The 131,270-nt window shown below is 35.8% G+C and overlaps 1 protein-coding gene and 1 pseudogene across 19 annotated transcripts; one reads left to right on the top strand and one right to left on the bottom strand.

Annotated features, from left to right (window-relative positions):
* Positions 1-2,217: 2,217 nt before the first annotated feature.
* Positions 2,218-2,953, bottom strand: LOC116557295 (annotated as a pseudogene).
* Positions 2,954-27,116: 24,163 nt separating this feature from the next.
* On the top strand, positions 27,117-120,809 carry C2CD5 (C2 calcium dependent domain containing 5). Of its 19 annotated transcripts, none has more exons than XM_032287379.1 (30): positions 27,117-27,587; positions 27,729-27,847; positions 36,876-36,962; positions 43,858-44,029; positions 48,287-48,382; positions 49,339-49,494; positions 50,604-50,802; positions 56,087-56,238; positions 59,149-59,340; positions 60,929-61,014; positions 61,665-61,697; positions 67,743-67,851; positions 71,511-71,576; positions 81,270-81,384; positions 84,226-84,321; positions 87,936-88,127; positions 90,090-90,276; positions 94,661-94,825; positions 97,052-97,192; positions 99,454-99,517; positions 99,904-99,965; positions 100,174-100,272; positions 100,754-100,843; positions 101,339-101,426; positions 102,576-102,662; positions 112,043-112,093; positions 112,998-113,099; positions 114,419-114,609; positions 117,583-117,729; positions 119,488-120,809. In XM_032287379.1, the coding sequence occupies exons 2-30, from the start codon at positions 27,758-27,760 to the stop codon at positions 119,617-119,619; spliced, it is 3,447 nt and encodes a 1,148-aa protein (XP_032143270.1). In that variant the 5' UTR covers positions 27,117-27,587; positions 27,729-27,757; the 3' UTR covers positions 119,620-120,809. The 19 variants fall into 19 exon arrangements, with proteins under 19 accessions (XP_032143270.1, XP_032143280.1, XP_032143350.1 ...); XM_032287389.1 differs by having other exon boundaries at positions 113,028-113,099; XM_032287459.1 differs by lacking the exons at positions 56,087-56,238; positions 59,149-59,340 and adding an exon at positions 54,985-55,109.
* Positions 120,810-131,270: the final 10,461 nt, after the last annotated feature.

Here is a 131,270-nt window from a genome sequence, read left to right on the forward strand (position 1 = left end):
CATCCATTAGAGTGGCTAATATTAAAAAGACTGACAACATCAAATGTTGGGGAGAACGTGAATTTACTAGAACTCATGGATTGCTGATGAGAATACAAATGGTATGGCAATTTTGGAAAATAGTTTAACGGTTTCTTATAAAGTTAAACATACAGTTCAATCCAGCAATTTCACTGCTAGGTATTTATCCAAAAGAAATGAAAACACATATCCACATAAGAACTTGAACCTAAATTTTTATAGCAACTTTACTTATAATAGCCCCAAACGGGATCCAACCCAAATGTCTATCAATAGGTGAATGAACAAACAAATTTGTTTCTTAAGTAGTATGCCATTGTGTGGATGTAGCATTTTTTTTTTCATTCACAAGCCAACAGACATTTAAGTTATTTCCAATTTGGTGCTACTATAAATAAAGGTGCTATAAATATTCATGCAGAAGCCTTTGTTTTCATTTCTTTTGGCTAATCACATAGGACTGGGATTGCTGGGATTAACATAAATATATGTTAACAGTATATTTAGCTTTATGAGAAACTGCCAAACTGTTTTCCAAAATGGTTGTATTATTTGGATCTCCATTAGCAAGGTATGGGAGTTGCTTTGTATTTTAGCCAGCATTTTATATTCCCATTTTTTGTTTTTTTTAAATTTCAGTCTTTCTAATAGGTATTGTTATGAGCTCAGTTGTGTCTCCCCAAAATTCATATGCTGAAACTTTAAGCCTCGATGTGACTGTATTTAGAGATAGGGCCTCTGAGGAGGTAATTTAGGTTAAATGAGACATCACATGGGTGGGCTGTAATCCAACAGAACTGGCATCTTTATAAGAGGAAGAAATACCAGGAATACATGTGCACAGAGGAAAGGCCACATGAGGCCACAGCAGGAAGGCACCACCTGTAAGCCAGGAAGAGAGGTCTCCCCAGAAACCAACATGCTGGCACCTTGATTTTAGACTTCCAGCCTCTAGAACTGTGAGAAAATAAATTCCTGTCGCAGCCCATTCTGTGGTATTCTGTTATGACAGCCAAGCAGAGTAGTACAGAAGTAGTACAGATCGTATAGCGGTATCTCACTGTGGTTTTCGTTTGTACTTCTCTAGTGATTTAATGATGTTGAGCATCTTTTCATGTGCTTAGTTGCCATCTTTAGCTCTTTTTATGAAATATGTATCTGCACAAAATTCATATTTTGCGCACCAAAAACAATTCTAAGTACATTTTGCTCCACAGAGTTCTTAATTCATTAGTATCCTTGTCTTTACCGTGATTCTGTGACTCACCAGTATCTGTGTTTGGATGAATAATTTTTGCAAAAATTATGTTTCAGTGCTGAAATCTTTCTTTTTCAATGGACAGTTTTACAAAGTTTAACATAGTGATTACCTTTTATACATTTGAAAAAAAGGAACTTGTTTTAATTCATGAAAGAAAAACGTAATAAGCTATAAAAATCTCTCTGAAAGTATTAAGACAGGTGTATAAAAATGATTTTAGATTTTCTTTTTCATAGATGTTGACTTACAGGAACAAGAGCAAAATCTGCATTAGATGAGGGGCTCTAAACTTCTCTGTAAGTTGGTGTTCAATCATAATGCTCTTTAAGGTCATTGGTGACTTCTGTAAGTGTCCATCCACCACAAAAGAAAGGTGCTATAAATCTCCATATCTGTATTGTCTGTTTTTATTTATTTGTGAGACAGAATCTTGCCCTGTCGTCCAGGGTGGAGTACAGTGGTATGATCTCAGCTCACTGCAACCTCTGCCTCTTGGGTTCAAGCAATTCTTGTGCCTCAGCCTCCCAAGTAGGTGGGACTACAGGCGTGTGCCACTGTAACCAGCTGATTTTTGGATTTTTAGAAGAGACAGAGTTTCCCCGTGCCGGCCAGGTGGGTCTCCATCTCCTAGCCTCAAGTGATCCACCTGCCTTGGCCTCCCAAAGTGCTGGGATTACAGGCACGAACCAGTGCGCCTGGCCTATCATCTGTTTTTAGATGGCCTATTTGAATTATGTCGGAACATGGTACACATGTAGCCTAATCAAATTTGTTTTTGTTTTCTTTTGTTTTGAGACGGGGTCTCACATTGCTCAGACTGGAGTGCAGTGGCACCATCATAGCTCACTCCAGCCTTGACCTCCCTGGGCTCAGGTGATCCTACCACCTCAGTCTCCCAAGTAGCTAGGACTATAGGCATGCAGCATCATGACCAGAAAATTTTGTATTTTTGTAGAGATGGGGTCTCACTATGTTGGCCCAGGCTAATTTTGTTTCCCTAAATGTAGATATTAGAAAATGTGGGATTTGTTTTCATTGATTGTGAAAGTACAAGTCCTTCTCTATGTTGTTGCTGACTCCTGACAATGCTATAAAACTCCCAGTGTGTAAAGTAAGAATTTCACTAAGATACTTTGCTCCTGCATTTTCTTTTCTCTTAAAAGAAAGATCTACTGCTTCTAGGGTAGTATTGCTTTTACATCAGCCAGATAGATCATTCTATCCTGAGTTATTTGATTGCAGCTGACATCAAGGTAGGATAGGCTACTAGGCTACTGTTCAGATACAGTGAGTCACACATAAATGTTTTATACCACAGTTTTTTATATCATGCTTATACATGTGTAGCTGAATAAGGCAGTGATTTTCTTTCAACATATGGCCTAGGTGGGCTGTGGGCTCTTCCTGTTTGCCATACTGCATAGATCAGTTTAGGTTTATTCCCTTAATTGCTTTGTTTTGAGTTAGTACTGTAGCAAATGCTATCACACTTTACATTCCCAGATCACAGTAACACAGACCTACTTTCTCTAAGGATGAATTAATTTGCAGCATTGCAGCAAAAAATATTCCACTCTTATTTTTAATCTTGTTTCCAGTCATTCTTAGGTATTTCAGAGTTGTGTTCTTATTTAGTGCTTTGCCAATCAATTCTCCACCTTGGCTGACTGCAGTGGCTCATGCCTGTGATTTCAGCACTTTGAGAGGCTGAGGCAGGTGGATCTTTGTGAGGCTGAGGCAGGTAGATTACCTGAGGTCAGGAGTTCGAAACCAGCCTGGCCAACAAGGTGAAACCCTGTCTCTACTAAAAATACAAAAATTAGCTGGGGATGGTGGCACATGCCTGTAATCCCAGCTACTCGGGAGGCTGAGGCAGGAGAATCACTTGAACCTGGGAGGTGGAGGTTGCAGTGAACCAAGATTGCACCACTGCACTCTAGGCTGGTCAACAGAGTAAAACTCTGTCTCAAAAAAAAAAAAAAATAAATAAATAAATTCTCCACATTCAGATCCAATATCATCAAACATAAGGTTTAAGCAAATAAGATTAAGTTATTTCTGAAGCAGTTTTACACTATAGTATGTGCCAACATCACTTATGAGTTTATATCTAACATCCAAACTATTAATATATAATTGATTCTTTAAAAAAAAAAAAAGAACTAAGATCATGGAGTGGCACTATCATGATTCACTGCAGCCTTGAACTCCTGGGCTCAAGTGATCCTCCTTGCCTTGGCCTCCCATATTCCTGAGATTACAGGCATGAGCCACTGCACCCAGGCTAGTTAACTATTTAAAATTCTAGAAAGAATCCAAAAATCTTCATCTGTTAATCATTTTACTGGCACTAAGTAATTATTAACAGTAATATTTAATGTGCTTTTTTCTTTAAGTTGCGCCCATTGGGGCCAATGCCAGAGTTGTGTGGCCAGAATGGGGGCCAGAGGGGTTGAACGAGCCAGGACAGAGGCAGCATCCTACCAGCTGTTCCACGTACTCCTCTCACCCCGCAGGCCACAGCAGCTGTGCCACCATTCAATGCTGAAAGTTATTTTTTCTCTTTTTTGAGACAGGGTCTTGCTCTGCAGCCCAGGCTGGAGTGCAGTAGCATGACCATGGCTCACTGCAGCTTCAGCCTCTCCAGTTGAAGCGATCCTCCCAGCTCAGCATCCCAAGTAGCTAGGACTATAGGTGCACACCACCACTCCCAGCTATGTTTTTTGTTTGTTTGTTTGTTTTTGTTTTGTTTTGTTTTATTTTTTAGCAATGAGGTCCCACTGCATTGTCTAGTCTGGTCTTGAATTTCTGGGCTCAAGTGATCCTCCCACCCTGGCTTCCCAAAGTACTGGAATTACAAGTGTGAGCCACCACACCCAGCCCTGAAAGATTTTTTAAACAGAATTTACAATAGCCTTCACAATAATGTTAGATATTTCACTTTAGACAGAATAATGGCCTTGCAAAAAAAAATTGTTTTGATTCCACAAATTGGATGAAGAAACTCTGCTACTGAAATTAACAGATTTGCTATTTTAAGCATCTGATAACACTGACAAAACAACAACAACAACAACAAAAAAACAGCCACCATTTAAGTGTTTGCAAAGCCTTTCCTTCTGCTAATGGACTCAACACGTTAATAGCTATTGCTCCACTTTTCATAAGTGCACAAATAAAGTTTCAATAAAACCAAGCAAGGCCTGGCGCAGTGATTCACACCTATAATCCCAGCACTTTGGGAGGCTGAGGTGGGCAGAACACCTGAGGTCAGGAGTTCAAGACCAGCCTGGCCAACATGGTGAAACCTTGTCTCTACTAAAAATACAAAAATTAGCCAGGCGTGGTGGCATATGCCTGTAATCCCAACTACTCGGGAAGCTGAAGCAACAGAATCGTTTGAACCTGGGAGGCAGAGGTTGCAGTGAGCCAAGATCACGCCATTGCACTCCAACCCGGGCAACAAGAGCAAAATTTCATCTCAAAAACAAACAAACAAAAAACAAGTAAAACTAATTGAAACATTTATCCCATCTAATCCAAAAGTGTGCTTCACAAAGTGATATGTAAATAGGCTTTCTACATTTTCATATTTAAAATTTTTGTCTCTGGGCACAGTCTTGTAAAATTAAGTATTCACTTTTAAAGTGGAAGCCAGTGTTTCTTCAATTGATTTGTTTCTTCTGGATTTTCAGTAGTCAGTGATATTACTATGGTTCCTATAGTAGATGTAAATAGTGGCAAACATGCTGTTCAAATAACGCTTCCACCATTAATGTTCTTAAGAAATAAAAACACAGTAATTTTTCATTAAATATGTATGTTATGGGTTGAATTATGCCCCACCCCACCCCCACAAATATGTACATTAAAGGCCTAGCAACAGTACGGCAGAATGTGATCTTGTTTGGGAATAGGGTCATTTTAGGCTTAATTAGTTAAGATGAGGTAATACTGGAGTAGAGTGCCCCTGTTTTGACGGTGTCCTTATAAAAAGGAGGAAATTTGGACACAGACATGAACACAAGGGAAATGCCATGTGAAAATAATGGCAGAGAATTTTGCAAGACATGGAATGCCAAAGTTTGCCAGCAATTCACCGGAAGCTAGGGTAGAGGCATGGAACAGATTCTCTTTCACAGCCCTCAGTAGGAACCAATCCCACTGACACTTTGATTTTGAACTTCCAGCCTCAAAACTGTGAGACAATGGGTTAGTGTTCTTTAAGCCACCCACATTGTGGGTACTTTGTTACAGCAACCTTAACAGAATGATACAGTGTGCTTATATTATTTTTAAGTACATATTATTAAAAGGGCTTATTATAAAATAAAAATGCATTACTACTCAACATTAAGCCATTTTAAATGTGAATTGTGCAATGAATGACAAAATATAGTAGTAAAAATTCCCAACTGCGCACAGTAGCTCACACTGTAATCCCAGCACTTTGGGAGGCTGAGGCTGGTAGATTGCCTGAGGTAGGAAGTTCAAGACCGGCCTGACCAACATGGAGAAATCCTGTCTCTACTAAAAATACAAAATTAGCCAGGCATGGTGGTGCATGCCTGTAATCCCAGAGATGGGAGGCTGAGGCAGGAGAATCACTTGAACCTGGGAGATGGAGGTTGCAGTGAGCCGACATCGAGCCATTGCACTCCAGCCTGGGCAACAAGAGCAAAACTCTGTCTCAAAAAATTATTCCCAGACTTCTCTATACACTTTTACAGCAGGACTGTGCCACCTCTATTCCCTGCATGTATCTTATATACTTCTAACCAGCAATTTATTATATTTCTCACTTATCTCCAGGGACTGGCAGACTGGTGGATATGTGCATCTTGCAAGCTAAAACACATGCCAGGCACAGGTCATGGCACAACTGGCTGATAAACTAAGTGGGTGGAAGGGAGAGATGTGTTAATTAATTATTTCACTCATTGCCACCTGAGACCAAATTCAGCTGACCCTCACCACTCACGTCCAAATGAACTTTTTTGTATTCACGGATTCTTTGAATGGATATCTTCAAAATGGAACGTAAGTTATTCTATGTCTGGAAAGGGCTGGGGAAAGAGTGATAACCTGATCATATTTAAGATTTAACATGTGTTTAGCTGAAACCTCTGTTTGCTGCACTTATATCTCACATACTGCTAGAAGAGACCATGACAGCAGCTGGAAGGCTTACCAAAATCATCTCAAATTATTAAAATCATCTATTGCATTATAATATTTTATTTAAAATGGTAATCATACTTTATTTAAAATGAAAAATCGGGCCGGGCGCGGTGGCCCACGCCTGTAATCCCAGCACTTTGGGAGGCCGAGGCGGGCGGATCACAAGGTCAAGAGATCGAGGCCATTCTTGCCATGATGAAACCCTGTCTCTACTAAAAATACAAAAATTAGCCAGGTGTGGTGGCACTCGCCTGTAGTCCCAGCTACTCGGAGAGGCTGAGGTGGAAGAATCGCTTGAACCCAGGAAGCGGAGGTTGCAGTGAGCCGAGATTGCGCCACTGCACTTCAGCCTGGTGACAGAGCAAGACTCCGTCTCAAAAAAAAAAAAAAAAAAAAAAAGAAAAATCCAGGATGATGCTAAAGTGAACAGACAGTAGGATATGTGGTCACTTTTTTTTTTTTGACACAGTCTCACTCTGTCACACAGGTTGGAGTGCAGAGGTGCAATCGCGGCTCACTGCAGCCTTGATCTCCTAGGCTTAGGTGATCCTCCCACCTCAGCCTCCAAGTAGCTGAAACTACAAGTCTGTGCCACCATAGATGTCTAATTTTTGTATTTTTTGTATATATGGGGTTTTGTCATGTTGCCCAGGCTGGTCTCGAACTCTTGTGCTAAGGTCATTTGCCCACCTTAGCCTCCCAAAGTGCTGGGATTACAGAGGTGAGCCACTGCATTCCACTGTGGTCACCTATTACATAATGCTTTGTGGTAGATTGTTTCCAGAATGGTTCCAAGTGAATTATGCTACCTTGTATCTATACTAGTGGTACATTTAGTACATTTGACCCACAGAACAATTTTTTAACCAAAATTTATTGATAATGCAAAACAAACCACAATTATGTTTAGGCTCTATGTAGGTATGAGTCCCCTGTTATTGACTTTACCTAAAATACAGCAAGCTTTTCTAATTTATAGACTCAATTGGTTGTTTGCTTTTTCTTTTTCTCTCCGCAATGTTTTCCTCAATTACATCTTTGATTTTTGTTTCTGTTCCCATTGTTCTCCTTTGCTCCCCAGGCAATCCTATACTTATTAAATTGGATTCTTTTTTTTTTTTTTTTAACTCTTCTCCATCTTCATCATCTCCTCTTTCACTATTTGATCTGTATTTTTCGTTTTTTTTTGTTTTTTGAGTCCAAGTTTCACTCTTGTTGCCCAGGCTGGAGTGCAATGGCACCACCTCAGCTCACTGCAACTTCTGCCTCCTGGGTTCAAGTGGTTCTCCTGCCTCAGCCTTCTGAGTAGCTGGAATTACAAGTGTGTGCCACCATGCCTTAAGATGGGGTTTTTCCATGTTGGTCAGGCTGGTCTCGAACTCCCGACCTCAGGTGATCTTGATCCCCCCCACCGCCACCTGCCGACTTCTGCCTCCCAAAGTGTTGAGATTACAGGCATGAGCTACCACAGTCAGCCGTAGCTTTTTCTTTTCTTTTCTTCATGGCTTTCAAAGTTAACTTACAAATAACAAATATAAAAGATACTTAGGTCCCACCCCCAGAGATTCCAATTTAATATTCTGGAGTGTGGCCCAAGCAGTTTTTTTTTAATTGTGGTAAAATATACATGGCATACAATTTGTCATTTTAGCCTCTTTTAAGTGTGCAACACGGTGGCATTAAATACATTTACATTGTTGGCAACCATCACCAGCATCTATTTCCAGACATTTTTTCATCTTCCAAGCAGATAATTTTTAACAACTCCCTCTTTGAAACATATATGAAAAATGGTTCTCAGATATAATCATAAAATAAAATGAATCATAATAATGACCAGAAAAGAAACATAGTAAAAATGTTATTTTATTCAACTTTTATACAATCATGCCAGTAAAAAATAAAGAGAAAATATATACTAAAAAAGCACAATGACTTATTTAATGGCTTTTCTCTCTGCCTAACAATTTGAACTTTGACCCCTGGCTCAAGCAGTCCTCCTACCTCAGCCTCCCGAAGTGCTGGAATTACAGGTGTGAGTCACTGTGCCTAGCCTCATTTCTAATTTAGAATCTACTGTATAAACTCAGGAATAGGTAGTGCTACCGGGATTGGAGACAGGAATCAGGATCCAAAGGAGCTCAAATTATTCATAAATGTTGCAAATGTAATCTTGAAACAAACACAGGTAGCTGAGTCTATGTGTGTTGGAGGCAACTATATCATTGGAAGTTCTCTGAATTAGCTACCATTTAGAATACATTTTAATGTATTCTACATTTAAAATAAACATTTTAATGTTTATTTAAAAAGTAATAAAAATGTGACTGAACATAGCTGTATTTCAATAAATATTTATAAAATTAAGCAGTGGTCTAAATTTGTCCTATGGACTGTAGTTTGCAGAACCTAGTCTCCATAATAGGCAGTAAAGATATCTTCAAAACTATAAAACAATACCAGTTTTCTCACTAATTTGTTTTGAAAAATATAGTTTTTTCCATAAAAATTGTATTTAGGTTTTGAAAATGTAGCTTTTTTTAAATAAAACTTATATTTCTGTTAATATGTAGTAGGTTTCTAATTATCATTTTTAAACAAATTAATCAATAATTTTTTAAGTCTCAACTTTAATTTCTGATACAGTTATAATTGATAGATAAAAGCCACATAACCAAAAACTCTTTGAGAGCTTCACTAATTTTTAGGAGTGTAAATGGGACTTTGATACCAAAAAGTTTGAAAACTACTGGTTTATAGGCAGGAGACATGAGAAGCCACCAGTATATGAGACAGTGGAGGAGTGCTCCATTGACGAAGGAGGAAAACTGGAAGTGGGATATCCTGGAAACCAACTGAACAAATTGTTTCAAGGAGGAGAGTGTGAGACTAACTGTGTCAACTGATAATGGCATTATCAAAATGCTAATGGTAAGGATAGCCAGGCCCAGTGGCTCACACCTGTAATTCGAGCACTTTGGGAGGCCAAGGAGGGAGGATTGCTTAAGCCCAGTAGTTCAAGACCAGCCTGAGAAACATAGCAAGACCTCACCTCTGTTAAAAAATTTACAAAATTAGCTTGGTGTTCTGGCACACCCCTGTGGCCCCAGTACTTGGAAGGCTGAGGTGGGAGGATAGCTGGGGACCCAGGAGGTCAAGGTTACAGTGAGCCATAATTGCCCCACTTCACTCCAGATACTGGTCTCAAAAAAAAATGCTAATGATAAGGAAACAATAGACAGGGAAGTGTTGAGCTTCAAGAGACAGAAGGACTAATCACTGGCTGTAGGACACTGAAGAAGAGGAAGACACCCAGGGCACTTGTCTTAGTCATTCAGGTAGTGGAGGCCTTCGCTGAGGGTGAGAAGACCTCATCTACTGGCAAAGAGGACTGACTAATCAGAATTTATGGACTCAAGGTCCCTAGATTCATCCCACATGTCCCCATTCCAACTTACAGACTCTCATTCTTTCCCACTCAATTTCTATACTTTGGCAGTAGGTACCCTACACTATCAGAAATAAGGCTGTCCTTCATGGCACACCTAGAAGCTCTTAGGTCATTTATACTGTGCTTGACCTGGGAATTTAAATTCCTGACCTCATCATTTTCTTTCATTACTTTATCCAGTGGCATTAGTAGCAACCAATGAACATCATTATATTTTTCAGTTGTATAAAAATGTTTGGAACTATTATATACAGAGTTATTTACCTCCTTGCCTCTTGTAAGGGGTTGATTAGGAGTATGCAATGCAGATATTTTGCATATTTCTAAGAACAGTTCACATTATAAACTATTAGTGCTTTCTTTACTACTGGAAATGAGATCCTTCACATTTTTAGATCTAATCAGATTAAAGAGCCAGTTCTAGAAACCCAAGAACCAATTCAGAAAACTCATTTTAAAAATTCTGTTTCTCTAGAATCACTCTTGTTACCAAAATCTGTATTAGTTAAGGTTCTCTAGAGAATTACAACTAATAGGATACATAGAAAGATAGATACATGAGAGGATTTATTATGGGAATTGGTCATGTGATTATAGAGAACAAGAAGTAGCATGATACACTGTTTTGCAAGCTGAAGAACCAAGAAAGCTAATACTGTAACTCAGTCTAAATCTAAAAGCCTGAAGATCAGGAGAGCCAATGGTGTAGGTTCAAAGGCCTGAAAGTCAGGGAAGAGTGGTGTATGTGTACAGGGGTTGCTGGTGTGAGTCCTGACAATCTGGAACTCTGATATCCCAAGGCAGGGGATGATGGTTGTTTCGGCTATACAGAACAGTGAGAATTTGCCTTTTCTTTGCCTTTTTGCTCTACCTTGGCCCTCAAGGGATTGGATGGTGCCTGCCTACATTGGCAAGGGTGGGTTATCTCTACTAAATTTACTGAGCCAGATGCTAATCTCTTCTGGAAACACCTTCACAGACACACCTAGAAATGTTTTATCAGCTATTTGGGTATCATTTAACCCAATGAAGTTGAAACGTAAAATGAACCATTAAGGCATTGGTTGAAGAATTTGCTTTAAATTAGTGAAAAGTTCCCACTTCCGAAACAAGAGGTAGTAAATAATGGACAAAGGCAGCAGCGGGTTCAGTAGCAGGAAACTGAGGGCGTGTCGATCTGATGGTTTCTACTTTCACTTTGAGGCAGGAGTGAAGCATTTCTTGAAATGAGGAGGTGAAGTGTTTTGGAGGCTTAGAAAGGTAGAACAAGTGAAAGGCTGAAGAAATGAGGAAAGAGAGCTGACAAGGAAAATTAGAGGCTTTCCAGGTAATGTTGACTTTCCAGGTGGGGTTAGAAATTATGAATGTATTGTGGCCCCAATCTGTATGATTGATGGATTTTCTCTAGCAAATATTTAACAGCCCAGGTATTAGCACAGAGAAGGTAGATAATAAACCTGCTAAACCAGGAGTAGGCAAACTTCTCCTGTAAAGAGCCAGATAGTACATTTTTTAGGATTTGCAGGCCATACTATTTTAATCACAGCTATTCAACTCTGCCTTTGTAGTATAAAATCAGCCATAGATAATATATAAACAAATGAGTATGGCTGTATTCCAGTAACACTTATGTTCACTAAAATCTGAATTTAACACATTTCATTTCACAAAATATTACTCTTCCTTTGATTATTTTCAACTGTTTAAAAACATAAAAATAATTCTTAGATTGTGGGCCATACAAAAATAGGCAGCAGGTGGATTTGGTCTGTGGGGTCCATAGTTTGTAAACCTCTGCCCTAAATTATGTGGCAAATTAGAGAAAGGTACATGCTCAGGACAGATCTACCTAAGCAGTCTGAGCAAAGCTTGGGTTTGTTTCCATTTGCCTCCTTTGCTGGGTGCTTTTGTGCGGTGCACAAACTGTTCTTATGCTTTCAGATTTGGGGGTTTGTCAGGTGATATGACAATAGGAAACAGCATGGAAAGTAAGGATATTGGCATAATAAATGGCTGAAAAGATGGGTCACTGCACTGTCATCTGAATAAGGGTGGGAGGTAAGATGGAAAGATGCCGATAGACATCCAGTCGAAGGGATTGGGGCCACTAAGTATTTTTTTTGTTTTCTTTTTTGAGACAGAGTCTGGCTCTTGGCTCTTGTTGCCCAGACTGGAGTGCAATAGCGAGATCTCGGCTCACTGCAACCTCTGCCTCCCAGGTTCAAACAATTCTCTTGCCTTAGCCTCTCCAGCAGCTGGGATTACAGGTGACTGCCACCACACCTGGCTAATTTTTGTTATTTTTAGTAGAAATGGGATTTCACCATGTTGGCCAGGCTGGTCTTAAGCTCCTGACCTCAGGTGATCTGCCTGCCTCAGCCTCCCCCCAATCCCATTAAGTATTTATGAGCTCAAGGAAAGGATATAATAGGAATGATTGAGGGAAGAGCTGGAAGCTTAAACTCCCAGAGAGGTATGTTTGAATGTATGATCTAAAAGTGAAAGAGTTTACGTAATGTTTGTGGCTCATCCAAGGGGTCAAAGTCTTTGATGAGAAAGACAAAATGGCCACGTTGTCAGTGTATCAACAGAGATTAGAGGGTGACACAGCTGCTGTCATGAACCATAAAGAAACAAAGAGAGTGAAGATGTAATGATCTGGAAATGGTTCAGGGACAAAGGGAAAATTAGTTACTCTAACACATGCCTGACACTCTCTTGTCCTCTCCCTTCCAAAAATTTGCTCCCAACTTTTGCTTCTATACCCCAAGGATTTAGGTCCTTTAAGATCCTTTTCTTTCCTCCCAAGGAACTGGTCAGGAACTGGGAAGAAAACATTAGTGAATAAATTTAGAGGTTAACAGATAAAAAATAGAAAAGCTGGGGATGTTTATAGGTAACAGGTTTTGCTTCACTGTATTTACATATTTCAACCGCCTACTAGAATCTCCCAGTTGAATGAATCAGAGGCTTCTTAAGCTCAATATGTGCAAAATAGAACTTAATTTCCTCCTTGACACACTCTGCCATGCTAGCAGGTAAACTTCTGCATGCTTTTGGGTAGCTCTCTCAGTAAAAGATATTATCAGTCCCCTCCCCTCACCCAACTCTTTCCACAGGTTTCCTTAGTCTAGCCAACTATCTTCATATCCAGTGCTACCCCTCTGCTTCAGGCTTTCATCATCTCTCTCTTGGATTATTAGGACACCTTTTCAATAAACTCCCTAATAATCCTGCTTTATTTAAATTTTTATAAGTTGTTCATCATGGATTTTTGGTGCTGATTTTCTAAAATATTGCATTAAAATGTCATTTATTGGCCGGGTGCAGTGGCTTATGCCTGTAATCCCAGCACTTTGGGAGACCAAAGTGGGCGGATCACCTGAAGTCGGGAGTTCAAGACCAGCAGGACCAACATAGAGAAACCCCAACTCTACTAAAAATACAAAATTAATGGGGTGGGGTGGCGCATGCCTGTAATCCCAGCTACTCAGGAGGCTGAAGCAGGAGAACTGCTTGAACCCGGGTGGCAGAGGTTGCGATGAGCTGAGATCTCGCCATTGCACTCCAGCCTGGGTAACAAGAGCAAAACACCATCTCAAAAAAAAAAAAAAGTCATTTATCTTGATACCCAAATCTTTTGGTACCTCCTTAAGGTGTGCACAAAAAGTAAGTGCTGTCCTCACTTCCCTCTTGTTCTAGCTCTTCTCCTACCTCCGGTCTTGTCTCCCTCAATCTGCTTTCCATTTAGCCAGCCAGCCAGTCAACTAAAATACGTAAGTGATCATGCCACATTCCTGCTTAAAATTCATCAAAGTATTCCTCTCAGGTTAATTCAATAAGACCTTACCAAGATCAATCTTGTTCTGGTCCCTGCTTTCTATTTCAGCCTTTATTCTGGATTTCCTCTTTTTCCTCTATTTGTCATTGCCATGGCTAACATTATGTACTGACACAGAATAAACACATAATGTTCTTAGAGCTTTATATGTATTATTTTATCCTATGTGACGAGGTGATATAGATACTATTATATTATTTCTATATTATTTTCTAGCCAAAGACACTGTGTGAGTCCATTTTGCTATAAAGGGTTACCTGAGGTTGCGAATTTATTTTAGAAAGAAGTTTATTTGGCTTACAATTCTACAGGCTGTACAAGCATGGCGTCAATATCTGCACAGCTTCTAGTGAGGCCTCAGGAAGCTCACATCATGGCAGAAGCCTGAAGGGGAGCTGGCAGATCACATGGCAAGAGAGGGAGCAAGAGAGAGAGAGAGAGAGAGAGAGAGAGAGAGAGAGGTGTCATGCATGCTCTTTTAAACAACCAGCTCTCGTGTTCTCATGTTCTCTCATGTTCTCATAGAGAACTCCATCATGACCATGAGGGCAGCACCAAGACATTCATGAGGCATCCACTCCCATAACCCAAATGCTTCCCCCTAGGTCCACCTCCAATATTAGGGATCACATTTCAGGATGAGATTTGTAGTGAACACACATCCAAACCATGTCAGTCACTAAGCTATACAGTTTCACAGCTCCCTTCCCCTGGATCTTTTTTAGACTATTCTACATTTTCCCTTCTTGAAAACTCTTCAATCTCCTTCTGTGGTTACTTCCTGCAGTAGGATGATTAATGGCTCCCCTAAGGCATTCACATCCCAGTCCCTGGAACCTGTTACCTAATGTGGTAAAATGATTTTGCAGCTGTGATTAGATTCAGAATTTGAGATGGGAAGATTATTCTTGCATTATCTGAATGGGCCCAATGTAATTACAAAGGCCCTTACAACAGTGAGGCAGGGAGATCAGAGAGAGAAGATATGATGATGGAAGCAAAGAGGGCAGAGTGATGTCATTGCTGGCAGGGGGCCATGAAGAATGTAGGCAGCCTCTGAAAGTCAGAAAAGGCAAAGAACGGACTATTGCATAGAGCATCCCGAGAGAATGCAGCCCTGCTGACACCTTGATCTTGGACTTTCAATGTCCAGAACTGCAAGCTAATACATCTCTGATATTTTAAGCCATTAAATTTCTGGTAATTTGTTACAGCAGCAGTGGGAAACTAATACACTTCTGGAATACCTTTCCTGGTCCCCTCAAACTATGTTAGATGCTCTTCCCATATGTTCCCACAACTTCCTGTCCTTGCTTCTCACCCAGCACTTGCTGTGTTGCATTGCATTTCCTGGTTGTGAGCCCTTCTATACCTCTAGACAGTAAGTTCCTTAGACAGAGATCTTGTTCCTTTGTATCCTCAGAATTTTACTTAAAGGTACACAGTTGAAGCTCAACAGGCATTTGTTGAGTAAATAAACGAATGTGATTTCTCAAAGAAAGAGGGTTCAGGTTATGTGTTTATACTAAAATTATGTTTACAATGATGACTATTAAGTTTTAAGTGCAACCAAATTTGCCTTCCTATTAAGAAAAAAATAAAAATATAAAGGGCACAGAGTGGGCTTTTTTTCTAAGTATCCCATGAACACTGAAGGGGGACACAGTTACCTTTATAATGATGAGAAACTTGCTTTCTTCAGAGAAACAAATGAAGCAATAAAACAAGAGAGGGTAAAGTAATTAAGAAATTCTGGGCTGGGCATGGTGGCTCACACCTGTAATCCAAGCACTTTAGTAGGCCTAGGCGGATTACCTGAGGCCAGGAGTTTGAGACCAGCCTGGCCAACATAGTGACACCCTGTCTCTACCAAAAATACAAAAATTAGCTGGGTGTGGTGGTGCACGGCTGTAGTCCCAGTTATTCAGGAGGCTGAGTCATGAGAATCACCTGAGCTCAGGAGGTGGAGGCTGCAGTTTAGTATAGGCTTATACATTTTTTACATAGTAAGACACATATTTAGAAATGACATATGTGCCAGCTACAAGAAGTTTTTATTCATGACAGTGGTGAATAGAGTGGGGCTGTGCTTGGCTGTTGAATATGACTCAAACACAAGTCAGGGACACTTGACACTTTATTCCAATTTTCCTTTTGTTGTAGGTCTTTATAATGCTCTGTCTCCGTCTATTTGGCTGCTATAACAAAATATCATAAAACTGGGTAACTTATAAATGATATTTCTCGTGGTTCTGGAGGCTGGGAAGTACAAGCTCAAGGCACTGGCAGATTTGATGTCTGGTGAGGGCCTGCTTCCAGTTCACAGAATGATGCCTTCTCACTGTGCACACATGGTGGAAGGGCAAGAAAACTTTTGGGGGCCTCTTTTATAGGGGAACTGATCCCATCATGAGGGTTCTGTTCTCACATCACCATGTGGCCTTATTTCTTAACATTATCACATAATTTCTGAATTAGGTTTCAACATATGATTTTTAGGGGCACACATTCAGACCACAGCGCCTAATTTCACAGTGCAATTTCAGTATGCTGATTCTCAAAGGGAGAAGTCATTACAGAATCACCTGTTTCTCTCCCAGCCTGTACCACACCAACTGTTTAACATTCTGGCATGGTTGACTGGGTGACTTGCTCAGAGTATCATAAGGCTTAATCCAAGGTATTAGCCAGACTGAGTTTTTATGTGGTGGCTCTGGGGAAAAAAAATCTGCTTCCAAATTCAGTGGTACAGTTGGCACAATTCAGTCCCTTGTGGTTGTGGGACTGAGGTCCCTTTTCCTTGCTGACTATCAGCTAGGAATTGTTGTCATCAACTAGAGGCTGCTTCTAGGTCCTATTCCTATGGCCACAATTGCTGATTTATAACACAGATGCTATGCCTAAAAACTTAATAAATATTATAAAATATCCAGGCAAGATTAAAATTTCCCTGATTGTCTCAGAAATGTTCTTACAGTTTGTTAAAATGAGGATCCCATTAGGATTCAAATACTGCCTTTGGTTGAATTATGTCTTAAATCTTTTAAAATATAAAACGTTTATCCAGTTCTTTTTTCTTGCAATGTATTTGTTTAAGAAACAATTTCTTTACAGAATTTTCTTTATTTTAGATCTTCCTGATTGCATTCCAATGGTGTTATTTAACATGCTCCTCTGTCTACGGTATTGTTTATGACACTGGTAAATAGGTATAGAGGTTTGATTCAATTCAGGTTCAATTTTTTTTTTTAAGTAGGAATATGTCATGAGAAGTATTGCATTTGTACTATTGCATCAAATCAAGAGACACGTAAACTTGGTTCTCTTTCTGTGATATCAACAATTAATCATCACTGCTTGAACCCAAGGTTTCATTAGGGGTTGCAGACTGGTGATATTTTAATTTTACCAATTCTTTTTCATTTGTTAACTACAATATTTCCATATAGAAAAACTTTCTCTCATCAACTATTCCCTTAGGTTACCCTGAGGTGCAGTTCTTCCAGGAAAGGCAAGGTAAACACTTGATTCATTCTTTTTGTTGTTTTCTTTTTTGGAATAATGTATTGGTTTCCCAGCATTCTCCAAAGGGAACAATAAGTTTTGTTGGTCATTTCTGTAGCTGTTGTTGTTGTTAATATCATTATGAACTCTAGATTATTGCAAATTTGATGTGTTCCAATTTATTGCAGGTATTGAAAATTGCTCTATCTTTGGCCACTGGGAACATCTTTTATTGGCTCCTGTGTTCCTTTGTTGTGACCCTATTAGTCTTGGATAGATTCCTTGCTTTCCAGTATGACCAACACATTTTGCTCTAGTCTTCCAATTAGCCTTTTCTCTGTTAGATGTTTCTTTGTTATTTTAAGTGGGAAATACTATTTTGAGTAGAGACCACAATCTCAACACTGGGTGAATTTATTGTTATTGCTTGATAAATATTTCTAAGATATTCCCATGAATATAGTTAGAAAAAACTTAAAAAAAAATAAATAAAACATCATGCCTGTAATCTTAGCACTTTGGGAGGCTGAGGCGGAGGATTGCTTGAGCCCAGGAGTTCCCTATCAGCCTAGGTAACATGGTAAGACCCCGTCTCTATGAAAAAAGTTTTAGAAATTAGCGGGGTGTGGTAGTGCATTGTCATTCCAGTTACTTGGAAGGCTGAGCTGGGAGGATCACTTGAGCCCAGAAGGTTGAGGCTACAGTGAGCTGTGATTGCACCACTGTGCTACTGTACAGCCTGGGTGACATGGCAAGACCGGTCTTAAGAGGAAAAAAAAGAGAAAATATATTATAAATTCATACTATTCATAATGTTATTTCTAACTATAAATTAGGATGACTGTATTTATTTAATTTTTATATGGTATCTCTTTTTTTCTAACCCTGAAAATCTTGGTTCTTGATGAGACTGAAATAAGTGTGTGAATACTCTTTCTCTATATATACATATATATATATAATTTCAGAGATATCATACTGGTATTACTAGTGATATGATCACAAAACACAGTTGAAGATTTTTTTTGTAGTTACTTTTGTATTTAGGCTATTTCCCACTAGGAATGTATAGATAAATTCCTATATTTTAAAAGAACTTAAACTAATTCTTTTCTGTGTGGTTAATTTTCCATATATCTACCTTATTTATTCCATTTTGTTTTTAATTAAAATTTTATTTTGGTTTATTTTACTTTATAATGATGTAGAAGTCTGTTCTTGCATTGCTAGAAAGAATTACCTGACACTGAGTAATTTATAAAGAAAAAAGGTTTAATTGGCTCATGGTTATGCAGGCTTTACAGGAAGCATGGCTAGGGAGGCCTTTAGGAAACTTTCAATCATGGCAGAAGGCAAAAAAAAAGGAGGCACGTCTCACATGATCAGAGAAGGAGAAAAAGAGCAAAGGGGTGGGGATGCTACATCCTTTTAAACAACCAGATCTTGTGAGAACTCACTTACTATCAAGAGATCAGCAAGCGGGAAATCTGCCCCTATGATCCAATTCCCTGTCACCAGGCCCCTCCTCCAATACTGGGGATTGCAATTCATTATGAGATTTCGGCAGGGACACAAATCCAAACTGTATCAAATGATATAAATCATGTACATGCTTCCAAAGCTGATACTATCAAACGAGGTACATTCAGAAAAGTTTAGCTTAATTATATTTTTACCCATTCTGTCCTCTTTGTCCCCCATAGGTTATTGTTAATCCTTCATTTAAAAATAATATATGCAAATAGATTTCTCTATATTATTTTCCATTCCTTTCTTAGATAAAAGATGCTTTTTTTTTCTCTAAACATGCTTGTTTTTTAATGTTTACCTAGTAAACCCTAGTGATTATACCACACTCATATGTAGATATTTATTTGATGGCTGTATATTATTCAAATATGCAAAATCACAGTTTATTCAACCAATCTTTTTATGGTAGGCATATGCATTGTTCCTAGTCTTTTGCTATGTCAAAGAATGCTGCCATTAACAGCCCTGTGTACACAACTTTTTGTGTTTGTCCTGGATATTGCCAAATTCTGCTCTATAGGGATTATATCATTTTGCATTCTTAGCAGAAATGTTTGAGGGTATTTCCCCACAGCCTTTTCAACAGAGCATGTTCTCAAACTTTTGGATTTGTGCCTGATATGCAAAAAATTTACAACATTATAACATCAATTTGCATCTTTCTTATTATGGCATCTCTTTACATGATAAAGGACCATTTGACTTTCTTTTTCTGTGAATTATCTGTTTATATTTCTTGTCTATTTTTCAAAAGGATTTTTAGCTCTTTTAGAAGCTCTTTATTAGCCATTTACATATTAATTATTTGTTATATAAGTTCCAAGTATATGAGAGGAACACATTCAACTTTTCATTTCTTCTTCTAGCTATCCAGTTATTTCAACATCAAGGATTAAGAAATGGAATATGGTGGTTTTTATGCAACTGAAATAAGACCAGTGTAGTTGGAATAGGGCAGTTGGAGAGTCATGTGAAATAAAGCTAGTAAAAAGCAGGTAGGGACCACATCATATACAGTCTTATGGTCTACCCTGAAAATTTTGGTTTTTATCTTAATGGCAGTAGACAGCCACTAAAGAGTTTCCAGCTAGGTAGTATGTGTCAGGGAATGTTTAAGCAAACCTCCCTTAGCTGGAGATGGTGGGTTTATTTGCTCAAATAGGAGGCAAGACACTGATGACCTGGTAGCCAAGTCACAAGGGGGAGAAGTAATGACTTAAGTCCCAGGGTTATGTATCTTCAGTATTAAAGATACTAAAGCCCCAATAGCTTTAGTATTAGAAGACATATATTGACTTTTCTCATTCTAATATGTTTCCCGTAAGTATTGCTACTTAAGGTTAAAATTTTAACTTCACCTCATCTGAACTGCAGTAGCTGCCTGTATGTATGGTACCTGTAATGTGTGAAGCTACACCATTCTGTGAGAAGCAACACAACCTATAGCAAATTTAGAAACTTCTTTTGCAGCTGTCTGGAACAAACTGGATAGGTGCCATATCACATGGGCTGTATAGGGACACTAGCCATGGACTCGGCACACTTTTGCTCTACCCATCAATTGCAGTAATTTGTAACTGCCCACTTGTCAGCACTCCTTTAAATAATGCTAGTGCATAGTGAGTTCAGCTGGAGAGCCACGGTATCCTACTCTTCACAGATTTAGCAAATATATCTAGCTTTTCTTTTCAAGGTACATTGGATACGTTATTAGATTGCTCCTCTAACAACGGGGAAAGACTAGAAGTTAACAAGTGGGTTGGGAAATTGTCAATTTAATTAACCTAATTAACTTTACGGTTAGTGCCTCTGTGAAGATAATGACTTATAGGACTATAAAAACTCTAATTATTAGTGCCATCTAATTGGCAAAGGGAAAGGGGTGTGAATAAGAGAAAATATGTAGTGTTGGATTAAAATTTTGAGATTAAAAATTTTTTAAAATCAGGAGTATAACTTGGATCCCTTGAACTGAGATGAACTGGGACCTCCTTCAGTTTGTAGCTAATGTTAAATTAAAATGGAACAATCTAGTACTAGGTGACAAGCTAACACAAGATAGAGAAGCCATAGAGTTTAATTTTTATTTATTTTTTTGAGACAGAGTCTCAGTCTGTTGCCCAGGCTGGAGTACAGTGGTGCAATCTCAGCCCACTTCAGTCTCTGTCTCCTGAGCTCAAGTGATTCTTGTGCCTCAGCCTCCTGAGTGGCTGAGACTATAGGTGTGTGCTACCACTAGGCGTGGTGATTTTTGTATTTTTAGTAGAGATGAGGTTTCCCCATGTTGGCTAGGTTGGTCTCAAACTCCTGATCTCAAGTGATCCACCTGCCATGGTCTCCCTAAGTGCTAGGATTAAAGGAGTGAGCCACTGCGCCTAGCCTAGAATTTAATTTCAAACAAACCCAACAAAGCAAAAATAAAATAAATCCACAGCTGATCGATCTGTTTCTTGAAGTTTTGAACACACAAAACACTTTCTTATAACAAATAGGTCTGACAAGAATAAGGTCTTATTCTAGTAAGAATAATATAAAGGCCTGATTTTTCCTAAAAAATTCTCCTAAAACAGAGAGACAAATGTGCTATATAAAAAGCTGACTTGGGCCACTTTGTGGTGAAAGGATTAGAGAAAAGCAAGAGTGATACCCGTCTTCCAAGTAATAGATAATGGTGGAAAATAGATGAATTTGAACGATCTGCAGGAATTATAAACATAGGGGCTGGGCGCAGTCCCTCATGGGAGTCCTAGGCAGGTGGATCACCTGCAGTCAGGAGTTCAAGACCAGCTTGGCCAATATGGTGAAACCTCATATCTACTAAAAATACAAAAATTAGCCAGGCATGGTGGCACATACCTATAATCCCAGCTACTCAGGAGGCTGAGCCAGGAGAATTTGTTGAATCCTCAAGGAATTCTTGAGTGAGCTGCAGTGAGCCAAGATCACATCATTGCACTCTAGCCTGGGCAACAGAGCGTGACTCTGTCTCAAAACAACCCTCCACCCCCCCCCAAAAAAAACCCCATAGGAATTGGCGATTAATTGGTCACGGGTGAGAAAGAGTCAAAGATAAGTGTCAGTTGAGGCTAGGGTTTCCACAAAGCCCTTATGTAGACATAAATGGAAAACTTGCAGGCTTTGCAGTACTAGCGTGAATAAGCGGAACTTGTCTTGGTGTTGGCACAATAAGGAAGTGTCTGCTGGCCAGGCGTGGTGGCTCATGCCTGTAATCCCAGCACTTTGGGATGCCGAGGCAGGTGGATCATGAGATCAGGAGTTCAAGACCAGATTGGACAACATGGTGAAACCCCGTCTCTATTAAAAAATAAAAAAATAGCTGGGTGTGGTGGCAGGTGCCTGTAATCCCAGCTACTAAGGAGGGTGAGGCAGGAAACTCACTTGAACCTGGGAGGCAGAGGTTACAGTGAGTTGAGATCATGCCATTGCACTTCAGCCTGGGAAACAAGAGCAAAACTCTGTCTCAAAAAAAAAAAAAGCAATGTGTTTATTCTTCCAATTTAGAGAATATTTTATTTGATGTGATCCTTATGCCCATGGTACATTAGATACGTCTTCATGAGATACAAGGGGACTAATAAGGTAATGAGTTTACCTAGACGCCTACTTATCTCACTTTTACTCTTTATGCAGCTGATTTACTGCTTTAATCAAAGCAAAAGTGGGCCACATGGTGGCTCACACCTGCAATCCTAGCACTTTGGGAGGATGAGGCGGGCAGATCACTTGAGCACAGGAGTTCAAGACCAGGCTGGGCAACACAGGGAGCCCTCATCTCTACCAAAATATAAAAATTAGCCATTTGTATGGTGTGTGTGCCTGTAGTCCGAGCTACTCAGGAGGCTGAGGTCGGAAGATCACCTGAGCCTGGGAAGTTGAGGCTGCGGTGAGCTGTGATCTTGCCATTGCACTTCAGCCTGAGTGACAGAGTGAGACCCCCATCTCAAATTAAAAAAAATCAAAGCAAAGTAACTGAACTGAGTCCAAGTTGTCATTTGCATCATTATGTCTGTAATCCCATCGCACCTCCAAACTTAGTGAGTTTCTGGCCTGAGCAACTGACTATGTAGTTGGTGTTGCTGTTGCATGGACCACTAGGACTTTTGTTCTTGTTGTTGTCAGTGTTGTTGTTGTAGTTATGAGGAAGGTAAAGAAAATTAGGACAGTTTTGGACATCTGGACGTTTGAGGTCACTTTGATACTCCAAACGGAAATAGTAACTTGGCAGTTGCATATATGGGTCAAGATCCTAGAAGCAAGTTATAGACTAAAGATAATGATTTGAGAGTCCTTGGCTAAACAGATGGAAACTGAAATTATGAACATGGATGAGATCACCTAGGGAAATAGTACAGTTGGAAGAGAATACAGACAAAAACTGAACCTGAGAAAAACACACATTTAATAGTTAAGGACAGTGAGTAGGCTGAGAAGACAGATGTATATACCAGAATAGGTAAGAGAAGCTTGGTTTCTGAATATCAAGAAGATTATTTTAAGGAGAGTGTGGTCAACAGCATCAAATGCTGAGAGTCATGTAAACGAAAAACTGAAGCCAGGCATGGTGGCATGTGCCTGTAGTCTCAGCAACCTGGGAGGCTGTGGCAGAAGGATTGTGTGAGCCCAGGGGTTTGAGACCAACCTGGGCAACATAGCAAGACCTCATCTCAAAAATAAAAATTTAAAATAAAAAGTGTCTACTGCATTTAGCAACCAGAGGTTATTGATGGCATTAGTGAAAGCTGTTTTTGTAGAGTGGTGGTGGCTAAACCCAGGTATTAATAGTTTTTGGAGAGCTTAGGAAGTGAGGAGAGGGCATCAAGTACTGACAACCAATGAAAACTTTAACCTTGAAGGGATGGGAAAGATTAACAGGAACATTTTAGGAAGCCAGGAAAGAGAGATCCAAGTAATAATAGCATGCATGTTAACTGTTAATTTAATTCCACATGAATTTGATCACATGAAGGGCACAGAGCAAAGAACTGAGAACTGAGAGATGAGTAAGATGCAATCCCTTCCCTCAAAGTGCTCACAGTTTAGTAGGAGAGCGACAGAGGGATGAATAAATAATTATTGCAAGGAAAGTACAATAATAAATGTATTAGACTTGATAGTAGCATAGGTGGGAGTGAAGAGCATGTTTATTAAAAAGGAGAACAGAGAAGATGTAGAGGTGCCTTTTGTAAAAGGCAAAAGATTTATACACTCTGAAGAGAAACCAGAGTATTGACTTTTGAACTGAGTTATGAATTCATATGTGTTTGCTAGGATGACTATCAGAAAGATACTCCAGGAAGAAGGAAAAGCATAATTTATTGGAAAACTACAGGTAATCTTTGAAGAGATGGGTTCTTGGAATCACATTGCCTAGATTTAAATCCTCCCTCTATCATTAGCAGCTTTGTATCCTTGGGTAATTACCACAGCTTTGAAAAGCCACAATTTCCTCATCTATAAAATGAAGGCTAATAATTCCTACCTCAGGATTTTAGGGAGCCTTAAAAGCTGTGAAAACTGAATTCAGTAGTGGGCATGCAGCAAACCATCAATACACATTAACTCTTGTTATTATTAATTTAAAATGCAAAAAGAGAGGCAGGGTATGAAGCTGAAGAAGGTAATCAGGAGTCACATCATGGTAGATTTGTAGGAAAGTTAGCACTGTTCCCAGCATTAATTAAAACAAACGAGAACAATTATTAGGAAACAGTTCAACTGAAGTCAGGCTTAGGTCTACTAAAAATAGTTTTCAGGAAGCATCTTAATTATAATCTCTTGTTGATGAAGCCTAAGGCAACAAGTATGTACAAGTACCTTAAAGTCTACTAATTAGGAGGCTAAGATTGCTAACCTCTAATTGTGCAATTTGCAAATTTTTTTACATTACATTTTGTAATGCGATGTATTATTTTCCATTAATACTGGTGGTGAACTTCATTTTTCTAATATTTTTTCTTTATACATTTCATATTTTTAAAAATCAGTTGGTAATATGGTAATACTTTGATTTCATCACAAAAATGATTTCAACCCTACCACTCAAAACAACAAAAAGCACTGACGACGCTGGGCAAGACGACTCATGCCTGTAATCCCAGCACTTTGTGAGGCCAAGGCAGGAGGATGGCTGGAGCCAAGGTTGAGACCAACCTGGGCAATACAAGGAGACCCCATCTTTACAAAAAATTTAAAAAAACTAGCGGTGCATGGTGGTGTGAGCATGTAGTTCCAGGAACTTGGCAGGCTGAGGTGGGAAGACTGCTTGGACCCAGAAGATTGAGGCTGTGTGAGCTATGATCATGCCACTACACTCCAGTCTGGGCGACAGAGTGAGACCTTGTCTCAACATAAATAAATTAAAGAAAGAAAAAAACAAACAAACCTTGATCACATAGTGTAGCTAACCTTCAGAATGTTGGCAAGGGCATTTTAAGGGTAGAATCAGACTCCAGAAAAAGCTGCAGATGGATCTAAGGAAATTGGCATGGGACCTATGACCCCTATCCCTTTGACATAGTTTGAATTGATAAAGGTTTCCCTAGTCCAAAAAGTAAGCAATTTTTGTTTTAAATTTTTATTTTGAGAAAGTAGTTTTCTCTGTAGGAGTTCAACTTCTCACTTACGTGAACAATATTGCTTCCATAAAAAGAATTTTTGGTTTGAAAAGATAATTTGGGATCACTACTGTTTGGAGTATTTACTATTTTTGAAGGTAAAAAGTTCATGTGGATATCTTCACTTAGGAATGAAATTTTAGCCTTTAGACGGCATAAACTCTGATTTTGTTGATACTAGTTATGTTAATGCTGATTTTGATATTTCGTATGGACTGGTTTATGTTACATCCTATGTGTGTGCCTCAATTTCCCTAACATGGTCTGAGCCTGTAGATTACTCCTCACTTTATCTATAGTCGGGTTAATTCTTTAAGATGTTTAATGCTCTCCGAGTTCATTTCTTGTGGTTGACTATACAGGTATAGATCGACTTACGACCTATGCAACTTACGACCATTCGACTTTATGACCACAATCACTAGCCACTACTTCTCCGCGTCTGGCAGCGCAAACGTTGCCCAGCTGGGCGTATGACAGTGCAGACCAGCTTCCGGCAGCAATACCATCTCCACTTGCACCATTTCAACTGTACATATAGCCTACTCAACTTACGACCAAATCGTATTACGACCGGTCTGCCGGTCCCAATTGTGGTCGTAAGTTGAGCACTAGCTGTACTTTCCAGGGTAGGAGGTCTTGAACTTCTACTACTACTTAGCTCTTATCTTTAAGCTTGCGGATGCTTAATAAGAACACTGAGACAATCTAAGAGTACAGGGCAATTTTTTTTTTTAATTAAAAAACATTTTTTCAGAGACAGGGTTTCGCTCTGTTGCCCAGGTTGGGGTACAGTGGTGGGATGGTAGCTCCCTGCAGCTGCCAACTCCTGGGCTGAAGCAATTCTCCCAGATTCTCCCACCTCCGCTTCTTGGGTAGCTAGGACCACAGGTGCACCACCGGCCCAGCTAACTATACGTTTCTTGTAGAGAAGGGTGGGGGGGGGCGTCTCACTATGTTGCCCAGGCTGGTCTCGAACTCCTCACCTCAATGGATTATCCTGCCTTAGTCTCCTACAGTGCTGTTTGCAGTTCCGAGCCACCATACCCGCCAACACAAACTTCAAGTGGCAAGTATGGATTCCAAGGTGACCTCCTCCCACCCCGCCCACAGTAACATCTGTGACCCAATACACAGATGGGTCACAGATTTTCTATGACCGAATAAAAAATTTCATCAAATAATATTTATTCCACTATCTGAGATGTGCCTGGTATCTCTATTTCTTTCTTTTCTTTTCTTTTTTTGGAGACAGAGTCTCGTTCTGTCTCCAGCCTGGAATACAGTGTCACGATCCCGGCTCACTGCAACCTCCGCATCCCAGGTTCAAGGGATTCTCCTGCAACAGCCTCCTGAGTAGCTGGGATTACAGGCACTCGCCACAACGCCCAGCAAATTTTGTATTTTTAGTAGAGACAGTGTTTCCCATATTATTCAGGCTGGTCTTGAACTCCTGACGTCAGGTGATCCGCCCACCTTGGTTGGCCTCCCAAAGTGTTGGGATTACAGGCGTGAGCCACTGCGCCCGGCCATCTAACTGTACTTCATAGAAAACTGAAACCACAACACGCACCTGTACTCCTTCCAGGTAGAAACCAACTAAATTAGTTTCACGAATCACTAAACGGGAGGCTAAAGCCTACTGAAAACGCTCTTCGCGGCTGCTCCAAGGGTACAGCCCATCCGAAATGCGGGACTTACAGCTGCGAAGGCCGAGGCCGGAGGCTAAGTCAAAGAGCAGCACTCGCGCTTGGGCCCGGGAAAATGGAGCGTTAGCTTACAGGGAAGCAGCGTCTCACCCACCTACAGCCCCGACTCGGTGGATGATGCAGGACTCAGCCCATTTCCCTGCCCTCCAGCTTTCACAAAGTCAGCCCCGCCCCCTTATCTTTCCCCAGAGAGTTTAGTTTCGCCTCCGCTAAGTGGGCAGAGCGCCGAACGATCGATGCTTTCCTCCCCGCCCCGAGATCCGCCATTTTTGAGGGCGGGGGAGGAGAAACGAGCCGGAGCAGCTGAGGCTCAACTGGATGCTGACTGAGTTTTGCCTCTCGTCCCAGCCCTGTGGGGCCGAGGCGGAAGAACCTATCAAAGCCCTTCCTCCCGCCGCCTCTCCGGAATGAGGTGTCAGCGCCCGTGCGGGACAGCCCCCTTCCTCCTGCGAGAGTGAGTGGCGACCTGCGGCTCCCCTGCCAGGCGCCCGCGCGCGCCCCCGCGCGTCCCTTCGCTGTCAGTTACCCCGCGCGCCTCCCCCCCGTCTCCCGCCAGCTCTGCGCTCGGCGCAGACTCGTTTGTTTGTTTCTGCAGGAACCCAAGAGGAGGCCGAAACCGAGACCATGCCTGGGAAGCTGAAGGTGAAAATCGTGGCCGGGCGCCATTTGCCAGTGATGGACCGTGCTAGTGACCTGACTGATGCCTTCGTGGAGGTTGGTGCTGGGTCCTGCCCCTCAAAACACAGGGAGCGCCAAGCCCTCTGAAGGATCTACCCACCTCGCCCCCAGCCCCTCAGCCCGTTCCCTTCTCGACTGCCCTTCCGTCGGCCGTGGTTGCCCAGCTCTCCCACGAGGGATGACCGCGGAGACCTCAGCGCGTGCGATGGATGCACGGCTCATAGGCGTCCGCGGCACATCCCGTTGCGCGGGGAGGCCCGTACTGTTCTGCATGCCGGGGTAACCCTGATGTCAGGACTCATTAACAGGCCACCTGCCACTCAGGAGATCCCAAGGCGTGGCCGCGCAGCCACACACACCCCCCTCCCCCCCCACACACTGACTCCGGGTTGACTCTGATGTCAGGACTTACAGGCCACCTGGCACTCAGGAGATCCCAAGGTGTGGCCCCGCAGCCACCAAAACATGCACACACCCACACACACCCCTTGGGATGGGTGGCCAGATTGGTGGACATCACGTTTAAGAACGTGCATGAAGCCCTTTATGGGCGCTTGGGGTCCCATAGTGCGAGGAAATCCACTCTCATGCCTGACATTTTGTGAATCTGCCTTGCAAGTTCTAAAACACAACTGTAACACTTCTACTCTTGTATGGACTGGTAGGTCTGATGAGGTGTGTCAGGGTAATTTAGGCCTTGAGGTAGGAAGTCAGTTAATTGTCATGGACTTAAATTGCAAAATTGCTTTTTAAGTCTAATGATTAGTTTAAAAGTCATGCAAATTAGTAAAGGCCTAGGGCCTGGAAGGTAATAACCCAGAGTCCGAAAGAAGCCAAGTAATGATTGTAATAAAAATTGGCGTGATGAGCCAGACCATTTGAGCAGTAATCATTTGGGCTGTTAGTGCCTAGAGTTGATGGATAGATACATCATAATATATAGCCCGATTTCATCTCAATATTCCTCATGTTTACTAAATGTTTTCTAACTTAATAATTGCAGTTCACTGCCCCCCCCGCATGGTGATTCTTAATTCATTTGAGAAAGTTCTTGAGTGCTCTTGTGCCAGATATTAGGTAATAGGAATCCACAAAGAACCAAAGCATAGTATTTGCTTTCAGGTAGTTCAGACATCGACCCACACAGCCTATTTAATAACTAATAGCTAACGTGTTGAATCTAATAATTGCCAGATCTATGCTAAGTACTTTTAAATTCTTAGTTATCACAACAGTCCTGCTACAGGAGTATTGTTACTGTCCCATGTTGCAGTTGAGGTAACCGAGGCCCAGGAAAGGCAGAAAATTTGCTTAAGGTTACATAGCTTGCAAACCTCCATAGCCTGACAGTCTATTCTGTTAACCACTCTGCTAATACAGCCTCACCAAACAAAGTGATGAATGTTGTATTAGAATATGGAAACAGTTCTGTCCCTGAAGGTTGAGAAAGGTTCCCTGTAGAAGTGACATTTGAAGGGCACCCAGGATTTTACCAGGCAAAGGGAACACCAAAGGCAAAGGCATAGAATGGGATATATAGTATGTTCAGGAAACTGTCTTAGTTTGGAATGGGTCTGGAGTAAAGGTAGGGGATATGTGGGTAGTGGAGCTTGTTAGGGATGAGGCTGGAAAACCCTATTTTCTATGAAACCTCTTTTTCTGTAATATTTATAAGGAGGGACAAGGAAGCCTTTTTTTTTCTTTCTTTTTTAAGGAGACAAGTTTTGCTCTGTTGAGCAGGCTGGAATGCAGCTCATTGTAGCCTCCCACTCCTGGCCTCTCAAGCCATCCTCCTGTTTCTACTTTGGCATCCCAAAATGCTGCAGTTATGGCTTGAGCTACCACGCCTGTTCAGGGGAGTTTTTTTGTGCAGAAATAAAATAAGATCATATTTGTATTAGTTTGTTTCTTTATAGAATGGCCTGAATGAGAATGCTATTGATGGACTAGACAGATGGGCAGTGAGGCAGGGAGATCAGATAAGAAGGTGGTAAAATTATCCAGGTAATAAATATGTGGGAATGGTAAAAGGAATGGATCTGAACAGGAAGATTTGTGGGACATTTCTTAGGTTAAAATTGTCAGGCCTTGATAACTAGGCGGATTTTGCTGGTGAGGAAGGGGGCTGATTCACAGGTTACTTATTATTTCCTTCGTTGAACAAATTGAGTGTCTGCTGTTTGCCAGGCCCTGGGCTAGTCACTGGTCTAGCTGATATATATATACATGTATACATGGTGAATAAGACAGACTTGGTTCCTGCTGTTTTTTTTTTTTTTTTTTGAGATGGAGTCTTGCTCTGCTGCCCAGACCGGAGTGCTGTGGTGTGATCTCAGCTCACTGTAACCTCCGCTTCCTGGGTTTAAGCAATTCTCCTGTCTCGGCCTGCTGTGTAGCTGGGATTACAGGCGTTTAATTTTTGTACTTTTAGTAGAGATGGGGTTTCACTGTGTTGGCCAGGTTGGTCGTGAACTCCTGACTTTGTGATCTGTCCGCTTTGGCCTCCCAAAGTGCTGGGATTACAAGCGTAAGCCACCACAACTGTCCGGTTCTTACTTTTAATGCAGCTTATATTTTAGTGGGAGAGATAGATGTTTAAAAGGTAAATAAATGATTAAATATATAGTTACAAATTGGGATGTGTGCCATGAAAGAGAATAGAAAGAGAACAATAAGGAACACCTACTTTAGGTTGAGTAATCAGGGGAAGTCCTTGAGAAAGTGTGCATCAAACCCAAGATCTGCTGGATGAGAAAGCACCTGCTGCTGAGGGAGTATATTTGTGTGTGTAGGGGAGTGGGTGAATAGAAGATAACCTGGAGATTTCATGTGGGGATTTGGTGTGTTTTAGGAAGTGAAGGATGATGCATGTGGCTGGCATGTAGTCAGTGAAGGGACGAGTACTATAAGATAAAGTTGGAGAGTTAATCAAAGAGCCAGTCTTACAAGGACAAAGGCCATGATTGAGAGTTTGAATTTTACCCTAAATTCATTGAGAAGCAGTTATTAAGATGAGCACTATTTTTATACGGAAAATGGATTGAAGGGGAAGAGTAGAAATTAGGCAGTTATCGAGATTCTGTGATAGTTCAAATAACAGGTGTTATGGGATAAGGTAATGGTTTTGGTAATACAGACAAGTGGATGAATTGCAGGCATATTTTGAAGATGGACTAAAAGATGACTCCTAGCTTTCTGAAGTATTTGGTTTTCTGACATTCCATTGGGATGATAAAGATTGAGGAGGATCATTTTCCATTTCAGCATGTTAGGTTTGAGATATCTATAGGGCCTTTAATTGGAGCTCTCAAGGAAGTGATTTGATTTATGACTATGGTATTCAAAGAAAAGTTTGAGTTAAAAATGAGCGCACTAGCCAGTGTTTCTCAACTATGAGACCCAGTACTCCCTTTAGATACCCGGTATTTTGAAATCTACCTTTTCTATCCTGGCATGATTTTTTTTTGGTAATATAGCCTGTGTATACTTATAATTTTAAAAAAATTAGTATAATGTCCTAACTATAATAGAGAAATAGAAGTATTTGTTGTTATTATTTTTTTGAGACAGAGTCTTGCTCTGTCGCCTGGGCTAGAGTACAATGGTGTGATCTTGGCTCACTGCAACCTCTGCCTCCTGGGCTCAAGCGAGTCTTCTGCCTCAGCCTCCTGAGTAGCTGGGATTACAGGCTCCTGCCATCGAGCCTGGCTAATTTTTATATTTTTAGTAGAGACGGGGTTTTGCCACGTTGGTCAGGCTATTCTTGGACTCCTGACCTCAGGTGCTCCGCCCGTCTCGGCCTCCCAAAGTGTTAGGATTACAGGTGTGAGCCACTGCGCCCGGCCTGTTATTTTAATATGAAAGTACTTTTTCATGACCATAATAGAAAACATGAAGTAATTAGATGAGTCAATGAACATCGGCCTTTGTATGTATTAGATACTGTACTGGATGCTGCGGATATAGCAATACATTTAAAAAAAAACAAAAAACAAAAAACTTCAGTCATGGAACTTACATTTTAGTGGGAGGAGGCAGTTCATAAGTAAGATAATTAAATAAAAGATATAGTATGCTGGATGGTGAGAAATGCCCCATGTGGAGAAAATAAAGCTGGGACGTGGGATAGGGAGTGCCTTGCCTATGTGAAAATCATGCAAATATGACTGCTTCTCAAACAGAATGAGACAGTTGTGTAGTTTTGGGATCTCAAATCTTCATTGCCATTGGTTATCTGATTTTTCCAAAATAGTTAATTCATGGGAAAAAACAGTTACCTCTTGATTTACGGGATGGTTGTAGTTCTTGACAGTTACGTAAACTTGAAACCCGATTGTAACACTTTTATCTGTAAAACTGAATTGGGTTCTAGGTAGGTTTCTTCTTCTTTCTTTTTTTTTCTTTTTGAGATGGAGCTTCACTTATGTTGCCCAGGCTGGAGTTCAATGGCGCAATCTCAGCTCACTGCACCCTCCGCCTCCGGGGTTCAAGCGATTCTTCTGCTTCAGCCTCCCAAGTAGCTGGGACTACAGGCACACCACCACGCGTGGCAAATTTTTTGTATTTTTAGTAGAGAAGGGGGTTTCACCATGTTCGTCAGACTGGTCTTGAACCCCTGACCTCAGGTGATCCACCCGCCTTGGCCTCCCAAAGTTCTGGGATTACAGGTATGAGCCATCACACCCAGCCTTTTAGGTACGCATGTGATTATCTAGTGGGACATTGGAAAATCATGATATGGTAAAAGTCTTCATTGTTGATAACTCTTTTGCATTGAGGAATACCTAGCATTTTTGACCCTTCCTCAGCGCAATTACTGTTTTCCCCAAAAGCACTGCTAGGCATTTCTAAAGGTTCTTTAGGAGTTGGTTCTGTCTTTTTTGCAAACCTGTGACTTAGGGTGAGGGAGAGAAACAGGATAAATCCTTGAAAAGACTTGAAATTAAGAGGTTTATTAGAGGAGGAGGACTAGAGAAAGGAAACTGAGATTGTGAGCCAGTGGGTGGGAGAAAAATGGGGAACAAAATGTCTTAGAAGGCAAGAGAGGAAGTTTCTAGAAAGAGGAAGCTCAACTGTTAAATGTCACTGAGGTCAAGTAGGAAGACAGAAAAATCATTGGATTGGACAACATGGGGGTTGTGACAAGGGGCGTGGTGAGGATGGAATCCCATCCTGTAGTGATTTAGAGAGAATTAAAGTACATGGGAAGTGAGGAAGTACAAAGAGCATGAATAGGCAACTGTTTCAAGAAGTATGGCTATGAAGTGGGGGAGGAAAAATAGTATGGTATTTGAGAAGCGGTTTTAGTACTTAAAAAAAATTAAAAGATACAGAACTTGTTTGTGTGATAATAGGAATAATCCAGTAGAAAGGGGAAAAATTAATGCAGGAAAAGGGGGATAATGAAGGATTATACTATAATAAAGGGATAAATCCTTGATATAGACTAAGTTCGTAGAAGAGGGAGATAATGAAGCTCGGGCTAGTCATGAGAAACTTTTATCCTGGGCCTGGAGGATGGTAAAATTTCCAGAGGCAGAGAGAAAAAGGAAGACAAAATTTTCAGGTGACTAGGACAAACTTGGTAAAAGCAAAAGAAGAAATAGAGTCTGTATTGATGTAATTGAATGCATTTCAATTGAATGAATTCACTCATATGTAATTGAAAATAGGATTCTTGTTGAACAGAAGTGGGAAATAAATATGACTAGGAAAGGGGGATACTGATTACTGAGTAGTCCAGAAATTAAGAGGAGACGTTTATACAGTTGAAGCTCTCTTTAACAACTTCCATTAACTGACTCATTGCAATCCTCAGCCCTCTGCATTCCTTCCAAAAAGTGTATTTGTAGATACTCCTCTGAATAAGACTACTCTCCAGTGTGTCTGGAGTCTCCTATCAGTTGGCTGATAATGCTTTACCAAGAAGCAGTTGTGTTTATTCCCAAATCTGCTATTGTCAACTGTATTTATTACTATAATTTATTTAAACCTTATGTAAATCAGTGAATGTAAAGACATGGAAATGGTCACTAAAAGTTGCTTTTGAATTGGTGGAGAAAAGATTGTAAAAAATAGAGGATTCTTTGTTCATATTTTTTAAAGCTGCCCAAACTGGAAATCATAGATGAATGTGGCTTATGCAAAAAAGATGATGTAGACCTCGAAGCAGTTGATCTTTATGCAAAGAAGAGGCCTTAGCCTTACATTAAAGACAGAGGAATGAATGTTTGTTTATGTCTTTTATCTTAAAATGTTTACAGTTTGTATTATTTTTAGTGATTCTCTAATTTAACCAAGTTATTTGATTAACTAATCAAGTATTGGTCCTGGTTATGTTGATTGAGAGAATTTCCACTCTGTATGATGCCAGGAGTATAGGGACCTGGTGAAGACCAAGTAATACTAAAAGATGATTAGTGTTGCAGGAGTCTCTAAAGTAAGATGGGGTTCTGTACAAGGAAATATTAATGGAAATATATCTCAATATTAATATATGTTACAATTGTTTGGCATTGTTTGCAAGAATTGTTTGCTACATTGTCATCTTGTGTTTTTCCAGGAATCTTTGAAGGAACAGGAGAGGAAAATAAATATTTAATGACTATTTCCTATATACAGACATTTTGCTAGGTCTCTACATGCATTATATCATGTAATGCTCACTTACAATCCCACTTTTCAGAGGAGGAAGCCAATTTAAATAACAGGTTAAATAACTTTCTCAAGGTAATTTAGCTAATGAGTGGGTAAACAGAATGCTTTACTTTACTGGGGGAATCTCCATTAAAATCCGTGCTGTTCTTTAACAGAGTTACAAGTCATTCTTTTAATTGCTGAGTAATAAAATATCCTTTTAATTAAATAAGACTGAGTCAACCGAGATTCTTTTGTACTAGAATGGAAAACATCCAATGCTGGCAAAATACACACTCCAGCCTTTTTCTTTTTGTTTCTTGTCCTTTATATGTTTGTTTGTTTGAGAGACTGGGTCTTGCTCTGTTGCCCAGGCCTGAATGCCACAGCCTCAAACTCCTGGCTTCAAGCAGTCCTCTTGCCTTAGCTTCCTGAGTAGCTGAGACTCCAGGCACATGCCATCGTGCCTGGCTGATGCCTTTTCCTTTTTTTCTGAACTCGTTTTTGTTTGTTTAATGCAGTTTGTGGATTATCAGATCTTTATTTAGAATGAACAGTTGCACAACAACAAAAAGGCACAATATAGCACAACTGTTATAGTGGGACAAAATTGTAGAGTGCTCTAAACTTGTCACTTGAAAAATCATGAGCTACTTTTGGCAGTTGAGCCAAAACCCTTAAGTATATTTGGCTTTTGAATGGTTTTATAAATCCTAATAACATTTTACTTCATATAAAGCAGCTTTAGATAAATTAAACAATAAGTATGTCCATTGTGCCTTGAATATTGAAATCGAATGAAAATCAAATTAATAATTAAGCAAGAACCTTTATTCTTCCTAAGTTTTTCTCATTAAGTTTCATTTCTTTATTGTTGTGATTAAAAAAAAACATTATGCAAGTAATACACGAATACTACCCATTAAAAAAGATTCAAACAGTCAGAACTATAACTTGAAAACCCCTTACTTACTTCTTACAACACTGTACTGTATTCCTTACATCCTGTCAGTCCCTTCTTCAGTGATAATTGCTATCAGTTCTTTCACTTATGTTCATCTATTCTTCATCCTCTTACAAAAAATGCTTGTATATCTACATTGCATTTTTAGAAGCAAATATCATACTTTATACATTCTGCTATTTGTTTTTTCAGTTATTGTGTCATTGATGTCTTCTCATGACAGTACATGTAATCAACTCAATTCTTTAGTAGGGGAACATGATTTATTCTGTCCCTTTCCTGTTGAATGACTATTCTTATAATTTTGGTGGGGAGGGCTTATGTGAAAGTACTTCTGTAGGTTAAATTCCTGGAAGCAAATTTAGGATTCTGTAATGTGAATGAAAATAAAGTTATTGCCATTTTAATTTTAAGTTTTGATGTTTTTGAATTTTAAAATAACGCATTTAAAATAGGTAAGTATATATGCATGTTTCAAAACTCAAAAGCTACGAAGTGAGTCAGCTTCTGTCTCACAGCCTTTCCTTTAACCAACCTCTTCTACTCTTTCTAGTGGCCACTGTTACTATTTGCTATATATCCTTCTAGAAATAATGTGTGCATATACAGACATATACCTATTATATGAATTCTTTTTTTTTTTTTTTTGCCGAAGAATGCCATATATCTGCAGTAGAAAGATATATTTTGGCATATCTTGGAAGTTATTCCTTATCAGTGCATGGAGAACTGCTTTATTCTATTTAGTGCTACATTGTGTTGCTTTACCATAAATTTAATTAGTTCCATACTGATAGATATTTAGATTGTTTCCAAGCTTTGGCTATGGTAATGCTGCTGATACATGTCATTGTGTACCTCTGTGGGATAAATTCTCAGAAATAGAATTGCTAGCTTAAAAATGGATTTAAGGCATTTAAAATTTTGATATATGTTGTCAAGTGGTTTTCTGTAGAGATTGTTCTACACTCCTACCAGCAAAGTATGACAGTACCTCACCAATTCTGTTTTCAAACCTTTTGATCTTTGCCAGCCTAATAAGTAAAAATATTTTAGTTTGCATTTCTCTTACTATGAATGAGGTTGATCATCTTTTGATGTGGTTAAAGACAGCTATATTTCCAATTCTGTGCCTTGTCTGATCATATCCTTTGCCTATTTTTTCTATTGGATTGTTGATCTTTTATTGCTCTGTACATGCTCTTTAGAAATTGGGGAAGTTAGTTCTTTGTGTTATGTGGAGCTGGTCAAGCAGAACAGTGGGTAATCCCTTGTAGTGGGTAATCCCTTGTATAGTCTGTAAGCTTACCTGGGCCCGTCTGTACCTTCTTCCCTTTGTCTCAGAGGATAATAGTCTTTTTTTCTCCTTTATGGTTAATCCTTCTTTTGGTTGGCTGACATTAAGATTTACTTTTATTCACATTTTTGATATTTATATGTGAATAATTTCTTATTTGTTTTTAGGTAAAATTTGGTAATACCACCTTTAAAACGGATGTGTACCTCAAGTCACTCAACCCTCAGTGGAACTCAGAGTGGTTTAAATTTGAGGTAAGTTTTAAATGTCAGCATTTTTTAGTGTATTTTTTTTGAGGTGACTCTTTTCCCTCAGGAATGATGAGAACCCTTTATTTCAGGCATAGTAGTTTTTCTATATCATAAAAATATTTTCTTCACCACTTACCTGAAAGTATTGAGTCTAAAAAAAGCTATGTTACATTTAAGAAGATATAGTGTATAATAACACATGAACAAAAGAAGTCCTTAAATGTATCATATTATTATTGTAGTTGTCTCTAGATTTTAGCATATACCAAAAATTACTTAAGAACAATATATGGATTAAAAGAAATTTTTTAAATTGTGGTAATGTATATCGTGAATATTGCCATTTTAATCATTTGTAAGTATACAGTTTGGTAGCATTAATTATATTCACAGTGTTTTGCTACCATCACCACTACTTCCAGAAATTTTTCTTCACCCGAAACGGAAACTGTACCCATTAAGCAGTAACTCCTCATTCTCTCGTAACTCTGGTAACCTCTAATCTACTTTCTGTCTCTTTGAATTTGCTTATGTTAGATATTTCACATAAATGGAATCCATACACTACTTGTCCTATTGTATCTGGTTTCTTTTAGTCAGCATAATGCTTTCAGGTTGACCCATAACATGTACCAGAATTTCATTACTTCTTATGGCTGAATAATATTCCATTGTATATATATGCCGTATTTTATTTTCTAGTTGAGTTATTTATCTTTTTGTTGTTGAGTTGTAAAAGTTCTTTATATATTCTGAATATTAATTCATTATCAGATATGTAGTTGCAAATATTTTCTCTCATTCAGTAGGTTGTCTTTTTACTTTCTTGATAATTTTCTTTGATGCACAGAAGTTTTTAATTTTGATGAAGTCCAATATGTTTTGTTTTGTTGTCAAATGAAAGAATCCATTGCCAACTCTAAGGTCATGAAGATTACCCCTGTGTTTTTTTCTAGCAGTTTTATGGTTTTAGTTTTTATTTATAGGCCATGGATTCATTTGGAGTTAATTTTTATAATGGTGTGAGGTAAGAGGCCAACTTTATTCCTTTTTCATTTTCATTTTTTAAGACAGAGTCTTGCTCTGTTGCCCAGGCTGGAATGCAGTGGCACGATCTTGGCTCACTGCAGCCTCCACCTCCTGGGTTCAAGCAATTCTCCTGTCTCAGCCTCCCTAGTAGCTGGGATTACAGACATGAGCCACCATACCTGGCTAATTTTTTTTTGTATTTTTTTTGTAGAGACGGGGTTTTGCCGTGTTGACTAGGTTGATCTCAAACTCCTGACCTCAAGTGATCCACGCACCTTGGCATCCCAAAGTGCTGAGATTACAGGTGTGAGCCACCATGCCTAGCCCAGAGTTCATTCTTTTGCATGCAGAAATTCAGTTGTTTGAGCACGTTTATTAAGAGAATGTTCTTTTCCCATGATTGGTAGTGCACACAGAGACAGAACGTAGTTATGTTCCAGTGGCTCATGGCCTGGTGATCTGAGGGGACTTCTCCAAGAGAGGAACCTACCATCTCCTCACCCGGGTTTCTTTTCATTCCTCCTCTCTTCCCACATGTGCTTCCTCCCTCAAGGCACTTGAACCTGGAGGTCCCTGTCACCCATGTTCTCCTCCTGTGCTCTTCTTAGAAAGCCCGTTGTGTTGCTGTTAGGATGTCGGTTTCATGTTGTGCTCCGCCACCTCCCTGCAGTTTCTGCTGTCTTTCTCTGCACATCTGTATATTTTTTTCATGCATTGATTTGGTCTGTCAGCATACCCAAATCCTCCAAGAGGTTATAGGGACTATACTAGGCTTTGGGAACAACAAGATGACATACAAAAGGAGATATAGTTCTTACTTACAGATGCTTATTATGGCCCAGACACTGGTGAAGTGCTTTACATGTGTTAACCTCATTGAATTCTCACAATGCTGTGAAGGCACCTTTTATTTTAAGATGACTCAGAAGTCCAACTCAGAGCTAGCTAAGTGGTAAAGTGGGAAATATTCATGTGTCAGATTTCAAACTAAAGTCTGTTCAACTTCAAAGCTATTACCAGACCACCACATCTCCATCTTACATTCTCTCATTCTACCCACCACTCCCTCCCCAAATTAAACATCCCTACCAGTTATTATTCCTGTGAGCAGTGTTTTCCCTGCTTTTTTTGGTTCTTCTTCACTGCTGTATCCGCAGCACCCAGAATTGCATGTAATAGGCTCTCAGTAAATATTTGCTACACATATTGCCCGTCTTCTCTGATACTACTTCCTTTACCTCTCGGCTGGAAGTGAAATTTTCTTGTTTGAAATTTCTGTTGGACTACTTAAGAACCCTGTGAGGACCAATTTGGTTTTCCTCCCCTACAATTTCATGCCAGCCCTTATATTGGGCAGCATTGTGGTTGCTGTGCCTTTTCTGAGGACGTTATAGCCTTTGTGGAACCTGGGTAAAGTTTAGCCCTTGCAGGGTGAGATGTGTTTTTCAATGAAAGAGAACAAGGGAAGGAAAGCATTGGTTTGCTTGAAAGATGCTTTGATTGTGCTTGGGAACCTACCTAACTCATACATGAAGATGGAAGAAATGACACTAAGATTTTTAGGTACTGCTTTACATATGGTTTATATTAGGACCTTGATGTTTCTTTTAGTGCTGGAAGATACATTCTCTAGTGGTTGGAATACTGGGGAGCAGCCCTCTATTGGAAAAGCTTAAAGGTCTGGATTAAGAGAACAAATTCTATTTCTGGTGCCTGCTAATTTGCAGATGACCTCAGACAGCCTTACTATTTAGAGCCTCTGTGTTTTTCAAATGTGAATCTTTTCCAGAGTAGTATTGAGGTGGCTATGAAGCATGTTGTTTATAGGAAGGTCTTTGTGTATGTTAATATGAGTTGGAACTAGTCAAAAAAAAAAAAAAAGGAAATCATATTTTTAAATCACTCAGCATTTTGGGATAGTCATTCCGTGTTTGGCAGAAAGTGGGTTTGGATATTGGCATTTTTGGGTATATCTTCTGTTCTTTAGTTAATGTATAGTTTAGTTAGTCTGAGTGGCATAGGTGTGCTAAAATAATAGAACTGCAGTTTGAAAAGCTTTTGTGGCCATACTTAAATGTCAGTTTGCATAAGAAAGGTGTACCTCATCTGTAGACTCAGAGCATTTATGGGCAGTGGCAGCTTTTATTTATTATCTCTGTGGAATATAACCGTGTTTCTCAAAATTACTACCTCATCAGAGTAGCTTGGCTGTGTCTCAATTGTCTACCAAAAGGATTCAGTTATAGAACTATTATTCTTAACCTCCCCAGTAGCTTTCACCCAAAGGTTTTCAAGCAGATGGATCTAAGGAAGATAATTTCTAATTTCTGTAAACTCCAGCTCTTTTAAAATGAGCTTCCATATTATCTGCTAGAACACTGAACTGGAAGTCAGTAAATTTTTTTTTAGGACTTCACCTTTGAGGCAAGTTAAAAAAAATCAGTTGGACATAGATGTAAGGATTTATTTCTGAACTCTCAATTCTATTCCATTGGTCTATATGTCTATCTTTATATTCTTACTATACTGTTTTAATTACTATAGCTTTGTAGTGAGTTTTGAAATCAGGAGGGAGTCCTACAATTCTATGATTTTAGTTGATATTTTTGTTGTGAAATATTTTGATTTTCTTCTTTCTTTTGTGTATATGTACAGATTTTTCTTTTAGCCGTTTCTAAAATCCCACTATGTATTTTGAAAGACCTGTTACACATGTATTCAGTCTATTTTAAACTACATTATTAAGATTAAGATGTGGAATATATGAGTCAAAAATAATCGGAGTAACTTGCTTACATGATTTCAGATGGAATTAGAATTACAGAGTCCATCTTCGTTACCCAAGCAAAACACTGGAATGTTTATATAGTTTTATTTCGATGGCCTTTTCCCCCCACTATAACCTAGAAATGGTTAAAAACAAATAGTTTTAATCACATTGTTATTGGAATGGTGGAAAGAGGCAGGCTTAATGTGTCAGAGTAATTTTCATGGTATTAGGAAATATTTAAAAAATGGTATTTCATTTTATTGATGATGGTAATAAACTGGTAATTTTTAAAGCTAATGAGTACCCAAGCAGCTTACTTAACAATATAAAAAATAATATATTTATTTTATGAAATAAGGGATTTACCAGGGAGTTCCCTTAAAATTTAGTAAGTTACTGGCCAGATGCAGTGGCTTATGCCTGTAATCTCAGGACTTTGGGAAGGTGAGGTGGGTGGATCACCTGAGATCCAGAGTTCAAGACCAGCCTGGGCAACATGGTGAAACCTCGTCTCTACTAAAATATAAAAATTAGCTGGGGGTGGTGGCATGTGCTTGTAATTGGGAGCTACTTGGGAGGCTGAGCCTGAGAATCACCTGAAGCCAGGAGATGGAGTTCGCAGAGTCGAGATCACACCATTGCACTCCAGCCTGGGTGACAGAGCGAGACCCTGTTTAAAAAAAAAAAAATTAGTTAAGTTACTGTTTTGACTAGTCTTCCTGAATAATATATATGCTGTGAAAAATGTACTTAAAACTTTGTGTTTATAGTTGACATTGGTTATGTAGTTCTTTTTTTAACCCTGATTATCAGTTGTTAATTGCATTCAGTTATATATATATATATATATATATTAACTATATATATATAGTGAATACTCAAATAAATGTCTTAAACAAAATAGATGTTTTTATGTGAAAGAAATGTGCCAGGCATTTTAAGGGTAGTGTGGTTGCTCCATGCAGTCATTCCAGGCTTTGTCATCTATACATAACTTGTGGCTTCTCTTAAAAAGATTCAAGGTCCTTTTGGCTCCAGTTTAGCACCTGGAATTCCAGTGAGCACATGAGTGTTCCAGTCTGGCAGAAGGAGCTAGAGTGAAGGGGAGTCCAGGAGGAGCGGGTGATGAGTTAACACAACACTTTCAGCCGAGCAAGCCTTCTTTAAGAAGTTTTCCCCCTTCCTACCAAGCTCTATGTAATGATTTATGCTTGTATCACATTTGGTTGCAAGGGAGGCTAAGAAATACAGTCTTTCGGCAGTACATATTGCTCATTTAAACATTTAAAACATCTCTCGGAAAATCTTAATTTAAAATATTTTGTGATTTCAGATAGGCTCCATTTAATCTATTAAGTATTCTTAATTATCTCATTATAATTAATTCTTGAATTTCTCTATTCAGGTTATTCATGTTGTTAGCTATCTATGTATGTATCAGAAGCCATTTTTGGTCACTTAGTTTTTAGTATAGTGCCCTCTAATGTCAGGGAAGGGATACCTAGTGTACTATGAGAAAAAAATGATAATACTCAGAGGTGAATGTATAGGTGGTTAAATAAATATATACAGAGAGTATTTTTAATGGTGTTAGAAATTGGGGGAATGCCTTGGAGTAATGGCTAATGGTTTGGTTTAGGACTCTTTGTCTTTTATTAAATGTGTAAACAACAGAATAGTAGTGGACAGAATGTCATTGGATGACAGATGATTCGGAATAGATTGGCATTCAAAATGATCATTTTATTTTAACATTTTATAATGGAAAATCTCAAGCATGCACAAAGGTAGATTAGTATATTGAACCACCTCTCAGTCACTCATCTTTAACAACTGTCTACATTCTGCTGTTCTTGTTTCATCTTTTTAACTACCCACCCCTCTGTCCCAGTTTTCCTTGTGGGGATATTTTAAGGCAAATTTGAGATGTTATATAATTTCATCTATAAATTCCAAATTATATAACTCTTATAAAGAAAGACACTTTATAAATAAAGCCTTAGATCATGTTGTCACACCAATAATATCAATAATAATTCCTTAATGTACTTTAATTCTTAAAATTATCTTCAGAGACTGGTTTATTAGCTTAACATTAACAAGAAATTAAATAGGGGATAGGGAAAGGCCTAATGTGTCATATTTAAGTTTTAAAAATCAACCAAAGTTTAAGGGTTGTAGAGCTATCACTTGACCAAAGCATGTATAAGAATGATACAGAGATTTTAGCCAGCCACAGATTCAGTCTTAATAGTATGATATGTCTGATGTAAAGAAGAACATCCACAGACTGCATTTTAAAAGTATATCTAATTATAGAAAATAATAATCCCTTTGTATTCTGTCCCAGTCTTAATATGTTCCCTTCCATCATTTTGAATCCTAACTGTCTATAACATGTTCCCTTCCAGCTACTATATTTGTTGAAGGGTGCTGGCAAATTAGATAATAGCATGATATCCAGAAAGTGGCAGCCAAAATAGCGAATATGTCTTCCATGAGGAAGAAGTCGTTTTGTGCTGTTCTCCAATGTAAATCCCTCTGGCACAGTGTTTGACACATAATAACTTGATAATGACTGAATAAAAGGAGAGAGGGTAGACATTTATATCGTGAGCTTAATTCATGAACTTAGATTGTTTTTTCTTACACATAATTTTAGTTTTGCATATGGGTTTGTTCTCTGAAATTGCCCTTAGAAATTGTGGTGTAATTGTGCTCAGTTAGCATTCTTCTCCCTATAGATACTACATGAACTCTGATATGACATTCCTTAGGCATTTTTGCTATGTATCATAGGCAGAGTTGTAAAACACAGGATAATATGTAAAAAATTGAGGTATAATTTTTTTGTCATTGTTAATCATCCCACTCTTGCGCTGGGAAATAAACTTTTTTTCTTTAGGAAGATGGGATATTGCGTAGGAAAAGGAGTTATAACTTTTTTGTGTTAATTCTTCTCTCTACTTTGGTGCTTAGAAATAAACCTGTAAGATTTTATTTGGAGATATGTCATCCATTTCATTTGGTATAGGTGTACATTTGTGATAATTAAGATTTAAAAACTATATGAGATTTAATTTTAAGGTATACTTTTAGGTGGATGATGAAGACTTACAAGATGAACCTTTACAGATCACAGTTCTTGACCATGATACTTACAGTGCAAATGATGCCATTGGTAAAGTGTACATTGATATTGATCCCTTACTGTATAGTGAAGCTGCAACAGTCATCTCAGGATGGTTTCCAATTTATGATACCATACACGGTAAGGAATAATAAGAAAGTATTATAAATAACAATCTTAATCTTTTTTATTTGTCCTTAAATATGTTTGTACTATATTTGGTGGTTTAAAATATATGTCTTTAGGCTGGGCTCAGGCCTGTAATCCCAGCACTTTGGGAGACCGAGGTGGGCAGATCATCTGAGGTCAGGAGTTTGAGACCAGCCTGACCAGCATGGAGAAATTCCATCTCTACTAAAAATACAAAATTAGCTGGACGTGGTGGCACATGCCTGTAGTCCCAGCTACTTGGGAGGCTGAGGCAGAAGAATCGCATGAACCTGGGAGGCAGAGGTTGCAGTGAGCCGAGATTGCACTCTAGCCTGGGCAAACAAGAGTGAAACCCCATCTCAAAAAAACATATGTACATATATATCTTTAAATGATGACTTTTAAAAAATAGACAAATAATAGTAAATTATTGTTAGTAAAATTCTTGCTTCTCTGAACATAATTTGAGATAATGCCTGCTAAATTTGTGCAATATTATAGGTAAATGAATGACTTAAAATTGATCTAGTATTGATATTGTGTTTCTAAAACACATTTTCAAACTGATTAATAATGATTTTTGTACTTAAAAATTATTTAAAAGTTTTTTGTTGCCTGAAGCAGAGCTCTCAAACTATAGCCTGTGAACACATAATAGTAGTTCCTTAGAGTCTTTCACAGAACCTGTGAGTTGAGAATTGTTTTCCATATAATACTCTTATGTTATTCATTATTCTTTTTCTTTCTCACAAAGATATAACGAAGTTTTCTAGAGGTTTTATGATATGTGGTATTATCACACATTGACTGCAGAGCAGAAACGAGACTCTGTGCATCATTAGACATGATAGAAAATTCCAAAAATGTAACAGAGTGTCACTCTTTGCACTACATTTTTTTTTTTTTTTTTTGAGATAGGGTTTCACTTGTTGCCCAGGCTAGAGTGCAGTGGCGTGATCTCAGCTCACTGCAACCTCTGCCTCCTGGGTTCAAACGATTCTCCTGCCTCAGTCTCCAGAGCAGCTGGTACTACAGGCGCCCGCCACCATACCTGGCTGATTTTTGCATTTTTAGTAGAGGTGGGGTTTCACCATGTTTTTGTAAATATATTTTTATTAAAAAATATTGCTTGTGTGAACACAGATGAGTTTATTATTATAACTTTAAATGAAGTAATAAGTATATGTTTTTAAATTCCCTGTTTTAATTTTTGCTATGGTAAATATTGATAGTTGTGACCCACCCATATAGACAAAAGGTTGTCAGTGATTTTTTTTTTTTTTTTTTGAAACAGAGTCTCACTCTTTTGCCCAGGCTAGAGTGCAGTGGCACAGTCTTAGTTCACTGCAACCTCTGCCTCCCATGTTCAAGTGATCCTCCTGCCTCAGCCCCTCTAGTAGTGGGGATTACAGGCACGCACCACCATGCTTGGCTAATATTTGTATTTTTATTAGAGATGAAATTTCACCATGTTGGCCAGGCTGGTCTCGAATTTCTGACCTCAGACGATCGATCTGCCTTGGCCTCCCAAAGTGCTGAGATTACAGGCATCAGCCACCTCACCTGGCCTGCCGGAGATTTTTAAGATTGTACAGGGGTCCTGCAGCTGAAAAGTTTGAAAACTACCAGCTTACACAGAGTCTTCATAGAATGACGAATAAACCCATTCATAACTGGTATTTCCCTACCCAGTCCTGCATCTGTCTGCATTTTCTTTTTCTTTCTTTTTTTTAACATTTTTGACTTGGGAATTTTATTGGGAGTAGTTTATTAAAAGGAAATAAGATGTTTGCTGGGATTTATGTATAATTTTTTGTGATATTATTTATATCCTATTATTCACTAATGTTAAAAATGGTAAATTGAAAAACAGCATTTTTAAATAAATTAGGGAATTTATAAACTCTGAGTTATACAGTCAGAGGAAAAGTGTATTTTCAAAAACCAATGTCATAAGAAAATTATACAATATATTATGAATCACAGAATTCAGGTTACAAAACATGATGATTTAAAATATATTTAGACACAGAATAGTTGCATATACGTGGTATCAGTGGAGAAGTTACAGAATACATGATAAAATATTTATTCCTGGATAGTTTTATTTCTGTATTATAATTCTGTTTTCCTTGTTTGCCTTTCTCCATATTTTCTACAATGTATATGTATTTTGTTTGTAATTAGGAAATAAAATTCAGTCAAATGTTATATTACTAATTAAAAAAAAGATGCTGAAGAAGTCATCTGGGACTAATTCTTGGGTTTGGATTAAAGACAATAGCTGTATGAATGAATTTTCCAAACATTTTATATTAAGCATTGTTTATCGTTGGTTTAGCATGTTTATGGGCCCTTTCTTAGAATATAATACTTTCTTTTTCTTTTCTTTTTTGTTTTGTCAAGGCAGAGTCTCACTCTGTTGCCCAGGCTGAAGTGCAGTGGCAAGAAAATGGGTCACTGCAGCCTTGAGCTCCTGGGCTCTGGTGATTCTTCTATCACAGCCTCCTGAGTAGCTGGGACCATGGACATGTGCCGCTGAACCTGGCTGTTTTTTTTTTTTAACTCTTTGTAATGATGGGGGTGTTACCATGTTGCCCAGGCTGGTCTTGAACTCTTGGGCCCAAGCAGTCCTTTTGTCTTGGCCTCCCAAAGTGCTAGTATTACAGGTGTGAGCCGCTGCACCTGGCTCATATTGCCTGCTTGCTCTATTTCTTGTTTCTTTTCTTTCTTCCTTCCTTTCCTTTCTTTCTTTCCAGTTTTTCTTTCTTCTTTTGAGGCAGGGTCTTGCTTTGTCACCCAGGCTAGAGTGCAGTGACACAATCTTAGCTCACTGCAGCCTTGACCTCCTGGGCCTAAGTAATCCTCCCGCCTCAACCTCCCAGGTAGCTGGCATTATAGGCACATGCCATGACGCCTGGCTGATTTTTAAATTTTTGGTAGAGACACGGTTTTGCCATACTAGCTAGGCTGGCCTTAACTCCAGAGCTCAAGTAAACCGCTCACCTCAGCTTCCCATAGTGCTGGGATTTGCTTTCTTAATATTTTAGTGGGTAAATTATTGAGTCAGTTTTCTTAGGTTTTCCACCACAAGTATGAATTTGACATGAAGTCAGGACAGTTCAGTGAAAATATTTAGTAAATGTTTAGAGATAAGAGCTGGGTCATTCTTATTTATCAGCGCATGTTTTGAAAACCCTTATTCTTAGAATTTATTTATTTAATTAATTTTTTTTTAATAGAGACAGGATTTCACTGTGTTACCCATGCTGGTCTCAAAGCTGTCCTCCTGCCTTGCCTCCCAAAGTGCTGTGATTACAGGCATGAGCCACTACTCCTGGCATGGAATTTTTTAGTTAGCTTATTTTTAACTTGTGTTCATTGAGATGAATAAAACTTCTTTTGTTTTAAATCAGATTCTTGCATTAATTTTTAAGAATATATAATCTGGGATCATAAAGATCTAAATTTTAATCCTGGATCTGCCACTTAACAGCTGTTGACACTATGAAAAGTTTTCAACTTTTATTAATTAAATATTAATTTCTTTCTTCGTAAAATGGGGATGATACTACTACAGAAATTACCTTATTGGGTTGATGTGATCACTATGAGATACAAATGTAAAGCATTTAGTACATCCTCTGTCAGTGCTCAGCAAATCTTGTTACCGCAATCATTATCGTCATCTTCAATTTAAATTGTACTCTTTTCTGATTAGTCTTGGGTCAAAGTGGAGACTTGCAGTGAAAATGGAAATTATTCATTTTCTGATGCATACATGTTAGGCTTCAGAAAATATACAGAAACTACTGAAAATAAAATAATTAGGAAACAAAGCTGGCATTACTATTATAATCAATATGTTGTGCCTTGATTTATGATGGGATTATGTCCAGATAAACTCATCTTAAGTTGAAAATGCATTTAATGCATTTAATGCATTTAACCAACCGAACATTGTAGCTTAGCCTAGCTTATCTCAAATGTGCACAGAACACTTGTATTAGCCAACAGTTTGGCAGAATTAACTAAAACAAAGACTTTTTAAATAAAGTATTGAACTCCTCATGTAATTCATTGAATTCTGGACTGAAAGTGAAAAATAGAATGGTTTTGTACCATGTTAAAGTTCAAAAAATTAAATCATTATATTTTAAAATCATTATTTACCATTAACTTGCTTCATTATTTAATTGTACATTACTTTCTTAAGGTAGAAACTTGATTTTCTTTTTAAATTTGTAGGTATCCGTGGGGAAATCAATGTAGTTGTCAAAGTAGACCTCTTCAATGATTTAAATCGGTTTAGACAGTCATCATGTGGAGTCAAATTCTTTTGCAGTAAGTAAATACATTCTATTACTCAACAGGAAATGTAATAACTGTAAAATATGAGAAATGAAATTAACATTTTAGAAAGCAAGTAGAAAAGGTATTATTCTTGGTTTTAATGCCAAAGAGAAAATTGTTAATTTTCTAGAAATAGTTAACGGTAGTTCTGATTTGAGTATAAATGGTATCTAGTTTTTGAAAATGTATAGAAATTTTCATTAGAGAAATCCAGTGACATTTTACTATAGTATAGAACACTGAAAGAAAGGAGCAGAACACTATGGCTAAATATTATGGTGCTATCCCAAATGACACAGACTTCTATGGGTGTTGAGTCTAGAGAACTCCTAGAAATGTGTGGGTCTGAAATGGGCAGGTCTGGGTTGCTCACAGCCAGCCTGCAATAGTAGAATTGAAATCCCTAAGTAGTTGAATTAGCTTCAGTGCACAAATGTTTATTTTAAGAGACTAATTTGGTACAGGTATATCAGGTTCTCTCTTTTTTGAATTTGAACTTGACTCCTTAGGTTATGTCAGAAAGGCAGTCCTTTGATTTTTATAACTGCTTTGTGGTATACAGAAGTACTTTTACAAAGGGCTTTGAATAATGAAAGATTTAAAAAAATCATTATCTGCTTTCTATCTAGTTATGTAATAATTAGCTAGCTGACTTTAATTTTGATTTTTTTAAACTTTGTATTGAATTCTATTTAAGGTTGTCTATAGCTGTTTTCCAAATTAGGCAAATACAATTCATATTTACTTACATGAGAAAGGTGAGAGGCCTCATAGAAGAAAATGATTATTTCTAAGAATAAAATAGATCTTAGAAGACTTATTGGAAGTATTATTATAGTAAAAGATGTTCTGTTGTGTATCTAAAGGTCAGAAAACTGAGATGTACATTTTTTAAAAATTCAGTTTTACCTTTTGATAAACAGAAGCATAATAATTTGTTTTAACAGCAACATCTATTCCAAAGTGCTATAGAGCTGTGATAATTCATGGATTTGTAGAAGAACTTGTGGTCAATGAAGACCCAGAATATCAATGGATTGATCGAATTCGCACACCAAGGGCGTCAAATGAGGCCAGACAGAGACTCATTTCATTGATGTCAGGTATTTAAAAAAAAAAAAACAAAAAAAAAACTTTATTACTGACTGATTTAATACTTTCCTAAATTTTTCGCTTTCCTTTGTCATGCCACCTCAAATTTTACAATGAAGGCTATGAATTATAAGTGACTAAATGCCTTCCCGTGGCCCAGCCTTCCTGAACACACTTGGATTGTTCTCTTTTAACAAGTGGAAATGTGAATCAGAAGCTTTTAGTAAAAGGAAATTGTGTTGATGAGGTAGTGTAGTAGAAAGAGTCCTGAGCAACGGGGTTAAGGAAGGAACCCTGAGTGGGAACCTGGATTCTGGTTTTCCTCCATCTACCATTTATTTGTCAGAGCTTAAGCAAATCACCTCCCTCTCTCTCTCATTCTTTCTGTTCAAACGTTGCCTTTTCACAGTTCTTCCCTGGGTACTGTAGGTCCCTCTATCCCTCTTACCACTTTCCCTGCCTCTCTGACCTCATTCCCTTTTTATATTTTTCTTTGAAAAATTTGCTTACCGTTTTAAAGTTTATATTAATGTTTATGTGTGTATATATGTGAATATGCATACATATATTTTATACAAAGTATCAATGTTATATTTATATAAAAATATGCATATTTGTTTTTATTCTATATATTTGTGCTGTATAAGTATATATTTTATAATTATGCTATATTGTAATAGAATTATGTTCTATATTTTATAGATTATGTTTGTATGATATATTTTCTCTGTATGTAATATTAATATGTTTACTTGTTTTTTATTTGTTTACCCCACCAGTATGTAAAATCCACTAGATTTGAGCTTTTCTTTCTCATTCACCCCTATATCTTTAGCACTTAGAAGAAAAGAAGAATACCAGCATGTAGTACAGAGCCAAAATTGTTTGGTAAATGAATGCATGAGTGGGTGAACCTTACTTGCCACTTCTATAAAATGCAGCTAATAATATCTTACCTCCCCGAAAGTAGGAGGCTGGACCAGGTTATCTTTTAGGTTTCCTTCAAGTTATGAAAATCTGTGATTTTCTTGGTCTTTTCTTTTTTTACCATTACCGTATCCGGCCTTATAGTATATAATGTAAAGATACGAAGCAAGAATGAGATTTCCTTTTTTTGTAGGTGAACTTCAGAGGAAGATTGGCTTGAAAGTACTTGAAATGAGAGGAAATGCAGTTGTGGGGTACTTACAGTGTTTTGATCTGGAGGGCGAGTCTGGGTTAGTGGTACGAGCCATAGGAACGGCGTGTACTCTGGATAAATTAAGTAGCCCAGCAGCATTCCTTCCTGCATGTAATTCCCCATCCAAAGAAATGAAGGAGTAAGTATGAATCAATGAAATTGTTCTTGCCAAGATTTTTTTATCTACACATTTTCATTTGATTTGAAACATTTCAGTAGGGTTGTTCAAAATTTTCTCTATGATGATTTTTATTGGTGATGACTGTCAAAATTTAAACTTAAAAATATTTAAATATTCTAATATTTTATTTATACTGTCTTTTTTTTTTTTTTTTTTTTTTTGACAGGGTTTTGCTTTGTTGCCCAGACTGGAGTGCAGTGGTACAGTCTTGGCTCACTGCAGCCTCCACCTCCCAGGCTCAGGTGATCCTCCCACCTCAGCCGCCTGAATAGCTGGGACTGCAGTGGTGCGCCACCACACCCAGCTAATTTTTGTATTTTTAGTAGAGATGGGGTTTCATTGTGTTGCCTAGGCTGGTCTCAAACTCCTGGGCTCAAGTGATCCACCTGCCTTGACCTCCTAAAATGCTGGAATTTACAGGTGTGAGCCACTGTGCGTGGCCTATACCATCTCAATATGAAACTAAAATTAAGTAATATAAAATTAAACTTATTCCAGATATTAAGACACTGTATATATAAAGCATAAAATAAATATTCATGCATTGTGTGGCATTTTATTTTCTGAGGAATGCTTAAAACCCTCTACCAGACAATCCAGTTATGCTTATTAATGGCCACATAGTAAATATATAAAGCAGGAAAAATTGATTTGTGCCTAAGTCTTAAACTCAAATGTCTGGAGGCCAGGCAGTTTATATAAATAATCTAACTGGGTGTAATTAAATAGGGTATACTACCATCTGTAAAGACAAGGTTGGCAAACTTTTTCTGTGAAAGGCCAATATTTTAGGTTCTGCCCATACAGTCTCTTGTCTTTACAAAAAAAGGAGTTTGCTGATTCTGAATCTAAAGAAATTTAGAATCATACATTTTAGAAAAACTATGTGTGATCCTGCAAAACACCTCTCTTGGCTTGATTTGGCCTGTGTGTGTGTCATCATTGTGTCAGAGGCAGAGGTTTTCAACATGATGGTGGTGGCGACTGTCAACCCAGAATGTTCAGAAAAAGATTTTTCTGTCATAATGATTAGGGGGCTAGGTCCTGTTGGGGACTAGAGAGGCTGACTATCCTGCACAGCAAGGGACAACCCTATACAATAAAGACTTGTTCCATCCTAAGTGCCTGTATTACTTCAGTTGAAGACCACTCATCTAGAGATTCTTTTAAGTCAAGGGTTGGCAAACTTTTTCTATGAATGACCAAATGGTACAGGTAAATAATGTAGTTTTTGCTGATGCTACTTCATAACTGTCATTGTAGCACAAAAGCAAGCATAAACAGTATGCAAATGAATACAGTGTGGCTGTGTTCAAGTAAAACTTATTTACAACACAGATGGCAGGATAGATTCAGCCTGCAGTCTGTAAGTTTGCGGACTCTCGTCCTAGGTAATCAGGGAGCCATAATTGTGTAGTCAGAAAACCTAAAACGTTTCCCAGTTCAGCAGTAGTCAGGAGGGGTTGAGTAGAAAGGTATCATAGTTTGAAAAAACATGTTTTTTCACAATCATTTTTAAAAGAAATTTTCATCTAAGTGTGTTCTTTTTGTTTAGCCATTTTATTTCTGCTGGTTGTTAGTCATTTGGGTTGAATTTTATTCATAAAAGGAAGCATAGTGTTACATACTGCTTAATTTTACTTGAACACCTTGGCATATGAAATAATTGTTTTAAGCAAGTCGAAGAGTGAATTTGTTTTATATTCCATTTAAATATCTCCTAGAAAGATAAGAATTGCCAGCTGCCAGCAGTAGAGTCAGATTGCAGGTTTAGCTTTTTGAGGGATTCAGATTTTTTTCCTTCTTTGTATAGCAAATTTAAGTAAATATTTACTAGCAAATTAAAGTGCAAGTTTAAGCAAATTTAAGTAAGTTACTTAGTGGAAGAGAATGACAATGCTATGTTAACTGTTGGTTTCTTAGAATAAAATATGGATAGCAAGGGGATGTGTTTTGCATGCGTCCAGGAAGAGTTCTATTCGTGTAAACCTTCTGGGATTGTATATGTTTTCTCCTTTTCTAATCTTCTTGAGGCCTCATGATGAACGTAAGTTGCTTCCTTAGGATTTTCTGAAAGGCATCTTACTAATTAAGTTTTTTTTAAAAAAACTCCTCAATACTCAGGCTGTTTTATTTCAACTGGCTTCATTGTATTTTTGATAATGAAGCAATTTGGGTTCTATTACAAAGCCTGTTTTATGATTCAGCTCATTATAACTATTCTGGTATTTAATTATCATGTAATATTGTTGAATCTAGACAGGAATTTGATAAAAGGTAGTTTAGATTATGTTACTGACTGGAAAGAAATATTAATATTATAAACACCACAGGATATTATTATGAGGCATCCTTTTATTCAGGGAGACTGATAGAATCAGAAAACTCCAAGAATACATTATGGTGATGTTCCAGTGTATTTGAATTTTAATTTGATGCTATAATTTGAACGTTTTACACTGTTCATTTTAGTTTTTTCATTTTGTTTTACCTATATTAATGGTGTGTTCTACTTCCTAAGGTTGTTTTATTCTTTTAGATGTTCAGTATCATGCACATTATAAATCCCTGTGGTGTTTTCCAGCTTAACTCCCTTGACAATAGAAAACAGAAAGTGCTTTTAAGCATAATTTGTTGCTTCTCTACTTAAAAAAAAGTACCAAGAGACAAATTCTCCTGTGTATAGTACCATAGCATTGTTTATTTTTAAGCCTTATACTTTTTAATTCTTTTTGAGAATTCTTATGCTTTTTCTCACTTCAGTGGAGAAATAAAAACAAAAACAAAACCTTACTCACTTTTTTTGTGTAAAAGTAGATCACCAATGAATTGTTTGATTTTTATCAATTATAAATACTTTTTAATTTCTATTAGCAACAAAGGCAGAAAAATTTCTCCCATTGTAAAATCAGTAATATTTTCAGAAAGTCGTCTATAGAGCTTAGAAAAGACTATTATGATCAATTATGATTTGATCATAATTGTTTGAACCTTGACAGATTGTGAATTGGGAAATGTTCCTGGGCAGTCAGTAATATAGCAATGGAAAAGAAAAAAAAGTCAGGCAAAGTTGGGCTCTTGGCCTGCCTTTAATTTGTCTTGTAAAAAATGAGAATGATAGTTTTTCAGAGTGTACTCACATACGATTCATATGATTCTGTTTCCCACATTGTGTGTTAGCAAAGGCACTGCACAGTGAAATAATTGCTAATATGAAATTCTGGATTCTTATTTATATAATATGCCTTTTTACAACATTCAATGTAATCCTTTAAGCCAAACTTTTTCTTAAAAATCTCAAATGTTATCTATGAATATACACTTGTATAACTGATATAAGTATAAATATACACACACATAGATATGGTTTATTATAGGATGTAAGTTGATAACTTACAAAATTTTGATTTGGAATGTAGTTTATATAACATATTCTGTATGAGGGCCAAAATTATTGACATTACTTTATGAAGATGTCTTGAAAAGCATAGTCTCCTTGTTTTGTTTCCAGTGTAACCTGATTTTAAGCTATATATTTGGTGTATCGAAATACTGGAACATGTTTATCTGCATACATCCATTCAGTTCACTCATTTCTCTTTATAAGGTCATCTTTCATATTCTTAAGTACTCCTGTCTTATTAGCCTAGACAGATATAGTTGTTTAACTTTCTTTATAGAGAATGTAATTAATTATGTCAGCTATTCATATCTCAGTTTCAAAGGTAATATAAGAACTTTATATTTGACTTTTTACTTTTAAGGGTATCCTTCCCCATAAATAGTTCATAGTAAGTTCTATTGTGATAAAAATAATAATAAATATGTTAAGGAAACTTAAAATACAGATCTTAGTCTTGTTCTCATTTAATTTCATTGACTGTTCTGCTTGCTGTTTTCTTATTCACAATTAATAAATTATAATTAATTTATTAAGCGGATACTTTAAAATTATGACTATATCCTAACAAATTAATATTTAGCTATTTTTCAGTTTCAACTTGCTTTTGCATGCTAGGGATTAAAAACAATAAGTTCTCTTCCCTAACTAAAGCTCCTTTGAAATTATTTTAACATAACTCTGCAATCTGTTGTATGTATTGTTTTCTTTTCTTCCGCTTTGACCACAAATTCCCTCAGGTCTCCGCTGGTTCATCCTCCAAGCCATGGATGCCGTTCGACTCACAACAGCCCAATTCACACTGCTACTGGCTCACGACTTACTCAGAACTTCTCTGTGTCTGTTCCCACTCTCATCTATACTGGTACGAGACTGCTCAGACTCCAGAGCTTGGGAGATGCAGGCCACGGGCAGAGTGGCTGCAGAGGCAGGCAGGCAGGTAGTGTAGGCAGGTACCACAAGTCCTTCCTTCATCCTTTTCTTACTTGAAGTCCAGCTGCAGTGAGAAACTTCGGTATTTAGCTGCCACAGAGGCTCTAACTGTGTGGAAGTAAAGGTATCCTTCCAGCTTCCAAAGTCTCTTCCACAGATCTTCAAATAACCCTATCTTGTATATGTGTATTGTGAATTTTGAGGAGAATCCTCCCATATATATTTTTATAATTATTTCTGCATTCGTTTAAAAATAAAATTGATGATTAGATTCTAAATGAAATAACTGCCAAAGCTTCCAATTTGCTTATTTTCTTTATATATAAAGACTATTACACTAGGTTCTGTTTCATTCTGTGGAAGAGAGCTATTGGAGAACAGGTAAGCAACTATTCTGCATTAAATGCAATGTTTCTGTGTAGTTGTATTCATTTTTCTCTCTGCTGTGTTTTTAGCTGTGGCACTCTTGCTGCTATAGGATAAGGAAACATTTTTTTCTTTTGAGGATATCTGTTGTGTGTGCAAATATAAAAACAATTATGAATATTTACACACACCATTTGTAGTTACCATTTTTCTTTTGTAACTTACGGCATTATTTGAAAATATTTTGTTATATATTCTTTTGATTTCTCCTTTTGATATTTTTTTTACCCTCTTAGCCTGTCATTTCATGCTTTTTTGCTTTTTCACTTGGCTTGTTAACTGTTTCAAATGCAGATAATATTTATCTGGAGAGTGATGAATGGTTAAACAGCAATTGGTTGTCTTTGGCCTTATTCCCAGCTCCACACGTAAGAAATGACTGCTGGCCCTGCCCCAGTTCTTTCCTGGTGTTTGGATCATGCTGCCTCCCGTCAAGCCCTTTGGCACATGATTACTTAATATTTCTCCACCTTCTTCTGGCAGGATTCCCTTCAATGAAGATCCCAATCCCAATACTCACTCATCAGGACCCTCAACCCCTCTGAAAAACCAAACCTATTCCTTTTCACCTTCCAAGTCCTACAGTCGACAGTCCTCTTCTTCTGACACAGATTTGAGTTTGACACCCAAAACTGGTAAGGCGCTTCCACCCACCTTTTGGTTTTTCTTTTTTTAAAAAATTTGTTTCTATTTCTTACTAGTGATCCATCCAAATCTTTCCTCTTGTTTTTGGCATTTAAGTTAAAAGAGGATGTGAATATGGATCATTTTCAGTTACTGCCATTAAAATATGAAAATTTTGTATAATTCAGAAATTATCTTGTCTGGAGATCTATATTTTGTTGATTTAATTATAGCATAGATATCAAAGTCCAAGATATATTTTGGCATATAGACATTTTTCATTTTATGCTCAAATTAAGAGGAATAACATCTTTAAACATTTGACTAAAAAGTAACACTAGTAGTTTGCAATCAAATTTCTCATGCATATAAGCATTTTTGAATTATTTCTGCCTATTAATGAATATAATTCTAATATTTTATTGTGAAAAAACTCTTAACCACTGAAATGGTTATATTGGAGTACATCTATTAACTGGGTATTTAAAATGTTTGCTTTTACTAGTCTTTCCAGGTTAGAAAATAGCATTTTTATTTATTCTTAAATTTTTCTGTTTATCAAATTTATATCTTTTTCTTTTCTATTGTATTTTGATGAATGATTTCTGGATTTTTGTGACTATGTTTTATGATAAAAAGTTGACCAAAAATCAAATTAGTTCCTTACATTTTAGAGCAGAATTAACTTATTTAAATCACCAAATTATTATTGTTCAGGAAAATCTAAAATAAATTTAAAAATTTAACAGTTAATGGTGTGAAATTTTTATAAACAGTATTTTCGTCTGACAGTTTTCCCATCAGATGATTAAAACATAGTACTTTTTTGTTATTTTTAATTAATATTTTTAAAATAGCCTTATTTGTATGTTAGAAAAGAAATTTATGTAGCAATTCTAGATTTTGTGAAAATAAGGAAAAAAAGTCTAAATCCAAAGCAATGCTACTTCTAAGGAAAGATCAATTTTTTTAAAAGCCTGTAGATTTAGTTTGTTTCTATAAATGAAGTTGTAAAATATAATTATGAATACTTGTTTTCTTGAAGATCACAGCTTCATCTTTAGATAATTGTGAATAATGTCTACAAATAACGTAGTTATTTCATAGTGATGAATGCTTTGGAATTTGGCACCTTATCAGGTTTATGCCGTAAAAATTGAACCATCCAGATTGTAGTGAAAAAAGCTTTTTTTTTTAATAAAGAGTAAGAGACTCTCTCCTTAAAACTTATGACAATCAAGACAAGACAGACTTATATTACTATTTGAGTAATGTTTTAAAAAATATTTTTGAGACTTTGGTCTACTGACTGCATATTCCAGGCCTTTTTTTTTTTCTTTCTTTTTTTTGTCATACCACAGATAAAATTTGGAAAGCATTTCCTTGATCTTTGTTTCTTTCTTTTTTTAAAATTCACCAAAAAGACCAAGCCTAAAGAGATCGTCAAGTAATAAATTAACTGAACCAGACTTATCTTCTCTTAGTTTTCTAGTAGGCAATCAATTGCATTATCAATGAACTTTTTGTATTTTGTCTTCTAGCTCCAAATTTTTAGTTTAAAAAAGTGTTATTTACAAATGGGGTATTATTCTCATGTATTTCTGTATTTATAAGCTACCTCTAAATAATTTTGTTTTCCCTAAAATAATTTATTATTGCAATAACTTATTTATATAATATTAGCAATTTTTAGCCCCTTGGCCTTATTATGAGTCCCTGAATATCTCTGAATTGTTTGGAGGAGCACTCTAATTTCTCATGGAGACTTTAAACGGCACAACTCTGATTGTTATCAAAATTCTAAAACTGTAATTTCAGCATGTACTTCCTGATTCTTTGCCTTCTAATTTACGTTTGTCAGAATCAGTGTCTTGAGAAATAATGGAAAGAGATAAGCTGATTATAATTTATTCGGGAATCCAAAAGCAGAATAAAGTGAATAAAATTTAGACTGAGAAAAATTTTTTTGTGTGTGTTTGTAGTTAAAGCTATTTATTATCTGTTTTTTTTTTTCTGGTAGGTCTCTTCTTTTAAAAACTTTTATATTTACTTCTGTAGATACTAATTTTTGACATTTACAAGGTTTTATTTTTATATGTTTCCCAAGTATTTAACAGGAGTTGAATTTTAGATTTGCTAGTGTTAGAATATTGATTTAACACCTGATTTTAGCTAATTTATTTTTAGCCAGGCTTTTGACTATGTATAGCTTTTATAGAGGGTATTTGACCCTTAGAGTACTCTTATCTCTGTAAATGCGAATAATGCTATGATCAGAATAAAGTATAAATGCAAATAATACTATGATCAGAGTAAAGTATTAAACATTTTAGAAGAAAAAGAAAAGTACTAATATACATCTTAAAACTTGACAGAAATAAGTTAAAATTAATACTGACAACTGTCTACCTAATCCAATACTGAGTATTTTTTATGGATATTCAATTAAAGTGCCCATAAATGCTGTCTTTTAGTTAGTAACATTTGAAGTACTGCAGCTTTATCACTTTAAATAAGTGTTTATATTTTAGGCGTCTAAAATAAGTTCTGGCTCTAAAAATTTGAAAATGTGGTACATTTTAATCTTAAATTCTTAAGCCAAAAGGGCAGGCAAGTTAAGTATTTTGAAAAAGTCAATTAAAGTTTACTAGAATCACATAAAATCCTAAGTTAGTGATTTAAACAATTTTAATGAATGTGAAGTTTGTAAAGGTTTTGTTAAGTTTTAGACTATGCCTTTTATTTACATTATGTGGGATAGATGGTCTTGCTAGTGACTTTTCATTTGCTTAGTGTAATTTGTCTATGCATTTTAAAGTTCATTTTTACTGTTATATTTTGCCTCATCATTGCTTTCCTTAGCCTGCATTTTCTGATCATCTTCTGAATCTGCATCTTTTCTCTGCTACTTTCCTCCACAGCACCTTACCCACAGGGACCTAGGATTTACCTGTGTCCCAGCTCCCCCTCTCTCTCTTGTGGTTCCCTTCATCTTAAAAAGTCCTGTCTCCTCCTCTCGGAATCTAGCCTTATCCCTCATCATTCTAGCCTTGTCAGCCCAGTTCTGAGGAAAAGTGTTTCTTTCAGTGAAGAGCTGTTCCTGGCTGCTTCTGGTAGGATCACATTATGTCAGCTTTTTAATCCCTTTATTTTTCATGCTATAAAGAATTATTGGGTATTTTATACAAGATGCATTTCTATTATTTTTCTTACTGGTAGATGGAGTTAAACAGTTGGAAATATAAGGATATAATTGAGGATTGCTTGATGGCTAATAATGAATATTCTACCAAATTATATATTTAAAAAATTACATGTCTAAGGACATAGATCTGGATATTTACAATATTATTAGGTTCTTATTACTAGAGTTTCTGTTTTAGATGCTTTAGTTTCTTTTCCTTCATAAAAACTCCATTCACATTGGACCTTTATCATCGTGTTGCTAAACTGTACGATTACATTAATAAATTATTCTGTTTGAATCAGTTTAAGTCTAATTTTGGTGATATTCTTTGATTATCTTTTTTTTTCTGTCTGTTGCATTAATTATTAAATTTTCTGCTATATTTTCTGATATTTCACTTATCACTACAAATTTACATTTTATTTTCTGGCTTTTAATATGCTTCATATAAAGATCTTAGTTTCATTTCTATGTTTAGTATTGTATAGTCTCTAAAAATAATGTTTAGGTTACTTTAAGAAAAATCATTTTTTTTGTTTTTAAGAACAGAGTGGGACTATACACATGCTAACCTTTGTTTCCTTATCCAAGAACAGCTAAAAATGTAAAAGTTAATTAGTTCCTTTTTAAGTCATTGTAGTAAATTTGGCTGTATGCATCTTCAGTTTTGAAAGGGATGGGATTAATTCTAGTCTGTAGAGCACTGGCTTCTTACCTGTCCCCTGATTTCTGTGATTCTTTGATGATAGTTGATCTATTGGTATGGTCAGAACAATAAAATAAGGTAGGGAAAGAAATGTAAAATTAAGCCTTAAAAAATACATCTAAGAGCTTGGGAAAGATAATTCTTTCATCCATAACTGTGTACATTTGTGATGTGTCTATTACATGTCCGTGGTTTTTTTGTTTATTTTGAAAAAAATTTATGTTGATTTTTGTGAATGAGCATTGACAAGTATGAAATTACTGTTTTGTCATGATATGTTTAGAAATGGGAAGTTACAAGAAAATAGATTTGACTATATTTCAAAATCACCCAAATTTTATGCTTTTTAGAGAATTTTGGAATATTTTAAGTGAGCACAAGTAGTGCTTTTGTCTCTATATTTACATTTAATCAGACATTTAATATTTCTCATATTTTAGTATTCTTAAATTGTTAGCTTAGTAATGTTATTATCTTTATTTTTAAAATTATTAGTCAGCTTTTAAAATGGAATATTTTGCAAAGATTCATCACCTTAACATAATTTTTTAAATAATTTTCGGAAAAAAATTAAGTCCCAAACTAGCTGTGGTCAATAGGACTCTGACATCTTGCATCTGTAGAAAACTTTGTGAATAAAAATAGAGTAAAATATGTGCTTTAGTTGTCATCTCCAATGATTTAAATGTTTTGATCATTTTATCATATTTCTACTCATGATGTTTATGAAGATGAATGCAATTAAACTTTGTTTCCATAGTTGTTTTTTTTTTTTTTTGGTTGTTATTTATGTACTGATGTTCTGTAGGAATGGGAAGTGGTAGTGCTGGAAAAGAAGGGGGGCCATTTAAAGCTCTTTTAAGACAACAGACTCAATCAGCGTTGGAACAGAGGGTAAGATTCACTTGATATTCTATATTCTTACACTGTGAATATGACTTTGTTATCTTATGCTTCAATATACTTACATGCTTTCATGAATTGTTTTGATTACATATCTATAATATTGCAGTTTTGAAGTCCAAAATGTAGTTAACGTATCAAAGTAATTTGTTTATGCATAACTACTTTTGATTTGGAATAATTATATAAAAATTTTTGTTTTGTCCTCCAATCTTTTATCAGAAATACTATTTTTGAGAATACCTATTGAATGCTGAAGTTATTTTCCATTACATTTATTATTGGAAAGGAGATGGTAAACATTTTTGCAGAAAAAAATATTCCAGTAGCATTTTATTATTTTTAAAGTAATTCCTTAGTATATTAATATATTTATTCGCTAAGATTACTTTTATCATTTGCCCATCTCTTAGGAATAAAAAATGTCCAGATTCTGTATTTCTAAAGATTAATATAAATAATATGGTTGCATTCACTGCAGTATCTAAAAAAATAAATAATGTGGTTATTCAGTATAATGCATCTATTTTAGTTATTGTAAGTTTAATATTTAGTTATATTTGTTGATTAGGAAAATAAGTAGTTACAGTTTTTGGATGATTTCTCTCTCTCTTTTCTTTTAAATAAACTTCATTGCTAAGGGAGGATCGCCTCATAGGTTCTGTAGAAGGCGGGTATGTTTCTGAAAAATGTGTGAGAGCCTATTTCTTGTATTGAAAGCTTTTCTAGTTTTAATCTTGGTCATTTAAGTTTTATTTAAGCTTTTAGCAAATATTGACAGCTTTTTTCTTTTCATAATGCAAAGTTGTTTTTGTTTTTTTTTTTTTTAAATTTAGTAGCACTGTGAGGCTCATGTTCTTTTTTCTACTAACTAATATGGTGCATGGTTATATATGTCATGTCAATAATTTTAAGACAGTTCTATAGCTTTCATTATGTCTGATTTGGAAGCTATAGGCATTTACAGAGTTTTCTTTTACATGTTCTGTATTACACTAGCATTTGGGGGAAAAAAGGTGAAACAGTAAATACCTGTAAAAGGATACATTTCGTAAAATAAAGGTATTTCTCCTCTAGAGGTTGGTACAATTTATTTTTCTACACTTTTCCCTCCTTATGCTGACAGTATCTGTGTATGCACTGTTTACCTAGACAAGGCTGGAGAGAGCAGAGCTGAACTAAACAATGATGAGACTTTGGCTCATTTTTTGCTTCATGCTCTATATAAGTAGCAGTTACCTTTCAGCTACTCTCGCACCTTGCAGGCAAACCTACAACTGCCACCAAAAGGCCCACCTACACATTCAAATTAACTATTAATACCAAATGTAACAAAAGACTGAAAATGTTGAAGAGTGTCAGAGTGAAGGTGTGTGTCTGCTTACCATTTTTTTTAGGCCAGAATTTTTTTTAGGCTCTTACCTCTTTCCCTGTCCCATTTTTATGTTCTCTACAGAGCTTTTCACAGTAGGAATATGATTGTTTGTAATCAAATTACCATTCTGGAATTCACATCAACAGAAAAATGTAGGTTCCCTTGAAATTCGATATAATAAGATTTTACTTGGATATGTACCCGTGACTTTACTACCTGTACCAAGACTCTTTAAAAACAATCTCACTTTAAGGGAAAAAAAAATATTAATCAGTGAAAAGCATTTTGAATTTAGTTTGGATAAAATTTGTGTTTTCAAATATGCATTTAAACATTCTTAAAATTTTGGACACATTTACACATTGGACATAGATTACTAAATAATCTTCATGGAATTAACAGCAAAGGTGTAGAGAACTATAGTTTTCATTTACAACTTTGTCAGTCCTGAGTTGGCAGTACATCTACATCATCTAACTTACTTAAGTAACTGTTCTCAAGTAAGCAGCAAAAGCGTTATCATCTTTGGCTTTCCTATTCACTGGCCACTGCTGTTAGTATGTCTTTTGTTTTGGGAAAAACAAGTAGTATGAAGAATTCTCCCCTTATGTGTTTGGATACGATTTAATTCTACCAGTCTGAACACTAGATTATGTCATTGACATGATCTACTTATGTGATGTTTTTTTTTTTGTTTGTTTTTTTTTTTGAGTCGGAGTTTCACTCTTGTTGCCCAGGCTGGAGTGCAATGGCGCAATCTCGGCTCACCGCAACCTCCACCTCCTGGGTTCAGGCAATTCTCCTGCCTCAGCCTCCTGAGTAGCTGGGATTACAGGCACACGCCACCATGCCCAGCTAATTTTTTGTATTTTTAGTAGAGACGGGGTTTCACCATTTTGACCAGGACGGTCTCGATCTCTTGACCTCATTATCCACCCGCCTCGGCCTCCCAAAGTGCTGGGATTACAGGCTTGAGCCACCGTGCCCGGCTATGTGATGTTTTATATTTATTTTTTTAATTTTAATTTTTATCCCTTGGTAAACCACCCTTAATCAATTGTATGGCTTTTTTTTTTTTCTTGAGGAAAGATAAACTTTATTTGCCCAATCTCTTTTACAGATCATTCAAGTAGCAGTTCTCAAAATTAAACAGAAACATTAAAAAAAAGTTGACAAGATCTTGGCAGTAGTTGCCAGGTTTTTGGGAGATGAGAAATAGAGATAAAAGTTTTATTTAGATTTAAGTTTCACCTATGAATTTTTTGATGTAAACAGATATTTAATTAATTAATTAGAAGAGAGGCTCTCACTATAATGCCCAGGCTGGTTTCAAACTCCTGTGCTCAAGTGATCCTCCCATCTCAGCTTCTCAGAGTGTGGGGATTACAGACGTGCGCCACCGTGCTCAGCCAGATTTGTTTTTCAATAAGACTTTTATTTTACCTGTGAGAAAACATGGAAGTACTTTTTTAGCTCCTTCAGCAAAGAAACCTAGTTAACTTAGTTTAACTTAGCATTTCCTAAATATATTGTACCATAGAACTTTTCTTTTAAAATACCTGTTAGTAAGGAACACACTTTGGGAAACATTGATATAAGGTAAAATCTTGGAGAATTTTGATCTTTTCAGAAGTGGGAGTAAAATTGCACAATAAATCATGGTAGAAATCTATTAGGGATTTTATACCTAGAAAGTTTGGTCTTTCACAATAATAAAAAGAGTATTTGATTTGAAGAATAAACTATTTAAGCATCTCCTAAGAAAAATCCCATTTAAATCTCTTTTTAAAAGAATACTCCCATTGTGCTCTGATGATTTTTCAACTACCCTGTCTTTGAGTACACGCTATTAAATATTTTTATGCTGCCTGCCCTTGGCTTATGACAAAGCATCAGCATGTCAAGTTTATGTAGGTACCACAGGGAAAGCTGCTTTAAATATGAAGACTTTCTGGAGAAAATTTCTTCTGCAGTTCCTGAAATTCACATCTAGGCATTGAAAGCAGGGTGTGCTTGGGCTGATCTTAAGGAAGCTTTTCTTTTCTTTTTTTTCCTTTTGAAATGAAGTTTTGCGGGCCGGGCGCGGTGGCTCACGCCTGTAATCCAAGCACTTTGGAGGCCAAGGCGGGCGGATCACCTGACGTTGGGAGTTCAAGACCAGCCTGACCAACATGGTGAAACCCCTTCTTAAAACAAACAAACAAACAACAAAAAAATGAAATGAAGTTTTGCTTTTCTTGTCCAGGCTGGAGTGCAGTAGCACAGTCTCGGCTAACTGCAGCCTCCACCTCCTGGATTCAAGCAATTCTCCTGCCTCAGCCTCCTGAGTAGCTGCCATTACAGGCTCCAGCCATCACACCTGGCTAATTTTGTATTTTTAGTAGAGACAGGGTTTCACCATGTTGACCAGGCTGATCTTGAACTCCTGACCTCAGGTGATCCACTTGCCTCGGCCTCCTAAAGTTCAGGGATTACAGGCGTGAGCCACCGCACCCAGCAGAAGCTATTCTTTTATGCAGAAGAAAAGTCTATAAATTCATCAGGTATAATAAAATCAAGTCCTTAACTCTAAATTTAGATAGTAAAGCCAGATGATAAAGTTTGTTGCTCAGGAAGAGTCTAGGAAGAAAAGGCCCTCTTCACTTCAGTTTTTCATATAAAAAAAATGAAGATAATAGTACTTCCCTCATGGGAAAGGTTATAGAACACAGGCCACAGAGCCTGGCATATAGAAGCACTTGACAGTAGTTGCCAGTTATGGTGGTGATGATAGGTATTTAACAACCTGCTATAGATTTCAGCAGTAGCCCTTCTAATGAGAGAATTGTATGAAGATGGAATTTTGGCTAAATAAAATGACATTTTAATTCGTTACAGGTTAAATTTTGTGTTTTAAAGTGAATTGTTGTGCTGATTAGGTGAACTGGGGACCTGTAAAGTAGAGTTTAAGTTGGCAGAGTAGGTTGTGGCATCTTTGGGCAGCCATTGCCGTGTGTGCTTCTTTCTGACCAACTCCAGTATGATTCTTTCCTTCGTTTCTTTATCTCAAACAAAGAAACCTTGGGGAGAATGGTAAAGAACCCTGAATTGAGAAGTCATTTAGCTTCATTTTTTCATACTTCCGTAAAATCTTATATGAAAATGTTTTCTAATATATAATTTACCTATTTTATTTCTTTTAGAAGGAAGAAGGAAGCACTGTCTTCCATTTAGCTTACAAAAATGTTATTTTCAGTGTCTCTTGCCTAGATATTTAAAAGATTTAAGTATAAAGATTACATATAAAGTGATTTTTTTTATTCTTTGAGACCACCACATGCCTCAGATAGTTTGAGGAAATATTAAAATTTAAGTGATCCTAACACTGAAAAAAAAATCTGAAAGATCTAATACATTACTAATAATATAAGCTCACCTATACGTTTCTCATTTAAAACTCACATTTATAAAGTTCAAATGGACTTGCTCTGTGATTACCAAATTGTTTTCCCAAATTTTTTAACACTTAGTATTTGTTGTGTAATTACCCCATATGTGCTGTACCTAACGATAAATCCATTCACATATTTTTATGACTCAAAACTTCATTTACATTAAAATTTCCTAACAATAAATATGAATTTATTATGAGGTAATCTTCTAGTTTGTACAGTTTTCATTAGATTTCCAGAAATAAAACTTTGAGGGCAGAAAAAAAAGTTTAAATGGAAATAAAGATGCATTTTGACTAAACATATTGTAATACATTTATTATAAGTGACATATTCTCCTTACATCCTCTTCCTTATTTTCCCTCTACCTGTAGTCTCCTGAGCCAAAGCTAACCACTTTCATACATTAGTTTTTTACCCTTTTTTCCTATATAGCCTAAATTTTTCTTTCTCATTTTTAAAGGTTACTTCTAAATTTGAACTGAATTTATTTCTAAATATGTGTGTGTACACACACACACACACACACACACACACATTTGTTTATACTCAACCTTCATGGGTTACTGAGGTGTGTAGGACTGATGGCTTTTGTGCTAAATGATTCCAAGTTGCTGTGCTTTGTGATTCTGCTTTTGTGAGTTTGTATTCTCCATGCTTGAAGCAGCCAGTGAATAATTCTTGCTGCTTTTAATGTGCCTGCTTCTGGTAGTATTCTGTATCTCTTTACCAGCTTTTTTGTTGTTGCATTTAATCTGTGGTGGTCTTGAAAGTAAGATCATGATAAATTTTAGAATTGTATGTTCTTAAGATACATATTTGTAACTACTATAATATTATAGTATGAATATGATCTGTGGGAGTCTGCTATGAATAAAGTATGTGAGCTTTAGTGCTTGAGGCTGTAACAGTTCTTTTGACTGTTGAGAGCCCTGTTTTGCTCATTTTTCTCAATTGTGTTCAAAATAGCTGAGGCTAGTGGTAAGTGATTCAGTCAAGTGAGGTACATTAATCTTGGAGCCAGACAGGTCAAACATCAAGTTTTCCTTACTTGCATCCAGTATGTAAATATGAGGGGCCTCCATGTTTTCACAGGAGCTCCGTTTCCTTATTGGGTGCTATTTCAATGAATTTCCTTTCTCAGCTTTTCCATTTCTCTTTGTTGTGTTTCTCTTTATCTTTAAGTTGATGAATTTCATGCCTTTGACAGAGAAGGGGAGAATAAAGCATTCAAGAACTTGTGGAATTTTATTCCCTCCCTAGCTGTTATCTCTATACCTTTCACGTTTTCTTAATATACCTTTATGCACTTGGATTTGTTCCTGCCACCATGGGGTTGATAGAGTAAGGAGAGTAAATAACGTCACACAATGATTCTCTACCCACCTCAACTTGATACTTGCCCCTATCCTCTTTCTCTTAACCCACACTACTTATCCTCTCACTTACCCCCCCTTAGTCCCACTTTCATTTAGGTCTGTTGGCCCCAGGCATCTTTACCAGTGTCTTACGTTGGGTTTTCATGTGAAAGGGATGTCTACACCACTGAGAAATAGAAAATGGGGTATAGGGATAGGGTAGTTTCCACATCTCATTGAGAAGTTGAATCAGAGTTGGATTGAGAGGAAGGAAGAATGTGTTTCAAATAAATTGAAAAAACACTTTCTTTTTTCCTCATTGAGAACTGATGAAATGAGTCTTTAGATTCTGTATAACATTGTATATATGGGGAAATGGATTTAGAACTCTAAACATTTAATAAAACTTTTAATTACAAAGCATGTGTAATATATAATGGGTGGCCTTTTATTTCAAGAGATGTAATACATTTGCTTATGACAAGCTTTTTAATAAGCAATGTTTTTACACTTTACACATGGTGAGTTGTATTTTTCCCCTATTCTTTCCACTAGGAATTTCCATTTTTTACCTTGACGGCGTTTCCTCCTGGATTCCTTGTACACGTTGGGGGTGTAGTTAGTGCACGTTCTGTGAAGCTTTTGGATCGTATCCACAATCCTGGTATGTTCTTAAAAAGTTTCAATGTTTCCTTTATTTAAACTGTGGTTATTAAAATTGATGTTTATGATTTTTTAAAGCCAAATGTATCTGAAAAGAGAAAGGAAAGCATAAACTAGCATGTTACTTAAATATATTTGTAGTAATCTTAATTATAAATAATCAAACTAAAGGATATTTTAGTTACTTTTCTGTAAAAATCAAATCTTGGTTCATTTTTGGTCACAGTATCACTTTAAGGAAATCCTTAAATAACTTTTGTCAGCTATTTTCTTTGACCCAGGGGAGATAAAAAATTTTATAAATTGACTATTACGGCCGTTAGTTTAAGATGTTAATTCTTTTCATTAGCAGTGGCTCTTTATAGATTACTTAATTTCCTTGTTCTTAAAACAGGTATTGAAAAAAATATAATTGTAAAGCTGGGCACAGTAGCACGTGCCTATAGTCCCAGCTACTCATGAGGCTGGAGCAAGAGGATTGCCTGAGCCCAGGGCAACATACTTGGGCAACAGCCTGGGCAACACAACGAGACCTATGTAAACACTGTGCGTGTCATAACAGATTGGTAGCAGAGGGAACCAGATGAGTCTATGGGTCAAAGACCCTCTTCCTGAGCAGGCGACTGGAGCTGTCATTTCTTAGAGCTCATTGTGTAACTTGAACACACTGGGACTGTCTTAGACCATGGCCGTCTGTCCCCTCCAGCCTGCCCAGGCAGCCCTCAGGAGAGATAGAACCCAGATTCCAGAACTGTGCTGGGATTCCGCTCTGTCATTGGTGGAATCCAGCCTGGGCAACAAAGTAACTGTAAACATTGTGTAGAGTATCTAAGAATTGAAAAACAGACAAACCAACCAACACCTGGTCCCACAGTTTCTTTTACGTAGCTATTTGTTCTGTTTAAGCAAACCAGTAAGCATAGTAGCTCACTTCTTTAAAATATAGGACCATAATTATAACAGCAAGTAGAAATGAAAGTCCCAGTGGATTCAGGCCCTTGGATCAGAAATACTCTGGTGATTTCTGTACGTGTAAAACAAGCATGATAGATAGTGGGAACTTTCCATATGGAATGTGTTCTTGCATTTCTCGTTGACTAGATGCTCAATCAGCATATGTTAAACCTGAAGTTATGTTAGTATTCTTATTTGGCATATAGACATATGTATTTTTTGAAAAATTTAAATTGTGACATCTAGTAACCTCTTTGTGAGACTTGTATTGACAGCTATAAAAAGAAGAGTAAAATGCTTTGAAGTTATTGAACCAAAACATTGTAGATAATGACTATTTTTGAGGATACAGAGTGTTATTATTCTTTAATATTTTTTAAAAGTTTAATTTATGCCTTGTAGTTTTATGTCATTTGAGTTTGTTACAGAGAAGACTAGGATTCTCTGGACCCTGAATGAGATTTCAGAAAAAGAGTGCAAGTCAGGTTTATTTAACTCTGAAGCTGGGCAAATATGTATTATCTTTTAAGCACTGGTTTTCTCTTTTTTTTTTTTTTCCTTCTTTAGTTTTTTTTCTCCTGTTTCTTATTTTTGTGGACAATATAAGATGTTTATTGTAGTATTTGTATACAGTACTTAAAGAAAAATTCAGACTGATGCCAGTTTAACATATTGGGATCTTGAAGATTATGCCAAATTCTACATGTTTGTGTTAAGGAACTTGAATTATTTGGAAAATGCAAGGAAGTACTCAGTTAAGATACCTGACATCAACCTTGTGACCCAAGACTAGTTACCTGTATTTCTATGGACCATTAACTTAAATATTCTAATATATGGTACCCACTGATCTGATAGTTAGAAACATGGTTTCAGGAATATATTTAATTATTGGTGATATCTTCTGCTTACTGAAAAACATTTTGGGCCGGATGTGGTGGCTCACGCCTGTAATCCCAGCACTTTGGGAGGCCGAGGTGGGTGAATCTCCTGAGGTCAGGAGTTTGAGACCAGCCTGACCAACAAGGTGAAACCCTGTCTCTACTAAAAAATATAAAAATTAGCCGGGCGTGGTAGCAGGCGCCTGTAGTCCCAGCTACTTGGGAGGCTGAGACAGGAAAATTGCTTGAACCCAGGAGCAGAAGTTGCAGTGAGCTGAGATTGCGCCACTATACTCCAGCCTGGGCGATGGAGTGAGACTCCTGTCTCTTAAAAAAAAAAAAAAAAAAAAATTTAAATTTTATTTTGTTGCTTCCATGTACTCTGAGTAAGCTATAGAGTCTGGGAGAACAAATGAAGTTTACTTAAATATAAGGTAGAGAGTTGTATTTAAAATGTTACTACTTAAAAAAAAAAAAAAAAAAACTAATTGCACTTTGGGATTTATTTTATCTGCCAGTTCATGCTAACTTTGCAAGAAATCTAAGAATCTAATCCCAAGGAAGAAAGAATAGTTTTTATTATGGAATGTATTTTGTGTATTATAATTACCAGCTCACCCATTCTCTTCCTTTCCTCCCAGTTTAGAGCATTTTTTCAGTTTACATGTAGAAATTCTCAGTTATTAATGGATTATTTCCCAAAAGATCATGGACATACATATAAGTTCTTTCAATGATGTATGAGTTACATTTTCATTTTGTTTTATTTTTAGTTAAATACATATAATTATTCTAATGGTTCCAATATTATGTTATTTTGGTTTAAAGTATTACATTCTGACTGGGCACAGTGGCTTACACCTGTAATCCCAGCATTTTGGAGGCCAAGGTGGGCAGATCGCTTGAGCTCAGGAGTTCAAGACCAGCCTAGGCAGCATGGTGAATCCCTCTCTCTACCAAAAATACAAAAATTAGCTGGGCGTGGTGGCACATGTCTGTGGTCCTATCTACTTGGGAGGCTGAGGCAGGAGGATAACTTGAACCCTAGAGATGGAGGTTGCAGTGAGCCGAGATTGTGCCACTGCACTCTAGCCTGTGTGACAGAGGGAGACTCCATTTCAAAAAATAAAATGTCACATTCTTCAGATTCTTTTATGTATTACGCACTAAAAAGGAACATTTTCTTAAGAACATTTACTAATCTCCAGGCCTCTTAAGTAATTATTTATGAAGAAATTTTAATATATTGAAGAAAAGGTGAATCTTAAAACTCTAGATTAACATCTACTCTAATGATGATGTTTTAATTTTGTGACACTGAGGTATTCTGTTGAGAGAAACTTAACAGTGGATTGAGATGCATGTGCTAATGTTAAAAATGCCGTGTTTGCATTCTCAAATGAATTTTGCAGCTATTTTTTGACTAGTGAATATGGGAAATTTTTGTTTCATTCTCAGTGTAGAAGGGAAAAAAATCTTATTTTAAAACCACTACCACCTGCCAACTATGGATTATTATTTTGGAAGCTTTTTTTAAAGAACACCCTCCTTTGGTAAATATTGAGCAAACAGGTGACTACGACAAGGGAAAGAATGGGGTGGTTTTAAAAATGAAGGTAATTAAATAATTAGATTAATGTTAGATTACTATAGCATGCTCCTTCTCCCCTTTCTATTTCTACTTCTTATTAACTCTGCTGTCTGTGTCTTTCCAGTTCCTGTCGAGTGGTGTTTGTCAATTGCGTTCTTGTTTGTAGTGTTTTTTGTTTTATTTCTTCTATTCTGCACCTAAAACTGATCTACTAATTTGCTGTTTTGAACTCAGCCTTTGTCGGAATTATGGGTAACACAAGATCTTACAAACTGCTAGACTGGAATAGTTTCAATTCAGGTATTTTGATGGTCATTCAGTACTACATATGCTGACAAAAATTATGGCAGCTCAGTGAAGTTTTTAGAAATGTTCTAGATGAAGTAGGTTTAAAGTCAATTCAGTTATACAGTTATATTCTGTGCTGTGTATTTAATAACTTGTAATTTCAGTGGAAATACAAATAAAAAATGTGTTAACGAAAATGAATTAATGAAATCCGCAGACATACCATAAATTATCAATAACTTTTCTTAGGTGATTAACTTCAGAATGATCATTTAAATTTATATTTATTACATTTTTGATGGTTTTTATATCAGGTAAATGATGTAGGCGTTAACTTTATAATTAAGCAAATATTTTTTAAATATTTATAAGTAATTTTTTATAAATCTAAAAATAAAGTATATTTAGATTTGAATAGAATATGTTTAGTGTTCCATAGAATACTGTAAAAGTATAACTGTTAGCATTTTTATTTATAATTCTAGAAGTGTTCCAAGATTTGATAACTAAGAACAGACCTTTTGGGGATTAACAGCTTTCTTAAACTTTCCTCCTTCCCTTTCCACTTGTGAATATAATTTTTAAAAAGTAACTTTATGTATTAATATAATTTGTAGCTTTTAAATAAACCAGACTGAGATAGAGAGCTTTACAGCTGATGATGTGCTTTAGAGTCAAAGCAATTAATTTTTCTTTTTGATAAAAACATTAATAATGTATATTTCTAATCGTTTATATTATATTTTTTAGATTGAAATAATACAACCATTTTGATTCAGTGTCAGAAGCTGGTATGTTGCCTAAATAAATTTTTCAGTTGTTTGTCTTAGAAAGTATATCTTACAGAAAAGCAAAAGCACCAAGGGGCTCAGAATTTTAGATAATATCTCATAATCTTTTCAATATTGAAAACTTTTTTGTTCTTAGGAGTTCAAGATATAAGTTTTGATGTAAGTAATGCATGTTTGACTATGAAGGAAATCATGTTCATTATGTAGATTAACCTAAATTCAGTCCGGTAAACCATATAAGTCCAACCTTTGCAGATGTAGATTGATGTCAATTGGTAAATCCTCGGGGAAATTTCCTATTCAGGTTTTTACCAGCATGCTGTCATTGATTAGAATTAAAGTGATCATTTGTTAGTGTAATATTATATAATTGGATTTTAGTGAGAAATTAGAAAATACCTTGCTAGGTTAATATCTTAAAAATAAGAAATTTTAAAACATAGGCAGATTAATATAGTGGAAAGATATATAGAAAAAGGCCATTAAGAGCAGATTGATCATTAATAATATAAGGAACTGATATCTTGTCAGGGCAGAGATGTTTAGGGTGAGACATGTGTTGGTCAAATGATGGAACAATCTTGGAAATGGAAATAGTAATAATTAAATCTTACAGATATTACAAGGACATTGTCCCACACAAGCCAAATTACACTTTGGCAAAGAAAAACATGGTTGAGGAAGCAGTATATCTTGCCATCATTTAAAATAATGTCAGGTAGGACGTGTATGAAGGAAAAAGGTGGATATAAGTTATAGAATGTTAAAAGAACATAAACGATGACACCTTGTAGTGTGCTTTTGATTTAGTAATTGGAATCTTTCTGGTAAGAGCTAATATATCTTCAGAAAACTGATTTTCATACTTGTTTAGGAAAAATAACTTGATAATTCTGAAGAAAAATTTGAGATAGATAAACATATGCAAATCATTTATGTATTATTCTTTGTAATTTGAGAATATTTAGCCATTGTTCTCCTATGTGGAAAATCAAGAATTGACCATGTTAGGAAAATAATTGTTGAGATATCATTTTTATTAGGGCTAGAATTGCTCATTCACACTGTATTTCCTGGCTTCTTCACACCATGTGTTATATGAGGCATCATCATTTTAATAATAACCTTCCAAGAGAAAAGAAAAATACATACCACCATATTAAACATACCTATTAATCATTAGACATTCTTATTTCAGAAACATTAAAATGTGGAAAGATATAGGAAAACATTATTATACAGTCATGTATAAAATATGACAGATTATGCAAGCTTATATCAGAATTTATTTTGTGCCATGCAATTTGCTAGGTACTAGGGTGGAAAGATTGCCAACCCTACTGCCTTCATGAAGCTCATATTCTTGGAGGATAGAAAAACATTAAATAATTTACTGTGTGGTATGGTGTGATACAAGATAAAGAGTTAAAGAGGAAGCCTTGATTAACTCTGTGTATGAGGGAAGCTTATAGAAGTGGTAATTTTTGAGCTCATATTTGAAGGATACATGGGAGAATCACATAGATTTATATTTCAGTGTTTTGGGACCCATGTTTATACATACTTTGCGTATGGTTTTGAAACTTCCAGCATTTACAAAATGATATCCTAGCCAGTACTTATTTGATGATGTTTACATAGTTACTGCATACTTACTAGGTTGCTTGCCACTGAGTACAAAGTATCTTGGTTGGTTTAGCATTTTTTTTTTTGTCTTCTTTTCTTCTGCCATGCTGCCTTAGTTTCTGTTAACTACAGTGTACAGTGTTAGAATTTTTTTTTTTTTTTTTTGGAGATAGAGTCTTGCTGTGTCTCCCAGGCTGGAGTACAGTGGTGGGATCTCAGCTCACTGCAATCTCTGCCTCCCGAGTTCAAGTGATTCTTGTGCCTCAGCCTCCCAAGTAGCTGGGATTACAGGCGTGTGCCACTATGCTGACTAATGTGTGCGTGTGTGTGTGTGTGTGTGTGTGTGTGTGTGTTGGTAGAGACGGGGTTTCACCATGTTGGCCAGGCTGATCTTGAACTCTGACCTCAAGTGATCCGTCTGCTTTGGCCCCCCAAAGTGCTAGGATTAGAGGCGTGAGCCACCACGCACAACCTTAGGAATGTTTTTATAGAGCAGGAAGAAGGGAACTATTATTAGAATTTATTTTTAAAATGTTGCTTTTACTTATCATACTGCTTATATCATACTGCTTATATCATCTGGCTTGGTAACAGACTTTGAGAAAGGCCAGGCAGGCGAGTGTTGCTGCTAGGAAGGAGGATGCACCATTTACAAATCTTGTGTGTGACATTCTAGGAATGGAAGTACATAAGAATAAGGGTAGCCCATAGTCACATTTGCCTTAGGTCATTGACTATAGAGTGGAGAATAGACTTAAAGGCAATAAGACTAGAGACAGGGCGATGGGTTAGTAGAATGTGCAGTAACCTTGGCTACATAGGTAACCTAGGTTTTGGTGGTGTAATAGGAGAGCTACATTTATCAAGAACTTACTATGTGGCACGTACTCTTTTAAGTGCTTTATAATTGTAGGCCATTTAATCCCCAAAACAGATCTATGAGGTTGGCACTAATTTCCTATTTTGTAGGTGTGCAAAGTGAAACAGTAGTTTTCCAAAGGTGAATAGTTAGAAAGTGGCTGAGCCACAATTTGTACCTGAGTACTCTGGCTTCAGAACCAATGCTCTTAACTATAAATTAAAGAGACATTTTGAATATAATAACAGCAGGGCCTAGTAACTAGTGAAATGTGGCAAATGAAGCAGGTTCTTCTCTGCTTTCAAGGCAAGAGAAAGGAAGGGGAATTATTCCACATACCTACAGCTCTAAAATTATACTTAGCAGTTGAGTTCTACCCTTTGGAAACTCAAGTTTATTTGAAAGTTGAGATGAGAAAATATTTAGAGTAAATTTTAATAGTCCTAACTCATTTTTCAAATAAGTATAATCTTTTATTTTTTCCCCTAAGTTACCACTAGAAGTATTTGAGTCACTCACATATATAATTTTTAAATCAGTGATAATCTTGATAGTTGCAGATAATTTGCTATTTTTTCTCTGTATAGATTGCATGTCAACTTAGATATTTTTTCAGGAAGTGGCAAGAAGAAATAAAGTAGTTATATAGTATGGTACAAAATGTAATTATATATTAGTTGGAGATAGCTTTCGAACTTAGACAAAATTTTTGAGTTTATATTTTAAGTCCTCAGTTAGTAAAACAAGTTGTTTAACACTAGATAGCCTTTCGTTTGTTGTTGAGAATATATTTAAAGGGTTTTTTTTTTTTTTTTTTTTTTTTTTGGAGACAGAGTTTTGCTCTTGTTACCCAGGCTGGAGTGCAATGGTGCTGTCTTGGCTCACTGCAACCTCCGCCTCCTGGGTTCAGGCAATTCCCCTGCCTCAGCCTCCTGAGTAGCTGGGATTACAGGTGCATCCCACCATGCCCAGCTAATTTTTTGTATTTTTAGTAGAGACGGGGTTTCACCATGTTGACCAGGATGGTCTTGATCTCTTGACCTCGTGATCCACCCGCCTCGGCCTCCCAAAGTGTTGGGATTACACGTGTGAGCCACCACGCCCAGCCTTAAAGGGTTTTTAAACAAATTTTATTTTAGGCAGATTGTAGCTCTTAGGACATATTATTCTTAAGATTTTCTCAATCATATGATAAACTTTTACTAGTAAAAAGGCAAGCTTTGGATTAATGGTTCAAAATTCGAAAATATTAGTCTCTTTTATTAGCCATCAGAATTGTAGTTGTTTAGAAAGTTCATTTTATTTTAGGAGCAAAAGTGAGTAGTTATGTCCTATAAAAATAAGTACAATGATTACTTTAAAAATATTTAATGGTAACAAAATTGTGAGTCACCTGATTATATAAGGATATATTTATAGAATGTACGTATCAGTCTGCTCATCTGAATGAATTTTTTTTTAATTTTAAGTTTTAATTTGGTTAAGTTTTTATTCAGTGGATGTTTGTGGAGTGCCTACCATGTGTTGAACACTGTGTTGGGTACTGGAAACATCATTGTTAAGCCAGGCAGACATCCTGTACACACAAGTCTAGGGTAATTCTTACATTATTTTGGTGTATGGATATGTGTGTATTAGTTAAATGGAAATAGGTGGTAGGCTCTCTTGGAACTTAAATTCTGCTGATAATCTCAGCAATCATTATTTTTTCTGAGAGATACTTATGAGCAGATGTGCAGACTGTACCTAAAGTAGTTACACAGCTTTTGGTTTTCAGTATTTTAATAAGGTTTTCAGGAATTAGATAAATAAGAGTTCAAGATCCAAGATGGCATAAATATAGCATGTGTGATATGTGAGCTTTTCTATATTACCAGTAATTTTTAGAGTAATGAAAATCCAGTTACATTGTGTGTGTGTGTGCAGTGAAATATCACAATTATGGAGTAGATTACACATTTGACTTTCTAAATTTACAGATAGTAGAGACTCCAGTATGGTCCAACATGGATTATATCTTAGCTTCATCCTAACATCCCAAATTACTAGGTCTTGATGTTTGCTCTGTATTTGCACATGACTTCCTCTTGTAATGAGAATCTTCTTCCTAGTCTACTGATCCTCACCCAGTTTAAGGTTGTATACTCCTTTGAACCTGAACTCTCTAATTTCTTTTTCATTAGGGGAAATTTATCTTCTTCAAGAGGTTGGCAGTTGGAATGTTATTTTCAGGTATTTGGGAATATAGCTTTTTATACTGTCCTTTAACATGATAGATTATCATTGTATTAAAACCCTTTGATCCAACCTAACATTTTATCTTTTTTTGTTGATTTATAAATTAGGTTGAATAACTGTCCATCTTTTAAATACTTTTTTTTATTGATATATAATATTTGTTTATATTTATGGGGTACATGTCTTGTATTGTTACATTCATAGAATAAGTAATGATCAAATCAGGGTATTTGGAGTATCCATCACCTTGAATATTTATCATTTCTATGTGTTGGGAACATTTCAAGTTCTCTTATAGCTGTTTTGAAATATACAGTACAGTGTTAACTATAGTCACTCTGCTTTAAAACATTAGAACAATTTATTTTTTCTTCTAACAATATTAGAAGAATCTGCAAGGCAGAGTTATTCTCTCCCAGAGCTATATAAAAATGGATTGAACTTAACGTTTCACGTAGTCAGTGTTTCTTAGTTGCCAAATGTGTGATTGCCTAAAATCTCAAAGAGGTTGAGTTTAATAACGGCATATTATGTTGAGTTGTTCACATGGTTATTTTCTGAGATATAAACTGCCATTTTAGAATTTTACCAGTTTCACCTGTACTTCAGAAACAAGATAAAAAGATGGCAAGATATCAAGCTGTGGCCATGCTCTAGAAATGTAACATGGTAAAAATGAATGAATGTTGACATCAACCCAAGTGTACTGACATTGCCCCTAAAGAGACATCAGTGAGGATTGATTTAGAGTTCAGTTCATGCCTGCAATTAAGAGGATATATTAAAAGATTTGCGATATTATCTACAAAGAGTTTTAACCCATAGAAGAAATACAAAATAGTATAAAATATAATTTGTATAATAATTAAAAATTTCTCCTAAAATGATAACCTTTTATAATTATAAATAATTCTGTAGATTATCAGGAGAAACATGGTGTTTAAGGTGAAGAGATTTCATTCTTAACATCTTTGAAATGTTTATTAAATGTGACCTCACATCTCAGCTGTATATTCTTCAAATACCTAAATTATATCATTTCATGTGTGGCATATATAGTTGCCACAAAGTTTTAAATCAGACTCTGTTTGCTTTTATATTAGTATAGTATCCTCAATTTTGTACTTTGTAGGGTGAATAAAATAATTCAAATTCATTAGTGTGTTTCTTATGGGAAAACACAATACATTCCTATAAGACTGTAGTTACCAGTTTTTAAACCTTAAACATTCTATTATAGGGATTAAATACTATGATATCTCTGAATTTTTATTGGTAATAGGTTAGGCTGAATCATAATTACTACTTGAGGATTCTCTAGCTCATGTCTGGCGTGAGTATAAAATAAGCTTTGAAGATAAATTTAACTTTTCTTTAATATTAAATAAATTAATCTTAATTTTGTTTTAATTAAATACCACCTAAATTTAGTAGCCCAAATTTTTCCTTTAGTCTCTTGCTTACAGTTGTAGATAATTGTTAATACAATTACCAGTTTGTGATTAAGTGCTCCCTACTGTATGCTTGCCTTGCTTTCACCTAGAATCTAGGGCCATTACTTTCTGTAACCATTTCAGTGAGCTGCCATAGTTTTCAGTCTGTACTGTCACCTGATCCAAGCATGCGCCAAAATATCCACTGTTTCTGGCTCCTGTATGCTGAATCTGCTTTGCAAACCCTTCGTTCTTTGAGCTTTTGCTTTAGCCAAAAACCAAATTTAGAAGTTTTCTGGAGTGTGGACATATGCCATTTGCTTCCTTAGCTCCCATGTTATGTAACTCTTTAGCTTTGTATTAAACTTGTAAATACTTTATTAAATACAGTAATGGCATCCCCATGTGCAATTGTGTGGCTCATGTGTTAAAATAAAGGCTGCTTGTGAATTTGTCAGAAGAATATGAATGCTCCACTTGCGCTGCATTCAGCTTTTTTGTTTGTTTGTTTTTTGAATCAGCCACTTATTCTTTCATAGTGTTTGGTTTAATTATTTGATTATTTTATGTGTTATACTAAGGTAAGTTTAATGTAAATGAACTTTGTATTCTCTGTGGTATCTCATAGGAATTGTTATAACATACCTTCCCATTTAGACATGCTGGCCTTTTAAAAATAAATATATGTAGAACTTAAGTAACTTCCTCCATTTTTCATTAATTTTTAAAACACTGTTTTTGGATTACTTTCTGTAAAATTCATTTTTAAAGCAGTAAAGCTACCATGTGTTACTTTACAGATGTAGGCAAACCTAATGTGAGAAAAATCTGTTCTTAAAAAATACATAATACATAGTTGTTTGATTTAGAAAATAATATTTTAAACTTCTAGAATGGTTTAAAAAGTAAGTAGTAGGTTGTATTAGTGAGTTTAAGAAAAGTTAGACTTTTTATTTCATGCAGTCTTTTGGGAAAATAGGTATTTTCTAAACTGAGATACATTTCTATAGTTATTTGTGATAACGATTTTCTCAGAATCTTAAATAATTTAATAGATTAGGGCAACCACTTGAATAATAGTTCATCTTACGATACAAAAATTCTCTTTTAGGAAAGGCTCATGTTAAATGGATGTTTTGATTGGTCCATAGTGTGTATGTCTTAGAAGAAAAAGCGAGTATGGATTTGGAGGTGTATTTTTGCTGTTAATACATACATTTCATTTAGGAATATGAAGAAATTCTTTAACACAAATGGTATTTGTGTAAAATAGGATCACGTAATTGTTCACACATTTCTTAATTTATAACATTGATTGCTAATACCATATTGTAGCCTTTCCTATTTCTCTTCTTCATTTTATCATGTACTTTGATCGTTTCCTCAGTTTCCTGAATTCTGCATTACTTTCTTTTCTTCTGAAAGAAAGTTTTAGGGTAGCACTGTCTTGGAACGAAAACTTTAATTCAAGAACTGGCTGGCATCATTTGTAGTTCTGGCTTTTATCTCCTTATTTCTTCCTTTTGCTGATCTTCCTCCCTGTGGAGGAAACAAAAATTTCATCATAGGAATGTGAGCTATAACACGCCTCTTAACCTTTCTTTACTTTGCTGTCTTCACTGTTTTACTAGTGAGTATAATTCTACTTATTCTACTAATTTTAAAAAACATATTTTGAAAATTGAATATATATTACAATTCAAAAATAGAAACTTTGTATTTCTTTGTTTTTAGATTTCTAATAGTGTCTCTTATGTGGAAAATTTACAATAAGAGCTTAGCATTCTAGTTAGAATTGATTTTTTTTTTTTTATCTCAGGTTGTTCCCAAATGAGAATTGGTCACAAAAAGAAATAAATCATGATATGCTAATTATAGACTGTTTCTGTTTTTAACATCATTGTACATAAAAAGTTACTATAATTTGCAGCTGCTGTCACCAGTAGTTTGCAGCTAAATGCAAGTGATTAGGAAAATATGTATGACAGATGTTCCATTTACAGTGCTCCATTACAAGCAATATTGGACTTCTCTTTGGTAATAAAATACAATTCTGTGATTCTAAATTATTTTTAAAAATTACAGACCAATACATGGAATGTTCTATCTGAAATTGTCCCTTATATACACGGACAAATTATTTATGTTAAGTTTTTAAGTGTATTTGCTTTCTTTTTTTTTTTTTTTGAATTAGTTTAGTCTATTTATTTCTTGTACTTTGCCTAAAGACCTACATCTCTGTAGAAGGATGGCTTGCAGATAGATTTCTCTTTTTAACATTGACAAATCTTTGCCTTGGAAATAATCCAGAATATAGCGAGTTATAAAAAGAAATAGGTACCAAGAAATGAAATCAGAATTAAAATTAAATTTATGGATATAACACATAAATTGTTCACTCAGTGAGGTGAGACATAGAATATTCTCTTAGTCTAATTCTTAAATTATAATCATAGTTAAGATTAGAATTTGGAAACTCTGGGTCTACATTTAAAATTATATCTAATCATACATTCCTATAGGTATCTCTTAAAGTAATAAAGCAAATGCAGATAGCTAGTTTGTTTTCCAGTCATTGAGTTTAAAATGTTAAATCTTAATGCCTTTTGAGAAGTAGCATTTTAAAGATGTGAAGTTAAAAAAATCCATTATAGGACAATACATCTTTACTTCCCATAATATGTTTATTTTAAACATTTCATGTTCATATAGGTAATGTGCTATTGAGTAATAAACTGATTTAAAATTTATTTTTCAGATGAACCAGAAACTCGAGATGCATGGTGGGCAGAAATCAGACAAGAAATAAAATCACATGCTAAAGCATTAGGCTGTCATGCTGTAGTGGGCTACAGTGAATCAACTAGCATCTGGTAAATGATAATAACAACTTGATTTTCTAGACACTGTAATTTAGATTGTCATCTGAAAGGGGAAAAGCTTTATGCAAATAAAAGAGAATAGCAAAGTGATCAGGAACATGGGCTTTAGAGTACATTAGATCAAGGTTCATATGCCGTCTTTGCCACTTAATGACTGAGTAACTTTGAGAAAGTTATTTAACTTTTCTGAGCCTCAATTTGTACATTAAAATGGAGATAATACCACAGATCAGTTAATCATTTAAATCAGTGATTAAATGAGAATATAATACTGGCACATAGCAAATATTAACTCTAAGCTTACTTTACTACAGTATGGATAACTGTATTAACTTTTTCCACCGGAACCTTTGGAATCCTTGATCTACTGTAAATAAATTGCCATGTTTCTTTAAAGTTTGTCCATAAACTAATTCTGTCTCCTTTCACCTACTGTAATGTAACTTTCTCCTGCTAACAAATCATTCTTCCTCACACTGACAAATTAGGAAGGGGCTTTCATACTCTTGGGTCTGTATAACTTTTTCTCCTTCCATTCATTTAAACAGTCCCTTCTCCTTTGAAGTGTGTGCCACTCTATTGTTTGATTAGCTACGTCCAAAGCATTCTTCCTGCCTTTCTTAGTTACTTCTCTGCTATCTCCTCCAGTTACATATGATTATGTTCATTCTAGCAGCTGGCATTATAGTTTCTTATTCTCAAGTCCTCTGATCCCATTTAACTTTCAACCATATTTTGGACCTGAGTATCTCTTGAAACTGTTCTGCTTTAAAATTTTGAAACTGTAAAATTTTACTCTCAAATCACAACTTAACTTTTTTCTGTCAATATCATTTGCTCTTTCATATCTAGTTTATTTTGAACCTTATCTTAACCAGTTGTTTTCTCAGCTCCTTACTTAGGTTCTGGCTTTTGTTCTTTTGCCATCTTTGAACCCTATTTTCAGCCCCTTCAAAAGTTTACAGTTGATATTATCTAGAAACTGTTTAACCTTCTGTGTCTTACTTGTCTACTCTCTATTCTTAGATATTCTTACTTTCAGATCCTCTGTGCTTGTGGTGATCCTTATTGTTAGGGAAAAATCATTAAACTGTAGTAAATATGGGCATCACAGAGCCATATTATTTAATCTTCTGTGGGCTTTTCTCTTCCTTTGCAGATCATGTGTTATACTCCTGGACTGTTTATTTCCATAGTAGCTGTTCTACTCTTGTTAACTGCTAACCTACTCCCTAGTTGTCTTCCCTCATTCATGGATTTAGTGTCATAAACTTTCAGGGCTTAGAGGGGTGTGTGTGTGTGTGTGTGTCTGTGTGTGTGTGTGTGTGTGTGTGTGGTGTGTGTGTGTGGTGTGTGTGTGTGTGGTGTGTGTGTGTGTGTGTGTGTGTGTGTGTGTGTGTGTGTTTCACCATGTTGGCCAGGCTGGTCTCGAACTCCTTACCACTCCTGAGGTGATCCGCCTGTCTCAGCCTCCCAAAGTGCTGGGATTATATAGGCGTGAGCCGCTGTGCCCAGCCAGAGATACAGTTTTAAAAGACATAGTTCTCGGTATATTTACATTCATTGGAGAATTATGATGTAAAATAATTTTTAAGATTGAGATATAGGATGCTTTGGTATCCTAGAAGGCTGAAAACTTGAAGTAGAATAGGAAGAAAGTGTCAGTGAAGTAACTGATGCTTAAATTGGATTTTGGGGAGTGAATATGAATTATATAAATAAAAAGAGGCATGAGGAGAGGTTTCAAAGCTTAATAGATGCATTAAATGCTTGAAAAAGTAGCAAAAAAAAGAAGGCCGCAGGATGTAGACTCAGGATGGCTGAAGATAGGTCACAGATGGAGGAGTCTCCAAATGAATTGAGTTAACTTACTTAGAAGTTTGAGTTCATCTGACAGAAGCTCTTCTTCCTTTCTAGACCTCAAAGAAATCTTTGTATTTAAAATTTTAATAATCTTTTCTGTTCCAACCCATGTTACTTTCTGTTACTGGATTAAACTCTCTGAAAAACACACTTCTGCTCTTGTAGCTTCCTGATTCGAAGGCCTCAGTGACATCCCTAGTTCCTACCTATGCTTTAAGACTTGTCTCCCTTTATTTATTTACAGTTCAAGTGACTGTTCCTTCCCTGTTCTCTTAGGCTTTTGTTTTATTTTTAGCTTGTTTTCAGCATTTCATCTCTAGGTTGCTACTTTTCTCATTTGTTTGGGTGATCTCATTCAATAATTATGTTGATTGTTTAATTTTTTAGCTTTCAAATTGGGTGACATATAATAAAGAATTTAAAAATTATTTTGAATATCAGTTTTCTATTATATGTTAATCTGGTTTAAACTTCATGTAGTATATTTTGTATATGGCAGAAAACTTTATAATTATTTAAATTTAGATAAAGCTATATGAATCACCTATAGAGATATTTACATAGTTATGCTTTTAGAATAATTTTAATAAAACAATATACATTTAAAGATAATTTTAATATAATAGATTAATGCTAGATTCAGCAATATAATTTATTACTGGTTATATTTTGAAACATATTCTTTCAGTCTTGCTATATTTTAAATGAAGTTATTATCTTTAATATTAATACTTTATCTCTTTTTCAATTTTTAATTTATGAGGAGTTCTTGCCCTCTCCATTCAAATAAAGTTACTTCTATTTTTTAGGCTAGGGTTAGGATGTTAATCTTATAAATATTATTTATTATTTAGTAGAGTCTAACTTGAACTTAAATTGTCACTGTTATAATAGTCATTTTGATATTTAGCATTTTCCAAAGTTACACTGTTTGAAAATGTTAACTTGCTTGTGTTTTTTCCTTTATAGTGAAGAGGTCTGCATTTTATCTGCATCTGGCACAGCAGCTGTATTGAATCCTAGATTTCTGCAGGATGGCACCGTGGAAGGCTGTTTGGAACAGAGGTTGTTGTGGCAGCGTGGCTTATTTTTCATAAGGGCAGAGAAGGGAGAGATTGACTTTTTTTCTCAGTTGGGATAATTCTGTAGTGTGGCTTACAGTAGTACAATGTAAAAATCAGGAGCAAGCACTTGACTCATTTTTAACTAACCCATAGTGACAGAGGAGTATTGGATTCTTCACTGTGTGGCACACATTATTATTTATTGTTCCTAGTATCTTGATAAGTGACATGTATGATTACCAATTGAAGAATTTCAAGTGTACTTTTTTTTTGTTTGTCATGATATAGAAATAATATCTCTTGATTTTTTTTCTTCCTTTCTTTTCTCTCTGCCTCACCTCCAAAAACAGAAAGAGGTTATGAAACAATTTTTATAAAAACAATTCTTAATTTACAAATTAATAAAAGTACTATATCTTGTCAAGATTATATATAGATATAATATATATGGTCCTTCCGTGTCTATAAGGAATTGGTTCCAGGACCTCTTGCAGATACCAAAATCTGCAGATGCTCAAGTCCCTTATATAAAATGGTGTATTTGCATGTAACCTATGCACATTCTCTCCTATACTTTAAATAATCTCTAGATTATTTATAATACCTGATATAATTCCTGTTCATCAGTTCATTTTCATGGATTCAGTGTAATGCTTAGCATGTGACAAATTCAAGCTTTGCTTTTTGGAACTTTGTGGGCTTTTTTGTTGTTTTTCTGAGTATTTCCAACCTATGGTTGGTTGAATTCACAGATGCCAACCCCATGGATATAGAAGGCAGACTATATGTTAGTTTGGTACCAGAGTCTACCTGGATAATACAGATTTTAATTACTCGTTATTCCACAGTGTGCATATTTACTTTTCTCCCCAGTATTAATATATTAAGTATGCATTAAGAAAGGAAGCAAGGCCAAGTGCAGTGGCTTACACCTGTAATTCCAGCACTTTGGGAGGCTGAGGCAGGTGGATCACTTGAGGTCTGGAGTTTAAGACCAGCCTGGCCAACATGGTGAAACCCCATCTTCACTAAAAATACGAAAATTAGCCTGGCCTGATGGCGGGTGCCTGTAATCCCAGCTACTCAGGAGGCTGAGGCAGGAAAATTGCTTGAGCCTGGGAGGTGGAGTTTGCAGTGTGCCAAGATGACACCACTGCTCTCTAACCTGGGCAACAGAGTGAGACTATCTTAGAAAAAAAAGGAAGCAAAAAACTGTGTCTTGTCAAATTTAATATAAATTTGCAAGCATTTATAGCTAAGATATTCTAGTTCTGGTATTCACAAGAGGAACTTGATCACTTTCTTTTGTCAGTATTATAATGGAAATTGACTATTATAAATTCCATAGCCTTAAAGATCATTGTAAATAGTAAAGTGAAGGTGGGGCATTTTGAAGCACACTAAATAATTAGAATGTTCTATTGAGGAAACTCTCTTTGGCAGTGAGTTGTACCAGTGATGCAATATAGTTCTTACATGTCTGTAGATTTCATTGTTGAGTTGATAGGAAGCCTAATTTAACAAATGACCTTTCCCATGTAGCTTGTTTTTTTTCTGTATTGTGGCTTAGATGGATACAGTACATTCTCTTTCTTATATGGTAGATATAAATAGCTGTCATGCCTAGTTGGAAAAAAAAAAAGGAAAATATCTTTTCTTTCTGCTATAAAATTACTATTGCTTATTAGAAAAAATTTGGAGAATGTAGGAGAGTAGAAGGAAGAAAAGATTTCTTATCTCACTATTCAGGGATAATCCCTGTGTATATTTCATATTCAAAATGCTTTCATAAATTTTAATACTATTATTTTTATGCCTTATGTATACCCCTAATGTTGAAATTTGTGTGAGCTGTTTAGTTAAAAATTGCTTCAGTTTTCATCCTTTTGTATCGCCTTATAACACATTGGTTTTGGATCCAAACAAACTGAAATTCAAACATGAGACCTGCTAGTTAGTGCTTAGTGTGACTTAGCAAGTTAGCTCAGGTTGGTTTCAGGCTAAGTGGAACTATTTGCCGCTGTATAGGGAACATTATACTGGGGAGGTGAGTGTGTTTAGCTATAGTTTTCTTATTTAATGTCCAAAGAAACCCACAAACTTCTGTAGGTACATTGTCAGTTTTATAAAGGAGGTTCTGAGAGGTTAAATATTTTACTTGTTCAGGTTCACACAGTTCCGTTCAGATGTCTGGCTTCTCTGTTAGTTCTAATATACCAGAATGCCATCTTCACAGTAAAATAATGGTATCTGGGAGTAATTTAATGTGATTTAAAGTGTAATGAAGATTCGGTTAAAAATCCTGTAATCCCACCTACTTGGGAGGCTGAAGCAGAAGGATCACTGGAGCCCAGGAGTTGAAGGCTGCAGTGAGCTATCATTGCACCACTGTACTCTAGACTGGGTAACAAAGTGAGACCCTATATCCAAAAAAAAAAAAGTTTATTGTCTTCCTGGTATATATAAGTTTTCCTTTCCCTTTAAAATTTTTCTGTTTGCCAGGTTTCAACTTCTAATGGGTTCCTTTAAGTTAGGGAGTATTGAAACTCACATCTTTCCAGAGCTCTGGAAGATATAGTTGTATGAAAGTATGGAGATTTTCACGGAGCTTCTCTCTTGTTTCCATCCTTATTGTCCTCAATGAAAAATGCTTTATCATTTTAGAATGAATTCACAAACAGCATAATACAACAAGCATTTTACAATGGTTGGGGAGGTTATGATTGTTTCATTTGTGGTTTATATATGATATGTATGCCATTTATGAAATAGATGTTTTGGTTTTTCAAAAATGTTAAAACTATCATAGGAAATTAGAAATCTTAGAGTATGCCCATTTTTGACTTACCGTTTTTCTTTTTTAATACTTTTTTACATTAAATTAAAAAATTAATACGTTTGATTAAATTTTTTTTTTAATTTTTTGGGGTACCTAGTAGTTGTATATGAAAGATTTGGTATAAGCGTGCAATGGATAATAATCATATCAAGCAGAATGTGGTATCCATCCCGTCAAGCATTTATTCTTTGTGTTACAAACAATCCAATTATACTCTTAGTAATTTTAAAATGTACAATTAAGCTATTTACTATAGTCACCCTATGGTGCTATCAAATGCTAGGTCTTATTCATTCTTTCTACTTTTTTTGTACCCATTAGCCATCTCCAGTATTCTTCAGCCCTCCACTACCCTTTCCAGCCTGTGGTAACCAAAATATTTTTTTCTTTTGGATATTTTTTTTTGTGGTTATATTTGTCAACCAGTGGGAAAATGTCATCATTATCATCTAACCATTTTTTAAAAAATGTTGTATCCCAGAGAAAAAACCCTGGGGTAGTGGTGTTTGTCAGGTGGTAAGTCATCAAGCAAATAGATTGGTGCAAAATAACTTTGCAATTGATAAGTCTTTTCTCTCACAGGCAAAATGTATGGTTCTGATTTCATGGTCATTTTTAATTCGTATCAGTCATAGTGGTGCTCTTGTAGCCTACAGTGGTAGAAGTTGGATAGTTTGTATACAAGTGCTGTGTATGTAATATCAGTTACAGAATTATTTTTGAAAAAATTTATACCTTTTTAAAGAATGTCTTATTTTTTTTCTTAATTTTTATAGGCTTGAAGAAAATTTGCCTACACGTTGTGGATTTTGCCATATACCATATGATGAACTCAATATGCCATTTCCAGCTCATCTCACATATTGCTATAACTGCAGGAAACAAAAAGTTCCTGATGTTCTGTTTACAACTATAGACCTCCCAACAGATGCAACAGTAATTGGAAAAGGTTGTCTTATTCAAGCAAGGTATGTTTGTGAAAACATTATTTGGTGTTCCTGCAAAAGTTTGAGATATGGAGCCATAAACCTATTTTCAGGTACCAGCTCTGCTGTTTCCTACCTGTTTGATCCTGAACAAACCGGGCAATTCTATTGGAGCTTTGTGTTTTATTGCATGTAAAAAAAAAAAAAAAAAAAAAAACCCTCTCTGTAAAACTCAAATAGGTTTGTATGCAAAAGCAGTTTTAACATTTATACAAATATATAGTATTATTATGGAAATTATTAACCTACTACAGGCTAGGTAGGTGACTAAGAGTAGACTGCTTCAATGACATTAAATATGTAACACGTTTTAGAAATCAAATCTTTCTTTCTTTTAAAGAATAGTGCCATGAAATGTTTCTTTTGCTATTTTAATTAGCTAGTAAGAGTTTCTTTTAAAATGCACCGTAGTAGGAAATTCTAACTGGGGCTGTCATGACAACAGCTGCCAGGTTACCAAATCCATCAGGTACTTCTGTCCTCATCGTCTGACATTTCAGCAATAGTGACACCATTGGTTATTTTCGCCTTGAAATTCCTTTGACTTCATGATGCCATGCCTTCTATGTTTTCCTACCTTTATGTATAATCTGCAGTCTCTTTCTTGACTTCTCATTTCTTGATCCTTGAGAGCCATGAGTTTGGACCCTCTTAAAGCTCTCTCCCTAGTTGAACTCATCAACTCATATAGATCTATATGCTGTCTGTGTCTGTGATTCCCAGATTTATAACGGTAGTCCAGAATTTTCTTCTGAGCTTCAGATTCATATACCTATTTACTTCATACCCCCATTGATATGTCATAGGCATCTCATACTTGTTCCACGTTGGACTGCTGATTGTCTACATTTATTAGCCTCTTCTGTTTTCATAAATGGTACCTTTATCCAGTTCTTCATGCCAAAGTTGATATTATTTGACACTATCCTCTTTCTCAACCTCCCACATCAAATTTATTACAAAGTCTGTTGATTTTTCTTCTAATATGTATTTCTAATCCATTTATTTTTTTCCCTCTTGCATCTTAGACCTTCCATTTGGGATTGTTTTCCTTTTGCCTTAAGGGTATGCTTTAGTATTGTTTTGTTTTGTTTGATGGGCCTGCTGGTGGGGAACTCTTTTGTCTGTCTGAAAAATGTGTTTATTTTACTTTTATCTTTAAAAAATACTTTGGACTGGGAGCTGTTTCTTTACAGCACATTAAAGATACTCTTTTAACACTGTCTTCTGGTTTTCATTTCTACTGTTGAGAAATAATCTATTAGTCTAATTACTGTCTCTTTGAATGTAGTCTATCAGGTACAGAGTAGATGCTCAAGTGACTTTTGTATTTTTTTAATGAGTAACATTTTTCTTCTGCTTTGCATTTATTTTGAACACATGCAGTTATAATACCTAAGATTTTAATTGATGTTGTCTAGTGATGTTGGTCATTATTTCATTTTTGGAGATTTGGAGATTTTTTTGTTTATTGAAATATGATTTTTTAAAATATTTAATGTTTGTGGGTAAACAGTAGGTGTATGTATTTATGGGGTACGTGAGATACTTTGATACAGGCATACAATGCATAATAATCACATCATGGAAGATGGGGTATCCATTCCCTCAAGCATTTATCCTTTGTGTTAGAAAAAATCCAGTTATACTTTTTTACTTATTTTAACTGGTACAATTAAAGTATTATTGACTGTGGACACCCTGTTGTACTATCAAATACTAGGTCTTATTCATTCTTTCTATTTTTTTGTACCCATTATGAAATATGATTTTTAGTGCAAGTTTATACAATGACAAAAAGCAGAAAAGATTATTGCTATAACTCAGTAAGTTCGTTAGAAGCAAGTAAATGTTTTATTCAGCACACCTTTAGAAAGTTTTCAAAATTGGAGATTTTTAAAAATGATACCAAGAATATGTTCACTGACTTATTTTCCTTTACAGGTTATGTCGCTTAAAAAAGAAAGCACAGGCAGAAGCAAATGCTACAGCTATCAGTAATCTCTTGCCATTTATGGAATATGAAGTGCATACTCAGCTAATGAATAAACTAAAACTCAAAGGAATGAATGCTTTGTTTGGACTAAGAATTCAGATCACAGTGGGTGAAAATATGTTGATGGGCTTAGCGGTAAGTTTAGATATTTTTGGTTTTGTTTTATGATTTTCTTAATTATAGTACACTCTATTTTATGTGATTCAAAGAGACTTTTCAAAGACTTACATAAAGAATTTGACATTAAGACCTTTGTGGGATGAGTAGATTTTAAGAAGTAAAAAATATGGTGATAAGTTTTCACATATTTTAAAGGGACTGTGATCTAACTTTAATAATTCTATTTCTAAAAATTATCATGTGTAGGTTGCTTAATAAGTTGGCCACAGTTTTTCTGGACTTCATTACTGTTTGCATATTGCTAAAACAGGGTTTCTCCATCTTGGTACTAGGGCAGGATACCTCTTTGTTGTAGGAAACTGTCTTGTAAATTGTATGATGCTTAGCAGCATCCATGGCAACTCCCCACTGTATGCTAGTAGCATCTCCCCAGTTGTGACAACCAAAAATGTCTTCAGAAATTGCCAAATGTCCCTTGATGGGCAGAGCATGTGCTATGCCACATGATGTGGACCATGTGCTAAAATAAGCTTTAGTTTTGATGGAAAAGATAAAGCAAAACATGTGAGACACTATTGGACAGACAATTAAGCTTTATCATAAATTGTGCACCTATGGCCAGTGGTAGAATGTGTAATAAAATACTGGTGTTTCTAGCCAGATGTGTTGGCTCACACGCATAATTCCAACACTTTGAGTGGCTGAGGTGGGAGGATCGCTTGAGCCCAGGCATTAGACCCGCCTGAGTGAGACCGCTGTCTCTATAAAAAATACTAAAAATGAGCCAGGTGTGGTGGCGAGAAGCTCAAGTGGTAGGATCACCTGAGTTCTGGTAGACTGAGGCTGCAGTGAGCCCTCATCATATCACTGCACTCCATGTGAGGTGACAGAGTGAGACCCTGTCTCAAAAAAAAAAAAAAAAAAGTGTGTTTCTTAAGTGCTGATGAAATATGAGAAAAGAGAAAGTTGTATCTCAGCTTAATATTCACCTTGGCTTGTTAGCAAGTAAGTTCTGACTGGAAAGATGTTAATGAGGAAAGTCAGTGCTGCTTCTATAAGTAGCGTAGGACTCAGAGAACCAGATGCCTGCAAAATGCACATTGATTATGTGGAATCTGATCCACCACATTTATGGAAATTCTCTCATTTTCTAGTTACTTTGCTAACCAGCATTTTGTTTGTGTTACTGGAAGTTTTCAAATTTGAATTCTCTTGCCATCTTTTTGAGAGATGCATAGACATTTAATTTTTTTTTTTTTTTGAGACGGAGTTTCGTTCATGTTACCCAGGCTGGAGTGCAATGGCGCGATCTTGGCTCACCGCAACCTCCGCCTCCTGGGTTCAGGCAATTCTCCTGCCTCAGCCTCCTGAGTAGCTGGGATTACAGGCACGCACTACCATGCCCAGCTAATTTTTTGTATTTTTAGTAGAGATGGGGTTTCACCGTGTTGACCAGGATGGTCTCGATCTCTTGACCTCGTGATCCACCTGCCTCGGCCTCCCAAAGTGCTGGGATTACAGGCTTGAGCCACCGTGCCCGGCCTCTGACATTTAATTTTTAAGAATTTATAGAATTTGACTTTTTTGTCTCAGTATACATTTATAGGTCAAATGCACATTTGTTTCCTACTTCATCTTTCTGTAAGAGCACATATGTAAAATTTTGTATCTAGAGGATAATTGTGTGATGATGATAAACTGATTAGTTATTACAGTTTTCTAACAATAGAAATTTGTAATAATTAAGTAACCCTGGTTCATATTAAAATATTTGATACTTAGTCTGAGCACAGTAACTTGTGCCTATAATCCCAGCACTTTGAGAGGCTGAGGTGGGCAGATTGCTCAAGCCCAGGAGTCTAAGACCACCAGCTTGGGCAACATGGTGAAACCCTCTCTACTAAAAATACAAAAATTACCCGGGTGTGGCAACATGTGCCTGTAGTCCCAGTGACTTGGGAGGCTGAGGTGGGAGAATCACTGAGCCTGGGAGCTTGAGGCTGCTGTGAGCTGTGACTGTGCCACTGCACTCCAGCCTGGGAGACAGAGCGAGACCCTGTCTCAAAAAAAAAAAAAAATTCTCTTTTATACTTAGAGTAACTTCGGGAAAAGTTCTTATTTTAATTCAGTGGTCTAAAATTTGCATGCTTAGTGAGGACATAACATAAATGTATAATTTATGCTTGATGCAAGACTGTAATGATTGATGGGTGCCTATGCATGTCAAGAGCTGGATTCAAGTTGAGGGGTTTAAAAAACATTCTGCTAGCTATACCAAACATTTTTGATGGTTGAGCTCCAGGAAACTAGTTTATGACACTGATATAATTCAAGACTTGCCCCAAATATTGCTTTCCTGATTCATACTAATATGTTCCTTCTTGATCACTAGTGCTGTTAATTACCACTGTTTGACATTTCATCTCTGTCCTTTGTTATAGTTTGTGCACCTAAATCCTAAGGCCTCAAGACTATCTTCTGTGTTAGGTAGTCTCAGATGAATGCTGACTTGGTGTCTGGCACTAAGATATTAGAGAAGGACTGTGATATTATCTTCACTTTACAGGAGGAGAAAATGTGTGCTGTGATAGGTTGAGACTGCAAAGTGATATGGTTACATGTGTTAGAACTGGATTTCAAATCCAGGCTTATCTGATTCCAGTGTCTGTGTTCTAAGCCATTCAGGGCTGTTGCCTCATTTATGAATGGAGCTAAAATCACATTAGAGATGTTGGACTAAGGCTTCATATGGCATGGAGAAGTGGAGGTTCCCTGGTTGAGTATTAGAGATTGGGTCATCTGTGCAGTGGTGAATACTAATACACAAACCAGGAGCAAGCATTCTCGAGGAACAATTTCATCTGCTATGCAGACTTCTTCATCAATCCCTTTTTAGGATTGATGTTTATAAAATTGGCAATGATTAATTTAAAAAATAATAACACTTCAAACAATTAAAAAATACACATATCTAGAGTTAAAAGAATTGTCTTTTCTCTTTCCCATTCTACCCCTTTGATGTTAACCATTTGATGTTTATACTTCTATTTTTTTGCTTTGCTTATATTAGCTTATTTACACAAAAGTGCACATAAGTATATATATAAATGTTATCTTGTTTTGTATTTTCCATAGTAATTTCCCAGTACTAGTGATATATAGTACTGTTTCAGAGTCAGATATTAATAGTAATTTAATTAGATGATATTTAAAATATGTATTAAGCAAAAAAACTTTTCTGCTAATTAGGAAGGTAGGGCAATATAGTGAAATGTGTTCAGGTTTTGGAATGAGAAACACTCTGTTCAAATCATTTGTCCACATTTATTGACTGGGCTTAAGTTCCCTGTCCTTTGTGAATTTCAGTTTCTTGCTTTGCAGATTTCCTCTTTACTTTTGCCACCTTTAAAGATATTGTGTCTGCTCATTCACAAAAAATTTATTTTTTAGCAACCTTTAATATTTTTTGCTATTTTAAATTCTAATTGTATTTTTTAAAATTGTGAGGTAGGTCCAGGCCCAGTGGCTCATGCCTGTAATCCCAGCATTTTGTGAGGCTGAGGTAGGCAGATCACTTGACGTCAGGAGTTTGATACCAGTCTGGCTGACATGGTGAAAACCCATTTCTGCTAAAAATACTAAAATTAGTTGAGTGTGGTGGTGGGTGCCTGTAATCCTAGCTACTCAGGAGGCTGAGGCAGAAGAATTGCTTGAACTTGGGAGGTGGAGGTTGCAGTGAGCTGAGATCACACCATGCACTCTAGCCTGGGTGACAGAATGAAACTGTCTCAAAAAAAAAAAAAAAATTGTGAGGTAGAATCATAAAAAATATAATTGGGTATGCTGTGAAAAGTAAATCCCCATTTCATAACTGTCTCCCACCTACCCAGGGTTCTCCCCAAAAGAAACCAGCCCTTGTTAACCAGTTGTTTTTGTGTGCCTTTCCAGATAAGTCTTGCATGTGAACTGATGCTGATTATATTTTTCCTAATGGGCAAAGACCACATTCTTGTTTTTGTTTTTTTCTTTTCTTTTTTTGAGACAGAGCCTCGCTCTATTGCCCAGGCTAGAGTGCAGTGGCATGATCTTGGCTCACTGCAACCTCTGCCTCCTGGGTTCAAGTGCTTCTCCTGCCTCAGCCTCATGAGTAGTGGGATTATAGGTATACACCATCACACAATACACTGTAATTTTAGTAGAGACGGGGTTTCACCATGTTGGCCAGGCTGGTCTCGAACTCCTAGCCTTAACTGATCTGCCTGCCGTGACCTCCCACAGTACTGAGATTGCAGATGTGAGCCATTGCGGCCAGCTGTTGACCACATTTTTAAATGTGAAAACTTAAGGACAGCTATCCTATAGATATTTTTTCTGATTATTTCTCTATTATTTTTACAAGTCTGCCACAGGTGTATATTTAGCAGCTTTACCAACTCCTGGTGGTATTCAGATTGCTGGGAAGACTCCTAATGATGGCTCATATGAACAGCACATCTCTCATATGCAGAAGAAGATAAATGATACAATTGCTAAAAACAAAGAGCTATATGAAATCAATCCTCCAGTAAGTAAAACAAACCTATATTGTGAATATATCAGTTATTGTTTATTAGTATATTTTTAAATTATTTAGGACACAGTATTTTTTTTCACTGTTTAGATTAGCTCTCCTTATTACTCATTGTTTCACCTCCCTTTATGTCTTTGCTCAACTGTCTCCTTTTAGGGTAAGCGTACTCTAACCACATCCTATTTAAAAATTATGACTTCATTTTTGGCTCTTCCTATCACCTTTCCCTCTTTTATTGTTTTCTATAGCTCATATTTATGTGTGTGTGTGTGTGTGTGTGTGTCATTGGTTTATTGCCTGTCAATACCAGTAGAATGACGCTCTGTGAAGGCTTTATTTCTGATGCCTAGAAAACTTCCTCTTGGTAGTAGTCTCTTAATAAGTATTTGTTGAATGATGAAATAAATGGTTTAAAATGTTCTTTGTTAGTAAAAAGAGATTCTTACTGTGATGAAAATGTGAAAGAATAGTTTTTCAGTTACTGTTTCTTATTTTACAATTCTCCTCCCAGTCATTTTCTTTAATCAATCTTTTTACCAACTTTGCAATAAGTATTACAGTGCTTCCTCCTCTGTGGATGCCTTCTGGCAATAGTCTGAATTGAAAGAAAAATGTGTTGGAGTTAGAATGAAACTATTTGTTTTTATGAGTCTCTGATAATGAAATACTTTCATGAAAAAAAGTATTTGAATAACATTATTATTATTGTTTTTATTACTTTAAATGTCTTATTTAATTTTGACTGGTCTTCTGGAACAGTGTGTCTGGATTGCTGCATCTCATGTATAGCTTTCATCATATTATTCTAGCATAGTTGTTAATTTGGGAGGAATTTTAAGTTTATGACCTAGAATTGCACTGTTCATTATTCCCTGTGGTAGCTACTGGCCACATGTGATTTTTGAGCAGTTGTGACTAGTCTGAATTGAGATGTGTAGTAAGTATAAAATATACACTGGATTTTAAAGATTTATTGTGAAAAAGTGTAAAATATAAATATTTTACACTATTAAAATATCAAAATAAAATGCACATCTCTTAGAATAACAATACTAGTGATGAAATTTCATTATGAATTTAGAACATATTAAATTCCAGACAGTTACATTTATTAAGTCTGTGGCATTGTGAACAAAGGCATAACAGAATTTAGTGTTAAAATTATAAAAGGTAATGTGGTATCTAGGGCGAATAACGTTGCACTGTGTGTCAAAAGACTGACCTAGACTGGCTCTACACTTTCTTATTTTCAAATATAGGCAGACTACTAATTTACTTCTGAATTTCAACTCTCTTCCATTTCGTAGTCATTATAATGTGTAACTTATCAACTTTATAGAGGGCAGATTAATTTGGAGTACAAATAAGATAAATGGATGTGAAAGTGGTCCGTAGATCATTACATTATGAAATTGTGCTGTGGTAGTCTTTTATTGAAGGTATGTACTAGCAATAAACATTTAAAACAATATGTTTTTGAAAAACTTTTATGAACAATTTCCTTGTTTATTAAAAAGATAACTCTGTTTCATCAGCAGTAATCTATGCCTTTTGCTTTTGCATTCACATATTCACATTCTTCCAGCATTCTTTGTGGCCAACAGATACTTAGGACCTCTAGTAATATTTGGCTGTGTAACAGCAAAAAGCTCATTGAGCCATACAGTATTGCACCATACACTGACCTTAAAAAGATCGTTATTATAACTACCAAAGTTTATTTAGCTTAATAAATTGAATAGCAAATACATGCATAGAGTATATGTATATATGTATTCATGCTCATACATTTATCATATCCCACATTTTGCCACGTGGAGCTTTGAAATATTACCAGTGGATAAGAAAAGATGTAAAAGATTAGAGCTCTTTCTAGGAACATATATCTTTAAATTTTTATGGTGTATTAGGACTTTCATAATACTGAATAGAAAATATGCATAGCCAGGAGTATTCCATACACATTGTATTGTCCTGTATATACACTAGATGTCAGTTTTATCTTGTGTCTGTGACAGTTATATATATTTTCTGATTTGTGTATCATTAAAGCTGCCATATCCTCTATAAAAGTTTAGTTATAAAGGTTATACTTAAGTACAGACTTCACTGAGTATATTTTACAGGCTTTTTCTCCACAAGTAGGTGTCTACTAATATAAAGATGTAAAATTTAAACTGGAAAAGACAATCTCATATAAAGCAATTATATTTCTTTTAGGAGATATCTGAAGAGATTATAGGATCACCCATACCAGAACCTAGGCAACGCTCAAGACTTCTAAGATCTCAATCAGAAAGCTCAGATGAAGTTACAGAATTAGACCTTTCACATGGGAAAAAAGATGCTTTTGTTTTGGAGGTAATGTTATATTGGACTAATTTCTTAAAGGTTTTGGAAGCTAACATAAACATTTTTTCATTCATGCTAAATTAATATACTTTTGTATTATTACAACTGTTATACATATTTTTAAAATTATTATATAAATTACAACAAACTTGAAAATAACAACTTGGTAACATGTTTGTTCAATACCAGGTGACTGAAAATAATGCAGATGGTTCTCAAAAAGTTACTGTGTGGATTGACATAATGGTAAAATAGTATTAAACCTTTGAAGTTATTTTTGTAAACTTGAATGAATTTAAATAAGAAATTAAAATGTCATTCTTTAACTTATTGTAATTATTACCTTTGTATGTTATGTTACTATAATTGTAACATTTTTGCATATGATCACTGTGAATTCTGAGTATAGTATTTTCTTACCAAATTCAAAAGATATAATTGATCTTCATAAAAAGATACTAAGAACACTTTAGTAACTTCCCCAGAAAGTAAATGTCTCACATGAAAAGTTTATGAAGACTCCTTCCTCACAGGCCTGCTTCCTCTGCACTCTCCTGTAGAATGGTTAGTTTCCAAAGAGATAGATTTTTCTTTTTCATATTTAAGGGAAAAATAAATGAGTAAGATGTCAGTTGAGAGAGAAAAAAATAGATGCTTTGATCTCAGTGTAGCAGGAAGCTGGTGGTAGCATTGTATTGGAATGGGATTGGAGGTTTAAAGAGTCAGGGACAGTGCCAGTGCCTGTACCAAGGGTCTATGAGAGACACACAAGGTCTAATCAAGGTGAGAGTGTCAATTTGTAGAAAACGCAACTTACATGGTTTTTTTTTGTCCCCGACTTTATTTCCCACATTTCTCTACAGCCTGAGAATGGAAAATATGTCAGGTCAAGGAGGGTAAAAGTTCCAGGGTACTTTTTAGAGCAATGCTATTCAAAGTATGATATGACTACTTGTGACATCAGTCAGCTCTACCTGGGAGCTTGTAAGAAATACAAATTCTTGGGCCCCTACCTCAGACCTAGTAAATGAGAATTTCAAGGTGGAGCCCAGGAATCTGTTTAACAAACTTTCCAGGTGATGTCAGACATTACCTGAAGTTTGATCCTAGGGCATTATTGATATTTCTGATCTTGGGATCCTTGCTAAGTAGAGAAGCATGTGATAACTAAGTGTTTCAAACATGGACAGAGGGCTAGTGGAAGATTCAATAAGAGAGGACAGAGAGACAGGACTGTAGTTAGAGAATGCTCGAGATCCTGGGTGTGGAGCGTTTTGGGGAATAATGGGTTGAGGTATGGCTGTGACTATGGGTAGCCATATGAAGTAGAGGTGAAAGTGGTTCTTGAAGTCCTGAGGGTGATGCGAGAAGAAGCTTAGCAAGGCTGCAGGTTAGGACTTAGAAACTGAGGTGCAGATGCATGTCAGTACATGTCCAGCTGGATATTTTCCCTATTTATTATTCACAGTGGAATACGGTAAGAAAAATAGAATTTAGACCTATTCATTTTATTAGAAAAATAGAATTTAGACCTATTCATTTTATTAGAAAAATAGAATTTAGACCTATTCATTTTATTAGAAAAATAGAATTTAGACCTATTATTAGATATGTCTTTAAATTTATCTAATTCCATAGTAAAGCAATTCTGCATTTAGTCAAAGGATTTGATTACACTTTATTAATTTAAACAAATTGGAATGATTGCTTATGATGTCTTTGTAAGTCTTTAGAAACATTCTTATAAAGGCTTGAGAAACAGCTAGTTTTTTTCTTTTAACTTAGTTTACTTTGTATGTAAAATATTTCACTTAGAAGTATTTGGTTATTACTGTGGAGGAATTTACTGATATTAAAATTTTTTTCTTGTTCTACATTTTTACTTAGGGAAAAATTAGTCTACTTTTTCTTGACTCTAATAAACAAACAGTTTTATTGTTTTGTTTTCTTTTGTTTTTCTTTGAGACAGAGTCTCGCTGTGTCGCCAGGCTGGAGCTCAGCTTACTGCAACCTCCGCCTCCTAGGTTCAAGCGAGTCTCCTGAGTAGCTGAGACTACAGGTGCCCGCCATCAGGCCAAGCTAATTTTTGTATTTTTAGTAGGGATGGGGTTTCACCGTGTTGGCCAGGATGGTCTTGATCTCTTGATCTCGTGATCCTCCTGCTTTGGCCTCCCAAAGTGCTGGGATGCACCCAGCCAACATTTTTTCAAAAATATGAAATGATTATGCATTCACTACTTATATAATAGTTTTAATCTCTTTATTTTAAGATCGATGACACAGATGCCATGGAAGATGTCCATTCTCTACTTACTGATGTTCCTCCTCCTTCAGGTGAACAAAAAAATTACCTTTGAGATGAAACTAGCTTTACATATAAATGTTTTAGCTCATATTTGTTACAGTACTAATTTTAATTTAAAGGAAGGACTTATCACAGTTTGTCATGTACTTGCTACTCCAAGGTAGAAAAACATAAGTTAAAAATATTTATCTTAGAACTATGGCAGAAGTGATTTTTAGTCCTTTTATATTTATACATGCAAAAGAAACCCTATGATAATTTATTGGATGGTTTAAAGTCTCCTGCAGGTATAGTTTTAGAAGAAAAAAAAGAAGGATTTTATAGTTAGAATTTCATGTAATAATGGAAAAATATCATTTAACAGAAAAATCAATGAAATATTATCATATATTTTGATTATAATTTATTTTGACAGGTTTTTATAGTTGTAATACAGAAATTATGCCCGGCATAAATAATTGGACATCTGAAATACAGGTAAACCTTTTTTTCTTAATTTTAAGCAAGTAACACATAAGTTATTTTAGTAAGTTCCATCTGTTTTCTTTTTGACCTCTTTATTGCAATTAAAATATCATCCTTATTCTACTGCATTAGTTAAATTGTTAATTATTTGGCAATTTATCAACTGTTCAAATATTTAGTTAAAAATAATAAAATGACATGTTATGTCACCCACATTTAGATGTTCACTTCAGTAAGAGTAATCAGATTAAGCAGCCTCAACTTGACTAATCAAGCTCTCAATAAGAACTTTAATGATCTCTGTGAAAATTTGCTCAAGGTAAGAACCTTCTGACTAAATTTTATTTCAAACATCTAAGATAATGAAATTTTAAAGGTGTCTATTTTCTGTATTATCTGTAATATCTTACACAGTTGTGGGCTGAATCATTCCTACCTACTTATCTTACCTCTGTCATCAAATGAGATAGTAAAGTTGTCCTCTCCCCCTTACTATATCATACTATAAAAGAAATATAATTTAAGTTAGTTAATAGCTTTAAATTTCATAAAAATCTAGTGTATATGTGTAAATTTTTAAAAACTTATTTTTTGTAACTTATTGACAAATGATTAAATCTTACTGTCTACTTAAATATTAAAAAATATATTCTTAATGTAAGAATACACAAAACAAAAGTGGACCTGTTTTGTTTTAATTTTTAACTCTCCATTTGCTATAATATTATGTACATTAAGAAAATCAGCTTTGTAAATTTTTAAATAAAAAAGTGACTTTACTAATATTTTCTATTGTGTAGAGCCTATATTTTAAACTACGATCTATGATCCCCTGCTGCCTTTGCCATGTAAATTTTACAGTATCTCTGCCTGAAGATGAATTAATTCAGGTAATTAAGATTTAGTCCATTATTAAAGAATAGTCTTTATCTGATCTGTTTTATTATTTTTATTATCTGTTTAATTATTATAATTTTGCCATAAATAACTTAAGCATATACTAGTTTACCCCACAATACTAAAGAATATGTTAGTATGTATTAGGCTATGTGTGTTTCTTTTTTCTGGATTTTAGTTATCCAAGGGGGTAAGCACACATATGCTCTGGCACATATACAGTAGGACCTGAACTCAATATGTGGGATTTCACTGGTTCCCATTTTTTAAGAGAAGGTTCTTGAGTTCTTTCCGGAATACTTAGATTTAGGTATACCTGTTTGGCATAGTCGTAATTTGTGTATCTGAATTTATAGTTAATTCTGGTTGAGGATTTTAACCAGAAAAGGCATTTGGTATAGGTTGTTGCATGGTACTGAAAAAAATATGTAAGAAACTTAGTTTTGGCAGTGATTATTCTGCTAACCATATTGTTTCTGTAATTCTAGGTTACAGTCACAGCAGTCGCAATAACTTTTGACAAAAATCAGGCTTTACAAACCACCAAAACACATGTTGAAAAATCATTGCAAAGAGGTAAACCTTTAATGGATAGGAGGTTCAGTTTGTGTTTCTCTGTGTTATGGTTCAGTGATAAAATATAGAGGACAAGTGAATTCAATAAATGTCTTGTTTCTTGGAGAATATTTGCTGCTTTTTCTGTTGATCTTTATTGAGATAACTATGTGGATAAGCATATGGCTGACTTGATTTTTTTCACACACAACTAGGTGGTATTTGACTGGTATTTACATAGGGAATGCTGCAGGTTATTTAGACTTAAGTTATAACATATTAATTCTGCAGTAATATAGGGGTTTCTACACTAAGATCTCTAGCAAGGTCTTCAAGGCAAAATTGTGTGCCTATGTATTGTTCTCAGGACAAGTTCCATAGTGTTCAACAGATTCACAAAGGTGGCCTTAATCCAGTAAAATTTAGGAAGTACTATTCTTAATAAATTCTGAAGAAATTCAGATTATTGGAAACTATGTGTTCTGAAAAACACATAAGGAGGGATACTGTACTTTCTTGTATTTAAATGACATACTGGCTAAATGAAGTATAGGCAATCTTACTAACCTTGAGGTGAAAATTTATCCTTCATTCCCTCATGATACATTTCTTAATATTCCTAAAGGAGAGAAATTAATGTTCCTTTTATTTTAACTTCTCAAGTAATTTCATTATAAGTTATTAAGGTAATTTTTTCTGTGATATTCCATGATTAGTCCTAAACTTTCAAAAGTTGATTGCTTTCTACATGTATGGCGTTGATAAGATTTGAGCAGTGAGTTAATGACAGGTAGATACATTAAATGATTATGTTTTCAGATATTTATCAAAGAAGTCATGTAACTGGCTTAAGTATTATAAAAACTAGTAATGGACAAAGTGTAGAATATTAATTATTATCTAACATTTATTATTTGTAAAGCACTGTACTAAGTGGTTTGCCAGTATTAATCTCCTAAAGTCTCACAAGAGTCATACCAGGGAAGATAGCACCACTCACAGCATCATGTAGATGGAAGGTTTCCGTAGGAGAAATCAAGAAGAAAATAACCACAATAAATTGGGGTGGGGAGATGGAGCTGAGAATATGTATATGTATGTTGTCACAGATTCTTAATTTTAAAAAATTAATAATCATTACCAAATAACTTATTTTTCTTGCCTTTCTAGCCTCTACAGATAATGAAGAACTTTTACAATTTCCACTGGAACTGTGTTCAGATTCACTTCCTTCACATCCTTTACCACCAGCTAAAGGTTGGTTAAGTAAGGGAAAAAGCAAACACAAATCCTAGTTTCTAGTTCCTTTCACTTGATTCTTCATTATAGGCAATCTTACTAACCTTGAGGTGACAATGTATCTTTCATTCCCTCATTATATGTTTCTTCATATTCATGAAGGGGAGAAATTAATGTTCCTCTTATTTTAATTTCTCAATAGTTTCATTTTAAGTTATTCAGGGAATTTTTCTTACGATATTCCATTTTCATACCTTAATGTATTAAAGCTTTATTTTCAAAGATTTGGATTTCGCAAGTAACCATTTATACATAAAACACTTGATATTTATATTATATTTGGTAAGTTGTTTTCTAGCAACAATTAAACATTCACAAAAATTTTTCAATTTTCATGGACAACAGAATGCTTTTTTTTTTCCAGAAGATATGTGAAGAGGTTTTGAGTGGGAGTAGTACAAGTGAGAAAGGGATGAGCTTCCTGTCTTTGCTGTGGTGATAATTGAAGAACATTGTTATGTACTTATATAAGACACTGCCATTTTTTTCCCAGAGCAAATTGATAGCTCCTTAATTTAATAGCAATAAATCTATTTTGATCTGCATAATCTTTGGAGAAAAGTGAGAGGTATTGTTTTTCATTTCTCATCTGATTTTAGTATAATTTTTATTACAAAAATTTTTAAATTACTATTTTTTATTTTGTAGCATTATGTATTAGATGTGTTTTTCATGAAATTTGAGAAATGATACAGTTATTTGAAATCAGCTATTCTAAATTTTATGTCTTATAATTGATATTTTTTTATTCCGACTTGTTATTTGATATCAAATTATGTATAATACAGAATAGTTTTATATTCACTTTGCATATATGTCAATAGAATCTTTATTAAATCAGTACAAGATCTGTTTATATAGATAAACAGATCTTGTCTCATATTTTGAAGATGAAAAATAAGCTGCTTCCAGATTCTGAACTTTGTAATCTGGTAACTTTGGTCCTTTTTCCTTTTTGTCATCACCTAAAATTCTGATTTAGAACTGTATAGAGAATTGTATCATATCTCAATGTCCTTGAAAGAACAGAGAGGAAAAATCAAGTTCAAAGGTAATGTGAGTTCAGATTTATGAATTAAATACAGCTTCCAGACAGAAAGCAGAACTGTCAAGAGTCTTCCTTAGGCCAAGCCCGTTGGCTCAAATCTGTAATCCCAGCACTTTGAGAGGTTGAGGCTAGAAGATCGCTTGAATCTAGGAGCTTAAGACCAGCCTGGGCAATATAGAGAGACCCCTACTCTACAAAAAATAAATAATTAGTTGCATGTGGTGGTGTGCACCTGGATCCCAGCAACTTGGGAGACTGAGGTGGGGGACTGCTTGATCCCAGGAGGTTAAGGTTGCAGTGAGCTGTGATTGTGCCACTGTACTCCGGCCTGGGCGATAGGGAGAGACCCTCTCTTAAAAAGAAGAAAAAAGTCTTCCTTGGACTCACTATACAGCAAATTTTTTTTTTTTCCTTTAACATTTAACATCTACTTTATACTGAAACTTGTATTTATTCAGGATTAGTTCCTAATCACTTCTAGGTATAATTTCATTTATCCTTATTCTGCATTAGGGGCCCCAAAAAAAACCCCTAAAACCTAATCAACAAAGGTTTGATTGATTGCTGATCTGTAGGAATAGATATTTGTGGACCTGGGGTCCCTATTAGCTCTGTTTTGCTATGTAGTTAATACCTACCGAATTCTGCAGAAGATCAGATTTAAACTCTTAAGTTTGCCTTGTCTGTAAGGACAACTTTTCACTTCTGCAGTAGCTTTCAAAATGTTTTCAAAGGAATTAAAACTGGTGCTGATGCAAATATTAGCATATGGTATGCAAAATGATACTTTGTGGACTAAAAACGAAGAAAATAAGAATTTGAGTAGAGTAAGTCCTATTGGAACCGTACCTAAAATATTTGCAACTCATTTAAGGGAGTATAGAGAGGGACCATGAGGTAGGGTGAAAAAGCAACTAACCTGGATTCTTTCCTCAATTCTGCTACTGATTAGGTGTGAGAACTTGAAGGGCCAATTGTGTAACCTTTTTGAGCCTCAGTTCCTCATGTGTAAAATGTGAAAAGATTAAGATTCTCTCTAATCTCTAAAATTCCTTGGGTTTCTGTAGTTTATGGTTCTTCAATTATTAACATACTTACATTTTCAAAAAGTAAATCAAAAGCTAAATTAGTCCCCAAGGTCACACCAAGCTTGTGTATTTAAGTGTGTTCACTTGGGCGCAGTGGCTCCTACTTGTAGTCCCAGCACTTTGGGAGGCTGAAGCAGGTGGATTGCTTGAACCTAGCAGTTTCTTCTCTACAAAAAATAGAAAAATTATCCAGGCATGGTAATGTGCCTGTGGTCCCAGCTACTCAGGAAGCTGGGGTAGTAAAATCACCTGAGCCTGGGGAGGTTGAGGCTGCAGTGAGCTCTGATCATGCCACTGCACTCTAGCATGGGCGACAGAGTGACCCTGTCTCAAAAAATTATTTCAAATAACTTTTAACCAATTAAATCAATAATTTTAATTTTAAATTCTGCTCCTCCGAACCATGAGATACCATGTCAGAGGTATCTCATGACCTTCCAGGAGGCAGGGTGAAACAGAACAAAGAAGGACAGGAGTGAATAGCGAAGGTCCCTGGATCCCCTACTTTTTTGAAACAAAGCAGCTTTGATTCCATGTGTTTTTTTAGATGGAGTCTTGCTCTGTCACCAGGCTGGAGTGCAGTGGCGTGATCTTGGCTCACTGCAACCTCTGCCTCCCAGGTTCAGGTGATTCCCCTGCCTCAGCCTCCCAAGTAGCTAGGATTACAGGCAGGTGCCCCTACGCCCAGCTAATGCTTTGTATTTTAGTAGAGATGGGGTTTCACTATGTTGGCCAGGATGGCCAGACAGACCTTGTGATCTGTCTGTCTCGGCCTCCCAAAGTGCTGGGATTACAGGGGTGAGCCACCACATCTAGCCAATTCCATGTGTTTTTACATATCCATCTTCTGTATGTGATTTCACTTGAAGAAAGGGGTCTCAAAAAGTTTGAAAACCATTGATTCAGATCATGCCACCCTTTGTTGTCATCATCATCTTCATCAGACCATCACATCCAATATGAATATATGTAAAACTTTCTATACTAAGTGCTTAACTGTAAAACCTATGTGCTTTTCCCTGAATATTGCATTATAAGATCATCAGTAAACACTTAAAACTGTATCTGTACCTTTCTGTAAATATTTCTGTAGTTTGTAAATTGTGGTTTACGTTGCATGCTTATTTATTGTCTTGTGTTTCCGCAAGTCTTTTCAGGAGGACATGGGCTAAATACAGTTTTTAAAGTTATCTCAAAATACTTTGGAAAATTTGAGGGTAAGATAGGTTTTGAAAAGGCCTGAAAAATATAACAGAGTCTTATAACATAAATGGAGTAATCGAATGTTGTAACATGACAGAAGGCAATGTTTTGAAAAATTAAGCATAGCAATTTAGTGGAAATAGGAAGAGAGGAAGTAGAGTGTTAGGGATAAATGCTCAGAAGACTTGTCTGATTTTTAAAATATGCAACCACAAAAGGCTTAAAAGTCAACTACTGATACTGATAAATAATAGTTTTTAAATCATTTTGTTAAGTTAGATATGGTGATAGGTTTTTTTTTTTTTACTTTCAGTAACTTTGAATTCCAGTTTATATTTCATGTTTTTAATCACAAATAGGATGATTGTTAAAATTTTTTATTTCCTTTTATATTGGGGGAGTAGTTTCAAGAGCCAAGCATAGTATGTTTATTAATACTTCCATCTTTTTACTTGTAGATAAACCTTTCATTATCTTTTTGTGTTATTGAAAATGGGTGGATGTCATGTAAAGAAACGTTACTTCAGTAACATGTATCTTAATTCACTGTGTAGAGTAAGCCTGGGTCTGAACTGTCCATCCATGTTCAATTTTTTCCTTCCATCATTTGTTATATTTGGTTTTGTTTTTAAAAGTAACAAAGTAGTTTGATGTGTGTCTCAAATTTATGGTTGATTTGGTGTTACCTTGCTGGTTATCTTGATTTTTCTGATTTGATATATTAACTATTGCTGAGATTAAATAATTTATTAAAGGATAGATGATATGGTATCAACATGAATTACTTATGTTTATACAAGAGTGTGTTATGAGAAAAATGATAGCTATAGCAAATTTTAATAAAATGTTTGTTTTTTTCTCCTTATTGATATCCAAACGAGTTTTTCTATGAAATTATTTTTAATAGGCTTTAAAAATAATGTGTATATATATATTTCTATATATATATAAAAGAAAGAACAAAATGGAGGGGGAGTTGGTGGAGGTATCTGGGAGAAGAGTAAAAAAAAATCAGCAAGATTTTTTTCATAGACTTCAGTTTATCTCAAGAATTTTATACATGTAATTTTTATAAAAAGTTAGCGTATTACTTTAGAGAAACATTTAAAGGCTTATATCTTGAGCTATTGGTTGCTGTATTGTAAGGCTTAAGAACTTAGATTAGACAAATGTGTATAAATCATGTACCACTTTAAATATATTTTAAATTCTTAAAAAATATTAGCTAAGGTAGGATAATAGTTTTCATTAGAACACTGATCCTTTAAAGCTTTAAAAGGGTTTAATTAGATCAACTTTAGTTTTAAATATTGGTGAGTAAAACTGTATAGAAGACATTTTTTTTTTTAATACCCACCTTGTTTCTTGTTTTGCTTTACTAGAGTACTTTCCTCATGTTCGGTGGCATAAGCTATAGGCTGGCAGGAATATTCTATTTATTACATTAGCTGCTGACTGCTGTGGCAAGTAGTGGTTAAAATCTGAAATTCGATATTAAAGAAAACAAGTTGGCTTGTACCCATAATACACTGTACTTCAAAATTAGGTGTCTACATTAGAAGTTTTTTATTGGAGGCTAGAAGAGTTATTTTTTCTTTTGTTAAGCCAAATCACTTTTTTCTTTTTAGAGACAGTCTCACTTCTAGATTATAGTTTGTTTCAATTTAATGTCTTGCTAACACTGTTTTAAGCTAGCAATTAGAAGTGTACATTTGTTAAAAAAAAAAAAGTGTACATTTGTAGAAAATACAGAAGTTAGCTTTTACTTTTCCTGCCAACTAATGGTTTGAATTCTTATGACTATATATAATTCCTTATACTAATTAAAAGCATTTTTATATATTGATAGTACCTTGCACCTCTGTTGTTTCTATTTTTTTTTAAAGCATGTTTTTTCACTATGACCAAGTGGCAGCAACAATAAAAAACTGCTGAAATTCTCCATGTTTTTGGATAGCCAAATACTAAATGGCTAGTTTTAAAAGGAAAGAGATGCTTAGGGGAAGAGAATACAAAAAATAGAAACTAATTAGAGGAAAATGTGTGAAAAACTCATCCAAGAAATGGGAAGGAAGGAAAGAAGGCAAGAGAATTGATGGAGAAGTAGGAATAAAAAATCTTTATCTCTGTAGCTTCTTCAAGGCAGCTTGAGGTCAGTGAAATCCACAGTTAGAAGAGGGAGTAAAAAGCAAAGAAAATTGAATTGAGTTACTGACAGAAAACAGATTATTTGGAATAAAAGCTATAAAAAGATAGGAGTGAGAGGGGGATTGCATACTTGGAAATGGAAGCAGGAAAATCTAAGAAGGGGACTGAAGCAGAAAGACAAGTGGTTTAAAATGTTGTACACCTTTAATTAGAAACTTAAATGACCCAAATAAGAAAGTTAATTGTCTTTGAAATCTAATGTATGTACTATCTAGGTATCACAGTTGAATTTTTCCTTTGCAAACTGTCCAAACTGAAGCTAGTTCTGTCTTTCTTTGTGCCTTAGTAATTTACAAGTGTAATATGGCAGTTTCCTCATCAATTCATTGATATTTGAGAATCATCATAGATCAGGTTTTTACTGAATGTTAGAGATATAATTTGTCTACCTCAGTCATTAAGTTAGATTTTGTAGTTATAGGACATAACTAATCAATGCGTTATTCATTGATGGAAATTCCTAAAGAAACATAAAACCCAGTTTTGATCATAATAAAACTGAAAATGTTTAAATAGGAAAATAAAACATAAATTATAATGATTCCCAATTGCATATATTTTAACCTACCAGAGAATCATTTCCAAATTTGTAGGATTTCTTTTTAGTTTTAGTAATATTTAGAAGACAGATAATATTTTCTCAAATATTCTTTAATTTTCTAGAGCAAAGGTGATCGGTAAATCCTAATGATATAAAGTGAATAGTCAAAAGATGTACTGATCAGTGTAGAAATTTATTACTGTAATTGTCTTAGTTTCTTTGGTACTACTGTGACAAAACACTTGAGACTGTGCAGTTTATAAAGAAAAGACATTTATTGGCTGTCAGTTCTGGAGGATGGAAGTCCCGTATCAATGTACCAGCATCTGGCCGGGGCCTTCTTGCTGTGTTATAACAGGGCAGAAGGGCAAAAAGAGAGGAAAAGGATGTCAAATCCCCCCTTTTCTAATGGCATCAATCCCACCCATGAGGGTGGAGACCTGTCCTAATCAGGCCTTAAATGTCTTACCCTTTTTTTTTTCTTTTTTTGAGACAGTCTCCCTCTGTTGTCAAGGCTGAAGTGCAGTGGCGCGATCTCCTCACTGCAACCTCCACCTCCCAGGTTCAAGCCATTCTCCTGCTTCAGCCTCCCTAGTAGCTGGGATTACAGGCCCCTGCCCCCATGCCTAGTTAATTTGTTTTGTATTTTTAGTAGGGATGGGGTTTCACCATATTGGCCAGGCTGGTCTCGAACTCCTGACCTCAAGTGATTTGCCTGCCTTGGCCTCCCAAAGTACTGGGATTACAGGCGTGAGCCACCGTGCCTGGCCTTTTCCCCCCCCCCCCCCCCACCTTTTTCTTTTTTTGAGACAGGGTTTTACTCTGTCCCCCAGGCTGGAGTGTAGTGCTGTGATCTTGGCTCACTGTAGTCTTCACCTCCTGGGCTCAAGTGATCCTCCTACCTCAGCCTCTTTAGTAGCTGGGACCACCAGCACCCCCATGCCTGGCTAATTTTTGTATTTTTTTGTAGTGATGGGGTTTCATCATGTTGCCCAGGCTGGTCTCGAGCTTCTGGGCTCAACCGACCCCACCTAGGTTTCCCAAAGTGCTTGGATTAGAGGCACAAGCTACTGCCCCTGGCCGGAATGGCCTACTTTTTAATACTGTTAAAATTGCAGTTAAATTTCAACAAGTTTTAGAGGGGATGTTCATTCAAATAATAGCAGCAGCTAACAAATACCTTTGTCATTGGTTATGAGGAGTTATTTAGAAGAATGGAAAAGTCTCAGACTTTAGATGTACTGGAGAATGTCTGAGGGAGGAATAATCCTTTTTGTCATTATGCTCATTTCCACTAAACTGCTTTTAACCTGGGTTAGTTTCCCTCCCACACCACTAGACATAGGACTTGTTAAATACTGCTAGAGTGCACTAGGGGAATAATAAAACCATAGTCCTGTTTTGCTTTGCTAGGGTTGTTTATTTGGGACTTGTGAGGTTATCACTTAATAGTGACTTCTTAAAAATGCAAAATAATCTTCTTTTATTAGATGGGAAACCACATTATAAGTAGACTGTTGTGTGGCTTGAAACTCTGTTTGCAGCTAGAAGGGGGATCTAATATAAGAAGCATTTGTTTCAAACTCTTCCGTATAGATCTACAAATGGCACACAACTGAGCACAACTCAACAAAGCCTGAAAGACTTTTGAGGAGATTTCTACCCTTGAATAGTGAAATCTGATGTTTTAAATTTAGTATTAGCCTAGAGACTGCATGTTGTTTTATTTCTTTTAAACCAGAACTCCCGGTTCGTCAGTGAGCCAGACTGCATATATCTTCAGTACCTTCTCTTTTGAAAAGTCTATCACCTGGGAAACCAAACTGATCAGGAGGAGCAGAGGGTCTGGAAGTGTGAGGTCATCAGACATTTGAGGTATTCAGACCAGTCCAAGGTGCTGATGTCTATCTGCTGCTGGGACCAGCTGGCCTTGGACCTCTTCAGCCTTTTTTTCTGGGAGAAATATTAAGATAGCAAGCATGTTAAAAGATGAACCTATTCTCCCTAAGTGAAATCAAAATCTTCTTCCTTAAACACTTTGGTTTTTCAGATTTTTATTCAGATGCATTTATATTTGAGGGCAGGGAATAAATATTTTCCCTCTCTTTTTTCCCTCTTCACCCCTTACAAATTTTAGGGGATAAAAGTAATAAACATATATAGTGAAAAATTCAAATACTACAAAAATCACATAGTTCAGAATAAAGCTCCCTTCTCCATTTCCTTCCCCAAGAGGCAGCTACTTTGAACAGTTTACCATCTGTCTTTCAAAGACACTCTATTCATCATTTTTATAAAAAAGTATTTTGCATATCATTGTGCCTTGTTTTTTCCACTCAGTATCAGAGATGAGAACAGATACTAAAAATACATACTAAGTAAATACATACATATATTTAAACTGACCAACCCAAATGATTCTCAGTGGTTTTCATGAGTTATTTCTAAATTGGCAACACTATTCTTTTAGTTGTAAAATTCTTTGAAACAAAAATTTAAATATTCTAATGTGGATAGAATATGAGCATGAAAATAGATTGTGAAGTTTTTTTATAGTGCTATTTAAATTTGTACAGTACCTAAATACCTGTAACAAAAAATATCAGGGAAAATTCTGGATGCTGCTGTTGTGAGGTTACTGGAAAGGGAGTGATGCTGGCATGGGATTCCTAGTTATCTCTGTGATCACTCTTAGTTCCACAAAGTCTTGATACCACCAGAGGGAGCTGTTGATACTGAAGTCCTCAAATGAAGGAGTTGGTGGTGAGGAGAGTTAAGACTAGGGAGCAGCTTATGCTGATCTGTGAAGCATAATAATTATCTTGTCTGTAATTTTTAATTTTATAGGCTCTTCCCCACAGCAGACATTTCCCTTCCATGTTCCATTTCAGGTATTCTTCCCAACACATTAACACTTTTCGCTACCCAGCCTCACATCCTGCTTCCATCATACTCACATTTGTTACTGTGTTTATATTTTCTTGTGACTATAAAGTTTCTGAAACTCTTTTTGTGTTATAGTAAGCAAGCAGCCTTCTTTGGCATGGTATTCATGAACTGAGCTAGTTTTCATGTATCAATAGAAACTGCATTTTAAACCTAAATACTTCTATTTGGTTTGCTTTTGCAATGAAGCCATAAAGATTTCCTTCTATTCTTCTGGCTTATAGAAGATATTAACAAATAACAAAGAAGAGGTACTGGCTTGTACTTAGCATCTGAGCTAATGTTGTTCATATTGTCTTATTAGAACACCTGGAGAGTGCAAGTTCTAACTCAGGTATACCAGCTGCACAGAGAGGTGAGTTTGTCTAATTAAGCAAATAGTCACCAAAGGTGTAAAATTCTAGTTTGGTGGTGCATAAAATTATAGATGTCAAAGAAATGCACTGGGCGATATGGAATAGATGCCAAAATCTGACTTTTTTTTAGGTAGAATATGTTCTTTTAAAAAACATCAATTAAACTAATATTTAAAATTTTAGTATGTTAATGGTTTCCCAGTTTCTAAGCATAAAATTTTAGCTCTTTAAAATTTGTTTTCCAGCTTAGCAGTACTAAAAGTTATTCTTTTTAAAAGGGGAACTTGTGAGGCTCACACCTACCCCAACCCCATGTTATCAGAGGCTTTGTTGCCCAAAATCACACATGGAAGCAAAACATTAACAAAAATGACCCTTTGGTTTTCCTGTTACTGATGGTAGAAAGAAGATATTTTAGTAACAGATAAATCGGCCAGTGACTTTTTAAAATGTATTATTCAACTTTGATTCTCTCTCTTTTTTAAAAAAATTAGGGTAAAACTAAGGAAAGGAATGATTCACAAAGTTTTGTTTATAAAGTTCTAAAATAGAAACAATGGAAATATTGTAAATTAAAAAGAATGGGAAATAACGTTAGTTAAAGCACAATGTGTGGTCCTTTCATAGATATTTATGTTAGACCCCACTCAGGCTCTCCCTAAGAGGCTTCATAACTACGACATCACCAAAAATGCTCAGCCTGCTAACTAAGAACTTGATTTTGGACAAATCAGTGTCTAAAGCTTGACTCTTTACTATCTCTCTTATCTGACTTGAAAAGGACCATTCTTTTTCTGAGTTACAGTTAAATTACATCATCGAAAGGAGTGTTAAGACGAGTAAGAGACATCATCCATATTTTTTTCTTTGTTTTTTTCTTTTGTTTTCTGTCTGTGTTTTCAGCAACGTCAGTTGATTACAGTTCCTTTGCAGACAGATGCAGCAGCTGGATAGAGCTCATTAAACTGAAAGCTCAGACCATAAGGCGTGGATCAATTAAGACAAGTAGGCGGATGTTTCTACCACATTATGATAATCTGAGAAACATATCCCTGATTTCCCAGTGGTGAAAGCTAGACCTTACTACCCAGTAATAACATTGCCAATGTGTCATGTATTAGAGTGTGAAAGCTGCAGACTCTAATGGTCATTTAGACAAAGTTATTGAGAGGCCTTTAGATTTATTAATTTTACCTATAGAATTGTGTTTTTAAAATTTTCCTTTTTGTGCAGGTATTATTAAAAGTATATAAATAGATATTATATCATTGTAGTTGTAAGGAAATTACCAACTCTCTTATTGAAGAGACATGCTTCCAGGACCCAAGGTACTATTTAATATGTAGCATCTGTTGGTTTATTAAGTGCAATATGGAGAGGGCTAAACGAATAAAGAATTTCTGGAGAGAAGGTAGTTACCTCTTACCTTACTGCTAGGATCAGAATCATTACCTATATGCTATCTATATCCCATGTGCTTTGGTAAATTTTGAGGTCAGTATATTTGAGTGAAAGAGCTTACCATATATTAAAAGAGGAAAAAACTACATTTCAGGGGAAAGAATATAGGATGTGAAACCCAGACAGATCTGGTTCTGAATCTTAGAAGTGCTACTTTAGTAGCTATGAGACCTTGGGCAAGTTAAGTAACTTCTCTAATCTTCCATTTCCTCATGCATGAAATGGAGATGATGATAACCTAGTTGCTGGGTTGTTGTAAGGATTATATGTATATATCTGGCTTAACGGCAGTTATTTAGTAAGTGGTAGCTATTCTTTTTTTTTTTTTTACTTTATAAACAACTTTTAACTAGCAAAGGTCATTATGTTAAGCTTTTAAAATTATGAGTTGGTTTATCGAAAAGGTTTGGAAAACAAATACCTTACAATTAGTTAATACAAGGTTTATCTACAAGTTGACAATGATGAAGTCGTCTGAAAAAGATGGAAAAATTGCACTGGGAAATATAACAACTTTCACACTCTCCTTGTAATCATTTGTTCCTACAGCAGATAATTTTAATGCTCTGCCGCTTTTTCTTTTTCTTCACTTTATAACCAATCATTGTGTGTGTAGCTATACTGCATCAACATTTTCTTTTGCAGGAATGCCATTTTTCTTCCAAAAGAATTCCATTCCAGTATTTCCTCTCATGTTTTCTGTCTCTCTTTTTTAATTGCATGCAGTGCATGATAATTTCTTTCATGACATGGCTTAGCCTCACAGACAGCTGAATGTTGTCATCACTTATTTGGAAACCTCAGGGAATAATTGTGTTACCAGTGTCTGTTCTAAATGTTTTCTCCTCTTTCTCCAATTTTAGCTGTGACAGTTGAAAAAGCAAGTCCAGTGGGTGATGGAAATTTCCGGAATCGTCCTGCTCCACCTTGTGCAAATTCCACAGTTGGAGTTGTTAAGATGACACCTCTTTCCTTCATTCCTGGAGCAAAAATAACTAAGTATCTTGGGATAATTAACATGTTTTTTATTCGAGAGACTACTTCTCTTCGGGAGGTAATTTTATAGAAGTTATTTCATTGTTTTTTTTGAAGTTTCTCTGAAGATTTAGTAACAAAACCAAACAACTCTCAAATTGTTATTTTTTGCCAAAAAAAATTTACAAATGTTTATTTGTATTTTAATAATCTATCTGGCTTGAGTATAGATTAGATTTATTTCATTTAGCAGCTGAGATTATCACAAGAATTGTGTTAGTTTTATTGTTAGAAATCTTAGAACCTTATCATATAGTAAATAAGCAAATATCTGTGTTTAAATAGAAGTTTAAAATGCCCTGAAATAACAGCTTAGGTTTCTCAGTAGTTATTTGCCTGTTATCATTGAAGTAGTGATTTTAGATGTTATATCTAAAATATATATATTGCCTGTTATATATATTTTTAGAAATTCTTGACAGATCACATTTAGAAATAGTAGAGAACTATATTACAGATATATGTCTAAGCAGATAGTTTATATAATTTAACTCTGTTGTTTCTTCCTCCTGAGAAAGGAATGAAGCTGCTCATTTTTTACTTTCTCCAGTAGTGTATGAGGATGACATTTCTTCAGTCTTATCTCACACTGAGTATCATTAAACTTTGTAATATTTTATTTGACGTGGGAAAAGTTCAGAATCAGAGTCAGCCTGTTATATCTTTTATAATACAGGAATTTAAACTTAAGAAAAATTATGTTGTGTCATATGTTATGGAACAGGGCTACCAAGCACATTAATGTTGTGAATAGGGACATTTTTTAATTACTGAGGTGTGACATACAATAATCTTTTCAAATTTTATTTTAGCTGCAGTTTATATTTTTAAAAAATGTATTCATTATAAAGATGACTTAGCTGTGCTTTTTCACCAGCAGTGTTTCTGTACTTTCTTAGGAATAACATCCTGCATACTCTCTTTAATATCGTGCTAACCATTCTGTGCCTAGCACACAGAGTAAACACAATATATTTTTGTATAAAGGAATGAATAGCTTCTGACAGATTATTTAATTAGTTAGGTGGATGTTTTCTTTTAGGTAAATTAGGCCAGGCACGGTAGCCCATGCCTGTAATCCCAGCACTTTGGGAAGCTAAGTCGGGTAGATTGCTTGAAGCCAGCAGTTCAAGACCAGCCTGGCCAACATGGTGAAACCCCTTCTCTACTAAAAATACAAAAATTTGCCAGGTATGGTGGCTCATACCTATAATCCTAACTACTTGGGAAGCTGAGGCACGAGAATTGCTTGAACCTGAGAGGTGGAGGTTGCAGTGAGCCAAGATTACGCGGTTGCACTCAGCCTGAGTGACAGAGTGAGACTCTGTCTCCTCCCTAAAAAAGAAGATACATTTGTTTTTATATCATTCAAATTATGTTAAGATGAAAAATAAACTATCAAGATATTCTCAAAAACCTTTCGATAGAGAATTAAAATAGATGATACTTCTACATCCATTTAAATTTGACAAAGATTTGGTGTGAAAAGCTGGCATATATTACGAATTAACCTTTTCTAGTTGCTCTTGGTAGCACATGGATATTACATTATTTTGAATCCGTAACATTTTATTTCCTAAGCCGTTTTGACTGCTTAAGCTCCCATACCTCAAAATGTTGCTTCTTGTTAGATTTTCCTTCAACAGAAACTTATAATATTAACTGTGAAGCACAATATCCCAAACATGTTAGTTGCCTGATGAGTTGTTTTCATACATTGAATTAATATTTTTTAAATTAACCCTCTGTAGCTACTGTGTCATCAGAATTTATTGATTTGATAAACAGGAGGAAATTGATAAAAGTCAAAGAAAAAATACACTGAACTGTGATTGAGTTAGAGGCAGGCTGAAGCAACTCCCTTAATTTTTTAATTACAAAAAGTTATCTTTACAAAACTATATGTAGGATCCTCAGGGTTTTCAGAAAGATGTGATCTACTAAAATGGTTTTCTAATACTGCAGTCATTTTCCCCCTTAACTTTGAGTTTAAAGTTGGAAATTTATTCCTAGACTATAAATAAGTCCCAATAGAATTTGTGGAAATGTAGGTTAAAAAGCATTTTAGCCTATTGACTAGCCTTTAATTTCTGTTTTGCTTGTTTTTGAATATGGAACAAATACTCTGAAATACTGGGTTTTATTTCCTAGCAGTTATATATGGAATTCTTATTATATGCATCTGTTGAACTAAATGTTAGCATGTAGTTTTGTGCAAAACAGATACAGTTCCTGACCTAATGGACTTCACAGTCTAGTAGAACTGGAGCATGGTGGACATAAACAGTTATTCATATAATTAGTATATAATTACAAGGGAGAATAAGTAATATAAAGAAATTGAACAGAGGCTATCAGAGAATATAATAGAGGAAGTTACCTTAGAGTTCACAGTCAGAGAAGGTATCTATCTCTGAAGACATATGTAAATTGGGACTAAGGAGTGAATGAGTTGTCCTCTTAAAAAATTGAGTGAAAAGTCTTCAGGAACAACATGTGCAGTGACCCTGGAGTAGGAAAAGTGTTTGTACATTTGAGAAACTGAAGAAAAGGCAAGTTTGATTGGAACACGATTCAGGTTCAGAATGAGAGATATGAATAGCAGGTAAGTTTTATTGTTTAGGCTTGCCATCAATTTGTTTTAATGATGACGAGCATGATTTGATGGAGATATTGAAGATGGAAGCACAATTTGAATGCTTGCCCTGCCATTTACATGCTAGCTATTTGATCATAGACAGTCATGGGCAAATTATAAATTCTTTGAGCTTCAGCTTTATCTTCTGTAAAGTAAGGATAGTGAATCCTTGTCTGGACACGTGTTCAGTAAATGTTCATTCATGCAGTAAATTCCCATTGTGAGGGAAGTTTAAGTTATTTGTTATATTAAGATAATTTAGGATGTTTTAATATATATCCTTTGACATGTTGTATACATTGCTATATCCACACACGTATATATAGTATGATTTTCTTGTGCATTATTATTTAGGAAGGAGGAGTTAGTGGTTTTCTCCATGCTTTTATTGCTGAAGTATTTGCAATGGTGAGAGCTCATGTTGCTGCATTAGGAGGGAATGCCGTTGTCTCCTACATAATGAAGCAGTGTGTCTTCATGGAGAATCCAAATAAAAACCAGGTAAGATGCAGTTAAAAATTCCTGATTGGCAGGAATCTGAGAATTTCTTCCATGGCCTCCTATCCCTAACCTCCTTCAAATGAGAATTGTTCTTTAGAACTATTTGAGTCTAGATGCTTAAGACATTTTAATGAATTTATTAATAACCATGGTCATATATAGTCACCAGTCAATACATGCTGTTTTGACATCTCAGGTGACTAGGTATTATTCTATCATGTCTGGAATTTGTGCTCCTCAGTTACTGTTTCCACCCTCTTTTTGGTGGGTGTTTAGAAAAATATGGATGAAGCCTCAGTGGGCCTGTTTCCTCTTTTAACTGAATGAACTATCTTAATTTTGTTGTCATGCTTATGCATGTCTTTATAGCTTAAAAAAATTAATTGTAGTCTTATTTGGTATCTAAAATGTTTTAATAGGTTGTACATGATTCAAAATTCAAAAACGTGTGAATGGAAAAGTCTCTCCCTGTCTGCTGTTCTAGCCAGTTTTCTGCCCCACATGCAACCAAATTTTTTAGGATGTTATTTTTATTTTTATTTTTTTGGTAACTTCTAGAGATGTAACACTCCAGAATATGTAACCAGAGAGATTTTAGATACATAGAGGAAAAAATATATATATATATAGTCTTTTATCTCCCAGTTTAATATAAGTGGTAGCTTTACAGTACATACTGCTCCTCAGCTTGCTCTTTCGCCTAATTTTTCTTGGCAGTGTTCTCATTTCAGGTCATAAAGATTATCTTTATTGTTCGTTACAACCACATAACACTCCACAGTATAGATCGACCAGAATTTTTCTAATTAGTCCCCTACTGATAAACATTTAGGTTGCTCTCAGTAAATGTTGTGCTAATACATACAGTGCTACAAAAAAAAATGTGATACGTAAGTATTTGGCACAAATGTGAGCATCTCTATAGGAAAAATTCCTTGAAACAGAATTGCTAGGTCAGAGTAGCACCTTTGTAACTTCCATAGAGATTTCCAAAGTTCTTCTCCATTGAGATATTTTGCACATTCTTTATATAAATATATATGTGTATATGTAATTACATAAATGATTTCATATTGTATATATCATTTTGCAAATTGTTTTTGTCAATTTATCATAAGATTTACTCTATTGATCAAGCTTTAGGTTATTTTTTACTTCCATATAGTAGTTCAGGCATGAATATTCCACAATTTATTTTCATTTCCCTTTTGATGGGCAGTTAGGTTGTCTCTAGTATTTTGCTATTGTAAACATGATGCAATGCAAAGTTACTTATTAATCTTTGTTGCACACATGCCCAAGATTTCTTTAGGGAACACATATACATGGAATTGATGGGTCACAAAGTGTGTGTTCTCTTTCTCCTTTAAGGGATGGTTCTTTTCTAGATGGTTGAGCTTCCTGCTGCAGTGTTAAGTGTGTTGCTGTTGTCCCATGTCCTTGTTAATACTTGGTAACATCCAGCTTTTTACAGTTTTTTGCCAGTATATATGAAGTGGTGTCTCTTTGTCATTTTAGTTGTATATCTCTGGCTAATAGAGGGCTTGAATATGTGTTCATATGTTCACAGGAGCTCTTTGAGTTTTCTTTCTTGTGAATTGCCCTCTTACCCTTTTCTCATTTTTCTGTTGGATTGTCTGTCTTTATCATAATGATTTAGAAGCCTGTGCTTTTTCGGCTGTATAGCACTGCCCCTTATGTAACAGAATATGAACATGTTGAGTATAACCGAACCTGTCCTGTTTGTTGTTCTTATAGGCGCAGTGTCTTATCAATGTAAGTGGCGATGCAGTGGTTTTTGTTCGTGAATCTGACTTAGAAGTAGTGTCAACTCAGCAACCTACTGCCAACTGCCAATCATCAGGTACTGAAGGTGAAGTTACAACCTGAGGAAAATTAGGAAAAAAGAGCTCAGCTAAATGAAATTCATCTGTCTCTATTATTTTGTCATTAATTATCTTCTTAGACTTAAAATTGAACTTAATTTTAGATAAATAAGGAAGAATTGAGTAGATTTGATTTGCCTGATGGAGTCTTTTGGAGGCATGAGAATTTTCTATTCTTGACATTTTGTTTGCCTACAGTAGACAGCCAGGCCCTGTGGGATCTGAAGGGTCACTTCAGTAAGTTAAGATAAATTTTTAAGAGAACTGTAGCAAAGATGGAAACTTTGTAATTTATGTTGATTTTAATAAAATCATAATTTAAAAAATGAAATGGGAAGATTATCAGGAAATGAGGATAGCTACTGTAGTGTAATTTAGGAAGACTAAGCAAGAGATTTGCTAATTGTTAGTGAGTATGCAGTCTGATTTGAGAAATATGTGGGGACAATGGAGAAAAGTTTTCAGAAAACTACTATGTAGATTTCTGAATGTGTTTTATTTTGATGAGGAATTCAGTAACAACTGGAAAGAAAAAGTGCTTCAGCCATCTTTTGAAAACAAGTTAAAATTCTGCAACTTGTATCTGTAATACATCCTAACTCTTGTAAAAGAAAATAATTTATAATAGCTGGTATCCTTTCATTGAAAGTTTTAATACTGTCTCTAAGGAAGGAGGAAAAAATTATAATTTTGTAACTGGCAACATTTGAGTTAGTATTGAATTTGTCTAAAAGAGGCTTGACTTCAACTGGGAAGAAACTGTCAGTGAATTTTGTTGAAGTAGTGAAAATACAGTTGATCTAATAGGAACATAGAATTATTTTCTAATAATACTACACTCCTACCAAATAAACAGGATTTTACTAATATCTGAGGGATTTTTGATGATGAGTTAGACTGTATTTGGCATAGAATTTGGAAATGTAACTTGAATGTAAATATGCTGCAGAATGTTGAATGTATACATAGAAATACTTTTTCCGTTGATGCCAAATGCCCATTGTAAATGAACCTTAAATACTACATTCCTCCTTTGCACAATAATATTTCTTTACAAAACTCATGATTTTGTTCCCCCACGACAACATACTGCCCTTAATAGTCGTTTCCTTGTTATCACAGGTGTCAATATTTTTCTGTGTTTTGTTTATAATTTTATTTTTTAAATAAAAAGTTTATAAAAAGAAACTGGAACATTTCTAAATCTCTTTTTTACTTCCATCATGTAGTACTGTCAGTTTTCTGAATCACTTTCCATCCGATCATCTCCATTCGTTTCTCTAGTAAACAAACATCTATTGAGCACCTATTAAATACAAGTCTTAATTTTTGAGGGGTGTGTAGGTGTAATTTTGGCTCTTTCATTGTTTCAGGGTAGGTAGGTGTTCATTCAACAGCTGTTTATTGAATAGAATGCCTGCTAGATGGCAGGGCACAGTTTTAGGCATGAACAAAACACATATAAGTTCTTCCTCATAGAGCTTACAGTCAGTGCTTAGACAAGTAAATAATTTGTAAGATGTGGTAATGTGGTATTTTAACAATTGCTAATATTTATTGAACGCTTACTATGGCCAGGCAGCCTAATAAAGATATTTTTGTATTAACTCTTTTAATCCTTATGGAAACCTTACTGTTAAGCACCAGTTTGTAGTTGTGGAAGCTGAATTGAGAGTTTGTGTGAGTTGCCACAAAGACAGTAAATAGTGGAGCCAAGATTCAAGTGCAGGCAATTTGGCTGTATAACCTACATTAGTAAGTGAGAAAATGTGAGTGTAGCTTGGAATAGAGGTACTTCCCAAAGGAGATGATGTTTTAGCTCAGTCATGAAAAACAGTTCACTGGAATTGGGTAACCAGTTTATTCATCCATCCATCTGTTCATCCAGCCATTTGTCCGTCCAGCACCTGTTAAGTGATTGCGTAGTGTGCTCCAGAGTCCTTTCTAGGCAAAGAAACAATAATAACGCAGCTCTCGCTAATTGAGTGGCTGTTTTGTGTCATGTCCTGTGTACATATGTTATTGCTAATACCTAATCCATAAAAGAAGCCAGGTGGCATTATCTCTCTTTTAATATGATTAATTGTATACTCATGGTGAGACCCAGACTGAGTTCTTTGAAAAGCTGGAGTTTCCTTAACCACCCACACTTGCTGCCTATTTACTCGCATAGGCCTGTTTGCTCCTGTGGGCTACCTTTGAAGCACAATCATCTGTGTCCAGATTGGCTCCTTCCAGAAAGGCTGTTACCCTACACCCCAAGAGTTGCTGCTCTTCCACTATGTGTGGATTGCCCCTGAAACATGAGCATCCGGAATGGACATACTGGGACTTATACTCTTTTTGAAATAGGCCAGTTTACAGCATTTACAGCAGACCTAACATACCCTTCATCCTTCATCGCCGCTCCGAAGAGAAACTACTCAAACGAATTCACTGTCTCACTTCCTACACTTCCTACTCTTCCATGATCCATTATCATCTGGGTTTTATCACCTGTTCTGCCTCTGAATTTGAACAACCGAAGGTAAGTATTGGATTGCAGTATTAAGTAGTTGGCAAGTTTTTTTTTAATGCATACAGTTTTTTCATAAGGGAATAAATGGGATTATATAAACAATGTTTAGTTTTACTTTTTACGTTTTTACCTGGTTTCCCCATCACATCCCTCCCTCTTTCCATATTAATAACCCAGTATGTATCCTTACATATTTTGAAAAATCTGTTACGTATCATTTAAATTCAACGAAATCATCTATTTTATGTGTATAGTTTGAGTTTGGCAAATATGTTCCATCATGTAGCCCAGATCTGGAACATTTCCATCACCAGTAAAGTTCCCTGGTATCCCTTTGCAGCCCATCTACTCCTCCTTCACGTCAATGGGATCTTGTGCTCGGCAGCTTTCATTTGGCATAACGCTTTTGAGATGTGTCCATGCATGGAAGACGTTTTTGGCTATAGGAATAATAGAGCTATTTTGCATTTGAGTTTGTACTTTTTTTGTGAAAATCAAAATTTCTGTCCTATGGGTTTGACTTTTTCTTGTTTAATCTGCTGTGTGCGACAATTTCCCCCCATTTTGTTGTCTATCTTTACAGTAGCTTTTTACTATATCTATACTTTTTATTATGGACAGTGTGACTATCTTTTCTTTTTTAGGTTCTTAGTTAGAATGACTTATTTTCTCTCTTTGATTTTTTTTTGGGGGGCCATCCTGAAGGTTCATCAGTTTTCACACATCTTGAATTGTTCTCATGTCCGTATATCTCCAACAATAAAAATGTACAGTTTCTTATTTCCATAAATGCATCACTACTTAGCCAGTTTGAGTTGAGTCAGAAGTCTGGAGATCAAAACCTATCCTCTTTCCAACATGCTGCCTAATCTCATGGCACCAGGTACATAAAGACATGGAAGCATAAAAATGTGTGTTGTGTGGAAGCAACACATTTTATTTACAAAGTGTCTTCTTTTTCCTTCAGAGGAGGGTGTTTAACAGAGTACTTGATAATCTGATCTAAGCGCTGGATCTTTTTTGTCCAAAAAATAAGTATACACATGAACTTTAGTGTACTACTTCAGGAGGTTTACTGAAACCACTTCTTTGACCCCAGGCTGAATAAGGAAACTTGCTGAGGGAAATGTTAGGAGTGGTTGCATAAATACTATCCTAAAAAGCTTGGCTTCTGTCTAATAGAAAAGCCAAGGCACTATAAAGACTCTCTCACACTCTTTCTCTCTCTCTATATATAACTAAATAATTATATATAATTAATATAAATTATAATTATATATAATTAATATAAATCAATTTATATATTATAGTTAATATTTGTCAATTATTGCCATATATGTAATTTATTAATTTAATAAATATTTGTATTTATATAACATATGCATAATTAGATATATGTGATATAATATACCTATGGTCATAATTTGTATAAATCAGATATATAATTATATAGGTATAATTTTTTGAGGTTTGTTTTTTTCTTAGATTCTAGTACCTCAGCCTTCTGAGTAGCTAGGATTACAGGTGCCTGCCACCATGCCCGGTTAATTTTTTAATTTTACTAGACACAGGTTTCACCATGTTGCCCAGGCTGCTCTTGAACTCCTGACCTGAAGTGATTCGCCCACCTTGGCCTTCTGAAGTGCTGGGATTACGGGCATGAGCCACTGTGCCCGGCCTGAAGTTTTTTAAATAGCAAAAGATTGCAGATATTAATCTTCTACAACAATTGTTTTAAATTATGTATACATTGTGGAATGACGAGATTGAACTGATTAGCATATGCATTACCTCACGTTTTTCGTTGTGGTGGGATCACTGAGAATCCACTTCTCTTAGTAGTTTTCGTAACACATTACATTATTAACTGTAGTCACCATGTTATACAATAGATCCCTTGAACTTATTCCTCCTATCTACTTGAAATTTTGTATCCTGTGACCAACATCTGCTAATGCCCCACCACTGGCAACCACCATTCTACTATCTACTTCTATGTGCTCAACTTTTTAAGATTTCACATATACTATGTAAGATCATGTATTTGTCATTCTTGCCTGGCTTATTTAACACTGTATCTTCCAGGTTCATTCATGTTGTTGAAAATGACAGATTCCTTCTTTTTAAAGACTGAATGGTATCCCATTGTGTATAGATACCATATTTTCTTTATCCATTTATCTGTTTGTGGACACTTAGGTTGATTTTATAACTTGGTTATTGTGAAAAATGCTGTAATTAAGATGGGAATGCAGATACTTCTTTGCCATGCTGATTTCATATCCTTTGGAAATGTGCCCAATAATGAGATTAGTGGATCATATGGTAGTTCTATTTTCAATTTTTTGGAAGCATCCAGACTCTTTTCCATAATGGCTGTACTAGTTTATATTCTTACCAACAGTATGCAAGGGTTCCCCTTTCTCCACACACTCTCCAACAAAGACTATTATTTTTAAATATAAAAAATAAACATATAACAATGGTTCCTCTGCTTTTTGAAAGTAAGAGTGATGTCTGTAAAAATCCTTTTAAATAAACATTTGTTCATTGGAGATATTTAAAAGCCATATTTTAAAATATTAAAAACCTCAAAATAGCTACAGTAAGCAGAATAATGGGCCCCGAAAGATGTCTCTAACTTAATCCCCTGTGAATATATTACACGACAGGTCAAAAACTTTGCAAATGTGATCAAGGTTAAGGACCTCAAGATGAAGAAATTATTCTGGTTTATCTGGGAGGATCCTAGAATCTAATCACATGAATCCTTAAAAGTGGAAACAGAGGGCCTAAGAGGTCAGAGATTCTATGTGAGTAGGACTTGACCCAACACTGCTGACTTTGAGGAAGAGGAAGAAAAGTGGGCCGGGCGAGGTGGTTCACGCCTGTTAACACGGCATTTTGGGAGGCTGATGTGGATGGATCACTTGCGGTCAGGAGTTCAAGACTAGCCTGGCTAACATGACGAAACCCCGTCTCTACTAAAAATACAAAAATACAGGGGTGGCGGTGGGCGCCTGTAATTCCGGCTATTTGGGAGGCTGAAGTACGAGAATCTCTTGAACCGGTGAGGCAGAGATTGCAGTAAACCGAGATCGCGCCATGGCACTTCAGCCTGGGCCATAAGAGGGAGACTTAGTCTCAAAAACAAAACAAAACAAACCCAAAAAGAAATGTGTGTGACCTCTAGACTCTGGGAATAACTCTTAGCCGACAGCCAGAAACCATCTCAGATCTACACTAGGAGAAACTGAATTATGTCAGAAATTCAAATGAACAAGGAAGTGGGTTCTCGCCTAGAGTTTCCGGAAAGGAACAGTCCTGCCAATGACTTGATATGAGCCTGGTAAAACCCATGCCGGTTCTTATCTACTGAACTGTAAGGTAGTAAATTTGTGCTGTTTAAACCACTAAGGTTGCGGTAGCAACAGAAAACAAACACAAATTCCAATACAAGTTCAACTATAGAGATACATAAAGTATAAAATTACCATATAGCAAGCCGGGCGCTGGGGCTCACGCCTCTAATTCAGCACTTTGGGAGGCCAAGGCAGGTGGATCTCTTGAGGTCAGGAGTTCGAGACCACCATGTGAAATCTCTCTACGAAAAATACAAAACATTAGCAGGGCGTGGTGGCACCCGCCTGTAATCGCAGCTACAGGTGAGGCTGAGGCAGGAGAATCACTTGAAGCCGGGAGGCGGGGGTTGCAGTGTGCCGAGATCTCGCCACTGCACTCCAGACTGAGAGACAGAATGAGACCCTATCTCAATTAAAAAAAAATGACCATACAGCTGTGCTATTTGTGATAATAGCATCTAATAGGAAATGCTCCCCAAATTCATGGTGCAAGCACAGTCATCTCTCTCATTTTTCCAAACAATTTTTTGTATACCCGTATGAATAATTAGCAGAAGTCCAGAATCTCCTGCCTGTAAGCTCCTCTCTACTTCTAGAATTGTCCAACAATTCCAGGGCTCAATGCAGTCCCCAAAGGGTTAAGGGCTTCCACACCCAAAGGGCTATATACATACATACATATATATAGTGTAGGAACCTTCTCCGTTCACTGTTGCGTCTGCTTCTTGCTATCACACGGTGGCGCTGTTGGAATGAGTTCCACACAGATCGGAGAAGTAGCTGCTCTCCTCAGGTGATGATGCCACACTAACCTAAACTCCTGCACAGGCTTCCAGGAGTCTTTAGGCCATGACTAATCCAACCAAGAAAGCCTGCCTAGGTTCAGTTCCCAGTGCTCAGCCCTCTACTTCGCATTCACAGCTGCCTCCCAAAGGACCAGGAAGCCCAGAGGCTCCTTATCATAACTAGTTCTAGGGTCTGCCACTTCGTAGCCATATCCTCAAGTGCCTCCAGGGACCTTTCCCTTTTTCCCCAAAAGGAATCATATCAGGAAATTCCAAAGTATTCATACGCACCCTTCTAAAGGGAGTTTAGCAAAATCAGGATGATTTTCTAGTAATAGAGGGCTTGCTGGTACCTCTCATTACAGTTAATATTTTAGAGCAAATTAAAAGGATCTTTATATGGTAAAATTTATTATTTATAAATCTCTATTTTTAATTTTAATTACTTTTTTTTTCATAAGTTATTGGGGGTACAGGTGGTATTTGGTTATATGAGTAAGTTCTTTAGCAGTGATTTGTGAGATTTTGGTGCTCCCATCACCTGAGCAGTATACACTGCACCAATTTGTAGTCTTTTATCCCTCATCCCCTCCCACGCTTCCCCCTAAGTCCCCAAAGTCCATCATATCATTCTTATGCCTTTGTGTCCTCATAGTTTAGCTCCCACATATCAGTGAGAACAGTGATGTTTGGTTTTCTAATCCTAAGTTACTTCACTTAGAATAAGAGTCTTCAATCTCATCCAGGTCACTGCAAGTGCTGTTCATTCATTCATTTTTATGGCTGAGTAGTATTCCATTGTATATATGTATATATCACAGGTTTTTATCCAATCAGTTGATGGGCCATTTGGGTTGATTCTACGATTTTACAATTGTGAATTGTGCTGCTATAAACATGTGTGTGCAAGTATCTTTTGTGAATAATGACTTCTCTTCCTCTGGGTAGATACCCAGTAGTGAGATTTCTGGATCAAATGGTAGTTCTACTTTTAATTCTTTAAGGAATCTCCACACTGTTTTCCGTAGTGGCTGTATTAGTTTACATTCCCACCAACATTGCAGAAGTGTTCCCTGATCACCGCATCCACACCAACATCTAATGTTTTTTTATTTTTTGATTATGGGCATTCTTGCGGGAGAAAGGTGTTACCACGCTGTAGTTTTGATTTGCATTTCCCTGATCATTAGTGATGCTGAGCATGTTTTCATATGTTTGTTGGCCATTTGTATATCTTCTTTCGAGCATTGTCTATTCATGTCCTTAGCCCACTTTTTGATGGGATTTTTTTTAATTGATTTGTTTGAGCTCATTGTAGATTCTGGATATAGTCTTTTGCCAGATGTGTAGATTATGAAGATTTTCTCCCACTCTGTGGGTTGTCTGTTTATTCTGCTGGGTTTTTTTTTGCCATGTAAAAGCTCTTTTGTTTGATTAGATACTAGTTATTTATGTTTGTTTTTATTCTATTTGCTTTTGGGTTTTTGATTATGAAATCCTTGCCTAAGCCAATGACTAGAAGGGTTTTGCCAATGTTATCTTATAGAATTTTTATAGTTTCAAGTCTTAGGTTTAAGTCCTTAATTCATCTTGAGTTTATTTTTGTATAAGGAGAGAGATGAGAATCCAGTTTCATTCTCCTACATGTAGCTAGCCAATTATCCCAGCATCATTTGTTGAAAAGGGTGTCTTTTCTCACTTTATGTTTTTGTTTGCTTTGTTAAAGATCAGTTGACTGTAAGTACTTGGGTTTATTTCTGGGTTCTCTATTCTGTTCCATTGGTCTATGTGCCTATTTTTATACCAGTACCACACTCTTTTAGTGACTATGGCCTTGTAGTATAGTTTGAAATCAGGTAGTGTGATGCCTCCAGACTTGTTCTTTTTGTTTAGTCTTGCTTTGGCTATGTGGGCTCTTTTTTGGTTCCATATGAATTTTTAAATTGTTTTTTCTAATTCTGTGAAGAATGATAGTGACATTTTGATGGGGATTGTGTTGAATTTGTAGATTGCTTTGGCAGTATGGTCATTTTTACAATATTGATTCTACCCATCCATGAAGATGGAATGTGTTGTCATTTGTTTGTGTCGTCTATGATTTCTTTCAACAATGTTTTGTAGTTTTCCTTGTAGAGGTCTTTCAATTCCTTGTTAAGTATGTTCCTAAGTATTTTATTTTATTTGTAGTTATTGTAAAATGGGTTGAGTTCTTGATTTGATTCTCCACTTGGTTGCTGTTGGTGTGAAGAAGAACTACTGATTTGTGAACATTAGTCTTGTATCCGGGAATGTTGTTGAATTCTTGCCTCAGTTCTAGGAGCTTTCTGGAAAAGTCCTTAGGGTTTTCAAGGTAAACGACCATATCATCAGCAAACAAGGACAGTTTGACTTCCTCTTTACTGATTTGGATGCCCTTTATTTCTTTTTCTTGTCTGATTGCTCTGACTAGGACTCAGTACAATGTAGAATATGAGTGCTCAGAGTTGGCTTCCTTGTCTTGTTCCCGTACTCAGAGGGAATGCTTTTAATTTTTCCCCATTCAATATTATGTTGATTTGTCATAGATGGTTTTTATTACATTAAGATATGTCCCTTGCATGCTGATTTTGCTGAGGGTTTTAATCATAAAGGGAGGCTGGATTTTGTCAAATGCTTTTTTTGCATCTATTGAGATCATCATGTAATTTTTATTTTTAATTCTGTTTAGGTAGTGTGTCATATTAATTGACTTGCATATGTTAAACCATCCCTGCATTCCTAGTATGAAACCCAGTTGATCATGGTAGATTATCTTTTTGATATGTTGTTGGATTTGGTTAGCTAGTATTTCATTAAGGATTTTAACATTTATCTTTATCAAGGATATCAGTGTGTAGTTGTTTTTTTGTTTTTTTGTTTTTTTGGTTTTTTGTGTGTGTGTGTGTGTGTGTGTGTGTGTGTGTGGTTGTGTCCTTTCCTGGTTTTGGAATTAGGATGATGTTGGCTTCATAGAATGAATTAGGGAGGGTTCCTTCTTTATCTTTTGGAATAGTGTCAAAAGGATTGGTACCAATTCTTCTTTGAGTGTCTGGTAGAATTCTGCTGTGAATCCATCTGGTCCTGGACTACTTTTTTTTGTTGGTAATTTTAAAATTACTGTTTCAACCTCACTGCTTGTTATTGGTCTTTTCAGGGTACCTCATTCTTCCTGATTCAAGATAGGAGAGCCGTATTTTTCCAGGAATTTATCCATCTCTTCTAGGTTTACTTGTTTATGTCTGTAAAAGTGTTCATAGTATCCTTGAATGATCTTTTCTATTTCAGTGAGGTCAGTTGAGCAACCCTCATCTCCTGTTTTGTTTCTTACTGAAGTTAATTGGATTTTCTCTCTTCTTTTCTTGGTTAATCTTGCTAATGATCTATTAATTTTATTTATCTTTTCAATGAATCAGCTTTTGCTTTTTTATCATTTATATTTTTGTTTGTTTGTTTCAATTTCACTTGGTTCTGCTCTGATCTTGGTTATTTCCTTTATTCTGCTGGGTTTGGTTTTGGTTTGTTCTTGTTTCTCTAGTTCCTTTAAGTGTGATCTTAGATTGTCTGTTTGTGCTCTTTCAGACTTTTTGTTGTAGGCATTTAGGGCTATGAAACTCTTAGCACTGCCTTAACTGTATCCCAGAGGTTTTGATAGATTGTGTCATTCTTGTCATTCAGTTGGAAGAATTTTAAATTTCCATCTTGATTTCATTTTTGACCCAATGCTCACTCAGGAGCAGGTTATTTAATTTCCATGCATTTATGTGGTTTTGAAGGTTCCTTTTGGAGTTGATTTCCAGTTTTATTCCACTGTGGTCTGAGAGAGTGCTTGATATAATTTTGATTTTCTTAAATTTCTTGAGCCTTTATGACCTATCATATATGGTCTGTCTTGGAGAATGTTCCATGTGCTGTTGAATAGTATGTGTATTCTGTGGTTGGATGAAATGTTTTGTATGTATCTGTTAAGTCCATTTGTTTCAAGGTATAGTTTAAATCCATTGTTTCTTTGTTGACTTTCTGTCTTGACCTGTCTGGTGCTGTCAGTGCAGTATTGAAGCCCCCCCCCCCCCACTGCCCCCAACTCATTATTTTGTTGCTGTCTATCTCATTTCTTAGGTCTATTAGTAATTGTTTTATAAATTTGGGAGCTCAGGCGTTAGCTGCATATATGTTTGGAATTGTGATATTTTCCTGTTAGACAAGGTCTTTTATCAATATATAGTGTCCCTCTTTGTCTATTTTATATAACGTCCCTTTGTCTATTTTAACTGCTGTTGCTTTAAAGTTTGTTTTGTCTGATGTAAGAATAGCTATCCCTGCTCACTTTTGTTGTCCATTTGCATGAAATGCCTTTTTCCACTCCTTTACTTTAGGTTTATGAGTCCTTATGTGTTAGGTGAGTCTCCTGAAGGCAACGAATAGTTGGTTTGTGAGTTCTTACCCATTCTACAATTCTGTATCTGTTAAGTGGTGCATTTAGGTTATTTACATTCAATGTTAATATTAAAATGTGAGATACCATTGCTTTCATTGTCCTCTTTGTTGCCTGTGTACCTTGGGGTTTTTTTGTGTCTTTTTTTTGTTTTTGCTTTTTAACTTGTATTTTTGTTTTATAGGTCCTGTATGACTTATGCTTTAAAGAGATTTCTGTTTTGATGTGTTTCTAGGATTTGTTTCAAGATTTAGAGCTCCTTTTAGCAGTTCTTATAGTGGTGGTGGCTTGGAAATGGCAAATCTCTCAACATTTGTCTAAAAATGACTGTATCTTTCCTTCATATACAATGTTTAGTTTCGCTAAATACAAAATTATTGGCTGATAATTGCTTTGTTTGAGGAGGCTGAAGATAGGGCCTCAATTCCTTCTAGCTTGTAGGGTTTCTGCTGAGAAATCTGCTGTTAATCTCATAGGTTTTCCTTCATAGGTGATCTGGCGCTTCTGTCTCACAGCTCTTAAGATTTTTTTTTTTTTTTT

This window comes from Sapajus apella, unplaced genomic scaffold, assembly GCF_009761245.1.
Source record: "Sapajus apella isolate SASKATOON/1434 unplaced genomic scaffold, GSC_monkey_1.0 scaffold2, whole genome shotgun sequence".
In the NCBI taxonomy this organism is placed as follows: Eukaryota; Metazoa; Chordata; class Mammalia; order Primates; family Cebidae; genus Sapajus; species Sapajus apella.

Excerpts from the sequence above, each read along its gene's own strand:
- C2CD5 (XM_032287379.1), top strand. The coding sequence starts at position 27,758 with ATGCCTGGGAAGCTGAAGGTGAAAATCGTGGCCGGGCGCCATTTGCCA. Across the intron at positions 97,193-99,453 it reads AAGATGCTTTTGTTTTGGAG|ATCGATGACACAGATGCCAT; the intron begins GTAATGTTATAT and ends CTTTATTTTAAG. Across the intron at positions 114,610-117,582 it reads AGACTACTTCTCTTCGGGAG|GAAGGAGGAGTTAGTGGTTT; the intron begins GTAATTTTATAG and ends ATTATTATTTAG.